At 43.0% G+C, this 141,899-nt stretch overlaps 11 protein-coding genes and 2 long non-coding RNA genes across 22 annotated transcripts in view; 5 read left to right on the forward strand and 8 right to left on the reverse strand.

Annotated features, from left to right (window-relative positions):
* Positions 1 to 316: 316 nt before the first annotated feature.
* On the reverse strand, positions 317 to 3,512 carry LOC5512153 (monocarboxylate transporter 12). Its single transcript, XM_001632482.3, has 4 exons — positions 3,190 to 3,512; positions 2,038 to 2,615; positions 1,062 to 1,431; positions 317 to 710 (listed from the first exon to the last, which is right to left on the reverse strand). The coding sequence occupies exons 1-4, from the start codon at positions 3,383 to 3,385 to the stop codon at positions 532 to 534; spliced, it is 1,323 nt and encodes a 440-aa protein (XP_001632532.3). The 5' UTR covers positions 3,386 to 3,512; the 3' UTR covers positions 317 to 531.
* A 1,294-nt stretch (positions 3,513 to 4,806) lies between these two features.
* LOC5512184 (protocadherin Fat 4) lies at positions 4,807 to 17,482 on the reverse strand. 2 transcript variants are annotated; one of them, XM_048733391.1, is made up of 4 exons: positions 9,201 to 17,482; positions 8,419 to 8,631; positions 6,100 to 8,003; positions 4,807 to 6,009 (listed from the first exon to the last, which is right to left on the reverse strand). In XM_048733391.1, exons 1-4 carry the CDS (start codon positions 17,086 to 17,088, stop codon positions 6,001 to 6,003), a joined length of 10,014 nt encoding a protein of 3,337 aa, XP_048589348.1. In that variant the 5' UTR covers positions 17,089 to 17,482; the 3' UTR covers positions 4,807 to 6,000. The 2 variants fall into 2 exon arrangements, with proteins under 2 accessions (XP_048589348.1, XP_032237429.2); XM_032381538.2 differs by lacking the exon at positions 4,807 to 6,009 and having other exon boundaries at positions 6,088 to 8,003.
* Positions 17,483 to 21,423: 3,941 nt separating this feature from the next.
* Positions 21,424 to 35,279, reverse strand: LOC5512154 (N-alpha-acetyltransferase 15, NatA auxiliary subunit). Its single transcript, XM_048733259.1, has 22 exons — positions 35,102 to 35,279; positions 34,881 to 34,965; positions 34,615 to 34,719; positions 33,982 to 34,070; positions 33,794 to 33,862; positions 33,543 to 33,677; positions 32,896 to 33,049; positions 32,645 to 32,767; positions 32,202 to 32,297; positions 31,888 to 31,994; positions 31,405 to 31,477; positions 31,142 to 31,308; positions 30,423 to 30,575; positions 29,709 to 29,917; positions 29,344 to 29,413; positions 28,971 to 29,121; positions 28,049 to 28,134; positions 27,628 to 27,736; positions 27,368 to 27,466; positions 23,409 to 23,552; positions 22,883 to 22,980; positions 21,424 to 22,624 (listed from the first exon to the last, which is right to left on the reverse strand). Exons 1-22 carry the CDS (start codon positions 35,156 to 35,158, stop codon positions 22,424 to 22,426), a joined length of 2,580 nt encoding a protein of 859 aa, XP_048589216.1. The 5' UTR covers positions 35,159 to 35,279; the 3' UTR covers positions 21,424 to 22,423.
* Positions 35,280 to 35,282: 3 nt separating this feature from the next.
* Positions 35,283 to 58,381, forward strand: LOC5512185 (RING finger protein 121). Of its 2 annotated transcripts, XM_001632448.3 has the most exons (9): positions 35,283 to 35,355; positions 35,606 to 35,667; positions 36,625 to 36,766; positions 38,886 to 39,040; positions 39,483 to 39,711; positions 40,001 to 40,137; positions 40,488 to 40,589; positions 41,353 to 41,437; positions 58,070 to 58,381. In XM_001632448.3, exons 1-9 carry the CDS (start codon positions 35,326 to 35,328, stop codon positions 58,088 to 58,090), a joined length of 963 nt encoding a protein of 320 aa, XP_001632498.3. In that variant the 5' UTR covers positions 35,283 to 35,325; the 3' UTR covers positions 58,091 to 58,381. The 2 variants fall into 2 exon arrangements, with proteins under 2 accessions (XP_001632498.3, XP_032237441.2); XM_032381550.2 differs by lacking the exon at positions 58,070 to 58,381 and having other exon boundaries at positions 41,353 to 41,717.
* Positions 58,382 to 59,069: 688 nt separating this feature from the next.
* On the reverse strand, positions 59,070 to 69,422 carry LOC5512157 (malate synthase). 3 transcript variants are annotated; one of them, XM_048733261.1, is made up of 17 exons: positions 68,769 to 68,964; positions 68,101 to 68,232; positions 67,709 to 67,909; positions 67,217 to 67,307; positions 64,839 to 64,915; positions 63,745 to 63,855; positions 63,526 to 63,585; positions 63,089 to 63,245; positions 62,537 to 62,628; positions 61,826 to 61,926; positions 61,636 to 61,714; positions 61,153 to 61,245; positions 60,937 to 61,009; positions 60,674 to 60,741; positions 60,027 to 60,354; positions 59,792 to 59,846; positions 59,070 to 59,683 (listed from the first exon to the last, which is right to left on the reverse strand). In XM_048733261.1, the coding sequence occupies exons 1-15, from the start codon at positions 68,880 to 68,882 to the stop codon at positions 60,103 to 60,105; spliced, it is 1,701 nt and encodes a 566-aa protein (XP_048589218.1). In that variant the 5' UTR covers positions 68,883 to 68,964; the 3' UTR covers positions 59,070 to 59,683; positions 59,792 to 59,846; positions 60,027 to 60,102. The 3 variants fall into 3 exon arrangements, with proteins under 3 accessions (XP_048589218.1, XP_048589217.1, XP_048589219.1); XM_048733260.1 differs by having other exon boundaries at positions 59,792 to 60,354; XM_048733262.1 differs by lacking the exons at positions 59,070 to 59,683; positions 59,792 to 59,846 and adding an exon at positions 69,310 to 69,422 and having other exon boundaries at positions 60,062 to 60,409.
* On the forward strand, positions 67,197 to 77,198 carry LOC116618151. 4 transcript variants are annotated; one of them, XM_032381535.2, is made up of 6 exons: positions 70,225 to 70,313; positions 71,895 to 72,117; positions 74,765 to 74,917; positions 75,290 to 75,391; positions 75,634 to 75,811; positions 76,558 to 77,198. In XM_032381535.2, exons 2-6 carry the CDS (start codon positions 71,962 to 71,964, stop codon positions 76,680 to 76,682), a joined length of 714 nt encoding a protein of 237 aa, XP_032237426.2. In that variant the 5' UTR covers positions 70,225 to 70,313; positions 71,895 to 71,961; the 3' UTR covers positions 76,683 to 77,198. The 4 variants fall into 4 exon arrangements, with proteins under 4 accessions (XP_032237424.2, XP_032237426.2, XP_032237423.2 ...); XM_032381533.2 differs by lacking the exons at positions 70,225 to 70,313; positions 76,558 to 77,198 and adding an exon at positions 67,197 to 67,301 and having other exon boundaries at positions 75,634 to 76,112; XM_032381532.2 differs by lacking the exon at positions 76,558 to 77,198 and having other exon boundaries at positions 70,225 to 71,744; positions 75,634 to 76,112.
* A 192-nt stretch (positions 77,199 to 77,390) lies between these two features.
* LOC116618150 lies at positions 77,391 to 83,633 on the reverse strand. The gene is made up of 6 exons (XM_032381530.2): positions 83,332 to 83,633; positions 82,092 to 82,203; positions 81,965 to 82,006; positions 79,925 to 80,119; positions 79,523 to 79,722; positions 77,391 to 77,992 (listed from the first exon to the last, which is right to left on the reverse strand). Exons 1-6 carry the CDS (start codon positions 83,524 to 83,526, stop codon positions 77,792 to 77,794), a joined length of 945 nt encoding a protein of 314 aa, XP_032237421.2. The 5' UTR covers positions 83,527 to 83,633; the 3' UTR covers positions 77,391 to 77,791.
* A 4,245-nt stretch (positions 83,634 to 87,878) lies between these two features.
* On the reverse strand, positions 87,879 to 92,046 carry LOC116618168. The gene is made up of 2 exons (XR_004296069.2): positions 91,644 to 92,046; positions 87,879 to 88,103 (listed from the first exon to the last, which is right to left on the reverse strand). It is a non-coding gene; the product is annotated as an uncharacterized LOC116618168 (long non-coding RNA).
* A 7,176-nt stretch (positions 92,047 to 99,222) lies between these two features.
* Positions 99,223 to 114,320, reverse strand: LOC5512159. 2 transcript variants are annotated; one of them, XM_001632488.3, is made up of 7 exons: positions 114,021 to 114,320; positions 103,837 to 104,114; positions 103,345 to 103,683; positions 101,408 to 102,019; positions 100,335 to 101,083; positions 99,889 to 100,211; positions 99,223 to 99,782 (listed from the first exon to the last, which is right to left on the reverse strand). In XM_001632488.3, the coding sequence occupies exons 1-7, from the start codon at positions 114,213 to 114,215 to the stop codon at positions 99,483 to 99,485; spliced, it is 2,796 nt and encodes a 931-aa protein (XP_001632538.3). In that variant the 5' UTR covers positions 114,216 to 114,320; the 3' UTR covers positions 99,223 to 99,482. The 2 variants fall into 2 exon arrangements, with proteins under 2 accessions (XP_001632538.3, XP_048589378.1); XM_048733421.1 differs by lacking the exon at positions 114,021 to 114,320 and adding an exon at positions 105,130 to 105,173.
* Positions 113,085 to 115,876, forward strand: LOC125573091. Its single transcript, XR_007313955.1, has 2 exons — positions 113,085 to 113,214; positions 115,056 to 115,876. It is a non-coding gene; the product is annotated as an uncharacterized LOC125573091 (long non-coding RNA).
* LOC5512161 (ruvB-like 1) lies at positions 115,434 to 122,545 on the reverse strand. The gene is made up of 14 exons (XM_001632490.3): positions 122,324 to 122,545; positions 120,726 to 120,812; positions 120,353 to 120,526; positions 119,974 to 120,016; positions 119,834 to 119,901; positions 119,650 to 119,739; positions 119,267 to 119,416; positions 118,347 to 118,410; positions 118,119 to 118,144; positions 117,910 to 117,975; positions 117,359 to 117,465; positions 117,075 to 117,266; positions 116,368 to 116,417; positions 115,434 to 115,685 (listed from the first exon to the last, which is right to left on the reverse strand). The coding sequence occupies exons 1-14, from the start codon at positions 122,462 to 122,464 to the stop codon at positions 115,576 to 115,578; spliced, it is 1,368 nt and encodes a 455-aa protein (XP_001632540.2). The 5' UTR covers positions 122,465 to 122,545; the 3' UTR covers positions 115,434 to 115,575.
* Positions 122,546 to 122,733: 188 nt separating this feature from the next.
* Positions 122,734 to 130,909, forward strand: LOC5512187 (COMM domain-containing protein 6). The gene is made up of 8 exons (XM_001632450.3): positions 122,734 to 122,855; positions 123,253 to 123,311; positions 124,744 to 124,809; positions 124,900 to 124,967; positions 125,389 to 125,500; positions 127,888 to 127,938; positions 128,546 to 128,698; positions 129,821 to 130,909. The coding sequence occupies exons 1-8, from the start codon at positions 122,813 to 122,815 to the stop codon at positions 129,869 to 129,871; spliced, it is 603 nt and encodes a 200-aa protein (XP_001632500.2). The 5' UTR covers positions 122,734 to 122,812; the 3' UTR covers positions 129,872 to 130,909.
* A 6,959-nt stretch (positions 130,910 to 137,868) lies between these two features.
* LOC5512188 (carbonic anhydrase 1) overlaps positions 137,869 to 141,899 on the forward strand; it is a 9,361-nt gene continuing 5,330 nt past the window's right edge. Inside the window, exons 1-3 of one of the 2 annotated variants that reach the window (XM_032381572.2) lie at positions 137,869 to 138,412; positions 139,238 to 139,435; positions 140,622 to 140,743. In XM_032381572.2, the coding sequence (XP_032237463.2) occupies positions 138,364 to 138,412; positions 139,238 to 139,435; positions 140,622 to 140,743 (369 nt within the window). In that variant the 5' untranslated portion in view covers positions 137,869 to 138,363. The remainder of the gene's footprint in view (positions 138,413 to 139,237; positions 139,436 to 140,621; positions 140,744 to 141,899) is intronic. The other variant, XM_032381571.2, reaches the window with a different exon arrangement.

Consider the following 141,899-nt stretch of genomic DNA (forward strand, 5'->3'; position numbering starts at 1 on the left):
GCAGGCCCGTACCCAGAGGGGGTATCCCGTGGAGATACTGCAAAGACATAAAAAGCCCTTTTTGTTTTTTTCATGGTTGGTAAGATTTTTATCAGAGATTCCCCCCCCCCCCCCCACCCCCGGAAAAATTAGGTCCACTTTTTCATATTTCGCACCCCCTTCCCACCCCCCCCCCCCCCAAGAAAAATCCTGGGTACGGGCCTGTAAGGAAAATATCTCTTGAGCGCAAATCTGTCTCAGTCCTCATTGGGATCAGGACAAAAGCAACGGCATCAACAATTCGTACCATTAATTCCCGTAAACAGTAATCTTCAAGTCAAGTCAAGTCAAATTTATTATCTCTCATTTTGTGAGTGTAAACTGATCCGCAGGTGGCCTTGGTAATCAAGGCGGATCAGTTCAGGAAGAAAAATATGCTGAAAAGCATAGTAACAAAACAAGTACTAGTGCATGGGAGGAGATATTCATTTCAATAACAAAAGCATATCTCCTTATTGTGACTCGGTGTACAGAAATCGGGACAGACATTTGTCATACGACAGACTCCTTTTCATAGACGATAAGTTCCTCGTTGACAGTTATTTCCTCTTTGTGGCTAGCAGTAGGCATAAATGGAATGAGAAAAGGCCCAAACCCAGCGACGACCTCTATCGCCCCTGCCGTGTAGAACGAGTTCGTGTATCCAGTTCCGCTCAAATCGGCGATTAAACCTGTAATGGTGAAAAAAAAGGAGGAAATGAAACAGGAGCTAGATATATAGCATACCATATAGCATACCTTATGTTGTCCGGGAGTTATTTAGGGGTGGGGGAAGGGGCTATGGGGTGCCTGATAACGATATGCCCTGATAACGAGCTAAGTCGCCCGAAAGGTGAACAAGGACTAGCCCACGAAACGTCAATGACACTTCTCTGTTTGCACAGAGGCGTTTATCATTTCAACTTTGCGTGGATTTTTTTCTCTGATACTAACACCCCTACACAGACCAGACATTTTTTCTAAAACTTGTCTGAAGTGTTTCTAGTCATAAGAAGACTATTGCTGTTGAAAAAAAATCTTACCTGAAAGAAATGGTCCAAATACATAGGGTATAGAGATAAACAACTGGAAAACCCCATAACCACGCCCACGACGCTCAGTCGGTAAAGACTCAAGAATAATGCAATAAATGGGCGTTAAAAAGAACCCCTCTCCAAACCCATACGAGACGCTATACAAGGCCAAATATGGGAAGTCTGTTGCTAGTGGCAACAACAGATTGCCTAGCGCTAGTCCGAAGACTCCAAACTGGAAGAGTCGAGGCAGAGAGATCCAGCCCGTCTCGGCAAGCTTGCCACAGCTCATCCGTGCAATCATGGATGAGAGACCGATGGCGAAGTACAGCCAGGACGACAGTTCACGTGATATGCCCAGCTCCGCGCAATGTTTGGCCTGCGGAGCAAAACGGTGAGTCAGAAGGCATAAAGTAGCCTATTTGTAGGCTTTAGATGTTAGGCTAGCATAAAGCACCATGCAAACCGCGCCATTGCTGGCCCAGATTCAACCAGTCACAAAGCACCATGCCAACCGCCTTATTGCTGGCCCAGATACGCTTAATCAGAAGGCACAAAGCACCATGCAAACCGTCTTATTGCTGGCCCAGATACGCTTAATCAGAAGGCACAAAGCACCATGCAAACCGTCTTATTGCTGGCCCAGATACGCTTAATCAGAAGGCATAAAGCACCATGCAAACCGCGCCATTGCTGGCCCAGATTCACTCAGTCAGAAGGCACAAAGCACCATGCAAACCGCCCAACTGGCCCAGATACGCTTAATCAGAAGGAATAAAGCACCATGCAAACCGCGCCGTTGCTGGCCCGGATACGCTCAGTTTACCACAAGACAAAGGACTGATGTTTGCGAACTACTTCAGGGCGCCTCCAAACATGGCGCGAGACACCATAAGTTTGGCCTAGTTTGCATGGAACATTGCCAAAAGTATGCCCAAGGAGTTTAAAGCCCTCGATAAAGGAACAAAAGCAAAGACTGACTTACCAAATGTACTATAGGCATACAGTGACCAAGAGCTGCTAATGACGTCATCGCTGTGCATAGCACAAACATGGGATTCCTCAGAACGGAACAGTCACACGAGGACCGGCATCTGCGCTCTGCGCACCCCTCTTGCGCAATGGTCTGCTCTACTTTCTCCTTCTTTTCTCTCAAGCCCCAGCCACCCAGGCAGGGAACGAGACACAGGCCAGCCAAGCATAGTAGTGTCTTGCGCCAATCCAAAACTTTATGAATGACTTCCACAATAGGGCTCATGATAAAAAGGCCCGCTCCTGGGCCAGCGGAGACGATAGCTGTGGCGAGCATGCGCCTGCGTTTGAAGTAGAGGGCTGGCACCATCATGGTGCTAATGTACATGAGATTAACTCCTAGTCCGTTTACGAAACCATACGTGAAGTAAAGCAAGACGATGTTAGGCACGAAAGAGGATGAGACGAGCCCCATTATGGTAATTAGGCTACTGCTCATGAATACTACCCGGCATCCATAGTGGTCAGTAAGATGGCCGCCGAGAGGTCCAAACATCCCCGAAGACGCGATGGCAATGGCTCCTGGGAAGGCTAAAACGAAACGCTATATAGTTCAGGCCTCGAAATATTAGGGGGAGGGGGGCACGATACTGAATCATTAAGAATACGTTCTTAATGATTCAGTATCGTATGCGGGGCTGCCCCATTTATTTGTGAGGAGCTCATTATATTAACCCATGTTTCTTTGAGGGACTTCTGTTTCTGAACAGCCCTTGAGTGAAAAGAGAGCTCTTAGCTTTAAGGTCAAAATAAGCACTTCTTTCTGTCGTCTGTCTGTTTTATACTAAAAAAAAGAGAATTCTAAAAACGCAGACGTCTGCCAGAAAGCATCCTTTTGTCGAGAACGCGTTGTAACTGAGGTCAAAGATTCTCATTTATATTCCCAGCATGACAATAACTTTAAATTCATTCTAATATCGCTTATGCTAATGATAAACGTGTTGTCATATTCTGTGGGTAATAGGTTAAAAAAATACCCATATTTTTTCTTTCTGGCAAAACAGCTGAAAGTGACGCGCACAAGGTAAGCTTTGCCAAACTCATGGAAACCGTAGTCTTCAATGAGTTCGGCAAAGCTATTTTAATAGTGATAATACTTATTAACCTGTAACGGCTCTGCTAGCTTGAAATTCTTCTAAAATCGATGGGAAGATTATACCGTAGGTCACTGAACACCCATATATTACCAACATACATACAGCTGCATATAAACAAACCAGCCAAGAAAGAGGGTGATCCATAACAACTGAGAACTTGCTCTTCCCGTGATTCGAAAACTCGTTTCCCCCCACACAGACCATGGCTATTTTGGATGCCTCTTTTGCTTCAGTAGGAAATCGAGATTTCCCGCCGCTTGCTTCTCAAATATCTTATTTCTGTAAATGTGTTTCGTCTTTCACCATTGATCATACAGATGCAGTAGTATTAAAAAGCATATATTATGTTTCAAGGACATGTTTCCGATCGAGAGTCGGAAGGAGTGAACCAATCCATCAAGCACAGTCCAACATGGGTTTTTTTGCCTTTTTTAGTATTTTACAAGCTTTGCAGTCCTTGTTTATACATACGAGATTAGCCTCATTGCTTCAACAAATATATTTTCCTTTTTTAGAGAAGAATATCGTACAGCGAACCAGAGATCGCATTTGGTTTTCTTCACTAACGACGAAAAGCGTATTAATGACCGCTTTATTACTCAAGAGCAGGCCCTTACCCAGGATTTTTCTTGGGGGGTGCGAAATCCGAAAAAATGGACCTTATTTTCCCGAGGGGGGGGGGGAGGAGTTCTCTGATTAAAATCTGACCACCCTTGAAAGAACAAAAAGGGCCTTTTTTGCCTTTGCAGTATCTCCAAGGGACGTTTATTGTCGGATTTGGCTACAAAAAAGTCTGACTTATGGATTGGTGACATACCAGAGTGATCTAGCTTTATAATTTTGTCTACAAATAGCACGTCTATTGAGAACCGAAAGTGGACCTTTGACCGTTGTGTGTGTGTGTGGGGTGGGGGTTGCGTTCGCACCCCCTCTGGGTACGGGCCTGCAAGAGTCAGTAGACTGCTTTTTGTTGTTAGAGTCTTGTTGTGATAAAATAAGTGAGTTGTTGGCGTCAAACTGATTAAAAAAACTAAATAAGGCGGAAACATTTCAACGTCGTCTACAATTAACTATGAGCCGCGTAAAGACAGCGCCAACAAGTCCTCTATACAACTACACAAATGTGGTCTGATAGTTTCGTTCAACGTCTTTTTAAGTGGTTTGAAAAGGCAAAGGTCATATGACAAAAATTATGACGACCTTGTATTTAAGTATTTATGGATAAGTGTTTTTGACAAAGCCTAGGGTTATATCTTCAAACGTAATACAGTATTAAGTTTTTTTGGTTTTCTATTTTTGCTGTTTTTGTTTTTTAGAAAAAAGGAGTTTGTCCCCAAACGATTTGCAAACCGGGAAACCTCTATCAAGCCACCCCAACTGAATCCCTTTCTAACAAAGATGTGACAGCTTAGGGATCTTCAATTCCTCATTTTGGATACTTACGTACACCTTAGATCTAATTTAGAATGGTAATCAGTTGTTTAAAGTTTACTAATCACAAGGCCAACCTCGTTTCCAGGGCCCTCTCCCTTTCCTGCCATTTGGGTCGACATTAAATTTCCCGCTGACCCAAATGACAGGAAAGGGAGAGGGCCCTGGGAACGAGGTTGATTACAAGGCAACACTTAATCTGTACAGTTTTTAATAACAAAAACGCAATATGCATACATCCTTTTTACATATGTATTATGATTGGTTTGTACTTTCTCTATTTTAATGGATTTATTTCGTCACAGTTAAAGCTTTGTTGATTCCAAAATGTACGAAGATTTTAAGTTAAACTACAGCATAAAAAGTTGCTCAGACGCAATGACTCGTGAGTTGGGATATTTCCACTGAGCCTTTCAACGCATTACAGCACTGTCATAGCCTCCTAAAATTAACCTTAGCAGAAATATGTGTGTGAATACATGAACTAGTTATCGTTGAAGTTACTTTTTCATAAAGTAAAAACAAATTATAAAAACTGTTTTCCAAGTAAGTGTTCCGATGGCAGACGTCATTGATTTCTGTCATTTTGTTGCTAAAAAATATAAACAAATATTTACAATACTAAAGCGACGACAAAGCCGCATAAAACCTTTCTTGCAAATTGAATTATTCACTGAGAATTGTCTATAAAAATCATCAAAGCCCGATACCACGGCCTCTCCCTCAACACCAGGCATACACCCAATGTGTAATGTGAACGCTTGCATGATAACGAATTCGGGCACGTTTCTTGCTCAACAACTGTAGGCATTGAAAAGAGAAAAGATGATTTTACCATAACAAGGGCAAGAGCCCTCCTGTAGTGGTCGCCATGCAAACGCGCCATTGCAGACGAGACAAGATAACGGGTATACAACTAATTCGATGAACGTAAAGATCGTACACCATGCATCATATTCCTCAAAGCATTTTGCTTGTGGAAAACTGGGGCTTCACAAAAAGCAAAAAGGAACTGGAACTTTAAACTATTGAGATGCTATTATTTAAAGTCTGCGATCATCGAAATATGTGTATGAACACAAATCACGTGTCAATGCGGCTATCATCACGTGCGACGGTCCACCCTTTTCATATTCCAGGGGCAAGGAGATACACGTCTATCATAACGTGCCACGGTCCACCCCTCTCATACTCCAGGGGCAAGGAGAGACACGTCTATCATCACGTGCCACGGTCCACCCCTTTCATACTACAGGGGCAAGGAGGGGCAGGACCCTGGTGGTAGCTGCTCACGTGACACTCTTTGGTGGTAAAGCTTCCTTCCTTGGCTACCTTTCTTCCTGAGGTATGTGGGACCCTGGCTCGCGAGAATATCTATCCTATTAGTGTTATACATGGGACCCTGGCTCGCGAGAATATCTATCCTATTAGTGTTATACATGGGACCCTGGCTCGCGAGAATATCTATCCTATTAGTGTTATACATTTATCTCTGCATTGGACTCGTTGTCTGATATCGAAGGCGAATGCGAGAGTTCCGAGTATGCGTCGTCTTCATTTTGAAGCTTAACGATGTGTGTAGAGGTAGGGCGTGAACCGTTAGGCGTCACCCCGCGGGATGCGTACGCAGGGGACACATTCCCTGTGTCCAGGGGGGACACGGAGGGTGATCTAGTAATGAGGGGGGTGATGGCGGGGGTGAAGTTGGGTGAGAACGCTGGCGAAGAGTATTGTGTCGAAGGAGGGCTGACAGGCGAGCGCGGTAATGATGACATCGATGATAACATATCAACAGTCGCGATTCCTGATAAGTTCGGTCTTAACCGACTCGAGGAAGGGATGCTCCCATTACGTGTGACTTCTTTCTTGTCACCCCCTTCGTCCTTCATTCGACCGATTTCTAAGAACACTTCAGCCAATGGCTGAAACTGCGGCCCCCAGTCGAGTAGATAGTCCCAATTATAGCTACCAGTGAGCTCTTCTTGGCTCCCGATGATCGAGCTCAGCGACCCTCCGTACGATGGGTGATCGTGCCCCTCGTCGATATACGATCGTGGACCATCAACGATCGATTCGTCGTCGGCATCAGCCTCGGCGAGCTTGGCGTAGAGAAGGTTTCCCACGTCGTGACCACCATCAGCCTCGCCCCCGCCTTCCTCTCCAAACACGTGCATGCTCTCAACACTCTGAAACTCCAGCCGAGCTAGGATTTTATCCGTCTTATCGCTCTTCGACTCGCTGCCATTAAGCGTGTCGACGTGCAAAATCCCAGACCCGTCACTCAAAGTGAGTTGCGATATCTGGTCGTCGTCATCTTGTTGAATACCAGAGTCAGCGACAATCGTCTTAGCGTTGTTATCTGAATGAAAGCTACCGATGTCGGCATTCACGATCGCCACCGGTTGCTCGTCAAAGTCCCCTTCGGAAGATCCTCGGCCACTCGAAGCGCTTCCGGAGCTGCCTGGAGCATCCGAAGCGTCCGTCCCCGAGGGTGTGCTGTTGGAGTCGGTGTTGCGGCTGAGAGGCGAGTACTCTGCGGGGAACGCTCGCAGTGAGATACTCTCGGCAGAGACGTAGTTCGCGTTACCCGTGGTTCTTGGGTGAACAGTGATCTCGTCGAAGGATCCATCGAAACGCAAAGGTGGATTTTGACGCGTTCGTCTCTTCTTGCGGTGACTGTATATAAACAGCAGTACAACGACAAAGGCTAGTAGAATGACGCCCGCTAATACTGCCAGGCCGACAATAAGTGCGAGTGCAGTACCGGTAATGGGATCACCCTCACGAGCTCCTGTGGTGGGGACCATGCATCCGGGGCAAGTGAAATCCACAAGGACACTAGCTGGGACATCGGCGAACCTCTCAGATCCGATCTTTCCACTGTACGCACGAATAGTGTAACGCAATTCCTGACTTTCTGCCGATCTTCGCATCCGACTCCTACTCGAGCCGATTTCGAAGCCAATCAAGAGTTCGTCGAGGCTTCGTCTAGCACGAGTCTCCAGCGAACTTCCATCGTTTAGTGTTCGGTTGACACTGATGATCCCCGTGGTGGCATTCATCTTTAAAGCGTTACTCGTAGGATTGTAGAACACGAAGAAAACACGGCCTTGATCACCCGAATCCCGATCAGTGGCCGTAACCTGCCCGACGAAATCTCCGATTTTGGCGTTCCCAGGAACGTCGAATTTGTAATCCATTCGGTTGAAGCTCGGGTCGTACTCGTCTTCGTCCGCGACATTGACGATGATGGTGATGTTGCTGGAGAGTGGCGGGTTACCAGCGTCTGTGGCCTTGATGGTGAGACTGTACTGATAAACCGCAGTATTCTCGTAGTCAAAGGTTATGTTGGTAGTGAGCCAACCACTAAATTTGTCGATCAAAAACAAACCTAAGACCAAATAGAAACGGGTAAAATTTACAATATTTTATACAAAGCTCTAAGCTAAGTTCAAACGTCGCATTACCAACGAGCCATATTCAGTGCAAATGCATGGAAATGAAGATGAAAAATCAATTTGTTTCATTTGCATGCATTTGTATTGTTAATGGTAATACAACATTGAGACCTAGCCTAGCATTAAGTAACTTTTCATGGGAGTGGAGTTGTCTTTCCAATAATAACAACCTGCAACTTGTGGGATAAAAGTAGACGGGGAGATCGTCCTATCTTTTACCAAACACTACCCCCTTAGGGGGTATTCAAAAATCTCTTCGAACCATCCAATAACAACACATCTCTTTGCATGGGAGTTCCCTCCCGATTACATGGGCGACCAGGCAGCCGGATGTGACATCATTCATACCTTGTCCGGTGCCACCAATCACCGTGAAGGAGAGTCTTGCGTTGGCGCCAGAGTCTCGGTCTGTCGCGTTGATCTCGTACAACCTCGAGTTCAGCGGTAAGTTCTCGAGGACTTGCACGTCGTTAGGTCCGGGCACGCGAAACACCGGAGGGTTGTCATTCAGGTCCAGGACTCTTATAGTCACAGACACGTCCGTGTGCATCGGAGGAGAGCCTGGCGACGAGAGAGGGCATCGTACAATAAGGTTAGGTTAAGTTAATCTTTATTTGCAGTTTTATATTGATTAATAAATATTTTAAAGAGGTAGATAAATTAGCTTGGTAGGTTTGTGTTAATATGATGAAAACATAAGCTAAATAGTTTTATGTTATAATGATTTAATAAAGTTAAAGGTAAAGTTAATAAATCCACGTATCATCTCTAACACAAAAAGTGCCGTTTAGCATGTTAGGTAACTGACTAGTTATATAATTTCGTTTAAACAAAAAATATGCCTTTACTTACATTCAAAATTTAATAAATGTTCTACTTTTAAAAGAGTGTTTATACCGAAAGGGTCCTGGGCTGCTTTTAAAATACTTATTTAATAAAATTAAATCATTAAATGTTCTCGAAACAAAATAACAAAAACTTTCTCCGGGATACTAAAAGGCTTTTTGAAACAAGAGGAAAGTCTAGGAAATTAGAATTAAGAAACACAACAGAAGGAAAATAACCGCCAAGCGTGAGCAAAGGAAATCTTGAAACAGCAAGGTACAAATAGCAGAGCAAGGACCACGAACCTTCATCAGTTGCCCGCACTGACACGTGATGAGTCTTAATTGTCTCGTGATCAAGCGCTCTTTGCGTCCGAATCACACCCGTCTTCCTATCGATCGCAAACGAACCCTTATCGTCTCCCGACTGGATGGCGAACCACACCCGACCATTTGCTCCCGAGTCTTTATCGGCGGCCGAGACGTTCACGACGATGGTTCCCACAGGTATCCCTTCACTCCACTGAGCCATGTACCCACTTTGGCCGAACACAGGCTTCTCGTCGTTCACGTCACTCACGTTGATGTAGACGGGCACTCGTACGGGCTTGGAGGGTGCTGTGTCGTCAATGGCACTCACCACTAGAAGAAACCGCCTCTTGGTCTCGTAGTCCAAAGGCTTATTTACGCTAATCACCCCACTGCGCTGACCAATGCGGAAGTAGTTGCTGTTTTCAATATTATAACTGATGCGGCCTAGAGGTAAGCCGGCAGCATTGTCAGTGACCCGGACCGTAAGCACAGACGTACCCATCATAGCATTTTCAGGGACCTTTCCGAAGTAGGAAGGCAGCTCAAATTTGGGTTCCCTGGTAATGATGATCCTTACATATACTAGCGCTCTCTGTGGGGGAACCCCTTGGTCCATTGCTTGTACAGGGATCTGGATAAACGAGTCTCTTATTCTAACATCAATAGTCCTTCGCGCTGAGATCACACCAGTGTCTGCGTCAATCTTGTAGTCAATCTGGTCGCTGTTGGTGATGGGGAAGGAATACTTGATCTGGGCATTACTGCCACTATCCTGGTCGGTTGCGCTCACCCTCAGTATGGCTCTCCCAGCAGGGATGGTCTTGGAGAGGGTAACTTGGTAGGAGCTATTCAGGAATTTTGGAGTGTTATCATTTGTGTCCAGGACATTGATAGTTAGGGTCTTTTCTGCGGAGTGCAAGCCATCGCTTACTGCAATGTTCAGTGAATACTTGTTCGTCTTCTCGTAGTCTAGCCGCTTTAGTAAACTGACAGCGCCATTGAATCGTCCCACACTGAACATCCCTGGGGTACTTGCAGACTTCAGGGTGTATGTAAGTCTTGATTCCTTGTCAGTATCCGTCGCAACAACGCTTGTTACCACTGCCCCAGTTCTGGTGTCTTCTCTGATGTTCACCTCAGACAGGGGGTCAAACAAAGGTGGATTGTCATTGAGGTCAGTCACTACTACCTTCACTTGACAGTTGGTCGACTTAGGGGGGATCCCACTATCTGTGCCTCTGATAACCAGGTCAAAGCTTGCGGTGGTTTCTCTGTCTAGTAGTTTTGCTGTGGTAATCTCACCAGTGGTAGAGTCAATAGTGAAAACACCTGCCTCATTACCTGTCCATATAGAGTAAGTAACCTTCCCATTGGTTCCTGAATCAACATCTGTTGCTGTTACCTTGACAACAAAACGTGGTTTAAAGGCCCCAGTGTCCTCTGCAATTTGAGCAAGCATGTTTGAAGGGTGGAAGGCTGGAAAGTTGTCATTTCTGTCAATCACATTGATATCCAGTATCATGTACCCGTTTAGCGAAACCCATCCCTGAGGTGTAGCAACAAGGTGGAGTCTGAAGTTCTTAGTTGACTCGTAGTCGAGAGCGTCAGCGGATGCCACAGATATCACACCAGTGAAAGGGTCGACATAAAATGCTCTTCCCTTGTTTCCGCTGATAATACTATATGTCACCTGGGCATCACTAGAAGCTCTTGCTCTCACAGTTGTGATATAGGACCCCACCTTGGAGTTCTCGGGTATACTGACTCTTGCTGGAGTCTGGTTCAGAAACCTGGGTGGGTCATCTTGGATGTTTCCGATCACTATCTGGACAATACCGTACCCTCTTAAAGGTGGCGAACCATGGTCTTCTGCGATGATGTATAACGCGTGTCTCCCCTGGGGCGGGTTGCTAAATCCAGCTGAAGTCCTCACACTTCCTGTGTTGCTCTCAACCACAAACAAGCTAGTGGAATTCTTTGAATCGTCAAGTCTGTAAGTCACCTTACCATTGGTGCTTTTATCCGTGTCTGCATCAGTGGCTGTAACCATGGTAACCAAGGCACTAGCAGAGGTGTTGGGGAATATGTGAACCTCATAGGGTGTCTTAGTAAACTGCGGGGCATGGTTATTTTTGTCTTCAATCTTGATCCTGACGGGAACAATTGCCATCTTAGGATCTTGCCCCTGGTCTTTAGCAATACAGAAGAAGTTGTACTCTTGTTTGATGCTTGTTTCAAATCTTGCTGCACTATAGACAATACCAGTTCTAGAGTCAATACTGTAAACACCATAAGTGTCATTACTAAGAGTGTAAACAATGTTTCCATTAGAGCCAGAATCCTTGTCACTTGCTGTAAGATTCAGGATTGAAGTGCCCGGAGGAGTCAGTTCTGAAATGGTGGAACTATACAGGGACTGCTGGAATACTGGAGGATTATCATTTTGGTCTTCAATGAAGATAGTAATGTTTGCGAACGCAGTATAATATGGTGGTGTTATGTCCTTGGCTTGAACTGATAACTGATAAAAAGCTTTTGTCTCTCGATCCAACTTTGTTGTTGTTGAAAGCTCACCAGTTGATGTACCTATGGTAAATGCGCCGTCAGTGTTCCCCGACATTATGCTGTACAATACCTTGGTGTTGTTGCCATAATCCAAATCCTGGACAGTCAGAGTGTATATCAATCTTGCAGGACTGTTTTCTGGTACTTTGAGAGTCACAACTGGGGAGATAAACTTGGGAGGGTTGTCATTGCGGTCCATAACATTGATTCGAACTGATGTACTACTCACTCTAAAGGGGTATGAAACGCCAGTTGCATGTACTGTTAAAAAATAAGTGTCTTTCTTCTCACGGTCCAAAATGGAATTGGTCACAATAAGTCCTGAATGTTTATCAATGGAGAACTTATCCATTTCCACCCCACTTGGAATACTGTATGTCAATTCTGCATTCGAACCAGAGTCTCGATCATAAGCTGTTACCTTGACAACTGAAGTCCCAGTAGGCTCATTTTCACTAACAGTCCCAATAAATAAATCTCTAGTAAACTCGGGAGGATTGTCATTCACATCAACAACAACAACATTGAAGAGTTGGTACGAGGTGAGGGGTGGAGACCCGAGGTCTGTCGCACTTATATGCAGGGTATACTGAGGAACATCTTCATAGTCTAGACTGCCAATGAGCTTCAATACTCCTGTTTTGAGGTCAAGGCTGAACTTTCCTGTATCTGGACTCACAATACGGTACTCAACATTTCCACCTTGGCCAGTATCTGGGTCCAAAGCAGTAATAGAGGTGACCTGGAAATTAAAGGGCTCGTCCTCCATCACATATGTCAAATTCCTGGACACAAACTTTGGTGCATTGTCATTCAAATCCTGTATAATGATCTTTAGGGTAGCTGTGCTATACAACCTGTCTTGTTCTGTGAATGCCTGGTCTGTAGCTCTGACCTTCAAAGAGTACTCGGAGATCTCCTCTCTATCTATTGGGTGAGTAGTTTGTATCAAGCCAGTTTCACTGTTGATTTTAAAGTGTGCTCTAGGAGACTGAGAGTCGATGGTGTACCAAATTCTACTGTTCAATCCTGAATCATCATCATGGGCTTTAATGGTTGTAACGTTGGTGTTAATTGGAACGTTTTCATAAATCCAGGTAATAATTGGGTTCTTATCAAATGTTGGTCGGTTGTCATTGGCATCTTCAACATAAATGGTCACTAGTTGATAGGATGTTTTTTGCTGTTTTTGTCCCATATCAGTTGCACTGACTCTTAACACATAACGATTAGTTACCTCAAAGTCCAAAGCACGAAGGGTAGAAATAACACCAGTTGTCTCATTGATTTTAAAAGTGCCATCAGTATTTCCATTGACTATTTTATAACGTACTTTTCCATTATCACCTTGATCACTGTCAACAGCTAGGACAGCAGCTACAACACTTCCAATCGGCAACTTCTCTGGTACTGTCTTGAATGTGGTCTCATTAATAAACACTGGATAATTGTCATTCACATCCAGGACATTGATCTCAATATAAGTGATAGTTTCCAATGACTGATTTTCCCCCTTATCACTTGCAACCACATGTAGGATGTGTCTATGAGTAACTTTGCGGTCAAGCGGTGAGACAAGAGTAAGAACCCCTGTCACTTGATTCAAAGAAAATGCCTTAGGGCCAGCGACAATCATGTAGGTTATATCACTGTTGGGCCCCTGCTGGTCGTCATCTGTGGCTATTAATGTCAATAGCGAAGAACCGACTGGGAGATCTTCATTGACTGTTACTGAGTATTTATTCTTGCTGAATTTAGGAGAGCAATCATTAACATCCCTAACTATCACCGTAACCTGAGTCTTGTCTACACGAGGGCTACTTCCGCCATCAGTTGCAACAATACTGAATACGTAGGACGCCTTGGCTTCTCTGTCAAGAACTTGGCTTGTTGTTATTTTACCAGTTTGTTTGTCTACAATAAATTGTGCAACTTGTGTGTCAAATCTGTAAGTCACATGGCCATTACTTCCCTCGTCACTGTCACTTGCAGACACTGCCCCTAAATAGGTAGCAACAGGTTCATTTTCTTTAACAAAAAATGCATATGAAGCCTGCTGGAAGTGAGGGTTGTTATCATTGACATCATCAACTATAACCTTTACATCAGCTGAAGATGACCTTCTTGGCGTTCCATGATCTGTTGCAATAACTTTTAGATTATACTCCTCGATGTCTTCTCTGTCCAACTTGGACTTTATGAAAATCTTTCCTCCATTTCTCAGACCAAATTTAGATGTGTCCACTTTAGAATCAAATGCATAAGAGATTCTGCCATTTTCTCCACTATCCACGTCTGTTGCCACTACTTCAATAATATTTGAATCAGGAGGTGTGCTCTCTAGAACATGGGTTGTGTAAGACCAATTCCCGAATACTGGTGAGTAGTCATTCACATCTACCACTTTAAGTTCCAGCATTGCTGTGGAGCTTCTAGGGGGACTGCCCCCATCTTGAGCTTGAACTGGTAATGTATAAGACCTTGCCGAATTTCCATAGTCTATAAGTTTAGTTAAGGATAGAGCTCCAGTGTTTGAGTCAAGATTGAAAAGAGTTCCAGGATTTGATAGAAGAGAGAAAGAGACTCTACCCAAGACACCACTATCAGCATCAAAAGCAGAGACAGTATAGAAAGTATGGCCTATTGGAGTATCCTCTGGTAACCTAACTAAGATAGAGCTGCTGTTAAACTGTGGGCTATGATCATTTATATCTATGACAGTGATAGTCACATGTGCATATCCAAATAAGGGAGGGGTACCTTTGTCCTTGGCTTGAACCGTCAAATAAAGGGATGGGATTTTCTCGTGATCAATTTCCGACTGGAGGTATAATGTTCCAGTGCTATTTATCAAGACAATGTTGTCAGTGTTGCCTTTTGAGATTGAGTACACAACTTCAGCATTTGTGCCTTTATCTCTGCTTATCGCATGAACATGTCCGATGACAGACAGTGCTTGTGAGTGCTCTTGAATGGTGAAATTGTATTCTGCCTTTGAGAAGATTGGAGGCTCGTCGTTCACATCCAGAACAGTTATATTCACAATAGCTTTGTTCACTGAATCTTGACCACCCCCATCTACAGCTTTCACTGTTAGAAGGTAGTTATCCTGGGTCTCACGGTCCAGGAGCTTGGCAAGGGTTATCAAGCCAGATCCATCAACAGAGAACACTTCATCAGCATTCCCTTGCTCAATGATAAACCTTGTAATAGCAAACTTTGGACTGTCTCTGTCTATTGCTTTAAGTTGACATATACTTTGACCAATGCGGGTGTTTTCAAAATACTCCACACTGTAGCTACTTGGGTCAAACACTGGTTGGTTATCATTGAGGTCAGTCAAAGACACATGCACAGTTGCATTGCAGCTCCGACCACCACCATCAGTAGCAGCAACCTGAAATGTGTATGATGACTGCACCTCATGATCAAGTGTTCTAGAATTAGTAACTAGGCCCTTGCGAGGATCAACAAAAAATGGAGTGTTTGGGGTCAAAATGGAATAAAGGATCAAACTGTTCTCCCCTATATCTGGGTCTTGGGCTAACAACTGAACAACTGGAGAGCCGGAGGGGGAATTCTCAAACAGTGAAGCATTATAACTGCTCTGGTTGAAGTACGGGTCATTATCATTACTATCAGTGAGATTTACTATGACACTGCAGTTATCACTTAGCGGTGGAGATCCTCTGTCGTGCACTAGGACTGTCAACACAACTTGGGGTATTTGTTCACGATCCAGATCAGTTGCTGTTGTTATCATTCCACTTGAGGGGTCTATTGCAAACCAATGCAAGTAACTCCTGCTCTCTGTGGTGTTGGCAATGGTGTAGACCAACTCTGAGTTTGACCCAAAGTCTTGATCAACTGCATTCACTCTTGCTACAAGTGTGTTGACGGTGGCATTTTCCCAAACTCGTCTTTCGTAAGTATGCTGATCAAACTTAGGAGCACAGTCATTGACATCTCCTACATTAATCCTGAAGCTTTTTTCAGTAGTTCTAGGGGGGTCACCCTTGTCAATACAAACAGCTTTCAGGAAAAAATGATCATGTGTTTCTCTATCCAAACTCTGTCCAACTGCAATGATAGACTCATCATTGAGTACATCAAATTTCATACTAAAGTACCCATCTCCGCCTTCAAGAGTCACATTTACTTCTCCGTTTTTCCCCGAGTCCGCATCAGATACGGAAACGCGAGCCACTTGAGTTCCAATGGCGGCGTTTTCCGTAACCTGATAGCTTCCCCCTAATGTGTAACTAACATGGATTACGGGATTGTTGTCATTTACATCCAGAACTTCGATCCTTACTATGGCACTGCTAGAAAGTTGATGGCTTGATCCCTTGTCCTCCGCTTTCACAACGATCAAATAACTACGTTTGGCCTCATAGTCCAGTCGAACATTATTGACGATCACTCCAGTCGTTGGGTGAATGCCGAAGATCGCTTGGGGGTCTGAATGTGTTTCGATTGAGTACTGTATTTCAGCGTTAGTTCCAATGTCTTTATCGCTTGCAGAGACTTGAAAAATCGAGGTTCCCACATCGATATTCTCAGGGATAGTACCAGAGTAACTCACGTTTGAGAATTCCGGCTTATTATCATTTGTATCCTCAACAGTGATACTTAGTCGAAGGAAGCCGTGGTTGGCTGGGTTTCCTCCGTCGCTTGCAGAAATGTTCAAAACATATGAATCTAGCCGCTCACGATCAACTCCTATACTGCTTGCATTTACCACTAAATCAGCATAAAGATCCCCGTCAGTGTTCCTTTTAGTTATAAGCTCGAATACATTACCAACGTTCCCAGACACAATGGTGTAACTCTGCGTAGAATTCGATCCGAAGTCGGAATCGACTGCTATTAGCTTTTGCCGAAAATCCTTATCGTTTTCAAACACTACCAACTTTGCGCTTGTCCCTCTGACAAAACTCGGGGAGTTATCGTTTAAATCTTGAACATACACAAGCACAGTGTAGCTTTTTGGAGGGGTAGAAAATTCAACAATAGTGAGATTGTACGCACTAACTTTTTCACGGTCTAGAACAGTTTTCGTGGTTATTACACCCACATTATATTCCAAATCTGCCGGTATTCCGCTAGCAAGTAAGATGGATTGAACTCTAACCGGTATTCGACCAACTTCAGTACCGGTCGGGCTTCCCTCTGGGATATAAAACGTCCTAACCTCACTTGTTGCTGAACTTGCGTGAAATCCCAACGCGTGGATATACAATACGAGTACAAAACGCATCCATAATTGGTCTTTGATGTTTCTTGTTGCGAGTCCAAAGCGCCAAATTCTAGCCATGATGTCGGTTAGAACAACTTGCCTTCGAATACAGCCAGCTGAGCATTTCGACGGGGATACCAGAGAAAGGCTCCTTAGCGCATGAGTTTTGAAATAATTCCCGTTTTTATGGTCCTTGATTCGTTGTAACGTACTCCGATCATCACACCGCCATTTTGAACCCAGCACAATAGAACGCTCAAATCTTCGAAACGCACTCCAAGAATTCGGCACGATTTAGATTAATCTTGCCGCTAAACCGCTGTCGATATCCTCTGCTTGCTTGACTAGTCTGTTAGTAAAACACCACGTGAATACTGGCATCTAACAACGGGGAATTTGCTATACAATCGACCTCAAGTTGACGGCTTTACATTCACTTTTGAGAAATGAGATTATTCAAATCACACTGACCAAGCGTCGTGCGAAATGCAGGTCACGTGACTCAAGCGAGCCTACGGAAACACATGAATGGCTTTCAAGAATGCCATGCTGTCAATCAAATTTGACAAACTAAGTAAATAAAACAAACTTTACCCGCATGATAATTTTCAATATATAAAACACGAGAAACTTTGAAGCCCCTTGTAAAACAGTGACGCTACAGATAAGCACTTAGATTCGTTTCTTATCTGGATTTAGCGGATTCAATTTTCAAGAGGTCATCGGGGCGGAAAGCTAGCAACGGTTGACTTTGAAAGCTCTTGAGAGGTTTCTTTTATAAAGCGTTAATGCACTGCTAATAATTATCCTTTTTATTAGCCAAACAAAGGACATTCCACTATAATATAGATAAAGTGATTTAGTACTTCATTTGCCCACAAGACGCGACAAAGCGTTCCTCTACCGGATAAAAGCAAAGTCATCGAAGGTAGAATAGGTTCTGTTTTCTAACTCTTGACACGAGGGAGTCATGATCGCTTTACTTACGCTCTGATTGGCTTATCACATGAAGCGACTAATTGCATTAGCAGATTCTATTGCTATGGAAACTAGACAGGATTTTTTAAAGGGACGTGAATATATGCGCTATTTGGCAATTCTATTCTGACAAAAGCACAGCTTCTTATATTTCAAGAAAAAAAAAGTGTTAAAAAAACTTTCTGTTTTCCTTCAAAAAAGTTCACATTAAAACGTTCACATTTGTGCAACAGAGAGTTTTTAAGAAAGTTTTTGGTTTTGCAAAGCTCTATCTGTCCTGGACAGGGAGGAAGAAAGAAAGAAAACAAATTTAACCTCAACTAAGTATATCACCAAGGAAAATAAGCCATATATTTGAAAAATATATACATTGTATTATAAATATCTATATTTTCAGAAATACGAAACCATTGGTCGGCGCGGCGGTTGTTAGGCATTTGTTAAAGCCTGGGCCTGCGGGGATATGATGTTTGGTAATTGTGGGTTCAAGATCTTACTTAAAACATAGCCCTTGGCAAATACTTTCAGATAATTGGCGTCGAGTTAAACGAGGATAAAAGAGACAGAAGAAAGTAGGCGACAACACTTCTACTTTTTCTGTTGTCTCAAACTTGTAGTTTCAAGATGATTTGCTGAAATAAATGAGTCCACGGATTTAGCAGAAAACAAATAGGAAGGCAAATGGCTTTTCGCCTGAAGAGCTTCATTTAAAATATTTGTTTTATTCACGTGACATTTTTGTTCTGCTTTGTTAACGTGCATAGCCGCCAAGCAGTTCACAGTAGGGGTGCCTAATTCTAGTCACGGACCTTGAAGGCTCCTGTGTGGTATTTAGTGGTCATTGGGGGCCACCCTCAGCCTTGCAGGGCCTATCCCTGGAGCTTTGGCTCTGATGAGCTACAACGCTAACGGCAAGAGCAATACGAACTGAATATGGGACGTTTCTGTATTAGGCGTATATACCTATTTCATACAAAAGGTTGTCAGTGCAAATGGCGAATGGTAAATGGCTTATGGGTACTAATTATTCGTAAAATTAAAGGTGTTAAATAAAGTCCAGCAATGTCAGAGCCAAGCTCTTGTCTTATCAACCGCCGATCGGGAAAGGATTTCCTGGTTAAAACAAGACATACAAGTATCATATAAAAATGTTTAAGATGAAGTGTTTCCGAGGATGTATGATGCAGGGGTTATCCAGCCCACATTTTCGCCCTAGTCCCCCTTTTAGACACTCGGTCGGGCTCCGCTATAATCACCAACTTTCGCGCAGGTTCGCCATTATTTGGGGTGAATTCATATGGCATGGCAACCCGATCTTTTGGGAGGTTGGCCATCGTTTCTAGCGTCTGATAAATCAAGCTTTAAGGCATTACTGAATGGGTGACCTCAACCACATTCGGCAAAGGCCAGCATATGGGCAGGTTCGAGAAGTTTTCTACACGCAATCTGCGAAACAGGCCCGACGATAAATAGGAGGGCTGGAAAAAGGCCATATGGCCAATATGGCCCACAAATGGATTTTTAATCTTCGATAAATTGTTTGACCTTAAATTAGCAAATAAAAAGGCCGACGAGGCTGTAATGATAACAAGATGGAAGACTGTCTGGTCCTCTGTACAACCATATCTAGATTGATTAATGGTACACGACACGTATTTTATAAAGTTTGATTTTGCTAATGAATATTGTCCCTTAAAAGAGGCTTAAATCATCTACATATCTATCAACAACAGAGGCTGCAAGTAAGTCATGGTCTTAGGGTTTGCGAATGTTCAACACTTGTTGAATTCCAGAACTTACTTGTTAAAAAGGTTGTCAAAGTTTCAACATGGCATACATGGTAGACATAGTTGTTTGGCATCTGCTAAAGACATTATTGTATCAAAAGATCGGAGTTTTATGTAACACTAACTTGTGCAGTGAAAGAGCTAATTGTTGTTTAACAAATGTCTACTGGTACTACTGCTATAAATTGAGAGATTTCTGTCTAAATAGCAGCAGGTCTATCATTATGTTGCCTGGTTACCTGCGAAGAGAAGCAATACGCTCAAATTGCGTTATCTTTGGCTGCCCCTGTTGCATGTATTGTTATCCTAACAGACGGGGAGGAGGATAGGCAAAATCAATTTCCACAGAGACCACTGGGTGTGGTCGTCAGTAAACCCGATTATTTTATATCTATCGAGTGAGTTACTGAACCAAACGAGAATAATTACAGATGAAAGACCAGCAAACTTTGGAAGGGGGTGGGGGAGGACTTAGTATCAACCAACTACAACCAACTATCACCAGAACCAAAATCACTACCCACAAGCATTATCCTCACCGCATCCATCATCAACAACACCATAAGAACACCTTCAAGACTGTTTTCACAATCACAACCACCATCACCACAACAACAACAATCACAATCACCACAACAACAACCACCATCACCACAACAACAACAATCACCACAACAACAACCACCATCACCACAACAACAACCACCATCACCACAACAACAACAATCACAATCACCACAACAACAACAATCACAATCACCACAACAACAACCACCATCACCACAACAACAACCACCATCACCACAACAACCACCATCACCACAACAACAACCACCATCACCACAACAACAACCACCATCACCACAACAACAATCACAATCACCACAACAACCACCATCACCACAACAACAATCACAACAACAACAATCACAATCACCACAACAACAACCACCATCACCACAACAACAACCACCATAACCACAACAACAACCACCATCACCACAACAACAACCACCATCACCACAACAACGACCACCATCACCACAACAACAACCACCATCACCACAACAACAACAATCGCCACCATCTTCACAACAACAACAATCACCACCACTACAACAATCGCCATCACCACAACCACTATCACCACTACAACATGAACTTAGCAGCTGGGCCATCAATCAAAGTATGAAAGACAAACAGACGCATCACAGACAGACAGAGGCATCAAAGACGGACAGACAGACAGACTCATCAAAGACAGACACATGAAAGACAAACCGACGCATGAAAGACAAACAGACGCATCAAAGACGAGCAGACGCATCAAAGACAACCACCACAACAATCACCATCACTATTCCATGAACTTAGCAGCTGGGCCATCAATCAAAGTATGAAAGACAAACAGACGCATCAAAGACAGACAGACAGACGCATCAAAGACAGATAGACAGACGCATCAAAGACAGATAGACAGACGCATCAAAGACAGATAGACAGACGCATCAAAGACAGACAGACAGGCGCATCGAAGACATAGACAGACGCATCAAAGACAGATAGACAGACGTATCAAAAACAGACAGACAGACAGACAGACGTATCAAAAACAGACAGACAGACGCATCAAAGACAATATCAAGCGTGTTATGAATTGCTATTTATTTATCGATAAAGTTATCAGGCGATTTTTATATTAAAAAGTAGCCATGCCCTCGCAAGTACTCGAGACACTAGTATACACCTACAATAATAATAACAAGCTGAGACTCCCGACAGAATCATCGACAAAATCATCTGGCGCAGCTGTTCTGGCAACCGCGATACAATAGTTCAATGGGCTGGGGTTTCCTTACAAAATAATTAAACGTTAATCTGTGCATCGAATAGTCTGCATAGCAAGCTTACTGACTTAGGATTGTTGGTAGACCGCGTGCCCACTGGGGAGAGAAACCGGGATACGAAAACCCGGGTCGAAAACCCGAACGGTTTCCAGGAATCACCCAAACTTTGAATCAAATGCTTACAACAGAGCATATATTATCTTGCATCTACCAACACTAGATGAGTGACAGCTTTTGTCGTCAGCCGAGTAGTGGGGAGGGCAATAGCTACCTTGAAATAGTTCCGTGTGATTCGGGAAGACAATAACCCCAGACAGCATAGCGCTGGGTTCGTACTCCCATGTGATTTGAGGAGACAAAGGGAAATCATCCCTGCATTCTGCATTCAATTCAGATGTTAGTTATCGAGTGTTCGGCACACATTCTAGTGGATAAATAGCGCTGGGTACCTCTCCGTGGATTTTCGAAGCTTCTGAAGTGAAAGCGATGCATTCGAGTTTTTCTGTGTCCCACTGAAGATACGGTAAAGTTCATGTCTCCATATAGACACACTGTGCTCCTCTTTAAGGCTATTTAGCCGTGCCCCTCTCAATGATGACGAGGCATACATACTCTTGGTATCACCTGGCCAAGTCTATCAAGACGAATTCCTTACACAAAGCACGCCATGGCGTCCATACACAGCACGTGGTTCTGGTTCGACCATCCGGTATTTGTTTTTACAGTCATCACATCTCATAATGGCAAACTAGTGCTGATGTAGACAGGGACATTGTTCTAATGATTGGTGTATTTGTGCATTCACACCTCACCGTCGCATTCGCGCTCCTCGCCAGGCGCACACTCCTTGAGCCCATTCACCTTGGCCATGTCTTTCTCCTCCTTACAGAAGAGGGTCGCATATGGGAAGAGACTATGGCACTGGTCCCGGTATGACTGGGCTGTTTTCTCGCACTCGCCGAATTCACCACTGCATATCGCCTCAAACACTTCCGTGCAATTCTGGAGCAAAATGGGAATGAGATTAGGTAATAGTAAAGGGTATTTTCGTATCATCGCCCCGAGCGCATGTAAAAGTACACATTTGATCGGCTTGATTAGCGATTGGGGAATGCTCTTGAGATGTACAAGGGCGATCAGGGAGACTATCTCGGTTTCTAAGCTCATGCCCTTTCACACCGTCACCCACTTTAACCTCCTGTACCTTTAGAGGCATTTGCAATATAACCAGACGTCTGACATCCGCTTTCCAACGCTTACCTCAAGGGTTCGGTCTACTAATGAATCAGACAAATCTGTGACCAATGCTAAAGCCTCTTCGCGTTGCTTGGCGTCCAGATGGTACATCATCCTTCCTCCTGACAATCACAAACAATCCTATTAAGGGTGTCCTACTTGCTATTCTATTATGGACAATTTTACACGCATATCCTTCTTCCTGACAATCACAAACAATCCTATTAAGGGTGTCCTACTTGCTATTCTACTATGGACAATTTCACACACATATCTTTGCTTTTGTTACTAACAGTCATCAAAATTTTCACCAGGATACACAAAACCATTGTATATTTTAAAAGTAGATTTTATCCTCACAATGCAATATAAATGTTAGGTGAAAAATCGAGTCAGTATTTACAAAATGGAAACAAGGCTTCAACAGACAGCCTCACAATGGCAAGTAGACACAACACAAACAAAGCAACTCCCTTTGTTATATTAACAGGAGAGGATCCAGAATTTCATGAATAATAACTAGGCCTGAATATTGAGGCCTTATATGTACCTGCGAGCCTGTGTAGAATGGAGTCCCTGTACTTTTCAATGTGCTTCCTGTTATATGCAGTGATCTCCTCTACCTGCACAATAGCCTTCAGTTCACGCTCAATAACAACAGACACAGGTGAAGTGAGGCCCTTGGCTTCTGAAACTGGGATGGAAAGAAGGCATAGAATACACTACACATGACCAAAGACTGTATACATGACCAAAGACTGTACACATGACCACAGACTGTACACATGACCACAGACTGTACACATGATCACTGACTGTACACATGACCACAGACTGTACACATGATCACTGACTGTACACATGACCACAGACTGTACACATGACCACAGACTGTACACACGACCACAGACTGTACACATGACCACAGACTGTACACATGACCACAGACTGTACACATGACCACAGACTGTACACATGACCACAGACTGTAAACATGACCACAGACTGTACACATGACCACAGACTGTAAACATGATCACTGACTGTACAGATGACAACTGACTGTACACATGACCACAGACTGTACACATGACCACTGACTGTACAGATGACAACTGACTGTGCACACGACCACCGACTGTGCACACGACCACCGACTGTGCACACGACCACCGACTGTGCACACGACCACCGACTGTGCACACGACCACCGACTGTGCACACGACCACCGACTGTGCACACGACCACCGACTGTGCACACGACCACCGACTGTGCACACGACCACCGACTTTAAACATGATCACTGACTGTAAACATGATCACTGACTGTAAACATGACCACAGACTGTAAACATGACCACAGACTGTACACACGACCAGACTGTACACACGACCAGACTGTACACACGACCACAGACTGTACACACGACCACAGACTGTACACACGACCACAGACTGTGCACACGACCACAGACTGTGCACACGACCACCGACTGTGCACACGACCACCGACTGTGCACACGACCACCGACTGTGCACACGACCACCGACTGTGCACACGACCACCGACTGTGCACACGACCACCGACTGTGCACACGACCACCGACTGTGCACACGACCACCGACTGTGCACACGACCACCGACTGTGCACACGACCACCGACTGTGCACACGACCACAGACTGTGCACACGACCACAGACTGTGCACACGACCACAGACTGTGCACACGACCACAGACTGTGCACACGACCACAGACTGTGCACACGACCACAGACTGTACACACGACCACAGACTGTACACACGACCACAGACTGTACACACGACCACAGACTGTACACACGACCACAGACTGTACACATGACCACAGACTGTACACATGACCACAGACTGTACACATGACCACTGACTGTACACATGACCACAGACTGTACAGATGACCACTGACTGTAAACATGATCACTGACTGTACACATGACCACAGACTGTACACATGACCACAGACTGTACACATGACCACAGACTGTACACATGACCACTAACTGTACACACGACCACAGACTGTACACACGACCACCGACTGTGCACACGACCACCGACTGTGCACACGACCACCGACTGTGCACACGACCACCGACTGTGCACACGACCACCGACTTTAAACACGACCACTGACTGTAAACACGACCACTGACTGTACACACGACCACTGACTGTACACACGACCACTGACTGTACACACGACCACAGACTGTACACACGACCACCGACTGTGCACACGACCACCGACTGTGCACACGACCACCGACTGTGCACACGACCACCGACTGTGCACACGACCACCGACTGTGCACACGACCACCGACTGTGCACACGACCACCGACTGTGCACACGACCACCGACTGTGCACACGACCACCGACTGTGCACACGACCACCGACTGTGCACACGACCACCGACTGTGCACACGACCACCGACTGTGCACACGACCACCGACTGTGCACACGACCACCGACTGTGCACACGACCACCGACTGTGCACACGACCACCGACTGTGCACACGACCACCGACTGTGCACACGACCACCGACTGTGCACACGACCACCGACTGTGCACACGACCACCGACTGTGCACACGACCACCGACTGTGCACACGACCACCGACTGTGCACACGACCACCGACTGTGCACACGACCACCGACTGTGCACACGACCACCGACTGTGCACACGACCACCGACTGTGCACACGACCACCGACTGTGCACACGACCACCGACTGTGCACACGACCACCGACTGTGCACACGACCACCGACTGTGCACACGACCACCGACTGTGCACACGACCACCGACTGTGCACACGACCACCGACTGTGCACACGACCACAGACTGTGCACACGACCACAGACTGTGCACACGACCACAGACTGTGCACACGACCACAGACTGTACACACGACCACAGACTGTACACACGACCACAGACTGTACACACGACCACAGACTGTACACACGACCACAGACTGTACACACGACCACAGACTGTACACATGACCACAGACTGTACACATGACCACAGACTGTAAACATGATCACTGACTGTACACATGACCACAGACTGTACAGATGACAACTGACTGTACACATGACCACTAACTGTACACATGACCACAGACTGTACACATGACCACAGACTGTAAACATGATCACTGACTGTACACATGACAACTGACTGTACACACGACCACCGACTGTGCACACGACCACCGACTGTGCACACGACCACCGACTTTAAACATGATCACTGACTGTAAACACGACCACTGACTGTAAACACGACCACTGACTGTACACACGACCACAGACTGTACACACGACCACAGACTGTACACACGACCACAGACTGTACACACGACCACAGACTGTACACACGACCACCGACTGTACACACGACCACCGACTGTGCACACGACCACCGACTGTGCACACGACCACCGACTGTGCACACGACCACCGACTGTGCACACGACCACCGACTGTGCACACGACCACCGACTGTGCACACGACCACCGACTGTGCACACGACCACCGACTGTGCACACGACCACAGACTGTACACATGACCACAGACTGTACACATGACCACAGACTGTAAACATGATCACTGACTGTACACATGACCACAGACTGTACAGATGACAACTGACTGTACACATGACCACTAACTGTACACATGACCACAGACTGTACACATGACCACAGACTGTAAACATGATCACTGACTGTACAGATGACAACTGACTGTACACATGACCACCGACTGTGCACACGACCACCGACTGTGCACACGACCACCGACTGTGCACACGACCACCGACTGTGCACACGACCACCGACTGTGCACACGACCACCGACTGTGCACACGACCACCAACTGTGCACACGACCACCGACTGTGCACACGACCACCGACTGTGCACACGACCACCGACTGTGCACATGACCACAGACTGTACACATGACCACAGACTGTACACATGACCACAGACTGTACACATGATCACTGACTGTACACATGATCACTGACTGTAAACATGATCACTGACTGTAAACATGACCACAGACTGTACACATGACCACAGACTGTAAACATGATCACTGACTGTACACATGACCACAGACTGTACACATGACCACTGACTGTACACATGACCACAGACTGTACAGATGACCACAGACTGTAAACATGACCACAGACTGTACACATGACCACTAACTGTACACATGACCACTAACTGTACACATGACCACAGACTGTACACATGACCACAGACTGTACACATGATCACCGATAGTACACATGACCACTGAAAATACACATAGTATGGGTACAATTTCCTAGCCCACCATCAAACAAAATACATAGAGCCACTTTCGCTATAACATTTTCAAGTCTTCTCTCTTTAGAAATTCTCAGATATCAACTTGTTTCATTACCTTTTTTGACAAACCTAACTATGCACTCATGGAGCTTGGGGTGCATGGAATCCAAGCGATATGCTCTCTTGATGGATTGCAACATTAATAGTAGCTTTCCTGTAGAGAAATCAAGAATCAATGAGATCTTACAATTAAACCACATGCAGTGATTTCCACTGATACTTAAAACAATTAACACACCATAAACAAATATTTGAATTATTCCTTTTCTATATAATTATCAGATTTGGTTGCTGAACCAATAATAGACCACTAACCTTTTCTGCTAAATACTTCAAATGCCATTAGATGGGTTTCTATTCTGTCAGATGCAAGCTGTTGTAAGGGCTTTAGGAAGGACAGTGCTTGATCTAAAGGGTCTGACACCTACATGTAAACATACAGTACAAGTATGAAGTGATATATTATTTAGAAACTCTGTGTATCCAATTAGCTGGACAGTTGAACCCATCTCTATATGTACTGTAAATACTGAAGTAACAATAGTAACAACATTTTTAATTGCTTATAATCTTGGATGATTTAGCTTAAATTTCTATTAAAAATATATTTTAATTTCATACTTGAAAAACAGACATGACAGTTATTCTAAAAGAGCTTGTCTAGATTTTGAGATTAAATAGACAAGTTCCCAGGGATCTCAAAGGAGTTTTTACAGTACCATAGACAGAAGCTTACCCTGGCTAAGTCATCTGGGTCAAATGGAGATTCCTTAGAACCTTCTGCCTTCTTCTCTGCATCCTTAGAAGCATTGACTTCTATTGCTAATAAATACAATGTCCAACAAAATAAGGCGAGGACCACCAGGATAAAATAGCAGGGTTTAAAGGGCTTCTGGAATTACGTGGAAAAAAACTAAAAATTATGCGGGATTCTTTGCTAAATTACACGCTAAATTACGCGGAAAATCAATCATTACTCGCTAAATTACGCAGGATTTTGCAATACATGTTTCTTTAAAAAATCAAAATTTTGCAGGATTCTACGTGCTAAATTACACGGAATATCAACTGTTACGCCCAAACTACATTTTATACCTAAGGAAAGCACGAAATAACTTGAAAAGGTTTATTTTATTGCACGAAAATATCTTAGGCGAGTTTTCATTGGCTCCTAGCCACCAGCCAATTAAAAAAGGTATTTTATCATTAGTACTAGGCCTTCGTGGTTTAGCAAAAAACACCTAGTCATTTCATTTGTTTTTAATTCAGTTCCCAATATCGCACTCTTACGAAGAATATCTCTCTTTTTTTACGAGTAATAGAGGTAAGAACCCTAAAAGAACACATCAGCTGTGCACTTAAATGTTTTGTCTTTCAAAATTTAGCCAAATTACGCGGGAATAAGCGGAAATTTGTGGTTTACGCGGATTACGCGGAGAAAGCTAAATTACTTGCTTCCGCACAAGCACGTAATTCCAGAACCCCTGGGTTTAGGTGTATACCAAAGACATATATTTGTATGGGGGGGGATGGGGGTTGGGGAGAGAAAATTGTTTCTAGTTGGGACGAGAATATAGGTGTGTGAATAGTAGTGTTGCAATTGTTTATTGTGTGGTGCAACAGAAAGCATAACTGCAGAAACCCATGGCTTATTTTACCTTTCTTGGATTCCTGGAGCTGAGCTTTTTTCTCTGCTCTTCTTTGTTTGCTTCGTAACTTTTTTAGCTCCTTGGCAGATAAATTGCCAGCGTTTGCATCATCATCTTCATTGGTTGCAGTCAGAGGCTTGTCATGTAATCGCACATAACACTACAAAGGATTTACAGAGGTATTTCTATTAGTTTAGGATATTTAATAAATTCAGTTTTGGAAGATATATTCCATGTGATTTATTCATAGCATCTTAACCCTTTCAGACCTAAGTTTCCAGAACTGACAAATGACCCCCTGTCCTGAATTCATTAACCTCACACAACTCAAGTTATAGTCACCTTCAAACATTGCTTGTTATGCAAGTAACACACCCCATACCTCAATTGCTAATTTTGCTGCTTTGAAATAAAATGGATGACTTCTTAGAACATCCTCCAGACGCAATAATCTGAAAAAGCAATAATTATTAGTAGAGCACTACAATAAGAACTCTATGTCTTCCTTATGGTTGATCTTTCAAAACTATTCCTTTAAAGAGTCCAATTACAGTAGATATACAGTAACTAATGCACATATAACTTATCAATCAAAATACATAAAAACAGTTTTGCATTGGTGAAGATAACAACGTACTGGATAAAATTAAAGATTGTTTTCATTCCTGAAAAAATACAGAGGTTTCAATCTAATGACCCTCTTTTCCACCATACAGTCTGTATGGTGGGAAAGAACAATATACTTACTTGATGTAGGCACAGAGGGTCATCTTCCTCATGCAGTAAGTATGGAAATCAAACTGATCATCTGTTATCTCTTCAAAATGTTTCTCCACTTCATGAGCTTTCTTCAAAGCCTCTCCCATCTTACCAAGCCGCTGGTATGCACGACCGCACTCAGTCTGAAACCACATGCACTGCATCTCATTCAGATTTTCTGCAGCTTGGAATCCATCCTACAAAAACAAAATCACAGTAAATTACCAGTTTCATCACCTTAGGGCTTATCAAAACATTGGCTAAACATACAACCACACAGACAATACAATGTAGCGCCTCTAAACATGATCAAAACATTTGCTAAAAGTACAACTACACACAATACCATGCAATACCACCAGACCTGATCAAAACATTGGGAAAAGTAAAGTCACTTACATCATACAATACAATGCAATACCACAAGGCCTGATCAAAACCTTGGGAAAAGTAATGTCACTTACATCATACAATACAATGCAATACCACCAGGCCTGATCAAAACATTGGGAAAAGTAAAGTCACTTACATCATACAATACAATGCAATACCACCAGGCCTGATCAAAAGATTGGCAAAGAATGTTTCAGCACCTTACAGTATAAGACCTCTGATGAAAACAACTCTTACAACAATGCCTGATAAATTAACTTGTAAATCTAACAATCTAATAAAAGTTTTAATGCCTCAAGTGAGACTTACACGTGTGAACATTGCACATGTGTCTTCTGCTTTCTGCACTTGATTAGCTCTGAGCTGGTACTTGGCACATTTGCAGTTGACATATCTATCAGCTGTATCAAATGCCCGCGCTTCATCCATGATCTCTGCTGCTTTGTCAATATCCCCAGCATGCTAAGGCAAATAAAAAGTGTGGAAAGGTATAGGTGGGGTTTAGTGACAGACTATAAAGAAAATTGAAGGAAAGGTAAAAAAATTCAACACAAGGCTAAAATGCTATTATTTTAAACAGAGTAGTTGATATAGATGTTTTAAGTGATATCCCTTTGTTGGAGCCTAAGCAGACGATTATTCTACAGCCATTTTAATTTTAACTAGTTTTGATAGTAGAGGCCTAGAAAACACATTGGCCACACTTAACTATAGGTTTGGAAATGGGGTAGGGGTGCGGAAATGGGGTAGGGGTGCGGAAATGGGGTAGGGGTGCGGAAATGGGGTAGGGGTGCGGAAAGGGGCTGGCTAGTCAGGATAATACACTGTGGGGGTGGGGGAATTACATTGGAAGTATGAAGAATTCTAAAAAGAAATGTTTCCTTGCTACCATGTTATATTGCAAATACTACCATTTAACATTCACTTATTTATTTACAGTAAGATTGTCTGGGCTGTACAACATATATTACCAAACACCCCATTATATGATGTACAGCAGCAGCCGAATGAATGTATTTCTAGCCTACCTTGTAAATTCTCCCTTTCACCATATAAGCCTCGATAAGTGTTGGCGTATGATCAATAGCCTTGTTTATATAATCTAGAGCTTTCTCTGTGTCTCGTAAATGATCATAGTGCTGAGATAGGAAGAAATACGTCCACAGCAATGCTGATGGGGATTCCAATTCGCCAACTGACAACAAAAGTATCGAAGAGTGAATGCTCAATACACCACTGTCTCAGTAATATCAGATACTTATTAATAAAATAATTTATCAGACTAAATCACCTTTGCCAGTTAAGGTGCTGTAGGCTTGCAGGTTCTCCAAGTAGTGATGAGCAGTGTCCCCTATAATTTTAGCCTAAAAGACACAATAAGTATTGTCCAATATGCATGGGACTAACAGCATAAAAGACACAATAAGTATTGTCCATTACGCATGGGACTAACAGCCTAAAAGACACAATAAGTATTGTCCAATATGCATGGGACTAACAGCATAAAAGACACAATAAGTATTGTCCAATACGCATGGGACTAACAGCCTAAAAGACACAATAAGTATTGTCCAATACACATGGGACTAACAGCATAAAAGACACCATAAGCATTGTCCATTACGAGTGGGACTAACAGCCTAAAAGAATCCATAAGCATTATCCAATACGCATGGGACTAACACCCTAAAAGAAAGACACCATAAGCATTGTCCAATACGAATGGGACTAACAGTAAAGAAAAATACAAAGTTTGCATTGAATGAGTATTTACCTTTTCCTTATCACAGTAAAGCATCCTTAGATTGTTGAACAATGGAGGAACACCTTTTCTGATTGCTGGTCTCATGAACTTGTCCAGTAAATCTGAAAATCTCTCGCCTTGTAACATAAACATAAAGTTGCATTAATATAGATTTGCATTACAGAATGCAAGAACAATCTAGAAGGCTGGCCAAACCTTACCCTAAGCTTTATCAGCTAATTAAGTAACAGATACTCATTATAAAATATTGTTGATAAAATTCATGAGAAAAGACAAAGAAGTGGACGATCGACACTCTTCAACATGATCAGTAAGTGAGTTACCATTAGTGAAATTGAGTGGTAGTCTCTTGGGAGCAGATGCACGAGGGTACAGCGAGTTGTACTGAAGGTAAAGATTCAATCTATCTTCTTCTTCTCCTAAAAAATCAACCAAACAAAAGTTCAATGGGAGCCATATACATACACAGGTATCAGATAAATCATGTAGTATAAAATCACACAAACAGTATTCTTTCAGTATCCAGTAATTCTGATGTGACACAAGGTTTCACAAATCAAAGATGTCACATGAATCACATATAAAGTATTACATTTGCATTCTGTCAGCTTTCTGCATGTTCTGATGAGCACTGAGGCATCTCTTCTGGCACCATTAGGCTTTCTTTCCAAAACTGGAAGGAGACCATGGTAGCATGGAGCTGCATTTTAACTATGTACTGTGGGTATTATCAGCAAGCCTAATCCAATTAAACCTATGTACTCACCAGTAAGACCAAGTGCCTCTTCTAACCGCTTGTAGTAAGAGTGATTTTCTGGATTCCTCTTTATCAGGTCTCTATAAATTGCCTCAGCTTTGCTTCTTTCCCCAAGTTCTATAAAAATTTGGCCTGTGACAAAAGAACATTACAAATACTGTAAAAATTATATATTAGATTATAGTGCTGAAAAGTGGTTTGTCCTTGTTTAAATAGAGATGATAAGAAAATGGGTAACTATTCCCATATACAACACAAACCTTGTACTTCTTTAATAGCAAGTTTGTCACAGATCAAGTGTTCATTTGTGTCCAGATATTTGATCGCCTCGTTGAGCTGCCCTGATTCGCGCAGCACCATGTTTTGATAAAGTAACAGCTCACTTTGTTCTACATCAACCTTCATCTGGTTAGTCTGGAGGTGATCAAGACAATATTTAATGAAAAATGAAAATCATTTACTGGCTGGAAGATTAGAAAAAAAGGGGAAAAAAGAGGTAGAAGTCAGCAATTTTAGACTAGAGCAGTTTTCAATAGCGCCAAACTTAGAGGCTTGTATAAGATGGGCTTTTTACCCTCAAAGTGAAATTCATAATTTGACTTGCGTTAATAATGTGCCGTTTCTATCGATAACAAAGGATGGGAAGATAAAAAGCATGAATCCACCATAAAAAAGTACCATACAAGTATGGTACTACTAATACTAGAGACTGACGTGATGACATAGTAGCTACTCACATGCGCAGTAGCTACAAAAAGAATGAACACCGTAAGAAGGCACCATACAGTATGGTAATAATAATACTAAAGACTGCATATCACACTACCACTGGAATACAATTTAAACATGAGCTACTCTTATTAAACATAGCCTCTTATGTGATACTGGATATTTACAGAAGTCTTACATTCTGGGTCTTTCTGAACTCCTCCAATATCTGATACGCCATGTCATACTCCTTGAGAAGGTGATAGGAGATGGCATAACCAATCCAGGATGCTCTCTGGCCTGGCCGAAGGGTAAGGAGCTGGTACCGTGTTTCCTAATAGAGACACATCATCAGATTCCAGAAACCTGGCCATTCATATATTAATATTCATGATCTATCACTCTTGTCGAAAAGCCTGAGACCTATGAAAAATTATCAAGAAAACATACCCTGTAACCATCAAGGTCTCTCATCTGTATCTGCAGGAGGGAAAGGTCCCGGAGGATTTGGATATTTTCCTGGAAAATTACCAGAATACTTAAAATTAACACCATTCCATGATAGATACACTAATTTGTGGCCTGAACACAACTACAACTCAAATTAACAGATCCTCTTGTGTAAATAAAAAGAGCACCTTATCCCACTTGAGGGCATTCCTATAGCACTTGATGGCTTCATCATACTTTTTGTCAGACCTCTGGAGCAAACCGTAGACATGCCAGCCTGGTGGAATTCCGTCAAGGGTAATGTGCTTATAAAAATAATGTGCTATCTGTTGAACTTTGCAAGCAACAACAAGTATTCTTGCTTGAAAGCAAGCCATGCTTGCCAGGAAATAATATGATTTATCACCTCTTTCTATAGATGAAAACATGCTTGTTTTATTTCTTTGCTTTACGTTAGCTCTATTATAGATACCTGGGATTTCCAAGTGACATTTACAGCTAGGCAGTAAACACATATGAAATACAGAACAATTAAAAAAAAAGGGAAGACATGAGAATATAAGCATGCAGATGTATGAGTACTTGACGACCCCCCCCCCCCCTCACCCTTTTCTCACCATTTTCACCAGATCATAATCATACTTCATAATCAGACCAGGTACACATGTACAGGTTACAGAGAAAGAAAAACAACATAAGACTAAACAAGACAATCATTGATAAAGTCTGGCATAGCATATACTTGTGAAAATAAACAAACAAGCTACACAGGATTGGGAAAAGGGTAATATTAATTATAGACGTAATACTAATAAGGATACAAACATGACTTTTTAAGTCACTTCGTAGGCCCCTTTTTACATGGTCATATGCCTCCTCCTTTCTTCCCAGACAGTTCAGCGTCAACCCTTTCATAGCCAAGGTCTCTGAAATATTTGCCAAGCAATATATGAAAACCCAACTAGCCGTGCCTATCTAATTGTAGCAACTAAAAATAATCAAGCTATCTTTTTTAATATGCAAGGGGCTATATGCCCACGAAATGTCACTTGAAAATTAGACTGATAGCACTTGAATATGTTTGTACCTCCATGCTCCGAGTACTTTGGATTGGTGAGAATTTGCTTGGCAAATTTTAGACCATTTTTGTATTGCTTCTGCTCGTAGCATTTCTAAAACATCAGAAAAATCACACATGAGGAAACAATGCCTAATACAAGGCCATCGCATAAACATCCAGCAAAAGCAACCAACTGCATCCCGACATTGCGATTTCCGAGAAATCCCTAAAAATTAATATATGCTCACCAGAATTCGTTTAAAAAGCGCATTCTCCTTCGGAGGTAATGGCTGCGAGCTCGGCATGTTTGTCGGCGGTGCTTAGCGGCGATTTTCAGGTTTTTTCGCCTGATTTCTCTCCCTTCTTGCGGCCTCGTGGAACACTCCAAGATGGCGGCGCTCGCCCACTAACCAGCATCCCCTGCGAGTAGGCCGCTCGCCCCAGGCAACCGCGGCTCATTGGAGTTTTCAAGATGGCGGATTTCCACCATGACTTGGAGAAGGTGACTCACGAATCATTTCTACGCACCATTCTCATCTGAACTTGTTTTAGACTGCAATATTATCCTTGTGTCGATGTTTTCTTTCCCTCCTTTTCTTTTCTATTACGATACCCTTACAAATTATTGCATTCATTCGAAATATATCGACATTCGTTCCTCAATTCATGTTGTTTATGTGGCATCATTTGGAGTAATTGTTTATGCGGAAAACGTTTTTAACTAGTTTGTGTTGGTATTTTGTTATTCCCAGGCACATCAAGTAAACGACAGTGTCACGATACACAGAAAGCTCAGCAAAGAAGAACTCTGGCGGTAAATCTCATTTTATTTGAGCTATCCAACTAATAGTACATATATACCCCCCATCATATCTTATAAAATCTTATACTCAGCGGTTAATCTGTTTTTGCATTAGTTATATGAAAGCTATGGTAGGAGGTTGCTGTTGAGCTAAGATCTGATCAACCAGGAACCAGACATGTGCTGTATTGAGTTAAAAAATAATGTTCTTTGTGTTGTGAAACACAATGAAAGGCATACATAATAACATCTTTATTTGAACACATAGTGTATATTTTAATTGAAATCTATTTAGTAAGTAGGTTTGATTGCCTTACTTATTTGCGAAATGTCCAAATAGTCATCACAAGTCAATAATATTTCTGTGAGAACTTGAGACTGCGAGCTTGATTAAGTTTTTTCTTGAGAAATTTTTTGGCTAATTGGCTCTGGGTCCACCCTGTATCTGAAGTCTTCTCCTCCTGTACTGTGCTGGGAATCTAATGATCATTTTGCTCCTGGGTCAACCCCTGTATCTAAAGTCTTCCCCTCCCGTACAGTGCTTGGAATCTAATGATCATTTTGCTCCTGGGTCCACCCTGTATCTGAAGTCTTCCCCTCCCGTACAGTGCTGGGAATCTAAAGATCATTTTGCTCCTGGGTCTTCCCCTCCTGTACTGTGCTGGGAATCTAATGATCATTTTGCTCCTGGGTCTTCCCCTCCTGTACTGTGCTGGGAATCTAAAGATCATTTTGCTCCTGGGTCTTCCCCTCCTGTACTGTGCTGGGAATCTAATGATCATTTTGCTCCTGGGTCTTCCTCTCCTGTACTGTGCTGGGAATCTAATGATCTTTTGCTGTGGCCTTGCAGGAATCTAATGATCATTTTGATCTTGTAGTGTGCTGGGAATCTAATGATCATTTTGCTCCTGGGTCTTCCCCTCCTGTACTGTGCTGGGAATCTAATAATCATTTGCTGTGGCCTTGCAGGATTGAGCATGAAAAGCTACACGCTAAACACAAGGGCCACGAGGCCATGCACATGGAGATGGTTCTCATCTTGTTTGCCACCCTTATCGTTGCACAGATTGTTCTCGTCAAATGGAAGAAGATGCATTTCAAATCTTATCAGGTAATGGAACATTCAAATTTGATCATTATCTCAAATATCATTTTGACAGATTTTTAATATTTAAATTTCAGTGCTAGAGAGTCATTTGATATTCTAGAATTATTAACCTCTTTCAGATTTTATGCAAAATGTGTTCTTGTGAAAAGGGACAGTAAATAGTTCTCTGGTCTCCTGAATTTAATAAAAAATCTCCAGATTTTAAGGTGATTGAAAATAGTGCATAATGTGCTGTTGTGTGTTTATTTCCTGTTTCCTAGCTTTGTGCAAAAAGTACATATCTGAACCAACTATGATAGCCAAAAGTTCAGGATCACTGAAATTGAAGGAGTGTTTTGTTTTGTTTTTCTTCAGACTGTCACCTTGGTTGGTGTGTGGCTTATTCCTGTGTTTTTGTTGTTCTTCAGACTGTCACCTTGGTTGGTGTGTGGCCTATTCCCGTGTTTTGTTTTTCTTCAGACTGTCACCTTGGTTGGTGTGTGGCTTATTCCCGTGTTTTTTTTTTCTTCAGACTGTCACCTTGGTTGGTGTGTGGCCTATTCCCGTGTTTTGTTTTTCTTCAGACTGTCACCTTGGTTGGTGTGTGGCTTATTCCCGTGTTTTTTTTTTCTTCAGACTGTCACCTTGGTTGGTGTGTGGCTTATTCCAGTGTTTTGTTGTTCTTCAGACTGTCACCTTGGTTGGTGTGTGGCCTATTCCCGTGTTTTGTTTTTCTTCAGACTGTCACCTTGGTTGGTGTGTGGCTTATTCCAGTGTTTTGTTGTTCTTCAGACTGTCACCTTGGTTGGTATGTGGCTTATTCCCGTGTTTTGTTGTTCTTCAGACTGTCACCTTGGTTGGTATGTGGCTTATTCCCGTGTTTTGTTGTTCTTCAGACTGTCACCTTGGTTGGTGTGTGGCTTATTCCCGTGTTTTGTTGTTCTTCAGACTGTCACTTTGGTTGGTGTGTGGCTTATTCCCATGTTTTGTTTTTCTTCAGACTGTCACCTTGGTTGGTGTGTGGCTTATTCCCGTGTTTTGTTTTTCTTCAGACTGTCACCTTGGTTGGTGTGTGGCTTATTCCCGTGTTTTGTTGTTCTTCAGACTGTCACCTTGGTTGGTGTGTGGCTTATTCCAGTGTTTTGTTGTTCTTCAGACTGTCACCTTGGTTGGTATGTGGCTTATTCCCGTGTTTTGTTGTTCTTCAGACTGTCACCTTGGTTGGTATGTGGCTTATTCCCGTGTTTTGTTGTTCTTCAGACTGTCACCTTGGTTGGTGTGTGGCTTATTCCCGTGTTTTGTTGTTCTTCAGACTGTCACTTTGGTTGGTGTGTGGCTTATTCCCATGTTTTGTTTTTCTTCAGACTGTCACCTTGGTTGGTGTGTGGCTTATTCCCGTGTTTTGTTTTTCTTCAGACTGTCACCTTGGTTGGTGTGTGGCTTATTCCCATGTTTTGTTTTTCTTCAGACTGTCACCTTGGTTGGTGTGTGGCTTATTCCCGTGTTTTGTTTTTCTTCAGACTGTCACCTTGGTTGGTGTGTGGCTTATTCCTGTGTTTTTTTTTCTTCAGACTGTCACCTTGGTTGGTGTGTGGCTTATTCCCGTGTTTTGTTGTTCTTCAGACTGTCACCTTGGTTGGTGTGTGGCTTATTCCCGTGTTTTGTTGTTCTTCAGACTGTCACCTTGGTTGGTATGTGGCTTATTCCCGTGTTTTGTTGTTCTTCAGACTGTCACCTTGGTTGGTGTGTGGCTTATTCCCGTGTTTTGTTTTTCTTCAGACTGTCACCTTGGTTGGTATGTGGCTTATTCCCGTGTTTTGTTGTTCTTCAGACTGTCACCTTGGTTGGTATGTGGCTTATTCCCGTGTTTTGTTGTTCTTCAGACTGTCACCTTGGTTGGTATGTGGCTTATTCCCGTGTTTTGTTTTTCTTCAGACTGTCACCTTGGTTGGTGTGTGGCTTATTCCCGTGTTTTGTTGTTCTTCAGACTGTCACCTTGGTTGGTGTGTGGCTTATTCCCGTGTTTTGTTTTTCTTCAGACTGTCACCTTGGTTGGTATGTGGCTTATTCCCGTGTTTTGTTGTTCTTCAGACTGTCACCTTGGTTGGTATGTGGCTTATTCCCGTGTTTTGTTGTTCTTCAGACTGTCACCTTGGTTGGTATGTGGCTTATTCCTGTCTACTTTAATGTCAAGCTTCACTACTGGCGGATGATGGCAGTATGGACCGTCTTCTCATTAGCTACTGCTTTTATTGTATACAAAGCCACCAGGCAACCTGTATCCACAACAACCCCAAGGTAGCTTTGTTATTGGTGAAAAAGAATGGGGAAGGAAAAAGTCAGGGGTTTGAAAAAAAGGGCTTGATCAATCTATGGGTTTTAAGGTTTAAGAAAACACTTACTTACTATGTATTGTACCACAATTGAAATAAATAAAAATTAAATTAAATTTAGAATAAAATTGCTTGAGGTAAACCCATAGTAGCTATGAACTCCCTATGAAAAATACTGAGGAAAAGCAAATTCTGTCTAACTGTTTAGGATCTGTTTTTACTGCCATAAACATTACAACTAAATCTAGTAAGCTTTCATCATATCATCACAGTCACTTCTACCACTGAATAACTGGCTGTTATTTTTTATGCACTTTGCTAGTGTACATAATATATAGAGAATACATTCGTTAAGAAGGGTAATTTGTGTTTGCATCTACAGTACTTTGTACATTGTTGCATTCCAGACTTGTTTACAAGTGGTTCTACTCTGTTCACAAGGTGACCTATGCACTGGGCATCGCCGGCTATCTAGTAATCATGTTTACTCTACTTGGGCTCAACCTCATGTTTATGGTTAGACCAGAAACCTCCATGGAGTTTGGTATTGTTGTCATGTTTTATGGACTCTACTATGGTGTGCTTGGAAGAGACTTTGCTGAAATATGCTCAGACAAGATGGCTTCAAAAATTGGAGTAAGTTGAAAAGATATAGATCTAGAATATGTGTGTAGCCAGTGTGAGATTGGTTTTAGAGGTAGTCTGTAATTGTTAAGGGCCTTCTGTTGTTCTGTTGGTGAAAGATGTTTAGCTTATTATTGTTGTTGTTATTGTTGATGTTTTTTACATAAATTTTTAGCATAAAAGAAGAGTAGCCTACGTTGATCATTGATCTTGACAATCCACTGCCTGGGCCTTTTTAGGCCTCTAAATTGTCCTTAATGTTTTGTTGCAAGGATTTAATGTATCATCACATTGTGTTTAGTACTACAGCACAACAGGACTCCCAAGCAGAAGTTTAGAGACAAACATCTGTGCAGTCTGTGGTCAACACCTGATTATAAATACTGTTGATGAAGATGAGATGCCGGAGAAGACATACAAGCTGTCATGCGGACATGTGTATCCTTACAGCATATTTGTTAGGGATCACATAGGCCAAGGGTGGGCCCTTCTCACAGTTATTTGGGAAGCTGTTCACCTTCCTTTTAGCTAAAATTCTGAATTAAGAAACAACTTGGTAAAGTAGAAAGCATGATCATGGCAGCCTCCATACGACTCATTTCCGACCATGGAACACAGCTTTGGGGGTAGGGGGCTGGAGAAAGTAAATCTGGAACAGGGTACCCTGTGGTGAGAGGCTCGGGAACTACAAGAGGATTGAACTGCACCAACCAAGTATCTGTTAGCCAATGTACAATTGCTAAATTTCCTCCACTCTGTCTCTTTTGCAAGCCTTAACTTTGTTCAAGCTTCCACGAGTTCTGTATCCGTGGCTGGTGTATAGTCGGCAAGAAACAGACTTGTCCATACTGCAAGGAGAAGGTTGACCTCAAACGGATGTTTTGCAACCCGTATCCTTTACTTGCCAAAGAACATATAAAACAGGATCTTTACTTGTTCAAATTGATGGCTTTTATACACGGTTGTGGCTTGTTGTTCCCAATTAGCTGAGAGATTGCATCTGGTCATAAATGTCTGAGATTTGGTACATCAATCCTTAGCTAAGTGCTTGGTGAAAGGAATATGTTTGGAGCAACTGGAGTTTGGTGGCTTAGTGTTGATTGCTAATGTATATTGGGTTGATGGCAATGAGCACGAAAGGTTTAGGGGTTGTTCATTAATTCTAATGGAAGGAGGCTAGACAAGAAAGAGGGGTGCTAGTCCATTGCTGTAGTTTTTCTCCCCCCCCCCTTCCTATGAACTTGAGTAAGAAATTGCCAATAGTCTTTTGGCATCCTCAAAAACACAGGGGTATTTCGAAATACCCCCGGGTTTCCAAGAATGGTCTTTTAGTGTTCCAGGAAAGTGGTGTACTAGCTGTAGGTGAAGGTACTTTTTGTATTCAACTGCAAAACAACCTCCATTACACGGAACTACCAAATACATCACTGCAAGCTTATGACGACTGTCTCTTATGCTCAAAGATCCAGCATCCTTTGCGGGGGCTCCCGACCTTTGGTAGCGCCTGCAAAGAATGCTGGATCTTCGAGCATGCTGTCTCTGTGATTTATGTGGTACTTATTAGGTTGCATTACTACAAAGATCTCAAGTAACCATCCATTCACTTTCTTTCCTACTACATTTGTTTGCCATTTTCTTAACTGTGTGCTTCAGATGGGAGCGGCCCCACGTACTGTTTGGTCAGTTGCTAGACTGGCTGCGCTACCTCGTCGTATGGCAACCTGTGATCATCGTCACTGTACAGATTATTATATATATTCTTGGTTTAGAATGACATTATATAGATCAACAATTTTAATCAAATTATCTGAAATATAATATACACACTGGTGCTAGTGCACTCAAATAGAAAAGTGTATAATGCAGCATCTCAAAATACTGTAGAGCGACAATGTTATGTAGAAGGGTTTTTTCTGGGGAGGGGGTATAATAAAGAGATGGAGGCTTGTTCAAAACCCTGAGAACTGTCTAAGATAGTAAACACAAGTCTGTATAATAAACCTGACTTTTAAGTGTAACTGTTTTTGGAGATTTAGTGAGGATTATTAGGGTATCAAGGTATTTTACGAAGAGCAATGTTGGTATCACTCATTTTTTTTTAAATATTTCGTCCTTTGATATCGTCACCTATGGCTACCAAGAAAATATTAATTCTAAACTTGCCAGCGCTAAAAGCTAAAGAGAATTAGAAGGAACCTCTTGAAGATGACCTCTTGTAGTTGCGTCATGTTTCTGTTTTGCTTTCTTTCGTGTTTTTGTTTGTTTGTGTCATGGGGCAAAAAATTGTCCCTCCAAAACATGTCATGTGTGACAGGAGGGGCCTGGGGGGTTTCATAGAAACGAGTGTGAGGCGCGAATCCCCCCCCTCCGACCCCCCACGCGCTTGAATTGCTCCCAATCCCCCAGTTTGGTCGTTCAATTATGCTTGTTTTCATGACTTCGAACTTCTCTCGGGATTTCTCTGCTAAAGCAGCAATAATAGGGCGATGCCATTGAGGGATTCGAACGAATGCGGCGATAAATACCATCATGTATTTCGTTTTATCGAACGCTCGATCATAGGCCACAGGTCTACGATTTTACGGCAGTCCTTGTTTGCCACAGAAGCCTCCTGTTTCCGAAATACAGTTTCAGAGAGGTGATCGAACTCTTTAAAAACACCATCTACAAAGGCAACCTCCTCTTTCCCCTCGGTTGTTACTGAAAGTTTCCAGCCAAGCATTTCAGATCTAATTTCGTGTTTGAGTCGAGCCGCCATCTTGGATAATTGAGCTTGGTACTTCATGACATACGTTTTTTAGAACTTTCTGACTCGCACTCTAATAAATAAAGCTGTTATGAAGTATCACAGTTATATTTTTCCAATAATGCAGTTCGAACCCCCAAGGACTTGCAATTACACCTCCGTCTGTCCTGTGGTATACCGAGCGTTCAAAGGATGAAGTGCGGAAAAGATTATTGCGGGTGGCTAAAGGTCGGCCACGCAAACACGTGCGGCCAGAGGTGCATGGACACCTACTGCAAGGTGCACCTCCAAAGGCTCCGTAAGGGCAGCCCCGTGCCGTGCAGGATCTGCGGCATAGGGACTCAGTCGGAGACGCGGTTGTGCCGCCCCTGCGGAGCGAATCGTGAAGGGCAGAGGATGCGTGGCGTCGAGAGGCGCGCTCGGGGATGGTTCGCACTCGTCCTGTCTGACATCGCAGCCCGCGTTACGGGCAATTAGAGACTGGGTGGCACAAGGCATACCCAAACGCTCGTCCTTTCTGACACCGCGGCCCGCTTCACGGGCGATTAGGGACTGGGTTGCACAGGCATACCCAAACACTTGTCCCGCCGGCTGTGATACGGGCAATTAGAGACTGGGTGGCACAAGGTATACCCAAACACTCGTCCCGCCGGTTGTGATACGGGCAGTTAGAGACTGGGTGGCACAAGGTGTGCCCAAACATGGACGCTTACATAGAAGAGGTTCTCAATAGCATGCGTGACAAAAAGGCGCCCGCCGTACTGGCAGGGCTGGTCCAGAACATCCTGGACGAGGACATCCCCGACGATGTCAAACACAGGCTGCTTAAGCCGCTCGTACCGGCGAAAGTGTGGACAGAGGAAGTCTGGCGCGAGTTCGACCCTTTGCTGCCGGGACGGCGGCAAAAGGGCCCAGAGAGCTTAGACCCGAGAAGTACTATTCTCTCTTCGTCGGGGGCGCCCATCTTCGGTTCCCAAGCGTGGAAGCCACTCTTCGGGGCCGAGACATAAGCGCCGGTGTTTACCAGGAGATACAAGTTCTTGGTGGAGCAGGTGTCATTGCTCTAAAGCATTGTTCCAAAGCAGTTATGCGGGGGCCTGATATTAATGACAATGGCTCGGTGTGGTCGGGCCTCGCACGAGCGGGAGTCTCTGCGGGCAAACGCAGTGTTGCCACCGGTGCTTGAGATGGTGGACCCCGACCGGCGTTACAGACTCTTTACGGTCTTTGGTAAGGCCCCCGCAGAGCCATTGGCGCCAATCACAGAGGAGGAAGGGCGCTCGGAGCACAAGATCGGTGGGTCGTTAGTCAAAAGAGGGGGCCAAATCGCAGTCGGTGCCCTGGAAGGCATCGATGCGGGTATTTGGGAGAAAGGACGAGAGTACCTCGTCTACGTGAGATACGAGCTTCGCCCTTTACCTGAGCAAAATGGTGAGCCTGGGCCAATGTTTGAGCGAGAGGGGGGCGACGCCTTCGCTAACTGTATTGTGAGCTATGTTGCCGACTTCTTGAGGAATCGCGGCACCTCGCTCTCCCTTGGTCTAACCAAGACACGAGGCAAGATCCTCGAGCGATTTGACAAGAAGCTGGCCACTACGGGATGCACCAAAGAAGACCTCTTTGAGATGGAAAAGAAGCTCGAGGTAAAGCTAGTAGCCGTGGACGCCCTGGGTAACGTCCTGTGGGACTCGGGGAAGTACAAGACTAAGACGAGGGTCACTATCCCTTGCCACAATAACCACGCCTGGGCGGAGCTTCCGACTGAAACACCTGCGATCGCGAGCGTCCACGGCCTAGACTTCGAGGCTGAGGGGGAGCTTCGTTCGTTATGTCAGGAGAAGGCAGCGCCTCGCGCTACCGGTGCCGCCACAAAAACGCGCGAGGCAAAAGTGCGAGAGGTGCTCATTCGCTTTATAAACAGGGCGATCCCTAGAAGCACGAGGATCTGGCTGTGTGGGCGTGTCATAGTCACGCACGAAGGCAAACTGTACCGATCAAGACAAGACGGATGGACGATAGTCAGGGCGTTTACAGACGAGACTGGATATGATCCTCAATGGCTCCCTGATGACCACCCAGCCTTCAAAGAGTACACCGAAGCTACGCACTCGATGGGCGGTGCAATAGGGTATCGCTTCAAGAAGTGGACCCAAAGAGAGAACATCAGGCCAAAGCCTCTTAGATACAGGGACGTCTGGCGAGCGGCGCAGGTTGAGTCCAAAGTGTGGAATAGCAAGGAAAACTTAGGGGCGTAGCCTCATGTGCACATCGACATGCGTGCGGCGTACCTAGGATGCGAGGACAGTGTCTTCGGCGGCGCGTCGGACGCCATTGATTTGGTACGGAAATACGGCTTCCCTACGAACGTGTATCGTATCGCGGATGTTGTGGGACGGCCATTGAGCGAGGTTCTTCAACTAACCGGGGCCATTCAGCTGACCGAGTGGGAGTTCTCTGAGGCCTGCCACCCCTACACTTCCGGGAGGGTGGGGTAGCACTTGGAGCAAAACGAGGGCTGGATCACCACGCCAGAGCTCAAGGACCTGTTAGACTCGGGTGACCTCGTCATGGCCACGGCGAGGGAGGTGTTGTATAGCGTCGGAAAAAAGGACTCCATCAAGTTCCCCCACTCCATCGCGTGCCGCCCCGGCGGCGAAGACTCGCAGTACCCTGAGGGTCGAGATCCCGCCGTCCGTTTCGTAAGCAAGTGCGCTCGCCATGGCGACGAGTCCTCGACCGTGAAGAAGCCACGTATCTGACGAACCTCCTTGCGGGCACCGACCACTTACTTAACTTCGAGCGTGCCGACGGGGCTCATCTGATCCAATACAAAGACGGTGTCCGGCGCTCACAATGGTACCACATCAGGGCCTTCGTCTTGGCGTACACAAACGTAGCGTTGCGACGCATGTTGAGGCGGATCCCTCGCGAAGACGTCCTCCGAGTGTGCACAGATGCCATATACATACAAAGGCAGTGCCCAGTGGTGTAAAGCTCGTGGAGCGAAATCCGAGGTATGGAGAGTGGCGCCACAAGGAGCCTGGGTACGAGTGGCGACCCGAAGCGGCTTGGGGTCCGAAGAAGTCGGGGAGCTTGGCTAGGGAGCCAAGCACTGCGCCGAGTCTGCCGTGCGATCTAGTGGCCGCAACTTCTGCAAAGATGTATCTAGCCGGCCAAGGAGGATCGGGGAAGACCGAGTGGGCGGTGAGCATTTTCCGCGGCCGCAACGTTGTGGTGCTCACCCCCGAGAACGACCTCGCCCACGACCATCGCAACAACCCGCGCCTCGCGGTGAAGGCTCAAACCTACCACCACTACCTCTGCATACCAGCGGAGAAGCCGATAGAGGAGTGGAGACCTTCCGAGCTGGGGCACAAACTCGACCGTCTCGCAGAAGAAATCATCATTGACGAGTGCTGTAAGGTACAGACTAAAGTGCTTCGCGCCATCCTAGGGTATCTCGCCACGCGGCCGTGTCAGGTAGTGTGTTGTTGCGACTATGGGCAGGTCCCGCCCTGGGAAGATAAAGAGGGGCCTCACGATATGCTCAAGGAGTGGGCACAAGGGAACATCCGCTGGTTCGAGTCCGACTACCGCTGCCTGTGTGAAGACTGCGGAAAGCCGTACAGTACATGCGACTGCGGCTCTGCCGCGCCCTCCTCCAGGCTCCACGACATAAAGGGCCGGATTTGGTGTCAGCCAGATTCCCAACAGCTTGAGGTGTTTCGAGAGGAGTGGGATGGGGTGGCGTTCGACGTGGCGATCGAGCAGGCCCACCCAAGCGATATGTGGGTGTGCTCGACCAACAAGATGGGGGCTCTCGTTCAGCAGCGATTGGTAGAGCACCACAGGAAAAACTACCCCCGATTGCTAGCGACCATCCGCTTTGACCCCGATCCTAGCGTCGCGCATCGTTATCGCAAGCAAGGGCGGCCGGTGCCCGTGCCAGGCAAAAGGGGTGAGAAGGTCGACGCGTACAAAGGCACGGTAGTCGAGGTTCCTCTCGACGCGGTCCTTAACGGGCTTCCCCTCGAGTGGAAATACGCAGGCTGGGGGACAGTCCACCGGGTGCAGGGCAAAACTATCCAGACTCCAAGACGTTTGTTTATCATAGACCACAGCTTAGAGGGCTGAATCACGAATGCTGTATACACCGGCATCTCGAGCGTGCGGCGCGCCAACCAGATAGTCCGCGTGATCCCCCCCGATAACACCCCCGGTGCCTTGGTTCCCACAGGACTGCAGGCTACGCCCAGTGAAGAGCTCATTATAGCGCGAATCAAGCGATACGCTATAGACGACAGGCAAAAGGGTCGCACAAAGTACACGGGACCGCACCACGTTCTGACGGTAGACCACGTACCCGGCATGATTGTTGACGCGGAAAAGAAGTGCACTGTCTGTGGCACTCAGCTTCTGCTTCTGGGGGACACCAAGAGTCATCCCCAATGCTTCAGTATCGACCGGCTGGACGACAGTCAGGGTCACTACAAGTGGAATGCCAGACTCACGTGCCTCAGCTGCAATAGAAGGCACAAGCGCTGATCGCGCTAGCGTGGCGCTAGCGTCACGCTAGCGCCACGCTACGCAACTGCGAACGCGTAAAGCCGTGCTTAGAGTACGCCGTGTAATACAACACTGGCTGTCCGGGCTCCATGACCGTCTTTAGTATTGGGTATGCCTTGCTTGTCCACCACGGGTCCGTCGCTCGCCGTCGGCCCTTGTCCTGAAGGTCTTCCTCGTTTACGACGATGTACACCTCCGTTCCGACCTCTAAGGGGACCTCTAAGGGGGGCTTTTCGGCTTTTCGGCTTTGAGCGGCACGCGCCTTAGCTTTATGGCGTCTTTAGGGCAAAGCCAGTCATGCGAGCCTTCGTTGCGTTTTTGTCCGAGATGACGATTGGCAAAGCAGTAACCCACTCGCGGTTTGTCTCGCCGGATGCAAGCTCCTTCGAGTACTGCGCACGAAATAGGCGCTGTGCCAGCCAGCGATGGAAAGACTTCGGCGAAAGCTTGGCTCCTGTGGTGCCCTGGCTCAGCCCGTCGGACCTCAGCCCCGTGGTCTGTTAGGAGCTTTGTGGTAGCACCCTTGACCTCCTTGCCGTCATCAACCATGAGGACTTTAGGCCATGTGAGAGGTCCCTCTGCATAGATTTCAGCGAGTTCGCGGGAGACGACGGCCGCGCTCTTAGTCCTCAGTGGGCGGGCGGCTTTATATCGTGAAGCAACGTCAACGACAGTCAGGGCATACTTGTACCCGCGGTCGGTTGGCAAGAATAGCAGGTCCGACTGGTGGATACGGTTTGGTATCTGCTCCTCCGAGAAGTGGGCGTAGGTAGTCGGAGGAGGGGGTGTCTGTGTGTAGCCCCCGACGGGCTGCGAGCTTACCCACTTGCGCACTCGATCTATGGAGGCTGATCCCTTGGGAAGTTTGGCATGCAGAGCGGTCACTCCCTGGAAGCCACCTCTGGCGTAGTATATAGGACGAAGGAACGCATCGAGTTCTTCGTCGGACATGCGCTTCGCCGCCATTACGTGTCGGCAACAATGTATCGCGATACATTGCAACAGGTGTATCAGTCTCCAACAGGCGGTTGCCGTCTGCTCGGGTAGTGCCGAGGCGGTCTTTCTGAGGTCGGTAGGCCCTCGGAGAACGGCATTGGCGAACCTCTTAGCGCACTCCCTGTCTGCGCGCCACAGCTACGACACCTTCGGTGTCGTGGCTTCGGTTAGCAATGTCACCAAAGCTACGACACCTTCGGTGTCACCCACCCATCGACCGCACTTTCGGTATCACTCGCTTAGCAGCGGCTGCTACATCGTGCATAGCACTCCACAGCTGGTCTGCAATCATCTTATACGTATACGTATACGTATACGCGAAGTATGGAAAAAGGCCGCCTAGACGCAGCGCTGGAACGGCAGCTGCATCACAGCAAGCGGCTAGCTGTGTAGCCAATGGCGAGAGCGCCGGCTCCAATGTACGCCAACTCGGCGTTTTTCTGCGTTTTGCTGGGGATGTAGTAGTCGGACAGCTCAGGAGCCCGCATCGATCCCAGGGATTGTTTTGGCCGGGACTGGTTGCAGAGTTTGAGCGCGTAGTCAGTGTCGGTGAAGTTTTGCTTTGCGAGGGACCCTCTCTCGCGACTTTGAGCTTGCCAATCGAGGATTTTTTGTCGCCGCTGTTGGTAGCGTCCATAGTCTTGTTGGTATTTCTCCAGGGCCTTGTCGTGCCTCTCCTCAGCTAAGGCAGGACTCTCATCGATCGACAGGAACTTTGCGAGGTAGTTGCCACCAACAAATGCAGTCGCGTTTAGGACGGCGGCGCCAACCAAAATCGCGATAGAGGCCATCGAGTAGTGTGTTTACGTTTCACGTGCGCACACTTCACGTGCTGTGTGTACGTGAACACGAGTCTAATACATGGCCTACACATGTAGTAGTGTGCCACAGTACACTACTACATGGGCAGGATCTTCTGGTCCTCGAGGTAACCCTTCAAAGCGACAGCACCTGCAACGGCGGCAGTCATTTTTGCGTAGTTCATGGCGTTCGGTTATGACTTCGGCGTCGGTGATGGTCTTTGTAATCTTGCTCTGCTGCGTCGTCGACATTGCGATGCACGGACGTGCGGATATGGGTGGGGCCCTCGTGTCTAAATGTCTGCTTACTTCATGGCTAACAGCCGAGATTTGCATTGTCCGGGAGCGCGAAGCGCTGTCGCCGGAACGGCAAGCGGTCGATCCTTGGTCTGCTGTGCGGCCGCCAGCGGCGGCCTTGCGGGCGGAGTCACGTCGTCGGTACCTTCGGTAGCATGCGGATCGGTAGCTCGCTGTTTAACAGCTGGTGTACGAGTGAACGCGACAGCTAGCTCCCGCCTACGTGTGTAGAGACCGATCAATGACACTAGAAGACCAGCGACCCCGATAACCGAACTAGCCGACCAAGCAGAGCTGCTTTCCGGGACTGGTGTGTGCACCGAAGGCGTGCCGAAGGCACCTTCGGCGCGCGCGCAAGCCCTCGAGTCCCTGTGACTCGCCAGCGACCGGCGACTCAACGTGTTGCACGACACGAAGTGGCTCTTCCTTCGCTCTGTTAATTCGGTTCCACTTTGCCAAGCCTTCCGGCTTCGACTCGTCCAGGGTGTTTAGGTCGGGTCGCGGGTGGTTCGGGGCTCGTGATTCTCTCCGCCAACGCCGAAGGCGTACGTGCAGGTTCATGAGCAGCTTGTTCCGCAGCTTGTTTGTCAGGTTCCGCTGACCAGAAGGGGCGCTGGGCACTAGTACTTCCTTGAGGTTCCTCCATTTGTGATGCAACTATTCGTTGCTGAAGAAGTGGCAAACTTTCAAATGAACGTCTGCTCTGGGATGGCAGACTCGCCACTGTGCGTTTGCGGGCAAACCACTGGTGGGTCCGCGACTGCTAACTCTTGTTACCACCGCGTGTCAGCGCTTGCCGTTCCGGCGGTGTTCACATGACGTGCTACGTGTAACGCCCCGCGGCTAAAGCCATCAAACGACCGCAGCGTAGGGACAGGCTTCCGCACAATGTGCGGAGCTCGTTGTTGAGGATGTAGTCGGACACTAGGTCATTGTGAAGATCGACCACACTGTCTATCGGCAGCGCCATGCCTACTAGCTTGGTCGTAAGCTTCAGAAAGTCTGCCAGGGCGTCTGTAGTCCGGCTGGCTAGAGCGGTCTCGTATCGCTTCTCGTACTTCCTCACCTCCTCAGCGCTCATGCGTTTGACGTCGTCGTGATTCAGGGCCTTGCCTACCATTTCTCTCGACTTCCCCGAGGCTACGAGAATCGCGAGTTTCTCCCTCGCGTCTGCTATCTCAGTTTGCTCACCTCCGGTTGCCGTTCCGGCAGGCTGCGTCGAGTAGCCCAACTAATCGACGGCCGGGAGGCCGGCGGCGCCCCCCTCAAGAAGACTCTCAAAGTATTCGTCGCTCATCATGCACCCCCCTGCCATGGCTAAGGTGCAACACGTGTGATCAATGCGTTATGCCCTAGGGCATACGTGGGCGGTGGTTTACTGCGCTTACCGTTCAACTAGGGCGATGGTATAAGGGTGACGCAAGCAAAACTCTAACTTCGAAAACTTTTTCGTCTTGAGGGCCTTCATGTACTCCTTCATCTTCTCTTCTGAGAGCTCCGCGCCGTAGTCATGCAGGATAGCTTTCATGTCCGCCTTGCTCGGGGTATAGAAGACCACCAAGGCCGCGATGTTCTCACGGAACGGCTTCGTGATGCTGGTGAGCTGCTGCGTGATCACCCACACGCTAATACCCACGTGGCGCGCGCTGAACGCCAAGTTGACGAGCTGGTCAGAGCGCCTCTTTACGTCTTTCGAGGCCTCACAGTCGTCGGGTATGATTTGCGTATGAGTGCCTTCGAAGAGAGCGGAGACAAACCTCAGCAGTATGTCGATCTGACCCGCCTCAGGTGCGATGACAAACAGACGATTATCGCCCTCGCCGAAGCCGTCGTATGTTTTGTTGTAGACAAAGGTAGGGCACATGAGTACGATGTAGTCAAACTTGCCCCGGAAAGGGCCGCGCAGCCGGTCCACTATGAATCGGGTCTTCCCGCATGACGTCGGGCCCACGATGAGAGCGTTAAATGGGATGTTTTTTGGTTCCATACCGCGCTGCCGCAACGCTTCGCGCAGAAACACGTTTCGGTGTCTGTGCTCAGTATTGTATGGACTCTAGCTGTCCGTTCATAAGGTTCATTTGGGCGTCGGCCACCACAAACACGTGACAGTTTACGGTACCCGTGCCGCTTGCCGTGCATTTTATCTCGAGGTGCACACCGTCGCGGTTGTTGACCTATCGGAGACCACCCCCATGGATAGCACTGTCGTCCGTCGTTCGAAGGTCGATCCACAGAGCAAACTTGTCATCGCCATAGAACGACTCGGGGCCGATTGCCGAGGCGGCAGGCGCTCCGCTGTGCCCCCCCCGGGGAGGGGCGGACGAACCGCCTTTTCGCCTCCCTCCAGAAATCCGTGGGGCTTAGCCAATGGCTGAAGACCTTGTTTGGCATGCCGTCGATTGTAACGCGAACGCTCTTGATGTCGCGAGCCCCTGCCGTGTATGGCTCCACAAAAAGGAGCAGCAGACCACTCATAGACCTTCGCGGCAGGTTGACACTCTCGTTGATTATGCTGTCCGTTCCTTTGCTAATCACGAAGGTCTTGTGAAGGTTCACTTGCTCGTAGAAGAACGTTGTGCCGTTTTGGTAGGCGGCGGCTGCAGACCGGGCGAGGTTGTCGTCCCTCAGGCTTTCGTATTCCAGCTCTAGATTGTTGACGCAATAGGATAACTTGGTAGCATCGCTTCCGACTACTACCTGGTCAACCGTTGCGAGCGTGATCTCGAAGAGCAGCGCCTCGGAGAGGGCCCTTGGGTACAGTACGCCGTGGTCCGTCAGCAGAGAATGGTCTAGCGGGACTGTGTACCTCGCCCCGTGGGCGGCGTTTAGAGCGTTCTCCTTGGCGTTACTAGTCGCTTTATCGCCAGCCTTTGAGCGAAGCTTGCGCATGTTTTCTGACTGTATTCCCTGCTTCAGGCGGTCCTCTCTCTCGACCTTGGACAGGTAAAGCTCCTCATACGTCTTGAAGACGTCGTAGCGGTTGGTGTCCTGGAGCGTTTCTCCTGCAAACGTGATTTTCAGGCGGCTCACGAGATTTCGATTTTGTTCACGACGGTATTATTTGCTTGGCCTGAGATGGAGAGATCGAAACCGACCCTCAAGGAGCCAGGCACGAGCGTGACGCCTTCCGATAGCTTTGGGACCGCCACATATAGCGTCTCGCCTGGGGAGGCCATCGACGGGTTGAGAGTGACCCGGTGAACAGTTCTTTCGGCTTTCAACCCCAGAGGAGTTCTGGGTGTTCGTTGGGGGTCAAGTTTATCGCTGACTGACATCCCTATTACGTATATTATATATCGTATGCGTATGTATACATAAAGTACGAAGCCGCGTGGCTATGGTGCGGACTGTTAGACATGTCTAATATAGCATAGCACGAGTTATGCGCACGCATCATGGGTGATGTTGACGTCGACATTGACGATACCTTGAAGGGTGCGTCCGCCGATCGCGGACCGGGGGACGACGAGACGACGCCCCTTATCCCGTTTGACCCCGACGATGGGGAGTCGATCCCAATGACGAACACGTCATCGCGTATGCATGCTGCGCATAGCATGGCTACGCGCAACGCAAACGACCGCTGAAACCTCGTTCATCACAGAGGGTGCAGCGACAAGACTCGGTCTCCAGTCCCTCAGGGAGGAATACCCAGGCCTTAACGAGAATCTGATACGGTTCCAGTCAGACCGGAGGGAAAAGACGCTAATACAGCTTCGCAACCTCGACAAAGGAGGTTGGACTAAACCAAGACAGCTGTTCAATGAGGACGGGGGCGTTCGACAGGACGTTGCAAGGCTGAAAGGCTTCAAGCTGGCGATGGGGTCCGCGGCAGAGATAGACGCGGTCATCCAGGAGAACACAGAACGAGTCCAAGAGCTGCAAGGGGTGGTAGCCACAGACAGGGAGACCATCGACGACCCTAACACGTCAGAGAGTCGCCGCCAAGAGGCCCGTAAGCGCAACGAGGAGAGGCTATCCGAGATCGACGAACTAGAACGCGAAAACCGAGAGCTCGAGAACCAAAAGCCGCTAAGAGAGCGCATCAAAACCATCTTCAAAAAGCACGGCTTTACCGTCACCGCTATCGGGTTGGCCGTAGCGACGACGATCGCGGCCATTGTGAAACATTGTGAAACATTGTGAAACGGTGGCAGATGTCATTCGCCCCTAAAAAATGCTACGTGATGTCGATCACTTTGAAGCGCTTCCCATTTCAAGGTTCCTACACATTATGTGGTTCTGTTCTGGAAGGTGTGCGGTTTCAAAAGTACTTAGGCATTTACATCACGCCCAGTCTTAACTGGTCCAAACAGTGTGACGAGATCAAGAAGAAAGCGAACAGGGTACTAAACATTCTCCAGAGGAACTTATCATCATGTCCCGCTGAGGTCAAGGAGAAAGCCTACATTAGTCTTGTGCGCCCTGTAGCTGAATATGCCTCCCCAGCGTGGTCTCCACACACTCAAAAGGACATCAACTGTGTCGAGTCAATTCAACGCCGCGCTGCCCGCTTTGTCACAAACAATTATCGTAGAGATAGTAGTGTTTCAAACATGATTGCCCAACTAGGATGGCAATCGTTACAAAATCGTAGAGTGGTAAATGATATTTCTTTATTTTACAATGTTAATTTTCATCACGTAAACATTGACTTTCCCACTGACATTAAGCTGAGACACTTCAATTATGCTACTAGGACTAGTGCCCGACATTGTTTCCAGTTTGACCATCCAACACCAGCAGTAAATTGTTACAAGTTTTCGTTCTATGTAAGATCTGTTCCAGTTTGGAACTCACTGTCTCAATCATGCTTTAACAATATATCAACTGTAACACAATTTCGTGCGGCCTTGCCTAGCGAGCTAATCCTGCAATGATCGTATGCTTTATTTATTTGTTTTTAATGTGTTTTTGTGTATCATTCTTATTACTTGATTGTACTGTTTATTTATGTATTATTTATTATTATGTTGTAGTCAGCCTTTTTTTTTTTTTTTTTTTTTTTTGGTCGTCGACCGCTCATTGCCGGATTAGCTTGCTAGGGGCAATTATCCTAATTAAAAGTTAATTAAAGTTAAAGTCGCTCGGCAGGTCTCTCTCCTCTTCGCGAACTTCGTGCGCTTGCCGCTCCGGCGGCAGTCATGCTATGCGCAGCGTGCATATGCTATGCTATGCGCAGCGTGGGGGCGGGCGCCGCGACCTCTGCGTGCACTTTCGCAGGGGCGGAAGCCTTGCTTCGCCGCCGGAACGGCACGCGGTCGATCCCCGGATCAGTCACGTGCTGCATGCCCACCGGCCATGTTATGAGCACCGACTGGCTTTGTCTCGGTGTTGATCGCGTTTGCGCCGAGCGTCATGGAGTCTGTGGCTTTCTGCAGTTTATTGTTGTAGCCCACGACGCTTTGCGTGTTTATCACCAGATCGCTCGGCATCAGCCACACTCCTGGTGCGACCGCAAGACTCAGTCTCACCTTGGCCTCCTGCACGGCTAACTGGTACCTTTGCACGCTTTGAGCGATGTCGTTTTCTATGATCGCGTCTTCAAGAAGCTTCGTGAACTCCGCCTGCGCCTTCATGGCCGGCCCGCCTGCCCCCGCGATAGAGGAACGGACGTTTACCTGCGCGCCAAGCACTGTGTAGACGAACGCCTCGACCGAGCGATCGAGTCTTCCCAGCCCTGCTTTTGTCAGCCCCTCACCTTTGGGAGGCGCAAACCAGCTATATTGCACGCCCCCGTGGTCGTCGTTGCGTATGTAACCCACCTGCTTCCCACTATTGTACGTCCCACCTTCGTCGCTAAACAGATTGAGGTGGCTTGGGTACTCGTCCGCCGCCGTGTCGTAGCCACGGATCACGTGCACGTTGCGATACCCCTCCCCCGGGTAGAACACAAACACATCGCCTAGCCCGTGGTCCCGCCCGCCTTTCCATCGGAAGTCCGGCTTACGCGGCAAACCGAACTCTATACATAGACGCTCGAAAGCGGCCTTCTTGTAGGGGTTACCTTTTTGCGTGACCGGGCTGTCGCCGGGCAGGGGGGCGCCGAGCTCGTAGAGTATCCTCCGGGTGGTAAAGTAGACGTGAAACCTTAGAAATCCCCTGATGACAGAGGGGAGCGTGGGGAAAGCGGGGTCTGTTAGGGACGCCTCGCATCCGGCGGTTGCGCACCAGACCGCAAAGTTGAGTTGCTGTGGCCAGTACCCATAGGAAGGCTCCGATAGCCACCGGCGAGACTCCTTGGCGGACTTGTGCGTGACTACTGTCTCTTTGAATATGTCTCGGACCCTAGTCGTGAATGATTTGTCCTCAGCAACGTGTATCTCTAGCTGCGTGAGTAGTGGGGTGATTTCTGAGGCCGTGCTCTCCACGGGGGTCGCGGGCACGGCGTAGAGCAGCTTTTGCGCGAGGGTCAGAGACCTAGGGAAACCGGGTTTTGCGCGTTTGACTTGTTCGGCTATAGCGTGTTTGATATGTTCGGCTATAGAGGCTCCCGCCACAGTTGCCGCCTTCTTCGTCTCTTTCACCTCCCTTCGGGGAATCGCCTCCTCGTTCAGCATCCGCCAGCCTTCCCAATCCATGCTCAGCCCTATTAAACACGAAGGCGGGCTATGTTCAACACAATGGTGGTCCTACATACTGTGCTCACCAAAGGCGAACAGACGCTCTTCTTCGAGCGGCCGATAAGGCGCCCACGCTTTGTGGCGCTCCGGCAGTGCTCGCTGTTTAACAGCTGGTATAACCCCGAACGGGAGCATCAGATAACGACTATAGCCTCCCTCCCGCCCATCGCTACTCTGCCAGCCGGGCACCACACGGCCGAGTCCATCGTGGAAATGATCAACCGCGCTGAAAGCAAGATTCTGACCGCGAAGCTGGATCCCCTCACCGGGAAGATCGCGCTCGTGTCCAATGGCGTTGCGTCCCTGAATGCCGAATTTTGCGCACTATTTGGCTTAGAGGCTAAAGACGGTCAGTTGGGGGAGCGGGGCCTCGCACTGCCCTTGGGGGGGGGGGCGCTTAAGGTGGCTTTGCCGTAGATAGACGCACTCTACATCTGCTGCGATATCGTAGACCGCACGTAATGCCTCGCCTTAGGCGAACTTTCAAACATACTCGCTTGCCTAGAAACCCGCGGGAGGCCGCACGAGAAAGTCGTCTATGGACCCGACGTCCCCGTTTGTGCCGCAGCATCTTCCTCTGAGTTTGTCTCGAGTATCCAAATATGAATCAGGGATGACCGCGGTAGACGGGTGGACTTTAAGGGCAAGCCCGTCCGCCTCGTATTAGAGCTAACCTAGGTCCGACATAACAAGCATGGCAAACAGCGACGTTAGCAGCGGTGCCATATATCCCTCGCTTCCCAGCGTCTGCCCCCCGAAGGGTACGCACATGACGCCTACCACTCCGGCAAGCATCGGCGGCGACGTGCAAAGCTTCCGACTCCAGAAAATATGTGACACTCGGCGGTTCTAGACAACGAGATAACGCATCATCGACAGGTGCGGAAGAAGTATAAGCGCACCTTTGCCGTTACCCATGCTGTGTCTGTGGCATCCGGCATCGCTGCAGGGGCGCTTTCCAGCGCCGGGGTGGGGGTCTCTTTGAGTGGAATAGGGGTTCTGATCGGCGGTCCGCTGGCAGGGGTCGATGGGTTGGTCGGTGTCGTGGGCGCGGGCGCGGGGGTAGTCTCTAGGGGTCTTACGAGCAAGGTGGCTAAACACGAAGACACGATGGTTTTAGCGGAGAGTAAGAAAAACTCGATCAGCGAGCTGGTCTCTAAGGCTCTGCAGGACGGGCATATCTCAGACGAAGAGTTTCGGCTAATACTTCAGGAACAAGAGAGATACTACGCGCTCAAGGCCGCTATCAGAGCTCGACACGGCCTCGCAAAGCGTGAGAAAAAAAGCAGGAAAGGACCCTCCCTGGAGACACGCGAAAAGATGAAAAAGAGGCTGCAAAATTCGCGAGGAGTTCGGGAGCGAGGTGTTCGAGTAAAACTCAGGTTTAAACGCCACGCCAACGGCTTTGAATTTACGGCCGAAAAACGGTTGTTCCGCGCTCCGTAGGTTGGCGGCCCAATCCACGTTCCTCGTTTTCACGGCCCTCAGGTCCTAGCACAAGGCGCTGGCGTCCCCGACATAGATTAATGATTGCTAACCATTGCTAATTACGTATCTACGCGGAGTGTGTTTTGCGTTGATTTACCCATCTACGCGAAGTGGTACCGACGTAGATTAATAACCAGCAATTATTAATCTACGCGAAACGCGCTTCGGTGTCACTGAAAGTCCCCAGCCTGGAGTGGGGCTGGGGGGTCGGAGGGGGGATTCGCGCCTCCCAAGCCTAAGACGGGGCTGGGAGGCCCGGAGGGGCGATCCGCGCCTCCCACTCGTTTCTATGAAACCCCCCAGTCCCCCCCCCCCCGTGACATGAAATAATAATGTCATTACATGTGGGTGTGTGACATGAAATAATAATGTCATTACATGTGGGTGTGTGACATGAAATAATAATGTCATTACATGTGGGTGTGTGACATGAAATAATGATGTTGTTACATGTGGGTGTGTGACATGAAATAATAATGTCATTACATGTGGGTTTGTGACATGAAATAATAATGTCATTACATGTGGGTGTGTGACATGAAATAATAATGTCATTACATGTGGGTGTGTGACATGAAATAATAATCTCATTACATGTGGGTGTGTGACGTATAGTTTTCGATAGATTTTAGTGTAGCCATTATGGTGAGAACTCGATCCGGAAAAATACCAACCATTCGAATATTGGAAGAAGGAAAATATTGCGAGTGAGGGGGGTCTAATGATTTTAAAACATGGGGCTCTCCCATTGTACGCCCAAAGATTTTGCGATTTTTTAACACAGTTTGACGTGGGGCACAAAGAAATTGGAGCTCAGCACAAATTAATGTTAAGTTTGGGCGTTATGTTTATAGGGAATGCCGGGGACTCGCTGACGTACCGGCGAGGGTACTCCTTCAGCACTAAGGACCGCGACAACGATATAGATCGATTCCCGTGCGCGGCAGACACGCATAACGACTGCTACTCCTCTACCATAAGAAAAACTGCGTTTCCTCAGGGCACAAGGGCTTGGTCTGGAGTACTGAAAAGGCCTAGGCTACTCCTTGTAATGCACCGAGATGAAGATTTGACCTGCCGATTTTACGCCCAACTGATTCCAGGAGGAAAACGCTCGTATGAAACTGAAATAAAAGCAAAAATACACTAATACTTCCTGAATGAGACTCTAATGACGGGTGTTTTGATAATATAATGTAACGTCAGTGATGGTATAAAATAATATACGAGTAGGTTTGTAGTTGTCTATTCAAGCACCTTGTCCAGGTTTGTAGTTATCTATTCAAGCACCTTGTCCAGGTTTGTAGTTGTCTATTCAAGCACCTTGTCCAGGTTTGTAGTTGTCTATTCAAGCACCTTGTCCAGGTTTGTAGTTGTCTATTCAAGCACCTTGTCCAGGTTTGTAGTTGTCTATACAAGCACCTTGTCCAGGTTTGTAGTTGTCTATTCAAGCACCTTGTCCAGGTTTGTAGTTGTCTATACAAGCACCTTGTCCAGGTTTGTAGTTGTCTATTCAAGCACCTTGTCCAGGTTTGTAGTTGTCTATTCAAGCACCTTGTCCAAGCTAAAGCCCTTGAAACGTGGTTGCTTAAGGCACGGAGTATTCCCATAGGAATTTTAACACAGTAATTTAAAAGACTTCAGTATTTAGTTGCTTCTCTAGTTTTATTTAATCTTCAAGTTATGGAGGTAGAGAATGAATAATCATATCGAACGTTCGAGTTTTCGGGGCAAAAATACAGTAAATGAAAGGTTCGAGATAGCAGGAGTAGAAGTTTAACGCATGTCCAGAATAAATCTGTATGATTTACGAGCAGGGGTAAAAATTACCTACAATGAGAGGGAGGCCACATCTGTCTTTCAAAATTATATTTATTTCATAATTAGTATTAGCAAACACAGCAAACTTTAGTAAACAAACACCTGCTTTGTGTTATTGACAGGGGAACAACTACAACTAAGGCAGCGATCGTATTCTAGTGAATCACTGTGGCAGTGCCCGGTCTACGATTGTTAGGCTCAGAGACACAATGGGACACGTAATAGTTGTGTTCACATTGAACTTTTTAAAAGACCCACAGGATGGCAATGATTGTTATTCATATAGCGATTTTTCTTACAAATCTACAGGGGCAATGGTTTCTGTAGACCACAGGCAACACAACAATTCCGCCACTAGGAGGGGGACGGATTCCTTTGTCATTCGCCCGATACATTGACAAACTCGAGTATCAAGTGCTTTCATTCTATGGCCACAAAAACGACTTTTGGGATGAAGAAGTATTATTAACCCCAGCTCTACCACAAGCGCAAATCAGAAGGGAACCAGGACCACTGGTACTACAAAGAGAAATGAGGAAGAAGTATTATTAACCCTCAGCTCTACCCACAAGGCTTAGCGTCATCAGAAGGGAGTATGCTCTCGCTGAGGACCTAAGCATTTTTCTTTACCACCCTATAAAATCCACCTACACTATCTCTCATTACCATCCTATAACATCCATCTACACTATCTCTCTTTACCACCCTATAACATCCATCTACACTATCTCTCTTTACCACCCTATAAAATCCACCTACACTATCTCTCATTACCATCCTATAACATCCATCTACACTATCTCTCTTTACCACCCTATAACATCCATCTACACTATCTCTCTTTACCACTCTATAACATCCATCTACACTATCTCTCTTTACCACCCTATAACATCCATCTACACTATCTCTCTTTACCACCCTATAATATCCATCTACACTATCTCTCTTTACCACCCTATAACATCCATCTACACTATCTCTCTTTACCACCCTATAACATCCATCTACACTATCTCTCTTTGCCACCCTAAAACATCCATCTACACTCTCTCTCTTTAGACTCTCAGGAATTCCACTTGCTGTTCACGAACTGGTTATGGCCGTACAAATAGGTCGTGATGAAGGGCGGGAAGTCCCTGGCCAGTACAAGCTCCTCAAGGATCTCCGCCGATATCTTCAGCATTCTGCACTCGTCTGGCGAGCGTGACCTGCTAAGATTGCCAAGAATCGCTTGTATTTGGTCACGCAATAGCGATCGCGTGACCTTACGACCGTCACTCTCCAAGCGGCACTGGTGTCTTATAGCCTGCCAGATCTGAAGGATTGAGGTGACGGTTAGTATGGCACTGGTGTCTTATAGCCTGCCATATCTGAAGGATTGAGGTGACGGTTAGTATGGGATAGGAACCCAGGGGTGTGGCCAGGATAGCCTCCGGGGGAGGGGGGAGGGGAAGGTTGTATAATGGCAACAGTTGGTTGATGTCAAGACATGTTACAGTGGAATCAGCTAATAGAAGGGGCAAGGATTATACGATTCTAAGTTGGCGAGAGTGACGGTAGAAGGTGGTCGTGGTTGATAGTACGGTACCAAGTGTCACCACCGTCACCAAGGATAAACAAAGTGTTTTCCACACCTGAGATCTGGATATTTCAGCAGTAGCTGAATCCTCTACGGCACCATTCAGAACAAGAGAGCCTTCTCCTGCACAAGGAAATTAACAGTTGTCCATCAAATTATCTTTACGTTCAACATAACAATATGACCTGATTTACCTCTTACCCAAGCTTGTATGACCTGATTTAAATCTTAGGCAAGCTGGTATGACCTGATTTACCTCTTAGCCAAGTTTGTATGACCTGATTTACATCTTAGCCAAGCTGGTGTACTATGATTTACCTCTTAGCCAAGCTGATATGAACAGGAGAACGACAGTAATGTTGTTTTGTAAGCCTTCCAATGTAAACCCTCCCTGAAAAGGTAACACAAAACAACAAAATTATAGATTTAAACTTGGGAGGGCTATGTTACGAACAAAATACATAACAGGTTGGCGGTTACACCCAAAAAAGTTGATACCATGCGGACCAAGCGCAATGCATGCTGGTAACGTACCTGCGGGAGAGTTAGGAGATCTCTGGGAGTCACATGCACGTTGCCCCTGGTAACGTGTAGCTGGTTGACAGAGCTCGTGCTACTTTTCCACATCTAACAATGAAAATGTAGAATGTACAACTTTGGGCTTCTAAATCTATTCAAAAATATATTCTTATGCACTCTTGCAATGTTGATGAACCAATGGTGATTCCTATGCTAAACAAAGAAACTTCGTACGTATGGATGTATTTCTTTCGTTGAGAACTGACAACAAGCACAGAGAGCAATGATGGAAAGCAGCTAAAAAAAGTTAATACAAACTTGAAACATTGACAGACAGGTTGAAGAATGGACAGACAGACTGACGAAAAGGTAAACAGACACACAAACAGGTAGACAGACGAACAAACAGACAGACATACATACAGACATAAAACAGACGGATAAATGGACATATTAATCAACAGACAGATGGACCAACTGCAAGTTCACCTACTTTACCTCCAAAAGCGGTGGAATCAGGTCTGGGTCAAACACAAGGAATCCATCGGCCCCAGCTTGAATTTCTTTCTGCTTTGCTCTATATCAGAGTGGGCATGAGTGAGAATGGGAAAGAGGTTGGAGAGTGGATAGGAGAACTCACATACTAGTACTCCAGCATTACATATCACATGCAGTCACACCTGATTACCTACACACATTGCCAATGATTTTCTGTCGTTGTGTGACATCATGTGGTAACACAACAGGTACCATACCACCAGTAGCATGACAGCCGTGTGCATGACAAGTCTGAATAAATCACAAATACATAAAAACATTCTTGAGAAACTATTACAAATTTTCAATTAAAAAGGTCATTAGTGAATTGGATTAATTTGATTGAAATTGATTTTAATGTTGAAGCAGTTGCTGGCTGTGCTCCCCCACCAATCCCGCCCACCCCTCCTACAAAAGCAATATTTGATAATAGGGGGTTTCATGAACCCCTTACCCACCCCCTCTGGGTACATGAGAGAACCCCTGACCACCCCCTCTGGGTACATGAGAGAACCCCTGACCACCCCCTCTGGGTACATGAGAGAGCCCCTTAAGCACCCCCTCTGGGTACATGAGAGAACCCCTTAACCACCCCCTCTGGGTACATGAGAGAATCCCTTAACCACCCCCTCTGGGTACATGAGAGAACCCCTGACCACCCCCTTTGGGTACATGAGAAAATCCCTTAACCACCCCCTCTGGGTACATGAGAGAACCCCTTAACCACCCCCTCTGGGTACATGAGAGAACCCCTTAACCACCCCCTCTGGGTACATGAGAGAATCCCTTAACCACCCCCTCTGGGTACATGAGAGAACCCATGACCACCCTCTCTGGGTACATGAGAATGGATATCTCTCACCTTGATAACGAGATCCATGTAACTTTTTAAATAATTCTTCTCCATGGAAACATACTTCTTGCGATCAGGAAGAATGAAATCCTTACGGTGGCCTGTTATTGGAATAAACAAAATAATGTTTTATAACAGTCCTTATGGAACAAAGCCTGAGTTCTTTTTGGTTCTCAGGCTTTTTGGCAAGCATTTAAACCACATTTCTTTTTTTTTATTTTGCATGAAAATTAACACAATAAGACAACTTTTGCATACAAAAATAAAGAATAAACATTTTTAAAGTACAGGGATTAGCCACTAAAATGAGAAATAATAGTGTTGGGTGGTCTGTTACCTCAAGGTAGTTGGAGATGTCATTTACCAAAGAGCACAAACATTGCTGGTGAAGTCTTGTTTGGATGACTAACAGACAAGGGACATGCCGGAATATTCCTTTGTCTTGTGGTCAGGCAAGCAAGACTGATGTTGGTGCTGTTTGCATGTGGCTTACTTGCCAAAGAATGCCATGTAGTCTCACCTGAACCCATTTATTAATTGTTATTTGTAGATGTCATTTACCAAAGTTACTGACGAAGGAAGCGGAGTAGTCCCACATGCCGCAGTTCAAGCCCATGCAGTGATCTCGCATTTCAAACAAGATATCCTCTAGCTCAAAAGACGCTAAAATACTTTCAATAAGAACACATGCGCGGATAGAGCCTTGAGGAAGTCCAAGCTGAAAAACGAGAAATTCACATATTAGCAGTAATTTTTTTGTTAATAAACATTTGTTGTTGTAAAAGTACTCACTGGAAACAAAACAATTTGTTAACACTCCTAATGTACATGAAGCGTAATAAAGTTTTTTAATTGAACTACATGTTACACATTCAAGAAACATCTAGCTGTTGGCAGTTATAAGTCTTTAGTAAAAAAACAACATTGGAGAAAGTAATAAAAAAACATTTAATTGTTATAAAGGGTGTCTGAATAAGGGTTGGTCAATGGAGGTTCACCTTTTGCTGTGTCCAGTTGAAAATACTGTTCCACAGACGAACCTCACGGTAGCCTTCAATCTGATAACAGATAATGAGGATAAAAAAGCATAAGTTGAACCTATATCTTCACCTCAAACACTTCAATATGTATTTCCTTAAACCTTTGAGTGCAACCTCACTCCCAATTAGTCTTTATTGAGAATAGTGGTAAGCCTGTGGACAGACTATAGATTTTACCTTTGGTAAATAGAAAAAGGGCCCATCTCCGCTGTCCAGCATTTGAAGGCCACTGTGGAACATGTGCAGGCCGAAATCACAGAGTGCTCCAGGAATAAGCTTTCCTCCAACCTATAGGCAAACATACTGGTTATCATAACACAACCTATAGGCAAACATACTGGTTATCATAACACAGCCTATAGGCAAACATACTGGTTATCATAACACAACCTATAGGAAAACATACTGGTTATCATAACACAGCCTATAGGCAAACATACTGGTTATCATAACACAGCCTATAGGCAAACATACTGGTTATCATAACACAACCTATAGGCAAACATACTGGTTATCATAACACAACCTATAGGCAAACATACTGGTTATCATAACACAACCTATAGGCAAACATACTGGTTATCATAACACAGCCTATAGGCAAACATACTGGTTATCATAACACAACCTATAGGAAAACATACTGGTTATCATAACACAGCCTAAAGGCAAACATACTGGTTATCATAACACAACCTATAGGCAAACATACTGGTTATCATAACACAGCCTATAGGCAAACATACTGGTTATCATAACACAACCTATAGGCAAACATATTGGTTATCATAACACAGCCTAAAGGCAAACATATTGGTTATCATAACACAACCTATAGGCAAACATACTGGTTATCATAACACAGCCTATAGGCAAACATACTGGTTATCATAACACAACCTATAGGCAAACATATTGGTTATCATAACACAGCCTATAGGCAAACATATTGGTTATCATAACACAACCTATAGGCAAACATACTGGTTATCATAACACAACCTATAGGCAAACATATTGGTTATCATAACACAACCTATAGGCAACATATATTGGTTATCAGGACACAACTGAGACATCATGGAACATACAACAAGAGAATCACCAGAAAGGAGCTTATTAGCCTGCGTGCAACCGGTAAACATAAGCTTAACCACAGTTAATTTCGATTGGATCAGATACCGGATGCATGCAGGCTAGGAGCTTATTTGATCATCTGAGATTTAACATACATCTTCACCAAACAAGACAGAAATTCAACATGTTCTTACCATAATATTCTGTTCCAGCATGTTCCACGCACGTGGTCGCAATATAACAAGGGGCGCTGAGTTCATCTTTGGGACGCCTAATGGATATGAAATGATGAAGGGAAGCAAGGCAAAACAAGGATATAAAATACACCTATTTCAACAAAGGTTGTCAGTGCAAAAGGCAAATGGCGATTGGCAAATGGCAGTTCTACGGCCGAAAGTAACCATGCATCTCGAAGAATATGGATAAATCAAAACAATTATCCATTAAAGAGTTTCTGAAATCAAATCAGTTTTAGTTTCACCGTCTAGCCTAACATTCCATCGACCTTTTACCGAAAACCCCACAACTTTATCAAAAATTAGCAATTGTTGGCGTCTAATCTAGTAGATACGACTTTTTCTATATTTTTGGCTTGCTTGAAAGGACTGGGGAGAGCCCGAGATTTGACCTTTCGACCACGGATGTGACGCAAGTTGTTTTACAATAACAATGCGAACTACAAAGAATCTCTTGGCACATTTCGATAGAAAGCGCACAAGAACGAAATAATGTCGGATAGTGAAAGTTTAAGTGACAGTGCCGAGTACTCAGCTGACAGAAGTCCGCCATCAAGCATTAGTGAGTCTGGCGAAGGACATTTATCGGAAGTTAGCGATGGTAGTACCGAGGAGTATAGTAACGCTTCGCTCCCTACGAAGACGAACCCCTTGCGCGTCCCGGCACAATAAAGGGCGAAGAAGAAATTGTGGATTTAGACGGCCTTACACCACAGCATCTAGCGGAGAGAGAGGACGGGATCATTGAACTAGAGCAATGGTGAGATATCTACAGCACCTGAACTTGCGCGTGTGTTTATATTTTGTTGCTAACAATCTGAAATCGAACGGATGATTTTCAGGTGCAAGTGCAAGGGATGCAGAACTGAACGACTTGAGCATCGTTGCTGCAGAGAGATAAAAAACATTGAAGCCAAGTTGGTGTAGGATGGGTCTATCGATCGGATAAAGTGCATCTGTAAGCACAAAGATTTCACATCTATGACGAACGTGGCTGTCCTAAAAAATGTTGCGCCTCTGTTGAAGGGCAAAAGGAACAATCCTACCGTCGCAGACCTGGCGCTTCGGAGAATGAGTAAGTATTTTCAGAAATGGCGAAGCATCTGAGTAGTGTTGTTTATCTTTATTCGATCTTCGCGCAAATTGAAAGAGTGCGCGTGCAAACAAGTGATGTTAGTATTCTACTATTACTCACAAAAGACTTGCGCACTCTTGCAAACAACCCCAAATGATTTCGCGTATTGAGATAAGAATTTTCCGTGCAAGGTAATTTATCCATTCTCTTGGAGTATCTATTAGATAATCTACATGGTCTAAACTTTTGTCATTTGCCCGTTGCTGATGCTATGTGTATGTGTTAATCTAAGGGAGTTCCGTGTAAGCAAAATGTAATATTTTCAATGGTATTAAAATGACTGCACATTAACAATATTTACAATGTCCGTTTTCAGTTTCCGTAGCGTATAGATGGATTGTTCGGTGGTTTTTTGGTTACATGGGTTGGGACAACACCCGTCCTCCACCGGCCTGTGTCTAAAAAAACATTAGATCCAGATTCAACACAAAGCACCAACAAGCAAGAGGCTTTAGGAGCTCCTAGATCAGTCTCACCTATTTATTGTTTTCAAGACTGTGTAGATTTTTCGTGTATTTTTGAATGTTATGAGGAACTGGAAGGACAAGAAGTAGAATATAAATACTGTAAGGCCTGGGTATTACTGTAATTTGGTTAAAATATGTGCCAGCTTTACTTGTGTATTGTAATTCATACATGATTTATTGAAGAAATTTGTTATAAAACTTTAAATACATACAGTAGATTTTCATTACCAAAGTTATAAAAAAAGAGTCCATTATGAACTATTCTACTGCATTATTTTTGCATGAATCGAAATTTTGCAGCCCTGCCACGCAGTACTTGGCGCCAAGTTTCTTTCGCTTGGCGCTCGGCTCTCTGTGATTCCGCCATCTTGAAACATGTGCGATGTAAAACATCTGACGTCACAGTATCAAGTCACGGTCTGGTGACTCTGGCCGCGTAAAAGCATGCCAAGCCATTTTGAGGTCGATAGGGTACCGACTTCTAAAAACGATAACTCTTCGAATATTTAACGGATTTCTTTTATTTTTTCGACAAAGATAGATAAGATATTTTGAATTGGACACGGTGATTCATGTTTCATTTCAGAAGCTCTTTAAAGGTTACCAATGCTTGGTTCTGACATTGCTGGACTTTATTTAACACCTTTAATTTTATGAATAATTAGTACCCATAAGCCATTTACCATTTGCACTGACAACCTTTTGTGACATAGGTGTATGCTACATGTGTTTACCTGACATTTGGCCATGAACAAACTGGTACACATTGTAGAGAGCTTGAAGCTGGTTCTTCCAAGTTGGACAGTTACCATCATCAAGGTCAGCCTAGATACAGTAACATGGCAATGATATACTGGCATCTATTGAGTAACCATTATTATAAATACAGTAACATGGCAATGATATACTGGCATCTATTAAGTAACCATTATTATAAATTATCATTACTGTACAATACTGATGAAGAGCACGCATATCTCTCCCTCTCCTCTGCCAGTCAAAAAATGACTATGATTTATTTCACTGAAAAATAAAAGCCTTTCTATTCTATGCCTGAGATTTTGAAAATATGAACTGAACTTTTGAAGCATTATATTTTGAAATGTGCTTTTAAGTTTCAAGCCCTGTGAGGGATGATCCATAAAAGGACATAAGTATTATATTTGACCTCACTATACTTTTATATAGCCCTGATCGACACACAGAATCTAAATACGGATACATACCTGTATACCAGAAGCAGAGGTATTCAGGGCTCTCTTGAAAAGGAGTGTATTAGAAGGTGTAATGTCTCCAAGGTCCACACGCCTATCTTGGAGTCTTGCAGGGAGATCTTTCACTTGCCATTTATTTCTACTCTCTTTGATCTGAAAGTCTGGTAGGCACTGTTCAAATTGTACTTTATTTAGGCGACGTTGTCTCTGTAGCTACAAGGGGTAAAAAATATAAAATATATCATGCTTGTATCTTTTTCCAAACTGGAAAAGGAAAGACTGTCGATTAAATAACATTGATTTTGATTAGATTTTCCTTCGCAATAAAAGTATTTTTTGTTAAACTTGAAATAATTTAGAATAAGTATTTCTCTATATATAGGCTGAACAACTTCTTAGCTAACCTCATCAACCTGCTCATCAAAGTGATTGACAAGCTGCACTAGAAATGCGACTGACTGAGGTGTAAGAAGTGTGTGAAATGCCGCCTCGCTGCCAGCTGGAGGTGGGCAGATCTCAACATCACTCACTCCTTGCTGAAAACAAAAAAACAAAAAAGTGAAAATACAAATTCTCTTCAGCATTTTGTGTAGATGTCTGTAGTGTCTGTCTATTAAAATGGAAGGAAGGCATAATTGGCATTACTCTCAAAAGTAACCATGATGACTGATAATAACAAAGAAATGTGTTTTATTAACTAAGAAATTAACTAAGGGATGTCTAATTTATTGAAACTATAACCACGTGACGTGTGTATCCCTGTTTTTACTTCTACGACAAAATAAGAACAATATATTATATATAGTACATTTAATACTATCCATATTAATTTGACGCTATGTTTACCATTACATATGAAATAATTAAAAGCGCCCAATGCCATCTCCAAGAAGCAATCCTGACCCACACACACACTGGGGTATTTCCCCGGCGTAATTAATCGATGAAAATCGATCATGGGTTTCATCGATTAATTACGCCGGGGTATTTCTTAGCTTACGTGGCCTTAAACAATGTGTATTTATGCAATTTATTTGTTGTACCTCTAAATAATCAGGATTATCTAGCTCACCGATTGCAAGGCTTGCATTAGACTTGCTTGTATCTGCAATCCATTGGCCGTAGGCTGAGCTTGCACGACAAGATGATCAGAAAATCTGAGAAGTCGCATTCGGCTGGACGCCATGTTTGTTCACGAGTGTGCGCAAGGCCTGGTAATAAATCCACAGGTAGTCCAATCCTTAGCACATTCTCCCAGCGTCATCAGTCTATAGTTTACCAAAGTCAGTGATTAGACTCCTTGAATAATTTGAGAATTTACTACGAAATGACATAATTCTGTCACAGGATATAAAGTTGTCTATGACAATCTTTTTGGCTGGGAATAAAATGTGAGAAATGAGATTTAATTTCTTTAAGTGACAATGTAGCTCGCTAAACGTAACTTTTTCTGTTATATGCCGCTACTATAGTGGTCCTGGGCGTGTGCCACGGCTGAACTTTTGACGGTACTTTTTATCTCCGGATACTTTTTCGCGGATTAGCAGGCGCGTCCGATCATCAAGAATTGGTTCTGTACATGAAAATACAAAAATAAGACACTATATACGTACCTGCGCACCCCCTCAGTAAAATAGAGAGAAAGTGGACTGGATGAAGGCCTGAGTAAACATACAAGCGTGTCTGTTAATCGTTTGACAAACATAGCCTTACCGCGATTTTCAATATGATGCGAACTCTTGTCAATAATTTCTAACTGATCAACAGCTTTCAGGCTTCCGTCATTCAAACAAACGAAATTACATTTGATAGTTTTGATTGGCCAGCGCCTTGCGAGGGGGTAGAGATTTTGGGGACCATTTGGCCAATGGAAACGCTTCCATGATTTAGGATGATGGGAGCCAGAAGGTGATAAGCTGTTTAAAATTGTCGGCGACAGTACGCAGAAAATTGAAAACGGCACTGAACACGTCCCTGAAACACACAAGGCCCCACCGACATGCACTACCGCCCGACTGACTCGCCTTTGGACTAAGGATGTCTGAGAATGAGCGACTGAGAAAGGCACATAAAAAAGCACTTTAAAGCACAGGAGATGGAAATTATGTTTATATCTAGGCATATCGCATAAGAGAGAGCGTAATATAATGGAAAGTGCGTAGGAGGCTCATTAGAGTGTTATCCCTGCTTGTGGTCAATCTAAGGAGAAGAATCTCATGAATTCATGCCAACATCAGCCAATTGACCTACCCAGCGGGAGAAGCTTCATCGAAACAACAGCTCTACAGGGGGGCAGAATCTCATTCATACGCACCGAGTTTATAACTGTTTCCTTGGGTGAAGTTAGCTTACGCTCTGTGTTTTGTTCGCTGTGTGGGCTCGTGTAATTAAACTAATCTTTAATAAGGACTGTTGTACTTTAGAGTAAATTTTAATATAAGTGCTTGTTTGTGGGCATGTATTGTTATGGAGACGAACGATAACACGTAGTGACTATAAATAACTGAACAAATAGGATAGAAGAATTTTTCACGATGAGAAAACATAAAACCATCGATTGTTGAACTTTTATTTCACAAGGCGATTTAAAAAGTCACTACAAGCTGTAAAACTCGAGGTAAATATTGAAAGAATTATAGCATCCGCCCTTGTCTATTTCCCCTTCATATTTTTGCAGCTTTGGAATAATATGGGCCCTGTATTCATTTATCATGTTACCATAAAAAGACCATTTGGATAAAAAAAAGAGTATAAAAGGACATTATAGCATAAGTCTGTTTCAGGCGTCATCGAGAGAGATCACATAAAGCGTTTCAGTTAGCTATATTATTGTTATATTTTAGATTTTATGCTCTTTTGTATATATCATTTCTTTTCTTATCGGATACGCAGATAGTATCGCCCGAGGTCGGAGTCACGCAAAAACGCTCGGGCTGCTGCAAAGGACACTAATACGCAGATTGATCCAATAACTTGGTATAGCCAACTAAATGTTTAAATAGAATCTCATTAATCGCGTGACAAGTAATATTTTCAAGCCTCTTTATTAGTAGCAAATATATACTGTGTTCATGTTTTGTGTTTTCAATGTCTGTTTCGATTTATACCTTTTGCCGCAATATGTTCAACCTCTTAGTCATTTGATACAAATTGTATTCTGCGTGCGTATTTTGCCTTTTTCGCTTTGTTGCACATCCTACACTAAGATTAGCTAATAAGAGACCAGCCATTTGATATCTTACTGGGAAGTAACAGGGTTTTTTTCCTGCTTTCTTTATATATATATTTTTTCTCGACCAGTTACTTTTTTTTCTGGAAAGTGCCTTTAAGTCAACGTGATTACTTTTTGTTGCTTTTTTTATAAAGCTTACATCTTGTTCGAATATCTTTTATTGTATTCGTGCTGACCCCACAGATATCAAATGGTCGGTCCCTAACAGAATCAACGCTCCAAATTAAAAAAAAAAGGTATCCGAAATAGAAAGGAAATTAAGTCTTATGGAAAGCCACCACACATAGGATGCTATGACAACTAACAGCCGTGCTGGAAATGCAATATGGATTCCAATTGATATCTTTTTAGAAAACAGGTTTTAGAAATTCTACTATTAGGGTTATCGAATACTGAACATTTCATTTGTAATCATTTATTACACCCTAACAATTCACCCTTTACCGATAGGTACGAGCGGCACATTTCGTGATGTTGAACGCAAACTTTTAAGGGCTTCTTTAAATTTCGCTATGTTTATATTTCATTGTCTCATAACAAAAAGAATGACCAATTGAGATCGGACCGACAAGTTCGCAACAAGAGGCGTGAAGCGTCTAGCTGAGGATGAAAGCCGGCGCCATTGCAAAATCCCCATCTGTTCTCATTCTCAAAACGCGCTTGAATGGGAGATTATGCTCTCGCCTTACTGTCTAACGCTATCACACGACGCCTATTATTATTTGAGTACTTATTACGTGTCCTATATCTATGGTCAAGAGGCCATAAAACGCACTAACAAGAGGAAAAGAAAGCCAATGGCCCTGGTGGGTTAAGGTAAGTACTCCCAAGTGCTCGCCTCCGTCACGGCTGGTAACTTACGTTGGCTTATCAAATATAACTTCAAACTGTGTAGATCACGCCTGCGATGATAATTATTTGTTTGTATTTGAATAGCCAAAATATAATTCATTGTAATAAATATAGATTCAGACGCGTCGTTATTTCGTGAGCGCGATCTACGGCGAGGGACAGTACTGCCCGTTTTCCCGCCATGATAGCAGAACTACTTGTGATTGCCGTGGCCTTACTAGGGATGACCTTCCCTTGTGAAGCAAGGCCGGCGTCGAGGATCATCACAATTAGCCATCAACACAGAGAAGACAGGCTTGTTGGCCAGCAACACAAAGAAAAAAGGCTTGCTAAAAGGGTTAGTAAATACAAACACTTCACAATCCACATAAGAAAATCATGCCTGGAATAACGTGAATAAAAAACATAATTAAATAAGGATTAATCATGGATTTTATCTTATTAGATGTAATATAATATTATTTGTAATAAAATTACAAGTTTATAAGAGACAAGATCACAAGATTATAAGTGTTATGAAATTATTATCCAATTTTATTTTTGAAAATTCATCTAAACATTCTTATAATAGAGCTTATTCTAATCAGATAAAATAAATTCCGGTTCAACATTCTTATAATAGAAGAAAGAAGACGCTCAGTATAACACAGGCAACCCGAAAGCGTCAAACTCAAGTCGAGCCTATAGCGCGCGACTAAAAAGAGGGTTTTTTCTAATTAAAAAAAAACATCGAAAACACGTAAGTTGTTTACTATTAATTTTCATTTGGGCGACACACCCAAAAAGCAAATTTCAAGGGCAGCTGAACTTGCCAACGTGAGGCGCGCAAAATTAAAATAGACCGGAAACATGGAAACGTTCCTTTGGGAAAAAAGGTAAATATAAAAAAAAATAATTACAAATAAAATAATACAAGGTATGAAAACTGTGAGAAGTTGTTTTATATTACTTCATTTCCTTTTTTGTGTTGCATTGTATTTGCACCCGGATTATATCCATACTGTATAGTATGTGTTGACCATAGAAATTCAGCCGAAGTCTGTAACGATTACTATAAAAGAACATAAAATACTCACACCTCTCGTCAACCCTAATGATGTACAATCTTAAGAATGGTAAATACCAGCAATTATCAGAAACGTCGTTATATACCAGCAATTATCAGTAACGTTATTATATACCAGCAATTATCAGAAACGTCATTATATACCAGCAATTATCAGAAACATTCTTAAGAATGGTAAATACCAGCAATTATCAGAAACGTCGTTATATACCAGCAATTATCAGTAACGTCATTATATACCAGCAATTATCAGAAACGTCATTATATACCAGCAATTATCAGAAACGTCATTATATACCAGCAATTATCAGAAACGTCATTATATACCAGCAATTATCAGAAACGTCATTATTTACCACCAATTATCAGAAACGTCATTATATACCAGCAATTATCAGAAACGTCATTATATACCACCAATTATCAGAAACGTCATTATATATCAGCAATTATCAGAAACGTCACTATATACCAGCAATTATCAGAAACGTCATTATATACCAGCAATTATCAGAAACGTCATTATATACCAGCAATTATCAGAAACGTCACTATATACCAGCAATTATCAGAAACGTCATTATTTACCACCAATTATTAGAATGGTCATTATATACCAGCAATTATTAGAATGGTCATTATATACCAGCAATTATAAGAAAAATCATTATATACCAGCAATTACTAGAAAGGTCACTACAAGCTGGGAATAAAATAAACAAAGCTCAAACTTTAAGTTTTTATCATTTCTTTTATTTGTTCACAACACAATGGAGCTGGTTAGAATCCTAAATTTCCCCATTTGAATGAAAAACACTTTGGTCGGCTGCCATTAGCGCCTCTGCCTACAGTTTTCGCAGAGACGTGAATATGAATGTTATCCAGCTGTTCCTATAATAAGGCAGCAGGATGTTTGGCTGTTGATCATGATGAGTTCATTTCACTAGTTTTGTTACCCCTCGCTTCATCTCCTAATACAATACTTTTTATGCAAAATTGACATCGTGCGAGAGAATACCACTTTTTTTTTAGCGGCTGAAAATTAAATTTTGCTGTTCACGATGGTACACACAGCACACAGGCCCAAAACGCTCATGACGACTCACGTTACGCATGACGACTCAAGTTACTCATGACGACTCACGCTACTCATGACTGGACTCAAGTTACTCATGACGACTCAAGTTACTCATGACGACTCAAGCTACTCATGACGACTCAAGTTACTCGTGACGACTCACGTTACTCATGACGACTCAAGTTACTCATGACGGTTCACGCTACTCATGACGACTCAAGTTACTCATGACGACTCAAGTTACTCATAACAACTCAAGCTGCCCATGACGACTCACGTGGTGGTGGTGGTGGTGGTGGTGGTGGTGGGGGGGGTTGCGCCCCTTCTAGCGCCAACACTAAACTCTTAAACGTGCATGATTGTAAATGATCTAATAAACACGCCCGGGGCGTTTATTAAATTTCGATGGTCCGAGGGGGGTCGTTCAATAGATAGGAGGCGTTTATTATAGGGGCATTCTTTACAAACTATGAAAATATAACAAACCCAACTGCACTTTAATCCCCAACTGCATTTTAATTAGGATCACGTTAAATTAGATCACGTTAAATTAGAGCCTGCGTGGCAAGCATTTCTTTACATTGAGCAAGTCTTACCCAGTAGAAGCCGAGCTCAGATCAAGAAAGAAGGCACAGTTGACTTTAATTTATATTACCGGAATTCTTATGTAATTTGTTTTTAAGCTGGAAAGGAGGGTAGGGGGGGCTTGGCGTTCAATACAAACCTTCAAGTCTAGGGGGGCGTTCATAAGATAGGAAGTTAGGAGGTGTTTATTAGATCATTTACGGCACACTCTCGCTCCTACTGTGATTCTTTGATGCGTGTTTGCTCTGTCCACAGGATTCCCGCGTTGTTTTTAAAATCGGTGTTCGTGAGAAAGGGCGCCATTACTCAGAGCTGGTGGAGATCAACAAAGCGCGTCAGACGGAGTTCGTCCATGTCCCTGCACACCTCGGCCTCGACGAGGCGGAATACCTCCACGACTTCGTCAAGGTAGATGATGACGAGACAAATAGATATACAACAACGTCATACACAGCATCCGGCACTAACCTACATGCGCCAGGCTAGTGCAAACGGCGCCAGCATCGTACGGCATTGTGGGCACTTCCCTTCCTTGTTCCCAGGGAACTTACTTACTCTTCTAATTTTTAGCATGGCGTCTACATGATGAACACGCCATTTCACATAATAATCTGAAAGAAAAACAGCTTTTGTACATTACTGGGCCAATCAGATATTAGTACTGGTGCAGTTTACATATAAGGCTCGGTATGTTGACCACAAAGACAAAGAAAATGGTGACGAAAAGCTACTTCCGCCAAAATGCTTGCGCTGTGATTTCCGTTCTTGTTTTCTAAACAGAATATTACTATGATCAAGCTACCGAGGAAAAAGATGTGCTATCTTTCTAAACTAGAAGTAGACCTTCCGCGACCAGCCGACCTCGAAAAAGACTTCCAACAGGTAGAGCTTACTGCAGAGTCCATCGGTACAGAACATGAGACATTCGCGAACCCCGCCATTAATGTTCAAAGTCCCTCCTCCCCGGGGAGATGAAGGTTCCAGGCGTTACCCGCTCACTACCCCCCTTAGGACTCTTTTCTCTCATGCTTATGCTATAATCATGGTTTATAGCAGGAATTTAGTATGATATGGTCTTTGCATTATTTGGAGTATTTCCTCGAACCTTTCAATTCTCCATTTAGCCAATTTCTCCGAGCGAGGAAGTACTAAAAGAAGTAACGGAATGGAGAATCAGTGGACTCCTGAAGCAGCGGAACATCCTGACTTTAGAGATGAGGCAATTATGTTCCGGGCTACCTGTGTACCGTTTGGCAGAGAGGAATGACGACCACATAAGTGTCCTAGCAACTAGTTCTCAAGGTAATCGACTTACAAAATTTAGCGTGACTTTCATAGCATCATGCGTATCTCGCGGCTGTACACCGAGGTGTGTAACTGACAAAAAAAATAAAGTAATTCAAGAGCAAGAGATACAGAGTTTGAAAGGCTAAATTCTAAACAACAAAATTCCCTCAATTGAAGCTGAAATGCGCCTTGCTTTGCAACGCGCTACCTGTTTTTACTTAGAAAATCCGGCCAAACTACGTTGCGTAATCTGAGCCACTACCCCTTGAGGTGTGAGCAGTCCCCGACGCGATATCCGAAACCTATTATTATTATTAACCTGGCCGACGCGCCCCTGGCCGACGCGCTATCCGAAACCTGGCCGACTAGTTCAGCCGAATAGTAGCTTGACGGAGTTTTCTAAGTAAACATAGATTGCGCGTCGCAAAGCAAGGCGCATTTCAGCTTAAATTGAGGGAATTTCGTTGTTTAGAATTTAGGCTAACAAAGTCTGTTTCTGCTGCCCTTGCAGTTTGTCTTTGACACATTTAGCGTGATCAGGTATAGAAGGTCTTTTTGTGGCTGGGCAGTCGCGGGTTCAGGATACTGCTTTCAAAGAGAGGGTTGAAGAAAAAAACGAGAAAGTGAATCTCTAATAGGGGCTGTTAAAACCACACACTCTCCCCATGACTGCCGAATCTTGACTGACTGTTAGAGATTACGGGTAAAGTAACGCGACGCAAATAGCGTGAATGTTTTAACCGCTTATATATTCTTCCCAGAGTTAGACCGCAGGTCATCATGTGGCTCAAGACTGTGCATGTGGGCTCGCAAGTGCGTCATCCCATGTCCCGGATGTTCGCATAAATGTGACACCGTTCACTTCTACCGAAAGGTCTCATGCTAAACGTTAGCAAACATGACGACTTCACAATGAAAGTGCACAGCACACTTCATTGTTGTATACACAATAGGCGACTTGCTCTAAGAAATCACGTGACTTTTTTGGCGCGCTCTTGCTTTTGGCAGCAAAATAACAACAAAAAACAACTTATACAGCGGAAAGCCTCTGTCATATAGCATATTTTCATTTTTCGTCGCTCTCTGTTTTGGGATTTGCCACAAGTCACGTTACTTCTTAGTAAAAGTAGTTTATTCGTTGAAAAGTTGTGGAACATCTTTGTCGTACCTCTACTAGCTTTGCCGTCAAAAATGTTCGAGTGTCGAGTAAGGACGAGATTACATTATAATGTTAACTATCGCTAAAATAAAAAAGTGAAAGATTTTGTATGCTTTTGCTTTGTGTGTTTAAACGACTCTCCGGCGATATCAGCCAGTCAGCAAGAGCATTTGCCGAGGGAGGTCGTGTAGTCACTGTTCTGTGAGAAGACATAAAACATTTAATAAAAGGACTAAAAGGACACCAAATCCCATTATAAACTGCTTCTCTGTCGCCGTTTTATTTTTGGGACCAACAACAACAACAGCAGCAAAATAACTTTATTTAAGAAATGTATATACAAAATTGTTGAGTCGCCCAACCAACAGTTAGCACTAAGCAGGTACGCCTCTTCCATGATGGTGTTTATTTGTAGATACCAAGTGATGCAATATCTTTTCCATGATGGTCTTTATTTGTAGATACCGAGTGATGCAATATACAAAGTGATGCATGCAAGATGTTAAAAATCCTGATTGAGACGAGTCAAATATAAAAAAAAATATTACATACCGTAATATAAAAGTAAAACAATGGCGTGAGTCTACGTCAGCCATACAGTTGTTTTTGTTTTTATTAAAAAAAAGTCAGTTCAATTAAAAAAAAGACAATAGCGTAATAGCCATATAAAAACATAATTCTTTTATCAGACTCATCGAAAATATCGCAATAGGTTTCTTAAATCATCCGATGGGATAAGTCTGATTCCTAGCGCTTGGGGACACGTGGCTGACAGAGATAAAACCTTTAATGATCAATCGCTGTTTGCACGGGGTAGACTTACTCGCGGTTTTCCTCTATTTCTTTCCGCCAAAAAAGTTGAATGGGTTGACTTTAGACCTACACTCGCAAGTCTCATCCATCGATTGTCCACCAGGGCATTTGATGCTTGGAGGGCAAATACATTTGCATTTCTCTTTGTCCCAGATCTGCTTGAGGATGTCACAGTGCTTGTTATCAAGTGCGCAAACGCAGTCGCATTTCTCTTCAGAATATCTCTGGAAGGTATAAAAACAATACAAACTTACTAAACACTTTTTTCTAACGTACCGTTTGAATTAGTCCCGCAATGCCTCAAATTTCACGTTAAAGGCAAAAGTTGTGTAGTATACTGATATTTCAAATCTAAAGACTGTCGACAATATCAAGCTTAAGTTTATTTAAAAAAATAAAAAGCGAAACAAAGACGATCAAATTGATAAAAATATATAATATTAAAAATAATCAACCTCAATGTCATTTAGAGAAAAGTGATTAGAATCGCTGACTGCGCGACTTAATCCCTAAATCGTTTACCCAATGTTTTTCGCTATGTTTACCCGGTGTTTTTCGCTATGTTTACCCGGTGTTTTTCGCTATGTTTACCCGGTGTTTTTCGCTATATTTACCCGGTGTTTTTGCTATATTTACCCGGTGTTTTTCGCTATGTTTACCCGGTGTTTTTCGCTATGTTTACCCGGTGTTTTTCGCTATGTTTACCCGGTGTCTTTCGCTATGTTTACCCGGTGTCTTTCGCTATGTTTACCCGGTGTCTTTCGCTATGTTTACCCGGTGTCTTTCGCTATGTTTACCCGGTGTTTTTCGCTATGTTTACCCGGTGTTTTTTGCTATGTTTACCCGGTGTTGTTCGCTACGTGTACCCGGTGTTTTTCACTATGTGTACCCGGTTATTTTCGCTATGTGTACCCGGAGTTTTTCGCTGTAGCACAATCAAATGCCCAAATTAAATTAAAAATAGCATTTATATAAAACAAAATTACAGTGGTGTTCTATTCAAGGGTTATAATTTTAGTAACGACAAAACAGGTAACTTTATGTAAAATGATTTGAATGCTTTCGAGAAACAGTAGAGGAAAACGCAAAGATGGTTCACGGCGCAAGAGATTTACAGTTTACGTATTTGAATGCAGATCCACACATCACCAAATTACTACAGGATATTCACTTCACCAATTTACTAAACAGGGTTTTTCGTCTAAATAGACAAACCTCTGCTTGAAAACAAATTACATTATTTGATAATCTCACTCGATCAGCTCGCGGAAAGTGCAGCAAACAATCCCAATAATTTTTTGCTCTCACAGACAAATTTCCTGAAAATTCGGCGCCTGGTCTATCTATTTGATAACTACTACTAATGACATCCGTAACATAAAGGCAGCTTCTATGGCATCCATATTTCCTGCGCCTTTAGTATAACTAGCAGATCTTTGCCTTGAAAATGATACCGATGAGAAATAAACACATGCACTGACCGGCCTTGGCAAGACATTGGAACATGTTGATAAGGGCCAATCAGAACGTGCTTTTTATAATTGTTTTCTAGCCAATCCTAGTGGTCCCAAAATATGGGACCCGAACATGAAAGTTTTACAGAAAGTTTTATTAGTATCAGGCCCTCTTTACGTCGCTTACGGATATATACTTCATAGGGAACGATAATTGGGCCTGGCACTTGTGCTAGCTAGCGAGCGTCATATCAAGGTGGGCACGCTAGCGCGAGTCGCATGGATGTCACGATTTCTTACCGTAAACTCATAGTCGGGTTCCTTGCCGCACTTATAGCCGAGCTTGAAGTAAGTGTAATTGGCCTTGCATTTGCACGAGCACGTTCTCTCGTCATAATACTGCCGAATAGGGTCACAGTGATGAGACTTTATCCGACATGCTTCCTCGCACTCCAAGTCCACCTCAATAGGCACTGGCAGCATAGCATAACTGCTTTCACCTATCGGTCAAATTTGAGTTACATACATTTAGTTAGTCATGCACGAAGTCGTGATTTGCCGGAGAAGGTGGAAGGGATATTGCGCAGTGATAAATATCATGCAGTAAAGTAAAGATTTCGAGATTGTGAATAGTTTGGAGACTGTGAATGGGTAGAGTGAAGACAAAATAGCAATGTCACCAATGGTGATATGACTACTCACTAGTGGTGGGAATCCAATGGACGTGGTAGTTTATTGTGGCTTTGCGCCGGGGTACACACTCCACGTGACCATAAAAAAGGACAGCCCCTGAGCATCGAGGAACTTGGAACACGTAAGGGAAGTACATGCCAATGTGAAGGCGATCTTGCTTGATCTCGAATTTTTGAGGGTGTAACCCGCAGTAAGATTCTTTAACTGGAAGAAAAAAAGTATCAATATGAGCCAACGCGGTAATATACCAAAAAAGCCGAAAGAACTTTATGAAGCTTAAAGAAAATGGTCAAATACAAGGAATAATCCATATCCCCCCTTCACCTGGCATACAACCAATATCCCCCCTCCTTCACATGGCATACAACCCATATCAACCCCCCCCCGTCACCTGGCATACAACCAATATCAACCCCCCTTCACCTGGCATACAACCCATATCAACCCCCCCCACCCCGTCACCTGGCATACAACCCATATCAACCCCCCCCTTCACCTGGCATACAACCAATATCAACCCCCCTTCACCTGGCATACAACCCATACCACCCCCCCCCCCCCCGTCACCTGGCATACAACCCATATAACCCCCCCTTCACCTGGTATACAACTCATATCACCCCCCCCCCCCCTTCACCTGGCATACAACCCATATCACCCCCCCCCGTCACCTGGCATACAACCCACATCAACCCCCCCCTTCACCTGGCATACAACCAATATCCCCCCTCCTTCACCTGGCATACAACCCATATCAACCCCCCCCCCCCCCCCCGTCACCTGGCATACAACCAATATCAACCCCCCCTTCACCTGGCATACAACCAATATCCCCCCTCCTTCTAATGGCATACAGCCCATATCAACCCCCCCCCCATCACCTGGCATACAACCCATATAACCCCCCCTTCACCTGGTATACAACCCCTCTCACCCCCCCCCCCCCTTCACCTGGCATACAACCCATATCAACCCCCCCCCCTTCACCTGGCATACAACCCACATCAACCCCCCCCTTCACCTGGCATACAACCAATATCCCCCCTCCTTCACCTGGCATACAACCCATATCAACCCCCCTTCAGCTGGCATACAACCCATATCAACCCCCCCTTCACCTGGCATACAACCCATATCACCCCCCTTCAGCTGGCATACAACCCATATCAACCCCCCTTCACATGGCATACAACCCATATCAACTCCCCCCCCCCCCGTCACCTGGCATACAACCCATATAACCCCCCCTTCACCTGGTATACAACCCATATCGACCCCCCCCCTTCACCTGGCATACAACCAATATCCCCCCTCCTTCACCTGACATACAACCCATATCAACCCCCCCCCCTTCAGCTGGCATACAACCCATATCAACTTCCCTTCAGCTGGCATACAACCCATATCAACCCCCCTTCAGCTGGCATACAACCCATATCAACCCCCCTTCATCTGGCATACAACCCATATCAACTTCCCTTCAGCTGGCATACAACCCATATCAACTTCCCTTCAGCTGGCATACAACCCATAGCAACCACCCTTCAGCTGGCATACAACCCATATCAACTTCCCTTCAGCTGGCATACAACCCATATCAACTTCCCTTCAGCTGGCATACAACCCATAGCAACCACCCTTCAGCTGGCATACAACCCATATCAACTTCCCTTCAGCTGGCATACAACCCATATCAACTTCCCTTCAGCTGACATACAACCAATAACCCCCCTTCACCTGGCATACAACCCATACCACCCCCCCCCGTCACCTGGCATACAACCCATATAACCCCCCCTTCACCTGGTATACAACTCATATCACCCCCCCCCCCCTTCACAACCAATAACCCCCCTCCTTCAGCTGGCATACAACCCATATAACCCTTACCCTTCACCTGGCATACAACCCATATCAACCCCCCCCTTCACCTGGCATACAACCCATATCAACCCCCCCCCCCCCCCTTCACTTGGCATACAACCCATATTACCCCTCTCCCCACCCTTGACTAATCGGCCCGAATACGTAATAGGTTGTTATACTCACCCATATTCATGCTTTGTATTCCTGATTGTGCCAGGGACCCTCCTATTTTTAGACATTGAAAATGTAGATTATTAACATGAAGCTTGACAGTGTAGTAATGTATCACACAGGACAACAAAATTCTTACTATTCATCGCCTGAATTCTTTGCTGCATTGAGTCAGTCACTCCGAAATGCTTCAAAAGCTCATTGGGAGTCTTCATCTTCGCCAGAACTTCACGAAATTTTTCAGGCATTTCCTAGCAAAAAAAGAAAAAAAAGAAAAGGCTGGATAAGAAAGGGGGGACTAATTTTTATATTTAGGGGGAGAGGCTGGATAAGAAATGGGGGGACGAATTTTTATATTTAGGGGGAGAGGCTGGATAAGAAATGGGGGGATGAATTTTTATATTTAGGGGGAGAGGCTGGATAAGAAATGGGGGGACGAATTTTTATATTTAGGGGGAGAGGCTGGATAAGAAAGGGGGGGACAAATTTTTATATTTAGGGGGAGAGGCTGGATAAGAAAGGGGGGGACGAATTTTTATATTTGGGGGGAAAGGCTGGATAACAAATGGGGGGACGAATTTTTATATTTAGGGGGAGAGGCTGGATAAGAAAGGGGGGACGAATTTTTATATTTAGGGGGAGAGGCTGGATAAGAAAGGGGGACGAATTTTTATATTTAGGGGGAAAGGCTGGATAAGAAAGGGGGGACTAATTATTATATTTAGGGGGAGAGGCTGGATAAGAAAGGGGGGGACAAGTTTTAGACTCATACACGTACAGTGGACGGCGCCTCTGGTGAATAATGGCAAGGGGGGAGGCTACAAAATAATCTTCAGTAAGGGGAGGGGAGGGGAAAGACCTGAAGAAAACATGAAGAAAACATTTCCGCGGAGCGTCAAAAGTAAAATGTAAATTGACACGTCCATGGTATCGTATTTCTTATGACGACGGATTACTTTCAATTTCTAGAACAATTCAAACATAGCCCATTACTTTTCCCCAGAGAGAAAATAAACATAAACTTATGGTAATAGAAAGGTCATTATGCTTCGAACGGTGAAAAGTGCATCCGAATTTAAATGCGGAAAATATTTGCGCTGCATTACCGTATCGAATTGCACGTAGCAATAATGCGCAATCCCATAAAATGCAGATAATGAAGAGCAAAATAAAATGACTAGATAAACTACAGACAAGCTGTAGAATAACTAGGTGGTCTGCGTAGGCGTGGTGGAATCAGGAAAATAAGTAAACATCAGGTTAAATAGGCCTCTGTGAAAACAGAAAAGTTTCGCTGTTGTTTTGAGCGTAATGACGGGGTATGACAAGCAAGAAGTTCAAATCTTTCAATACAATACAATACAGTAAACTTTATTTACCCCTTTCCTTGGCTCTTGCGTTGGAACAGTTGTCGGCTTTGGTGTCGGTTTGTTAACTTGGTGGCCGAAAAAATCCAGCGGATTTATAGCGCGTTTGGGGCGCTCTACTTTAACCAAACGAATCTTCGGTTGTATTTCAGTACAGTGCACGGAGACAAATGCCGTACAAACGGCAAAAAAGACTAAGAACTTCATTATCTGTTGTTAAACAGTGTAGCTCGCTTGTAGATGGTAGACTACGTCCCGTTTTATCAAACCGCCCCTGGGCTCGTGATTTTATAGATCCGCAATCGCGCCCTAGGTTTACGCAGATGTCACGTCATGTCCGGTTTAACCATGACGCATGGCAAAGGTCGTGAATTGTGATAAGCAGATAAGGAAACATCGACAAAATACCTGGCAGAGGAGAACAAAAACCAAGACAATAGCAGGAAACACAAGGCGGAGGTGAGGCAACAATAACAATAGGTTTGTTTGCATTCCTTTAAAATGATTGTATAAACCTGGGCTCATATACAAAAAGAAGCGTGCAAACATTCTTGACATATCCACGATTAAATCATCGGGGCTTTAATGCGAACACGCTCGAAGATCCAGCGCTTTCTTTCAACGACCGTTGAAGCTAGATAGAGACATTGTGTTGTGTGTATGTGGGGGGGAGGGGTACCCTGTGTTGTGCTAATGTCGATTAGTCCTGCTACTTCCGGTCACTTTCTGTCGTGCTGTCTCTAACACAATCAGGCCGTAAAGTGTCTTGTTCTTATGCGTGAGACGCTACACGACCAATTTAACTGTTAAAAGCAAACAGGAAGAAGGCTCTGCTAGCAGGGTAAGTAGTACCCATGGCCGGGGATCCTTTAATTTTTTTTTGGCCGAGAAAGTATTTTTGGAGCGGCAGCAAAGAGTGAAACAGGAGGGGTAGGAGGGGGTAGCAACCTCCCTATATCAGGCAACAGGGAGCCAGGGTGTATAACTATATCAGGTAACAGGGAGCAAGGGTGTATACCTATATCAGGCAACAGGGAGCCAGGGTGTATACCTATATCAGGCAACAGGGAGCCAGGGTGTATAACTATATCAGGCAACAGAGAGCCAGGGTGTATAACTATATCAGGCAACAGGGAGCCAGGGTGTATAACTATATCAGGCAACAGGGAGCCAGGGTGTATACCTATATCAGGCAACAGGGAGCAAGGGTGTATACCTATATCAGACAATAGGGAGCCAGGGTGTATACCTATATCAGACAATAGGGAGCAGGGTGTATACCTATATCAGACAATAGGGAGCCAGGGTGTATACCTATATCAGGCAACAGGGAGCCAGGGAGTATACCTATTATCAGGCAACAGGGAGCAAGGGTGTATACCTATATCAGACAATAGGGAGCCAGGGTGTATACCTATATCAGGCAACAGGGAGCCAGGGTGTATACCTATATCAGGCATCAGGGAGCCAGGGTGTATAACTATATCAGGCAACAGGGAGCCAGGGTGTATACCTAGGCAACAGGAAGCCAGGGTGTATACCTATATCAGGCAACAGGGAGCCAGGGTGTATACCTATATCAGGCAACAGGGAGCAAGGGTGTATACCTATATCAGACAATAGGGAGCCAGGGTGTATACCTATATCAGGCAACAGGGAGCCAGGGAGTATACCTATTATCAGGCAACAGGGAGCAAGGGTGTATACCTAGGCAACAGGGAGCAAGGGTGTATACCTATATCAGGTAACAGGGAGCAAGGGTGTATACCTATATCAGGCAACAGGGAGCCAGGGTGTATACCTATATCAGGCATCAGGGAGCCAGGGTGTATAACTATATCAGGCAACAGGGAGCCAGGGTGTATACCTATATCAGGCATCAGGGAGCCAGGGTGTATAACTATATCAGGCAACAGGGAGCCAGGGTGTATACCTAGGCAACAGGAAGCCAGGGTGTATACCTATATCAGGCAACAGGGAGCCAGGGTGTATACCTATATCAGGCAACAGGGAGCAAGGGTGTATACCTATATCAGACAATAGGGAGCCAGGGTGTATACCTATATCAGACAATAGGGAGCAGGGTGTATACCTATATCAGACAATAGGGAGCCAGGGTGTATACCTATATCAGGCAACAGGGAGCCAGGGAGTATACCTATTATCAGGCAACAGGGAGCAAGGGTGTATACCTATATCAGACAATAGGGAGCCAGGGTGTATACCTATATCAGGCAACAGGGAGCCAGGGTGTATACCTATATCAGGCATCAGGGAGCCAGGGTGTATAACTATATCAGGCAACAGGGAGCCAGGGTGTATACCTAGGCAACAGGAAGCCAGGGTGTATACCTATATCAGGCAACAGGGAGCCAGGGTGTATACCTATATCAGGCAACAGGGAGCAAGGGTGTATACCTATATCAGACAATAGGGAGCCAGGGTATATACCTATATCAGACAATAGGGAGCAGGGTGTATACCTATATCAGACAATAGGGAGCCAGGGTGTATACCTATATCAGGCAACAGGGAGCCAGGGAGTATACCTATTATCAGGCAACAGGGAGCAAGGGTGTATACCTATATCAGACAATAGGGAGCCAGGGTGTATACCTATATCAGACAATAGGGAGCAGGGTGTATACCTATATCAGACAATAGGGAGCCAGGGTGTATACCTATATCAGGCAACAGGGAGCCAGGGAGTATACCTATTATCAGGCAACAGGGAGCCAGGGTGTATACCTATTATCAGGCAACAGGGAGCAAGGGTGTATACCTAAATCAGGCAACAGGGAGCAAGGGTGTATACCTATATCAGGCAACAGGGAGCCAGGGTGTATACCTATATCAGACAATAGGGAGCAGGGTGTATAACTATATCAGGAAACAGGGAGCCAGGGTGTATACCTATATCAGGCAACAGGGAGCAAGGGTGTATACCTATATCAGACAATAGGGAGCCAGGGTGTATACCTATATCAGACAATAGGGAGCCAGGGTGTATACCTATATCAGGCAACAGGGAGCCAGGGTGTATACCTATATCAGGCAACAGGGAGCCAGGGTGTATAACTATATCAGGCAACAGGGAGCCAGCGTGTATACCTATATCAGGCAACAGGGAGCCAGGGTGTATACCTATATCAGGCAACATGGAGCCAGGGTGTATACCTAGGCAACAGGGAGCCAGGGTGTATACCTATATCAGACAATAGGGAGCCAGGGTGTATACCTATATCAGACAATAGGGAGCCAGGGTGTATACCTAGGCAACAGGGAGCAAGGGTGTATACCTAGGCAACAGGGAGCCAGGGTGTATACCTATATCAGGCAAAAGGGAGCCAGGGTGTATACCTATATCAGGCAAAAGGGAGCCAGGGTGTATACCTATATCAGGTAACAGGAAGACAGGGTGTATACCTATATCAGGCAATAGGGAGCCAGGGTGTATACCTAGGCAACAGGGAGCAAGGGTGTATACCTATATCAGGTAATAGGGAGCCAGGGTGTATACCTATACCAGGCAACAGGGAGCCAGGGTGTATACTGTCTATACTGGCTCCTCTACATGGCAAGCTCTAAGACCCTGCGGTCCTGGCTGGGTACCAAGTCATTTGAGCCTTGGGCCCCTACCAGCTGGAGTCTTTCGCAGCGAGAGCCTGGAGCCAACGTGAAGTGCGTCACTTTTGAAGCCCTGCAAAATTGTATCGATACCAATACTAGAACCAACGAAACAAACGAAACGAAAGGGAATGGCGGCTCGGGCCTAGCTTGGCCCATAGACGTGTACACGCGCATGCGGAATGCAGCCAGTAGGCTTCTCTGTGTTGGCACTATTGAATTCTTCGGGGGAAAGGAAGCAATAAACGGCCTTTCCGTGCAAGGTAGCGCAAAATGTTTGAAAACTGTTTCGCGGTTTTTCTGTACACCCTCATTGTTAAATATTCATCGTATTGTGTTTTTGGCGGATCAAAGATGTTCTTGGGGCGTATGTTGTGTGCTATACTGAGATGACTCGCTTTGTGTTGACGTGGGAGGGGTGTGGCGGGTGAAATAATATTTCATCGCGATTAGGTCACAGAGTCCCCGAGCACGCGGACAGCAACCTTTCCTTGGGTACAAAAGGAAAACTTTGCGCATCTCTATCCCGCTAAGAGGTGTTTTTTTACAACGAAGTCAAACAAAAACTTGTCATAGGTATTGAATTTCAAACAATTCTATTACTTAATTCACAATCAAAAAATATATATATCTCAATATTTCGTCTGTTCTGAGCTCTTTCCTTCACATCTTTCCTCTTCATGCATTTAACTTAAACTATATATAATTCCAAACTTACTATGATATTGATTCGTATAGTCGTCAAAATATAATGAAAGCGTCTAGGAAAATATACTTTTTTTCACGCGTAAGAAAAAATGCAAACGGACTGAGGAGGATTCTTTAATTCAGTGTAGCTAATGTCTAGTTCAGCTCTCCAGTCCCAGCCGTCTTCTGAAGTACTCCAAGTCGCCTAAAGAATCTTCTCGTTGGCTCTCCATCTCGCTTGAATCTTCTCGTTTGCTCTCCATCTTGGCGTATCGCTTCCTACATTCATCGTTACAGAAAACAAAGCTCCGCGTGCAGCCTCCGCATGAAGACATGGAAACACAAGCCATAGAGTTTTTACACAGTTTATACTGAGTATAACAGAAGTTTCTGCATTCACCCTCTGCTGCTTGCGACAGGCATGGTAAGGTGACGATTAGTAAAATGGCTGCACTGAGGAGATAGGTCATCTGGAATAACAGCAGGGAAAGGCATCATTAAATTAGCTTGGTTACAATTCCTAGTTTGGCTTTGACAGCATATAAAAAGATGTGTGGGAGCGCGTGTATAAGGCACACAGTTCACCCTCATACTCATGCGCGCGCAATGACATGAGCACACACACGTGCGGACATGAGCACACGCGTGAACATGAGCACACACACGCGTGAACATGAGCCCACACACGCGCGGACATGAGCCCACACACGCGCGTTCAAGTTCTTTCTGAATAAACACATACACGAGTTAACACGCCTTATTACTGCGTACACGCTAACGAAACGCGCGCATACAGGAGCCCTTTACACGCGTGTGTGCACGGGCGTATACTTTATATGAACACGCACCAAACATGTGCATACAGAAGCCCTTTACACGCGTGTGTGCACGAACACGCACCAAACACGCGTGTGTATTTTTTCCGAGCATGAGCATTTTTCACGGTCACACGAACAAACACGCAATACTTGTGCGCACCGATAATAAACGCGCGCAAACACGAGCGCAACTAACGTGATACACGAAGTTGTCTAGCTCCAGCACCTGTCGTCTAACTGAATTGGCGGTTGGTGCGTTTTAACCCTGATGCCCAATGGTTTGGGTATTTGGATCCCTAATTAATCCTTGCCGAATTTCTGCTCACCATGCAGCCGTTTAAGCTAACCATGGCACGTTATATTCTTTCGGCCATTTTTGAGTGATTACCACTCTGTCTTTAAGCGTCTCTGTCGGCGTCCATTACCACCTTTGTCTTAATGCTATTTTCACGTGCTCTGTTTTCTGAGCAGGGTATTCAAGAATTATTGGGTTTGAAATTGGAATTTGGTGATGAAGGGAAAATATCAAATCCCGAAAGTAATATATATATATATATATTATTAAGGAACTTTTAAAAACAGCAAGATGAAGCTCATTTCAATTTCGCCCTCGGCAAAAAGGGAATCCGCCAAGAACTGTTTTACTTAAAAGTAAGGACGTTCGCTGGTAAGCATGCATTGCTAGCTTTCGGTTGTTGAAAAAAATTCAGCTCGTTGCTATATATTTAGTGTTTCCCATGAGCAATTTGGAACTTGCGGAAACAAAATTCGTTAAATGACTTTATGGAAAATCTTTGGGACTCTTATCAAAAGCGTTTCACCATGACCATGTATCTGCTGTAGCATTTACTCCTCCGTGTAAGTTTATCTCGAAACGATCCTAACGATAATAAACTCCTATCCTAACGATAATAAACTCAAATGTGTACGCCATTTGAATACGTGGCCCACGTCATCTAATCATCATTTGTACTAAATGTAAACCAAAGTTTTTGTTCCTGTTAAAAGATCTTTTCAATTAACATGGGGTAATCAAAAAGTGCATTGTTATATATTATGTACTTTCCAAGATTATACCCTCCCGAGATTAAGGTGTATTTAATTTTCCTTTATTGGGTAAAGGGGACAAAAATGATAACAAAATTCACATCCACAAGCGTTCAGTCCCAAATCCGCCCATACGATGCTGTACATATGGCACCTTGGAAAATGCATTTTAGAGAACTAAATCAACCATTCCCTTTTCGAAACACTCAATCTGAGTTCTTATCTTTGCTTGCGTTCGACTGCTATTCCATTTTGTAATTGCCCATTCAAACTAAGCCGATTTAGTCTTTTGGGAAGGATTTGTCATTTCGCGAGCACGGTGTGAATTGAGTGGTTCTTTCCGATCGATATTTGACCTCTACATGACGCAGTCTTAAGTCATACACACACTAAGACTTTCCTTTTCGCCTAAACCTATCTATCTGGGGAACAAATCGCTGAGATACGGCTGCCGATAAGCCTCATTGTGCCAAAGACGTTGTTCTTTTCTCTGCCGCGGGGCATTTCCGCTCGTCCTTGCACCCACCTGTCTTTAATACCCACGTGTTACTCACGGTCCCTGCCGCTGCTAAAATCCTAACCTATTATGATTTAATGAAACTACTTATTCCTTATCCCTTTGCCAATACTGATAGCACTTGAGAGAACTCCTATACGGATCTGTCGAGAATTTAGAAAAAGTTGCCGGTATAATTCGACATGGAGTAACCGCGCAGCTGGCGAAGGTTTTCGCTATAGTCATTACCAACACCTTAATTTCCTCTTTTTTGATAAGAATTAATAAAAAAAATTATCTTTACAAGCAATCAGAGGACTAACTGATTGTAACTTTCAACCTTCTTTTAATGTCTTCTGTTTTTCGTTTGCAATACTCAAAACAAAATACAAAATATGAACACAATGTCTTTGGGTAATTTGTTGTATAAAAATCGCACACTATTTGTGTACAATTTGATTTGGGTGACAAAATTGAATTTCCATTTATAGTAACTGACTCATTCTTTATTCGCCCTCAAGTTTCTCTTTTTTTACTATACTCCCTTTATCACTGCTATAATATGACGACTTAAAAACTTATAAAACGCTCACAAAACCCAGGCCATGAAAAAAAAAGGAGATTGTAAAGTCTGTTATTTGAAAGAGTCTTGATAGTGTTCGATGCATCTGCTCTTGCGTCTTTAGTGAATGGGAGTTGATTAATCCTCCTTTTTATGGGAAACTCGTATTGTTTCACACAGTTTGAGACATTTTAAAACAAGGCTTTTATATTTCCTAATGTTGGCGTTTTTTGTTAACGAACTGGCGTAATAGTGGTCGTCATTTTCTGAAAGTTGATAACGTCACTAGTTGAAAGAACGATTTTCCTTCTTAAACTAATTGAGCATTGTGACTGTCTGTACTATTACGTCATCACACAGGAGTCAGACTATGTCTTCTTTGTTAAGGAATCCGTCTTTAGCAGGGCTTGGGATATAAGGCTAACTATTTATATAATGAAGTGTTTGCTCTTCTTTATTGAGCTTTGTTTTATACCAGAAATACACAAGTTAAGAATAAGAACAAGTGCAGGCACCGTGTTGGTACACTTATAGTTTTGCCGCATTCTGAGTCAAAAGAGTAATGTTTTTTCGTGCTTTTGAGTGACTAAGCTGAATATTAGCAGTTAGCATTTCTGGCTCTTTTAAAAATAAGATTGCGAATGTTTGAGAACATGCCTTTAAAGGAATCGAAAGTGCTCTATTATAATTCTTTCTTCCAATTCTAATTTTCTATTCCCTTCTTTTTACATATTCAATTACCCCTCGAGGGTTCTTATGTAAAGAAAGAAGTTATCGGAACCAAAACTGGTTAAACATTGTGCGAGAAATAAAGTGAATGCTGTGTAAGACTTGAAGGGAACTAAACAAGATAGGAAAGCGATCGTGAAAAGAAGCTCTAATGCAATTATGAGGAAACGAGAAAGGAATTGCAAGTCAAGGGGGAATATGTCTAACGGAAATATATTTTTGAATAAAAAAAACGTCGAGATAATACTGTTCGCCTTTTTTAAAACAAATTTTGTAACAAAACCGTGCTGAAATTACTGGAGGTTTTGAAATGAAGTCTCTGAAGTATTTTTTATCAAGAGTTATTCATTCCTCTTACCTTGAATTATCTGTGTGTTCGACTTCGACCTCGAGTCTACCTCTTTTGCTAATCCCACCTAGCAAACCTTTCTATATATGGGCCGCACGGATGACGTAAAGCGTTCTGCTTGGCGCATGAGGATATGCCTGTCTCCGAGCCCACTAATTCGCGCTATGCGCCGGGTGTGCGGAATGGACGCGCGCCCGTTTTATTTGCTCAAGTTGAACAAAGAGAGGAGGTCCTTTGCCTTAAACACACCTGTAGATCAGACACATTCACTCATGTTTTAGCATTTGTTATAAGCCAAAGAAACTATGTATAAGTCACGGTGCATGTTATCGTTGCAATTAACTATATTGGAAGACAAAAGTCTATTTAGACCATAGATTTGAGAAAAAAGGTATATGTTTGACAGATCACATTTGGGACACGTCTTGAATGTCATGTTTACTACCATTGACAAAATCTTTTTTCCGCCTCTGTAAAGATCCAATCTTACTGCCTGTTGCTCAAGTTTGACAACAAATGGAGAAAAGCGTTCGTCGTAATTTCGGGTCAATCTTTTTAATCGTCACTTCTCTACACCAGTTCTTTCAAGTTTAGTTAGCACGCAAATTTGGCGGCTTTAGCTCTCACCTTTGTGAATATATATTATTTGGGGATTTGTGATGAATCACGGCATCGTTCGCCAATTTGAACCTCGCCCACGTTAAATGGGATTTATTCATAAACTCACAAGGAAACTGTTTTATGTTGTCAGCTTGTCTATAATAATAAAGACAACTTAAATGAAAAATTCCGAGAGAGAAAAAGAATGCGATTTAGGAAATTATAAAAATGGTGTAACAGCGAACTCTCTTAGTTTTAGTGTTTTTGTTAAGTAAATTATACAAGAATCTTTTCTTATCCAGTTTATCATTTTGCTTTTTGCTTATAAATTGTTATCTGATGTTAAAACCCTAGATAGGTTAATGCTTACTCTAACATCTAATGAGCGCCAGATTTTAGTTCTCAGTGTTCTAGTTTCACGCGGGCTAAACAAAGGGCTGTTAAACGTTCGGAAGAGACGTTTAGAAAGTCATTCCTTGTCCTAGTGGTGTATAAATTAGTTGAGTTACGGAACCGGCGAAGCTCTAATGACGACAGTAGACAAAAAAACGTGCTCATTCTAGATAAACACTCTTCGTTTCGAATTTATTACCCCCGTCGTGTGCCCGATAGTTTTGCTTCGAGGAAGGTGTAAATATGTGAGTTTTTTATCAAATGGATCACCACACAATTTACTATTGATTATTGACTACTGATAGTGAAGGGACGACGAAGCACTTTTCTATCGCGTCATTGTGTATGGGGGCTGGGTATTTTTTGTTTTTCTCTCTTATTGGAGTCCAAATCCATAAAGCAATATCATCCGCAAGGCTATTAATGTCAGCCTTTTTAGCTTAATGGCTAGGGAGACCCACGGCCACGTGCCCTCTGTATTCAATTAATCATTTTCTTTGTTAAATGGTTAAATACCCATTGTCACGTTATTGTACATTACCGCTCATTTCTGAAGGATTATCGCCATTTAAGGAATTTTTAAGTCGTATAAGCAAAATGCTCGCCTGACAGCGTCTTCCGCTTAGTCTCGCATTAGGGTCTCACAGCAAACCGCATTAATAACACTTTATTATGACAATAGTAATATAATAATTATTAATTCATATAGCGCCATTTACTTTAAAAAAGTCCAGCCGAAACCCACCAAAACCTCCTTTAAAAGGGAATCAATGTTCAAAAATAATAGAGCTGCGAGTTAAAATAGATGTTTGCCAGACAAACTGACTTCTAATAGAAAAGGCAATAATAAAGCCCACAATAGTTACATATCATTTTTTGCCGCGGGGCTAACAGCAGGATCATAGTGATTACGATAAAATCCTGACCCATTTTCTTCCTTGTTTTCAAAGCAAACATGAAAAGCGCATCGAAGGCCCATTTCAACCGAATCAAATATAGTCTAGAAAGAGTAGAATTTAGCCCATTCCTCCTGCCCTTGCACAATGGGATCGACTCCGCTTCTCGAGAATCGCGGGCGCACCGCTGTGTAAACCTAGCAAGTGTTATTTGCACGTAGCCGTGTCGCGTCTCTGTTCTTTCGCCTGTTCGTTTGTTTCACGCGTCTCGTTTAACTGAACTGATAGAAACAAACGGGAAGAAAGATCTGTTAGCAGGTAGACACGTGACCACATGTTGGAGGAAAGGGCAGACTCGTGCCCAGTCTCTGGCGCAAACTTCGTCACGCAAAGCAGCATCTGCACATGCGCAGTATGAGCCAGGAAGTTACTTAAGAGCTTTAGAAGCTAAAAACTTGAAAAGTTTTTATTCATATTTATCTCTTTCTATTAATTCTCGGTGAATCCGTTTTCGAACTATCCAATGGAACACTAAAATGATTGGAGATGTGGTTATTCAACTACAAATTCAAAGGACAATTACTAAATAGCCGTGCCTTTAATCTGTTAATTTTATCAGTGTAAGCATAAAAGGATGACACTCATAGTTTTGTTGTAGAACAAGCTAATCTTTAGCAACCCTTTCCAAGTTGAACAGGCACATATAGAAATGTAAACTATACCAGATAAATACAATAATTGCCTGAGAAATTGTGCACAATTACGTCACCTTTCCATCTAGAAAAAAGTGAGTCTAATTTGGAAACAAGGCCTTCAACGGTTGACATGATTCCCGCCCTTTTATCACGAAAAGTGGAAAGCCAAACAAGTGGAATTATGTCGCAGTGAAAATTGCAATTCAAAAAGATGAAAGGAAAACATCGAATCCCTGTACGATTCCTGTTGTTATCAATCGAATTAGATAATAAGTTAACATCTTATTAAAATGAAGAATTGTTACATATCAGTTCTCTATTTACCTTATTTCTCGCAAATCGACTCCAGACACAAGATGGGCGCAAAGCAAAGGCTTGGTTTATATGAACCCTCCTAAAAGGGCTGACTGACATAAGCCTAGAATAACATTGCTGACTCGTGTCTAAGTCCAAGCTTGTGCTAACAACCCGCTGAAGCTTTTTGATTCAAGATAACTACACTCAGATAATGATATTGGCAATTATCTAGTAAAGCGAAAGCCGCATCCAAATAATTAATTGTCTGCAACTTCATTTTGGACGTCAGAAAGTGAGCTGCAGACATTCCAACTGCAAGCAACATAATTAAATATACATGAAGAGATCATAGCTACAGCTAGACCATTTTGTAAGGGGAGGGGTGTAAAATAAAAAGGAATTCTTGCTATTTTTTATGTTAGAAAATTTTGAGCATCATTTTGAATATTCTACTGGATGCTGGAGCGCTTTTATCTGTCGCTAGCCACACTCGCTGCCGCTATCTTTGTGATCATACCTATAAAAAAGGCTATAGAACTTTGCCTAGCAATACACAAGTGCAAAAATCGCAAATCTTTCCTAAAAAAGTCAACCCCAAGGTATTTGATTGTTCAGTTTCCGACACGATTCGTGGTTTTCCGCAGATGAACATCTTGTCCTTTTTGCAATCAGTGTCTCTCCATTGGCCCTCTTTTCCTCCCTTCACGTTAACACACGCCTCCTTTTCCCTTCACGTTAACACACGCCTCCTTTTCCATTTACGTTAACAGACGACTCCTTTTCCCTTCACGTTAACACACGCCTCCTTTTCCCTTCAAGGTAACATACACCTCTTTTTCCCCTCACGTTAACACACGCCTCCTTTTCCCTTCACGTTAACACACGCCTCCTTTTCCCTTCACGTTAACACACGCCTCCTTTTCCCTTCACGTTAACACACGCCTCCTTTTCCATTCACGTTAACACACGCCTCCTTTTCCCTTCACGTTAACACACGCCTCTTTTTCCCTTTAAGTTAACACGCGCCTCCTTTTCCCTTCAAGTTAACACGCGCCTCTTTTTCCCTCCACGTTAACACACGCCTCCTTTTCCCTTTACGTTAACACACGACTCCTTTTCCCTTCACGTTAACACATGCCTCCTTTTCCCTTCACGTTAACACACGACTCCTTTTCCCTTTACGTTAACACACGACTCCTTTTCCCTTCAAGTTTACACACGCCTCTTATTCCCTTCACGTTAACACACGCCTCCTTTTCCCTTCAAGTTAACACACGCCTCCTTTTCCCTTCACGTTAACACACGACTCCTTTTCCCTTTACGTTAACACACGACTCCTTTTCCCTTCACGTTAACACATGCCTCCTTTTCCCTTCACGTTAACACACGACTCCTTTTCCCTTTACGTTAACACACGACTCCTTTTCCCTTCACGTTAACACATGCCTCCTTTTCCCTTCACGTTAACACACGCCTCCTTTTCCCGTCACGTTAACACGCGCCTCCTTTTCCCTTCACGTTAACACACTCCTTTTTTTCTTTCCCTACGCTCGTCTTGAATGAAATTCTTGAAAGTCACATTGGATCCATCAACCCAGAAATAGACTCTCTTTCTCCTTTTTCACGTTAACACACGCCTCCTTTTCCCTTCACGTTAACACACTCCTTTTTTTCTTTCCCTACGCTCGTCTTGAATGAAATTCTTGAAAGTCACATTGGATCCATCAACCCAGAAGAAGACTCTCTTTCTCCTTTTTCAAGCCAATACAGGCATCAAAGAAAACAAAAGCCGATCCTGCGTTCGAAAGCAGTTTTCGACTGTTTTCTTAATCGTGATAAGTTTCTATCTTAATTAATACTTTTCATGTCACGTGAAGAAATTATGTAGCACAGTGGGTTTTCTACGCGTGCGGAAAGTACATTAATGGCCTCAAAGTAGTTAATAACCCAATAAATTCATTCATCCTATGCAAGATGTGCTGAGCTCGTTCGCGAAGGAAACAGCAGTAGTCGAAGATGGGGAATATTGGCTATGTAAATGACATAGCCGAATTTTAATGAACATGAATTAAGTATAATTACAATCTTCTTGACATACGAAATAACTAGCCCTGAGCGAATGTGGGGTCCGAAGGTGAGGGCACAAATACGCCAACAGTAGGCATAACCGGAAGCATGAGCACGAGGCGGGGTGGGGAGGAGGCGGGAAGTTTACAAATAGAAACATAAAGGTGAATAAATAGGAAATGTAAAGAACTCACCCGGGCTCAAGTTGGTTTGCTAAAAAAGCGCCAACTGACTTTTGCGAAAGCCAAGAGGGGGGTCTAGGGATTGGCCATAAAATTCATTTTGATGTTAAACATAGTGACCGTTATCATAGAAAGCAGTCCCATATGAAGAAAACGTTGTCGTTTTGGGGATCTAGTAACGAGGAATCTTAGCTTCTCTTTAGGGACCTTGTCCATCGGCTAAAGATGGTCACAGTAACTTTTTTTTCTTTTGATTACAAGTCATAAAGTTTACGAAGCACCTGCGATACGGTTACCTTAAAAATGACAAGAATCATGAAGTTTTTCCAAATAAGGAATATATTAGTTTCCTTATATGGTAGTGACCGCTGCGTTTGGCAAAATCGACAATTTTTGGCTAAATTTTCTTGATTTGAACCTTTGTATCACGCAACCTCGTACCTACCTTGTTATCGCCAAAGGTGTCGTACAGAAATGTGTCCTTTTCTTCGTTGTTTATTATAACTAGCCCACTACCACTAGGTCAGCCTTTTTTTTTGCATTATTACATTTCTTCTCACCATCCATCTTACGATAGCATTTTCCCACGTGGTATCTCCAAATATAATGTAAGGGCAAACTATGGTAAACTAAAGATGTGTGTTTCAGTTTGGGGGGTGGGGGGATTCTAGGGGTGGTGTTGATGGAAGGGAGGGGCCCCACCTTTACGGAATCGATGTCTTCTATGTATTTTGCCCCTATTTACCTTGCGTTTCCCAAGGTACCATTCTGGGTCTTCTGTGTATTCAGTTGTGTTATCTACAGGCCCGTCATACACTGATAGAGGGGAGTACCAATCCATTCATGTCCCGCGGACCTACATTGTACACAGTGCACGGCGCTTTCTTCCTGCACATCTCGGCGCACTGTGCGAAGTCTTGGATGAGTTCGCTCCGCCAGGGCGCCACGTGCTTCAGTCTGATCCTCTGATTGGCTGACGGAGGTCAAAAAAAGGCTCTGGCTCGCCTATGTCACACTGCTGGTCTGATGACGTCACAAAATGCTTGAGCTTTGTAATTAATACATTTCTGTAGATGGAATGTAATGAAGTGGAGGCAAAATGGGAATTTATTACCACGGCAATGTGCGCAGGATTTTTTTTTTTTAGAGACTGCAGTTGTCATGTTTGAAGATAAAAAATATGAAGGGAATGGAAACTGACAAAACCTGAAAACAGTGATAGCTGTTAGCTGATACAACATGAAAACACAAAGTTATACTGTCCATCGAGGGTCTATAGAGGGACTTAAACCAGAATATCTTGTCGATACAGAGAATGATACATTTTGGTTTGTTAAAAGGGAATGTTTGTTCCAGAAAACTAATCGCTGAGTGAATGCGATTTTTATCGGACGTGTCCTAGGTGAACCCTTTAAAAGCTAGATCAAGGAAATGTTCGAAAATAAATAGGAAGAAAGTTCAACCAAAAACGCCTATCGTCGCGGTGACGATATGTTGGGGTAGTTCAACCAAAAACGCCTATCGTCGCCGTGACGTTTCTTGGTGCGAGTAGTCGAATTGGATTCACGTGAGGAGGATATAGCTTGGCTAAGGCTTTAAAGTATTTTTAGAATGACACACAAAGTGTCTTGTCATATATTTTTTTTGAATACGTGTTCCCTATGATATGGGACAGTTTATGTGAAGAATTTATTAAATAATTGTATAATTAAGCTGGCAGAGAAGATAACAATTCAGATGCTGCCCACCGTAGATAAGACTCTTTATCTTCGCTTTTAGCAAATTATTTTGACATCGCTCAGCCAAAAATGTTCAAAAAGGAAATTTGAATGTTGAGGTTATTATGACACATCATAATTTTCATGATTTTAGAGAGAAACGCCATTCATTATAAGTACGTAAGGGTTAAATACCGAGGACGGAGGCAGTTCGCCGTATAACAGCCTGAGGGCGAGGCTGTTATACGGCGAACTGCCGACGTCCGAGATATTTAACTGGCTCATTACATGATCTATACCTAGTAAGTAACAATTTAGACTGGGTGGAAAGAGACAAAACTCAATAATAGTCGACTTTTTTGGGAAAAAACAAACAAACAAGGCTCAGGTTATTTTTGACCTGCAAGAAAACCCGGGAGAGTTGGTGGTTGATTGCACAAATTTGAAAAGCTCATTAGATCAATACTGTACCCAACCAAAATTAACATTTAGACAGAGCGGGGCTGCTCCATGCACGGACTCGATTCCCAAAGGTGGAGTTGAAAACTTTGTGTAGCTCGGAGTTTCAGTGTGGGCAGGCTGCGAGAATGGAGCTCACTGACAAATATCTATTTTCAAGAACTGTGATGCCGAAGCTTAGGCACCTGAGATTAAACAATTTAAATTTTATGTATTCGTCACTCAAGAGGAATTATCATACTATAGTAAGTACTTAAATAATTATAATAAGTAGTGAAATGACAAAACCATATGAAACATTTAATCAGGTCAAACTAAAACAAAACAGAACATTTCCAATCCCTTTACGAAAAGCTTAACCTTGATAAAATGCTTAAAATGTTTAACAATGCTATTATTGAAATACCATACCTACGTATTATATACCTACAATTAACCGAAAAAAATTGATACGCTCAATATTATATAACTACACTATCTTTCATACCTACAAAACTAGTATCAAACAAACAAAGGAGTGTAAATGCAATTGTAAAGCCACCTAATTCTTTGGTCGAATAATCGACACGCCCTCTCTGAAAGGAAGGGCTAACTGCTCTACTCTTTTGTCGTTTTTGACCAGTTGGTTGAAATCGTGAAGAGCCTGTCTTCTCGAGTCATCAGGGTCGTACAGCAAGGCACAGAGCGAATTATCAGCTAGAATGAAGCCTGTTGGCGTAAGCATGCTTAACGCGAGATGGTAGTACGTGATGTACTGATCTTTTGCCGCGTCTAGGAAGATAATGTCGAATTTCTCTTGAGCGGACTTCAAGTCTGTCATGACGTCTACTGCATCACCGACCTGGGGAATGAGTAAATGATATCAAAACTTAGTACATTAAAGGACAGCCGACAAGACCACTCAGAACTTGGCTGATTGGCTGGATGCAAACATCTTACTGACTTACCTTGAGGGTAAGCTTATGCGCCTGCGCAGAATCACGGAAGAGCTTGTCAGCAGTGGAGGCGATGGTTTGGTCGAACTCGATAGTCACCACCTGGCCATCTGGAGGGATTCCCTCGGCAAACGCCATAGCAGACATTCCAGTAAACGTACCCACGTCAAGAACACGTTTGGCATTCGCGATCTGAGCCATCATCTTCAGGAACTGAGACTCTAGATGTCCCACCATGCATGGGACGAACATCTGCTGCTGTTCCGTTATTATGGCAATTTTCTGAATATCTGCACTAGGGGGCTCGGAAAGATCGCCGGCATAGTCTTCTACGCCTGTTACGAAAGTTTTAATAAAAAATAAGGCGAATATCAAATGAATATTTTAGGGTTATAAAAAAACCCGCAATAATGGGAGGGGGGGAGGGGAGAACTAAAATGTGACCCCAGTTCAGTTACCTGGTCGGCAGAGTTGATTTGGCTCAAACTCGGGAGGGTGAGGGGTGTCCTCGGCCTGCTTCAATGAAACGTTGCGAGTGATTCCCTCGTTGCGCTTTTTCTGCACTTTTTCTATCCACTCTTGATAAGAAAGATTGATTTTTCTTTTCTTGTTCTCATTCTCGATACCATTCTCGCAGCCATTCGGAACTGCATCCCCATTTGGAACAGCATCCCCATTTGAAACTGCATCCACATTCTCTTCTGGCAACTCCTTATTCACGCCTCCGACCGTAGCTGGATCTTCAAGGCCAACATCTTTGCAATGTGCTTCAATGCCCAAGCCCTTTCTTGGAAACTCTTGGCAGATCTCTTTGTATTCCCGTAGTCTCTTTTGAAGGAGCTCGAACGGCAAGTGGTTCAGATAGCCACAGTTTCCAATGCCCTTTGGGATAGGTGCGGCAAGGTTCCCCCCTCTCTTCTCGATCATCTTCTCTTGTGCCTTGTAGATCTTCATATTATCACACATGACGGGGTGCCATAGGGACAGCTCTAGGCCGCTAAGAAGGTTAAGAATGCGGTAAAGCTCCTGCTTGGTAATCCAGTCATTGCAGAAGGAAAGGTAGGCTCCAAAGCCCATGCCTGTCGCCACAGCGTGACCGTGAAGCATTCCAGCTGGCAGCTCGTACCCAGGGCTCCACGTGTGTCCGTAGGCGTGTGGGCGACATTGATGAGTCTCCCACAGGTTACCATATTCGGACCGGACGTACCTGTTACAACATACCATCTATCATCGAGATATACAAGCAGTAGAAATAGCAAAAAGGAAACAAATCTTTAATTGGGTGCTTTAAAGTACGCAAGGATTATAAACCGGATCAATACTGCTTTAAAAAAAATGAATGAATTATATTTTTATTCTTATTTTATTTTCCGAGCGGAGTGTAACGTGCAATCGTCACCTGTCTCCCATCAACATAGGTAAAGTGGCTAGTACAGACGGACCCTCAAAGTTCCTTTACCCACTGACGAACATTCAACTTTTCCTTTACACATGAAGGATCTATTATGAATAGCACAATAAAGTTTCTCACCCTTCAAGAGCTTTCCCAATGATGAGGTCACAAACGTTTTCAAACGTTTCCTTGTCTCCACTCACATCATCGATCTCAGTACCAAACTTGGTCCACACCAAAGTGGACGAGACTTGTTCTAGCAAGTTAAACAGCTCCTCGTCCTTTACCACGGCCATCTTGACGATCTCCGCTATCCCGTGTCTGATCCATCCATGGTGGAGGGTGCGGAAAAAGCTCCTGTCCGTCAGGGTCAGGACGGGCGGGTGGTAGGAGCCGTACAGGTTCTTGAAGCCGAACCCGTCGCAGCATGTCCGGGGGGACGGTCCAGCATCAATGCCGGACACAATGCTGGTGCACAGCATGACGTAAGGGGTGTTACGATGGTACAGGGCTGCTGCGAAACCAGCGATGTCTGATATGACACCCCCACCCATCACTAGTATAGGCTGATCTCGAGAGACTTTGATCTTCTTCAGCTCAACTAACATCTTCTCTACGGCGGATATGTCTTTGTCCACCTCGTTCCCTGGGAAGACCAGTTTCCAGAGCTTGATATTGTGGGTGTCGAAGTAGAGTTTGAGGGGTTCACCATACAGCTTGTCGACCTTGTCATCAATAATTGCGACACATCTTCATTAAAGAAAAGAAAATGTATAATCGAAATAGGCATGCGATAAATAGAGGATTATTTTTGGTTAACTGGCTCGTTTTTAGATAGGATCTACCGGTTTTATTTTCTTTCTTTTTTTTCATTTAGAAATTTCAACGTTAGTAAAGTGAATCTTTCTTGGTCATGACAGGCTGTACGTCCTGTTATTGCTGTCTTCAAAACCGATATCGGAAGAGAATTTATGTTTATGAGAAGAAATATATGAAATAAACCACCCAAAATTACAATTGTATGCTTTATCTACCGAGTCCTATCGTAAATACTACATCAGCTTCCCCGAATCATCTGATGGAAATGGATGTTTTCTCACACTTGCTATTTTGATAGGATTACAAAATGGCGGCTCCTAAGTTGACTTTACCTGCCAAATGGCTTATAAATGGCGGCTCCTAAGTTGACCTTACCTGCCAAATGGCTTATAAATGGCGGCTACTAAGTTGACCTTACCTGCCAAATGGCTAATAAATGGCGGCTATTCAGTTGACCTTACCTGCCAAATGGCTTATAAAAGACAGCTACTAAGTTGACCTTTCCTGCCAAATGGCTTATAAATGGCGGCTCCTAAGTTGACCTTACCTGCCAAATGGCGGCTACTAAGTTGACCTTACCTGCCAAATGGTATATAAATGGCGGCTCCTAAGTTGACCTTACCTGCCAAATGGCGGCTACTAAGTTGACCTTACCTGCCAAATGGCTTATAAATGGCGGCTCCTAAGTTGACCTTACCTGCCAAATGGCTTATAAATGGCGGCTACTAAGTTAACCTTACCTGCCAAATGGCTTATAAATGGCGGCTCCTAAGTTGACCTTACCTGCCAAATGGCTTATAAATTTCGGCTCCTAAGTTGACCTTACCTGCCAAATGGCTTATAAATTTCGGCTACTAAGTTGACTTTACCTGCCAAATGGCTTATAAATGGCGGCTACTAAGTTGACCTTACCTGCCAAATGGCTTATAAATTTCGGCTACTAAGTTGACCTTACCTGCCAAATGGCTTATAAATGGCGGCTCCTAAGTTGACCTTACCTGCCAAATGGCTTATAAATGGCGGCTCCTAAGTTGACCTTACCTGCCAAATGGCTTATAAATGGCGGCTACTAAGTTAACCTTACCTGCCAAATGGCTTATAAATGGCGGCTTCTTAGTTGACCTTACCTGCCAAAAGGCTTATAAATGGCGGCTACTAAGTTGATCTTACCTGCCAAATGGCTTATAAATTTCGGCTACTAAGTTGACCTTATCTGCCAAATGGCTTATAAATGGCGGCTACTAAGTTGACCTTACCTGCCAAATGGCTTATAAGCATTCTTAAGCTCCTTATTCTCTGGGTCGAGAACATCATTCACAATTTTGATGGTGGTCGTCAGAGTGGTGCTCATCGTGCTCTCGATCAGGGACGCGTCCGGTTTAGCCAGTACGTAACCCTCACAGCTGCGGTAGATCGAGGTCGGGTAGACGGCATGAGGGTCCGCTTTTTCCAGGTAATCGGCATTTGTCTGGTAACATTCAGGCAGCCCATTGTCCTGAAGGACGTGGCGAACTGGTTTGGTCGCTAGAGGACTTTCGGAAATCAGCTTAGTGATGTGGTCCCATTCAGCAAGTTTTTTAGTATCATCAGTGACACTGTAAAAACATGAGTAATGTTCAAGCAAACGGTTTACTTAAAAAAAAAAAAGAAATGAGGCAGCTCGGGGTTCCTGTGGAATTTGGATGTCACAGAAAGCCCGTGTTCCTAAAGGTTTGAGACGCCTGCGGAGGCTTTTTCTGCGAACTTACTTGGCGACGAGGTCGTTAAGCTGCTGTATCACGGCAACAGTTGGTTGGTTGTAGAAATACTTCAGCTGTTTAATAAGAGTAAGCGAGTCAAGATCGCCTCTGAAAGACTTGGCCAACTCCTTTGAGAAGACAGCTAGGCGTGACACGTTAATGAGGAGGCTACTGATCCTCGGCTCCCTGAAGATCTTCATCGCTACCTCTTCTGCACTCACTTGCGAGGCGTCAATGAAATTCCAAGAAACCTCGGCAAGCAATCTGATGGCTGAGTGAATCGTTTCCTGTAATTTAAAGAAAAATGTGCATTGTTAATCCATCATGCGGAGAAGTAACTTGCGAAGTGGAGTGGCACGATAGCTCAGTGGTACGGGCTTCGTCTATCAAGCAAGAGGACCAGGGCTCAAACCCAGGCCAAGTCAGCTGTGTTTTTTTTTTCTTTGAGATATAAAAATCTGGCTCTCTACATTGGGGACAGTGAGCAGTGCAGCACATTACCATTTTTGGTAATATCGATTTACCTACTTATAATGCAAATATTCAAAATGGCCGCGCGGAATTTGTTTTGTTATCGAGACGTCGCATCGCAAAAAGTGACCAAAACAGCAAAATATCCTGATCTATAACAAGTTTGATATTTGATTGATGAATTCCTGTGTTCGAAAGTAAAATATCGTTTGGGAAAAGCTTTTCAAATTGAGCGCTTTTATTTAAGACTGCCATAAAATCTCTTCGTAATGTTTACGTTTAGAAAAATAGGAATATGAGTGTGATGGACCAAAATCTACGGCTTAGAACTTTGACAGGATTAAACTAGGAAAAATGAGGTTCATGGAATACTAAAACAATCTTCACCACAAGCCGAAATGAGTGCCTACAAGGTATGGTGAAAGTTGAGGAGAGCGGAGGTTGAATTGTGAGAAGGATAGTGCTAGTCAAGGCCCAACGTCTATACTTCAACAGGGAAAAATCGCCGAAGAATAGGTATGAAAATCCGTGTAAACATTAAGCCGAAAAGCATTTTACCCTTCCCTTGTCTCTGGGGTTCACTTCTTCTCATTCTTTGCCAAAATGTCTTGCCCTTCGAACACCACAACAACAAAACTCCACCAAGAATAAATAGTCTCCCCTAATCCCCCCCAAAAAAGTAACCCAAACCCGAGTTCTACTCCTAAAACATACAATAGCTTGAAACTTGCCAGCCCCGTAAAAATACTATAGATGAAGCATTATGGAGAAAAATTTGCTTATCAAATTTAATTTATTTATTCCGATCCCTTTTATAAAAACTCCCCTTACCGTGCATTTCTCAACCTTTGATTTAAATCGTCTGATAAGTTTGGGGTCAGGTATCGGATAGCTTGGTAACCGCCTAACCAAGCGCACCCGAGGAGCCAGGCCTCCGGGCCACAGCTCCCCGCCCACCAAAGGGATACCCGTCACACCTTTCGGTGGAATATACTTACCTAGTAAGTTGCATGCTACCCTAAGGGTGTGGTGCCTTTTCCCAATTGTCTGCACACACCATAAAATAGCCCTCATTGAGTAAGCTCATTACATAGCCACTCAAACCAGTCCCTCCCTCTAAAATCTAATGATAGAGGTGCAAAATATGTTAAAATAAGCATTTGCAATAATAAGAACTTTTTGATAAATTACCCCCCCCCCCCTTCCCTGCTCATCCTCAAAAATACCCAAACCTGAGTTCTATACATAAATATACCAATCATAGAAACTCACCTCCCAAACAAATACCCAAACCTTAATTCTATAGCCCAAGCATACACAATCTTCAACTCTTAGATTTGCTTATTAAATCAAAACAATTTTATTCCATTTTGATAAAAAAAAGACAACAAACAAACTCTGTGCAATAGGCACTGAGATAAAAAATGGGCCTGAAGTATCACCAAATATAAATATTTATTTTCCATACAGTATGATATCTATGACTGCACCCCTATACTCCTAGAATCTCCAAGGCCTAGTAATCAAACCTGGTACAAGAGGGGGTAAAAAGAAGGGCATAATATGCTAAAATAAGCATTTGGTCAAATAAGCTCCCCCCCCCCAAAAAAAAATACCCACATCTGAGTTCTATACATAAAATATATCAAGCATAGAAACTTACCTCCCAAACAAATACCCAAACCTAAATTCTATACCCCAAACATAAAAATTCTTACTATCACTAAAGTTTTAAAAGGGAGCTTAAGCACTCAGACTTGCCTATCAAATTAAATTAATTTAATTCCCTTTTTATAAAAAAAAGACTCTTTGCACATATAATAGAGAATGATGAGAAAGAAAAATGGGCCTGAAGTATCACCAAATATGAAAAAATAGCTATTTTCCATATGATATCTGCTCTAGTGAAGCTTGGAGCCTCTGGTACCCAGGGTATGACTACACTCCCATTCTCCTATAATCCCCAAGGCCTAGTTATCCAACCTGGTACAAGTTTACTTCGTCTTCACAACCTGTGTCAGCACCCCCCATGTGACATACCCTTAGTCACCACCCCTTTGCCCTTACCATGCCTTTTCCTCACCCTATGTTACACTCTATGCCTTTTTCCATTTGCCTGCACACACAATGAAATACCCCCTCAATGGCTCTGCCTTGGTGTTAGAACCTGTGTATTGTGCACGATTTGTGTCACAAAACTTCCTTTGTTTGATAAAAAGAATCATGATGAAACAGAGCTGAATACAATAAAGTCCTTTGGGGATGGTTCTAACACCTAGGTATACATACACCCCTCATTGAATAAGCACATTACATAGCCCCTCAAACAAGTGCCCCCTCTAGAATCCATTTTTAAAAAGCCATAATGTGAGCATTTGTGGTAATGACTTTTTTTACAACGAGTAATAGCAAACTAATGCAGCAATGTATAATGACTGCCATCCCTGAGATTCACAGATCAAAGCAAATCTATTGATTCCAGGATCAAATATAAGCATTTAAACATAGTACTTTCATGTAGTGTCTTTTCATTGCATACAATAAACAGTGACTCGCGGCCATTCTGTATACGATTTAGCTTTATTTTTTTAATGAGACTCGCTGCCATTCTGTATATCCCAGCTAAAATTTCTTCTTGGAGTGTCTTCATTTCGAGTGTGAAAGCAAGATAAATCCAGGGAAATTCTGTGCAGTTGTATGACTCGATGAAACATACAACTAAATAATTGGCGATCAATGTTATACCCTACTAGCAGTGGCTTACCCTTCCGCGTTCATTACAGTACGATTCGGTGAAGTCGTAAAAATAACCCTGCAAATGAGGTCTCTTGCCGATAAGAAACAACACAAATAGGATATATATGACGCACTGAGTCAGTGAAATCCCTGCTTAAACAGATATATAGATTTAGGCACTGCCTAAAAGCGGAGCCAGCATGACTCTTTTCAGCATAAACTTGTGTAGAACCCCCCTTCCCTGCACATTCATTATGCATCATGTTCCACCACCCACAAAAACTTTCAGGTGTGAAGGGAGGTCATATTTATTTTAAAATGAGGATCAATTAAAGTTCTTCACAAAAAACTGGGTGCTATCTTATTATCTTCAAAATTAAAAACAATAAACAATTACTTATCAAATTCCTATACATTAATAAGTATATCAGCAAATCACAGTGGATTTGAGGTAAAAGTACTCATTCCCTGCCTGTATTGTCCCAATTCCCTTTACTTCTTTAAATTACTTTACTTAACTTGTAAAGATAGGGTTTTATCATTTTCTTTCTCTTGTGTAAGTTTTAAAGTAAGCAATTCAAATATTGGAAAAATATATTTTTTAACCTTCTCTCTTGTGCTGTAGAATGTAACTTTGCTAAGGGTGGATTAAAAGCACTCCAACATATTTGAAAAAAATCTGAGTACATTATTTTATTATACAGTTAAGAACCACATATAAGAACCTAGAATGGACCTGTTAACCTAAAATTATCAAATTAGAATATTTTTTAAAAGCATCTATTTAGCCTATAATTTGAAATAGGTTGAAATAGGAAAATTGATTTCTAAATAGTTTGAAATATGATCTTAAGGGATCATATAGGAGACCTGTTTTTGCTTTTATGATTAACTTACTACCTCAATTACTTTACCATGAGTCATTGTAATAGCAAAAGACTATTTATGAACCTAAATAGCCTAAATGTCACTAACCACACATTATACAGGCTAACTTGGAAAAAAACTAGGGTTTTTTTAGGGGTTGGGGGCTTTTCTCAGTTTTGTACAGGGTCAAAGTCTAATCCCCCACCCTGCCTCAGGAGCATGGGTGTGAGAGTTTCAATAATAACAAGGCTGGAGGGAAAACCACAAGTTGGATGATGGAGACTAGTCAACTAAATAAGTTCACATGAAGACTTGATGATTGATGTATATCACTAGGATAGTATAGGGGGGGGGGGGGGTTGAATAGGGGTATGTAAATCCGCCGATCCGCAACATTTTCGGGGCAAATCCGTGGATCCGCAGATATTTTTAGACCCGCATGGTTTGACAGATAAACAATAGCATCGATTGAAATTCATTTAAAATCCGAAATTCGACCGTCAAAGCAGTGAAAATCCGAAATCCGTGCCCAAATTGTCAACAGATCCGCAATCCGCCGTATTTCCAAAATCCGCCAATCCGCTGAAATAATCATCAAAATCCGTAATCCGTGAGCATTTCGGGGCTGAATCCGCCGATCCGCGAACCTATTCACCCCACCCCCTCTAGTATAGGACAGTATTAGAACAAAGGTTGATCTAACCAGAGCACAATGGAACTGAAAATATGCATAGCTATAGCTAATATGATTCTCCATCAGGGATAACCATTTGTAATGAGCATATTATATGTTACATGCTATATGTCCCGGGGGGGAGGTACTCCCTTATATGGGCTCTACAGGGACGTTCCGCTGGACAGGGTATGGTTATTGACCTCTCTGTCCTAAACAGGGTATACATTTGAGGCCTCTCTGACCTGAACAGGGTATATATTTCAGGCCTCTTTTTCCTGAACAGGGTACATAATTTTAAACAAGGCTGCCCTAAACAGGGTACTAATTTGGTTGCTTGCTAAACCGCTGACTCTGCCGCCGATCTGATTGCCTTGCTTACTCTCACATGCTAACAGGGTCCTAAAATCAAGGGTGTTGTCCTAAACAGGGTCCTAAAATCAAGGGTGTTGGCTTAGACAGGGTATGGTTTTTCAGAATTTTTGTCCTAAACAGGGTCAGGCTTCAAAACCCCCCAGCCGTACCCCTATACCCAAACATAGGCTACCAAACATAGGATTCCCCCCCGAGCTATATGTATATTATATACATTGTATAACACATTAAACGTTGCATTCTTGGAAGTCTTTTTATTGTTGTTATGATATTCTATCTTATAAGTATATGTGGACGCGCCATATCGAGAATCCGACCGTTTTAACGGTATTTAAAAATACCATGTGTCGTCTCTCCGTTTATTGCGGTAAAATTCTAAAAGAAACTACAACTAAAATCTAACTTATAAACTGATAACTACTCGTACATTATACTTACAATTTGGGGTCCTACATGTCGACGAAAGTCCCGGCGCTACTTCATTTACAAACCACTTAATCGTTGCTGTCCGTACTAGCAGCTCACAAAAACTGACATGCATGTTAAGCAACTGAACAAAATATACTGAACAAATAAATATCCACGTGCAAGCGAAAAATACTATCTATTGTCCGTCACTAAAGATGCGGTATTGAGTTCCGTTACTATTAATGCGGTAACGAGTTCATAGAATATAAAGGCTTGTTTGTCGCGCACTAACAGTAATAAATGCTTACAATTTTTTTTATTACACTTCATACAAAAGCCCAGAACATTACATCAGTATAATGTACAGATCCAAATGGGCAGTAAAGATTTCACTATAAATCAACCCAAGTTTGAAAAAGTATGTTATACGCCTATGTGAATCACTAGTTGCACTGACGTTCCAAGTGTCTACACCATGCCTATGCTTACCATCTAGTTTTTCTTCAGCTTGTATGTAGTCTTTCTAGTTTTACCAGTAAATTAACATTGTAGCTTGTTTGCCCTCGCAAGCGCCACATCCTTGTGCAATGGGGATGACCCAGTGAAACTGGAGTACTAAACAAGGTATGTAGGCAGCACTATGTTGCTTGACTAGAGAACTCAAAATGTGTCAGTTCCCAGCTATGGCAATCTTAAGATCCAGGCCTGCTAGGGTATACACTCAGAAAAATTGTACTATGTTTGTCGGCTCCCAAACAACAGAAATAAGCCTATACCCAGTGCTCAAGATGCAAGGGATAGTATCGCCCCATATGCATTTTGGAACCATGAGAGAGTGCTCTACTAATGCACTAATCATTTTAAATCCCCACCCCCTGCTACGGTCCTGATTCTAGAAATTTTATTAGCTAAGACAAAAAATTATACTATAAGATACACATAACACAACAGGATCCCGAAAATTTAACTTTGGTTTTAGGGTTAATTATTATGAGCTTAAGGTAAATTTCATGTGGGAAACCTTGTAATATTATCAGACGACTAACAGCTATGGTTCTTGCTTCTTCTGGCTCTGGAGCCAGGGTAATAGAGAACATGATATTATGATAAAGCTGCATGTTTTTGCTGCAGGACAATGTTAATAACTAAATCATAAGGATGAGTGTCTTTTTGATACAGGTATATACATATGCCCCTTCATCAACCTTCACTTTACAAACAAAAGAACAAAGAATTTGAGAAAAATAGCAATAAAATGTTGCCACATTTTTTTTTCAGAAACCCCTGTGGGTCATCTAATAAAACTGTTATCACAGGTAAATATGCAGTTGGTATTATTTAGGGCTTTAAGCAAACTACATTTTTTCAGAGCTGCATTATTTTTTAGGGTCTCAGAATGCGCGAACAAAAAAAGCTTTGATGAGACATGATATGTTATCCATATTGTAATTTTCAAGACAGCAAAAAAGCACACTACCTCAATTTGCTTAGAATTAAGTTTTAATAAAATTATTGGTATTTATTGGGGTTTGTAGTTTAAGTTTGTAGTTTTTTTTTCAACAGAGGTATTAGAGGTATTTAGGTTGTACTATAGGCAGCTGTACATTAAGTTAACCCCTTTTGTATATAACTTGAAGACATGTATACAAAAACTGGAATTAATTTTGAGTTTTAAATTAGAGATGTGGGTCAGTTTCAGCTGACCTGGATAAATAGACTAACCTTTATCATTTCAAGCCCTAAGTATCAGAAAAAGTGAGTGAGAAGGTCAATATGAGTTATGGAAACGAGGCCTGCTGTAAACAATGTGCTCGGTTCCATAACTCAGACAGCCTTTTTTCGTAAATCTAAGACTATCAAGCTAGTGCCGTTAATATTAAACCACTCCTAGAAAAACGTATCCATATGGGTTGTTCTAGCGATGATTTATGTCTTCATGTGAACGTTACTGGTATTTTTGGCAGTCTTTGGTTCAGCGAATTGTTCGGGAAAAGGTTCGGAACTCGCCGCCGTTCGTGTGATAAGTTCGTAACCGAGCCTAGACTAGTTCCCAGTTCTCTCACGACCAAGGGTAACCTGGGTGATGGAAACGAAGCTCTACCTCCGCCATATTGTTTTGCGCGCTCTGGAGGCCTGTGCCGAGGCAGATCGCGGCTGGCCGGCAGCTTATGACGTCATTGACCACAAAACTCAGTCGCCTAGTTATAGACCATTTCTATACCTGTGGGGCTCCGCTAAAACTAAATGACTGCCAGCAGAGAGTTAAAAAGTGGCGTTCAACATGATTTTCCCGATTCGATGGAACCGCCATTTTGTTTTCCTACTCTGAGTTGAGGCGTGTCCGCGTGAGACTGGGCATGGTAATACTCATCTCTATCTGATACCAAAAATGGTAATGTTCCGCACTGGTGTTCCCCGTTTTCTGCTTAATTCTTGCGCGTGCTTAAGCTCCTGATTTTTTTAAAAAAATATCCGCGAACTTTTCTTTTCGCGAAATTTAAATCCTGCGAAAATAAAGTAGAATAAGTTATGTCCACTAGCTATAGATATTACAGGCTAAATACACTTAAGCTATTTGCATTTTTGTAGCGTAGTTTTGGAAATCTAAAAACTGTAAAATCATGCTTGCGGAGTATAGAACGATACGGGTGATCTTCAGATAAAGACAATAAAGACAAAGACGAACTTTAGAAGCACACTAGCATACACACATTGGCACCAGTCGGGTCAAGACGGGACGCTAGCACAGTCTATTACCCGTGCAGTTCGGCAACCATTGACAGCTGTTTCGTCCTTATTAGGACTCGTCATAGTGTCCACAATTAGCTTTTTTTAGCTAAACACTTTTGACACTTAAATAAAGTTTATGTATGTATGTATGTATGTATGCATGGCATAGCCGGTTTGCCTCAGTTAAACTTCATCGGCAAAAAAACTGCAGGGCGACTTCGACTCGAACGAAGTGCTTTAAACCACAGCTCAGATCCATGTGGGATCTAGAGCTGCGACCGGGCTAGCGTGATGCCAATTGTGCGGATCACGCATGCGACCTTTGCTAGTCTAAAACTCCGTCGGATAGCCAAACTATCCTTGCGAGTATGTATACATAAATGTGAACTTTAGAAGCACACTAGCATACACACATTGATGCGCCGTCCGCACTTCACTTCACGGATCAGGGGCGGCAGAGTGGTCTCATAATGGGGGGGGGGGGGGGGGGGATTGGGGGGAGGGGCTGGTAGTGGTTCCAGGGGGACGGGTGGTTGGTAGTTTTAGGGGGAGGGGTGGTTGGCAGTTTAGGCGGGAGGGGTGGGTGGTGGTTCCATATCCAATTTGTTGTCGGTTGCACCGCTTGAAACCCGTTGGTATAAAAGACGTTAATATATAAAGAAACGCTCAGAAAAGTGGGGGGTGTGGCGCCTCCCCCACCCCCACCCCCCACCCCTTCCGCGGATAATGGGTTCCTTTATATTTTCTACACTTGGTCAAAGTAAAAAGGAATATTTTACACTGTTTTGTTACATAATCTGTTAAACAAGAGTGGAAGTGTTCCTTTAATTTTTCACGCCTATTGAATAGACGTAGTTAAAGCCTTTAAAGAAATTATATCTTATCAAAAAAGGATGCATGAATATATAATCATTGTAAGCCATCAACTAATTAATAAGAAAGTGTTGACTGAATAGCTTTTCAATCAGAACAAAAGAGATAATTCAATACGTTGACAAGTTAATTTACATATAACAAATTGTGGTTTGGCTTGAGGCTTGGAGCAGACGATTCTGTCCTAGTGGCTTTGTTGCATAACCATTCCGTTATGTCGTGACTTTTAACAGTTTCAACGCAACTTAGCACAGGTATTCAAATAACAATGTCAGCACTAAAGCACTTCACCATCTTTCTACCCCCTTGGGAATATCTAAGTCTAAATTTCTTTGTCATTTGCTCGCTTCAAACATTGCTTAAGCGTAGTTTCCAACCGTTATGCTATGTCGAAAGGACCTATATGTAACGTTGAATAATCTATTTTAAAAGACATTTGTTATAAAATTAATATTTTACCTTATACATTTGCTACCGACAAAACTCATAGGAAATTTCTGCATGGTAATCGAGCCTCTAGTATGAAAACATTATAAGGCTCTCAATACAACCTTCTTTTGGTTTCACGATCCTACATTAATAATTATTCCTGCTTCTTACATTGCTACTTCAATTAATCTTCTTATACTAACTTCAAAGAAGCCTAAGTTTTCGTAGCAGATGTGAGACGTCACATGATATATAGGTCGGACGAACGTGACTGAATCCTGATCCCGCATGGAGGCTGGGACCATTTTCGGTCCGTTGATTCTAGACCCACCTGCATTGCATAACATCGTTCGAAAATTTTCCGATACAACAATTTGTGACCGAAAAACTCTCATCATATATTAATATCAATGCAATATCAATTCTCATAATATGCTATGACTTAAAATACTAGGAATAACACAACAACTAAGTAATTTTCGGCCCGGTAAGTGCGGAGTACCATCCCATCGGGTAACATGGCTTTAATGCGCGGGTAACTGATGCTTCGTACTTTTATTAGTGCGCCTAGGATTTATTATTATTTTTTTTTTTTGCATTTTTATGGGAGATTAAAGAACAGACGACTTACCTGGTTCTCGTTGCAGTCTTCATCAAGATGGTAAAAAGTGATCTCTTTTGCTAGTTTCGCATTGCTTTTTTGGAGGCCGTTAGAAGTAGCTACGAATTTGGACATATTAGCAACTGGATTAAGTGAGCTTAAAAAACTGATGTGAGTTCTAGATGTGAGTCCTGTGAATGTCTGCGAGACTGAAAAAGCACGCATGAAGAACGAGCCTATTAAACGCTGGAATTGTACAACAACACATTTTCAGCCAATCACTTTCAACCTTTTGTTAGTCGATTGTTTTCATTTACGGTCTGTTAGAACCGGACCGGTGGTATGCGTACGCTTGTATTCAGTCACGTGACTTTCTTTTGTGCGTTAACTTCCGGTTTATGAAGTGGTGATCAAACAAACCAACATGGCCGCCGTTGTGCAAGCACACGCTTTTTTTTTCTCCGAGTACGCTGAAAGCCTAGAGCCAAATGTGAAGGATCGATACCCGAAAAAAGTTTTATTGTGTCAAGGGATCGACCCCTACACATTAAAAAAGAAAGATTGTGTGTCGGATTTCGATAAATTTCCCAAAGTCGAGTTCCTCGACATCTCGAATAACCGAGCAGCGAAATATAATCTATTGATTTATAGAATTCTGCGCTCCAGAAAGCCGCTACCAATGCTAAAAACATTAGGGAATGTTTTGGGAACATGCATCATTGGAAAACAAATAGTATTTAGAGATCAACAAGCATTTTACGAAGTGATTTTTAACAACTGTTCTCGGCATCTTTTTGTAAAATCGCTTACTCGATCAATCCGCGTATGAGGAAAATGTGAAGAAATAATATTATCAACAGTCAAAACTGTTATTTCCCAGCTGACGATGTCGAATGCCGAAGCCATTTTCAAAGATTTTATTCCCGGTTCTATTGCCGTTGAGTTTTTGAAAGGTGACTTCACTCTTTAAACCACTTCCGCTCATCTCACTTCCGTCCACCTCTGCTCAAGACGCTAGCGGCAGAAACTTTAGCGAGAGTTTCATCCCTTGTCTCTTTTTACTAGGTATGCCGTGACACGGAAGCCACTTCGCAGTTGAGACGGCCGTTAAACTGATAACCAATGAGAGCGCCAGAAAGCACCGGGCGCCGAAAAAGTAGACACAAGAGATACAAACGCACCAAAAATAATCAACAGCGCAAAGCTAAAAAAACAACTCTAACTTTATTCAAAATGTAGAGGTGAGCTCCCTGTGGCATAACCGCACACTGCCAGCAATGTGAGGCGGTATTGACCAAATGTGATTTGATTACTGTAGGTTCATTAAATATGCGAGCATAAAGTGGTGGTGAAACATCCCGGTGATCGAATTTGTAGAGGTGGGTTCCCTGTGGTTATGCACCGGGGGCGACTGGATACGTGAAGGTGAAAAAGCACAAGAGAAACGATGGACTTATGCTTTATTTACATACACACATGCACTATCAATACAAAGTTCATTCAGGTGTTCGACACTGTTTTTCAGACGTCCCGTAGAGAGTGTCCCTCTCTTGATTTGAGGGGGTCTCCCCGCGATCGGTGGGGTTTACTTCATGTATTTGTCAGCTTGTTCGGCTAGGAGTTTGGCTGAGGATTTGGCATCGTAAAACAACTCGTTGATCTCCTCGACGTCGCCCTTATTAATAGTGTCACGGCCTTTGCACAACAACAAAAATAATTAGTAATCGTACAAGTGTCAGCGGATACAGGGTAGGGTACTCGCTCGAAAAGTTCGTTCCTCTAAGTTGGAGTCATAGATCACGCCTGTTTCGGTTTCTTCGGACAAACTTATCTCATCAAAATTCTTGTAAGGCTTTCAATTGATTAAAAATATAACTATTAAGTTACGCTAATTGGTATTCCTATTTCACATTGGGTCAACTCTACTAGGCATTGGTTCCTCCCTATTGCACATTGTTTTATCAAAACACTGACATATTATTATCTTTTTTTTTTGCTTGACCAAAGATTTTGAAAATTTGGCGCCACGCTAGATTTTCAGGTATTTTTTTTTTCTTACCGCTTCTTTGGCATCGTCATGATCATTTGCGGAAAGTGGACTCACATCTCGGCTAGGGGAGGGGGGGGGGGGGGAGATAGATAGGATAAGCTCAAAAGCTTGAACCAAGTCTATCATGTAATCTTCATTTGCATTAAATACAGGCTCGATTACCAAGGATCGTAAGACCGCAACGCCCAAAGTCGGCTTGGAATAGAGTCTGTATTAAATATGGCTCTTGTATAATGCGTCTGAATTAAGCCTTAGAGCCAACATTTAATATGGCTCTTGGATAATACAAGCCTTGGTACAAATGTTCATGTCCAAATAAAGACTTACCGTTTATGCGGGCAAGTAGATTTGCAGGTGTAAGAAGCTGTACGGCATATCTAAAGAAAAAATGATTAGACTCGAACTGTGCCAAATCTGTAGAGTGCAAGGGTGTTCCCTAACACGAGCTTTTCTATCCTGCTCACCTCGCCCTGATCTAGCAATAAACCCATAAACACAGCATGTGTATGGCGGCACAGTGCAAGGGTCTTCCCTAACACGAGCTTTTCTATCCTGCTCACCTCGCCCTGATCTAGCAATAAACCCATAAACACAGCATGTGTATAGCGGCACAGTGCAAGGGTTTTCCCTAACACGAGCTTTTCTATCCTGCACACTACGCCCTGATCTAGCAATAAACCCATAAACACAGCATGTGTATAGCGGCGGCACGCGGGTTTTAAGGGGATTTAAACTCCCTACCTTTTAGGGGTGTGAGTCTTCTAGTGGGATAAAACATTGTAATCAACTTTGTATTTGACCATAGGGTTTTTCGTAGTATTTAGGGTTGACTTATTACAAACACTAGAGGCAGAGGGTTTCCATAGTATTTAAGAGTAGTATTTAGAGGCTGGGGTGTTTGTAGTAGCAATGATTGACAGTTCCACAAATACTGTAGGTTTACTGCAGGAAAATTTCTTAGAGCTTATGTTATTGCAATAGAGTAGTCCCACCACAATTCTCTGGTTTCCTGAGAGCTCCACAGTGACAGGTACCTGAGAGTGGTCTTGGTTCCTGTTTCACCAAGGAGCTCAAGCGACTCGTCATCAACCTGGATCCCCTCTATCTGTGCACGTATTTTTGTGATCTGCATCATCTCGTCTTGTGAGTAGGGCAGCGTGCGCACAATCATTACCCTGTCAAGTAGATCCAGGGGTATGCCATGGGGTGCTGATATCTCTGTACCCCTGTAATAAAAAATACCACATTAACAACAACATATCCAAATGCGGTTGCTCAAAGGTCTTTAACCCCCATCTCAAAATATAGGTTCACTTACCTAATTGTACAGTTACCGCGGTTTGTAGCAAAGATAACAATAGGGGAGATGGTTGACTCCAAGGCACGATGGAGGTAGGTGAAGCACTCTATGTCAAGCATGTGCACCTATACAATACAAGATACTTCAAAATGACAACTGAGGTAAAACTGTAACAGTGGTATTCAACCCTTTCCAGACAAAAAGCCTGAAAAATGCTAAAAATCTCTCAATGATGAACTAGGCATATGTTATTTGTTTTCATGTCGAAAATATAGTGATCCCTTATCAACTTCTGGACACAACAGGGTTAGGGGCAATAAGCTAACTTGCACAAATCAATGGAAATTGATATTTAAATCTTAAAAGACAGTAAGGTTAAAATAAGTTGAACATTTACTCTAACCCAGAAATTGATTGAAGTAAACCAATTCAACTAATTTCATGGACATTTATTGTTATTGGATGAAAACAGGAAGATAGTATTTTATTGATAAAAGCAATCAAGCATCCCTAATATTGTCCTGACAAAAAGGTGTTCTCAGACAAGGCTTACATTACATTGCACATACCTCATCAACAAACAGCACCCCAGGAACAAGCTCTGCCACGCCCTGGTCAATGTACTTATTCACAACCTGTAATAGAAAGAAATAATAATAAGGAAAAATATAACAAAATAACAGGGCTGGAAATGAGGAAAAAAATTTAAATACTCCATAGACCTGCATAACAATATGTTAATTCATTTCAGTGTTTAAAGTATTGTAAGACAACAAACCTTATTTATCTCTTTTCGAAGTTTATCTGCAATGGCAAAAGTAAATTGAGTTACAGCAGGTATTTATTAAATTTTATTAATTATGCTTTTGTATAATTAAAATTTACATGAAAAAAACTTCTTGTACAGGGGCAGCAGTAACAAGATTAAAAAACAGGGGGGGGGTTGTTCTTCGTCATGTCTTTAAATAAGGGAGAGACTTGCTCAGCCCTGCCCAGAAATGTGTACCTGTAATTTCTGTCTTCTTTGGCTTCATTAGTTGCCCCATCATGGATAAGATATCCTGTCCACCCTACAAGAGGAAAGCCACTAAAGAGCGTGTTTTGGTAGAACATGACAAGATATCCTGTCCACCCTACAAGAGGAAAGCCACTAAAGAGCGTGTTTTGGTAGAACATGACAAGATATCCTGTCCACCCTACAAGAGGAAAGCCACTAAACAGCGTGTTTTGGTAGAACATGACAAGATATCCTGTCCACCCTACAAGAGGAAAGCCACTAAAGAGCGTGTTTTGGTAGAACATGACAAGATATCCTGTCCACCCTACAAGAGGAAAGCCACTAAAGAGCATGTTTTGGTAGAACATGACAAGATATCCTGTCCACCCTACAAGAGGAAAGCCACTAAAGAGCGTGTTTTGGTAGAACATGGTTTGCTTATTTCATTAATAAGTTTCAAATTGAAATTCCAATAAATCATTCATGTTAATGATTCCTCTTGAAATAATGGCCTCATTGGGAGTATACATTGAATTCAAAATACAACCACTTTTACCACCAAAAGTGTATTAGTTTTATGGTATCAAAAACATCACATCTGTAGAACACTTGAGTTTATCCTATAACTGTCAACAGCTGGCTGTGCTGCTTTATAGAAACTCAACTGAATCAAGCAATACAATTGAAAGAGAGCTGTATTACTGTCAAAGCCTGGTTCTCAACATGTCTTCTCAGTAAATGGTCCGGTCTCTTATTGTAAGTACCATCAGGTCCATATTTTGAATGGAGGCCCTTTTCCACAGGGCAATTTATCCTATGTAGCTTGTGCTGATACATTCATTAGAGTGATTTGTTCTGTTTAGGGAAGGTTCTTCTGAATCTCACTAGCTATGGGCCTGACCATTCAATTTAAAAATAAAAAAGTGTACCTGAGGTCTTGCATTGGCAATGTCAAGATCATGTAAGGTGACATCTTGAACAATTTCTTTCTTTTTATGGACATCTCCCTTTGGTAGAGGCACGTATTCCTCCGCCTCCAGGTCAAACTCTGTAGCGAATGTGTCAGATCGACCTTGACGCTGTAATCACAGGCATGAAATGCAAAGTAAAGGAATAAGAACAAGTTCTGTTTGGGGTGAAATTTAGTTTTACAGGGAATTTTCAGGATCATTTAAGTGCAATTTACAAATTCCAGGGCAAAGCTAAACTTCAATGACACAATTATATAATATTGCATTTAGCATATTGTTTGTCGTTGCTTGCTGATAACTGCAAGGGCTACTGTATGGAGACAGATTTACAAATATCTCACCTTGACTGCTCCACTGTTTGCTTCAATATAAATAACATCTCCGGCCTCAACCTTTTCTTTTTGAAGACTTTCATAGATGGAGGGGTCAAGCTATTGATAACAGCACAAGAAAATGCATGTATTATTGTGCAATATTCCAATAATGCGCTGTTTAACATCCAAGGATGTGACCAAGCTCAGTTACCTTCAGTTGCTTTGTTCCTTTTGCTGTTTTAAGACCAATCACAACATGGCTCACTGTCTTGCCATACCCTGGACATTAAAAGCAACAATCTAAGCTTGACAAAAAAAAGAGAAAAACAAATACATCAAAGTTCCCTTTACCTCCCATTGGGTTTTCTGTTTCGCAGGGTGTTAGCTCTGTGACCTGAAAAAATGGGTGACATTAGAATCTTTGGATTATGGCAGCTTGCATATAGTCTCTCCCAAAACTTTACCCACCATGAACATTACTTACACTCGATAATTAAAATAACTTTTATTGACCAAGTGTATGGGCATTAAGAAAACTTAAGGACCCAAATATTTTCACATTGTTTTTTCGCCAAAAGCAAGGCTCCATGAGTTATTGACCAAAACAAGGACAGTGTGATATCTACTGTATTATACATTTTTTATTGCAAAGTGTTTTGTTGTTTCTGAGCGGGCTTTATGAAGATGTATGACCCACTAATGAACCAATATTAATCACAGGTGCACTTACTTCACCCTCATACACTTCTTTTGTCTCCTTAATACGCAGACCAATTGCTCTCCTAAAGTTCTCCATGAGCACTTCTGTCTTTTTCACTTCTGTTGAGTAAACTTCACTGCCAACCATTGGACAGAAGGGGACCTTAGGGCCCAGCTCCTGAGCAATGGCAAGTGCTAATGCAGTCTGCAAAGCAAACAAAAGATTCCAGATGTTAAGATGGAGCATCCCACGTATTTATCTGTGACACCATACATCTTTGCACTCAAATCACATGGGTGCATGGAAATATACAGTAAATTTAGACATTGATTTCAGTTCTTTGTGACCATCAAACAATTGAACTATTAATTTTGCTAAAAACAAGAAAGTGCTGAAGTCATACCTTTCCAGTACCTGGTGGCCCAGCCAGTAACACCGCTCTTCCAGCCATCTTCTTGGATCGAATCAAGTCGACAATCACGCCTGAGCCCTGGAGAAAATTGTTTCACTGGTTTAGAGGAGCCTTCTAAAATCCAAATTCATCCAGAAAAACCATCTATTTTCATTCTAACTACTAATACAAATAGTCTTTCACCTATGGTTATAGATGGATTTTATATTGTATCTCTTAACAGGCCCAGATAAAAACATAAAGGAGCCATGTCCACCTTGTCTGGCACTCTGATATTTATACGATATTTATCACTCATCTAAAATCGGATATAAATCAGATATTTCTTCACAGGGTTCTAGTATCAGATATTTAGTCAATATTATAAAAAAGCTCACAAATCTAATTTCTGATATATATCCGATCTTATACCCTTAGAACTGCCATATTGAACCTAGATTATTGCATCTCATGACTTGATAATATCAGATAATATCACAAGATTTACACATAGAAAGTCCATCTAATTACCGATATATATTAGATACTATAACTTTAGAACTGCTGTGTTGAACCTTGATTATTGCATCTCAAGACTTGATAATATCAGCTAATATCACATAAAGACTTGTTCTAATAATATAATCTCAGATAATATCACAATATCGAGGGGTAAAGCAGATGGAAGGAGGGAATCTAAATAGACATCTAGTAGATTCTAATAAAATAACCTCTGATAATATCACAATATCGAGGGGTCCAGCAGAGGAAAGGAGGGTATCTAAATAGACATATAGTAGATGATAATAAGATAAACTCCGATAATATCACAATATCGAGGGTCCAGCAGAGGGAAGGGTATCTAAATAGACATCTAGTAGATAATAATAAGATAATCTCCTATAATATCGCAATATCGAGGGGTCCAGCATAGGTAAGGGAAATATCTAAATAGGCATCTAGTAGATTCCAATAAGATAATCTCAGATAATATCACAATATCGAGGGGTAAAGCAGATGGAAGGAGAGGATCTAAATAGACATCTAGTAGATTCTAATAAAATAATCTCTGATAATATCGCAATATCAAGGGTCCAGCAGAGGGAAGAAGGGTATCTAAATAGACATCTTGTAGATTCTAATAAGATAATCTCCGATAATATCACAATATCGAGGGAAGAGGAGAGTAGAGGGGTCTAACCACTATCTAATAGCATGTAATTACAGGAAAACAATGATAATATCCTAATCTCAATATCATACACCAAAAACTGGAATTCGACTCTGCCAAATTTTCGTCTTTAATAAGACTTCATCAGGGCAGACTGAAGAAGGTGAATCCTTACAAGCTTATTTACATCAGAACAGTGGCGCGAGATAACGCCAAATTACAAAATAATTTTTAAACGAAATGATAAAAAACTATCAAACACTTGAAAAATTTATATAAGCACACAAACTTGTCGTTCGAATACCAAATATTTTGGAAGTTTGATATTTTTGTCAATAATTTCATTACAACCTGCTAAAACGAGTAAATGGGCTCTATTGAAGATCTGTTTTCCTCGTAAAGATGTTGTAATAGCCGTAACCAAGACATCCCATCTCACCTCACGTGCTGTTTCTTGGCCGACTAAACCAGACGCCATAGGGTGAGCGAAGCCATTTTCATCCAACCCAAGACCCTTAATGTGACTATGGGCTGCTATTCTTTGTGTTTTTGTTGTGCTCTTTACTTCTTCTATCTTCATTTTGAGTAAAATTTGTAAAAAAAATTCGACAACTAGTAAAACAAGCGAAAACGACAAGAAGGCCTGGACGCTCAGCAAGGTCGATAGGAAGATTCGTGAGAGTTACATTCTTTCATAGCTGTGGCGGTAAAACCCACACAGGCAACCCACCGTATCTAACTAGAACTTACAACACGAGCATTAATGCGTTCTCATGTTAACATGTGTACAATAAAATGTAAATCAAACTCATATTATAAACAATTTATCATTTTAATTAATGTACTTAGTATCTGAAGGCGATCCACTTTTATCTTAAACGTGTGGGATTCCTGTGTATTAAGCCGCTGGATTACTTGTGCCCGCGTAATGAAAATGATGGTGGAACGAGCTCTTACAAATATTCCGCAAGGTGAGATTATATACGACTAAATTATCTCTCACATACATACCATATACCCCCATTTTACAATCAAATAAAATTCTTCGGGTTTAGCGTGTAATGAGGACAATAGCGAGGCGACTTTCTTGTAAATGTCGTCGCAAGATAAGATAAAATCTGTGCCTCACTTCCGCGAATGGGTCGAACTGGTATTCACCAGCCTATTCGGCCTGGGAAGGTTTCTCTTAAAATGACAATGACTAAAATTCTCTTAAAATGACAAAGTGTGTTTGTGTGTTGTGTGAGGGATGGGGTCTTTCTATTCCTGTCTTTTTAAGCATTGTTTAAGATATTCAGTACTATCTGGTGTATAATATGTAAAGTAATACTTTATGGACCTAAATGCACCTACTTGTGTACTTGATAGGTTATGCTGCTGCAGTGGAAAATGTAAATACAATACCACAAGATATTTTGGCAGAAGTGGTTAGTATAAACTAGCACATTTTAGCCAATGCAACTTTGTCAACACCCAGGGGGGTCTTCAGGGTAAAAAAGATAGGGATGCTTGTCGGGAAATTCGATACATACCGCTAAAAAATACTGGCACACCAAAAATTGCTACCCTAAAAAAATACCCAAGAAGCCTATTTTTCCTCGGATACTCCCTAGGCCTTTCAGGTCGACATGGGAAGAACCCCCCCCCCCCTTTCCCGGGTCAACACACTTTGTATTGGTTGCAAGGTCCAGTTCACACTATTACATCCAAGTAACATAATGCACTTGTCATTTAAAACCCCCATTCCATGGTCCCAGGGAAGTGTAGGGTTAACGTGAGGGCTTAAAGAACTAAAGAACAAGAAGCTGTCCTGAAGGATAGGGGAATCGACAGTTTTTGACTCTAAGACTTTTCCCCACCATGGGGGCTTAGGGACAAATGAATAACATAACAAATGTACTTTGCAAAAGTCATGTCAGTCAGTTTCTGGCTTGAGACTCTTTCTCTTCTGTAGCAAGCAATTCCATGTATCAGCATGTGGCAAGCTGCATGGCGGAATGTGCAAAAATAAATATAAATGATAACTTATGCCTGATGAAGATAATTTTTTTTTTTTTTGGTAACTGTTATCTTCATTGTTATATTACTATTAGTGTTAAATTTGCTAAAGGGCCTATGGTACTATCTATTGAGACCGTTGCTAGGGAAATTTGTTTGTATTATAAAAGCTTTGTTTTTTTGTCAAATCTCTTGGAACTTTCAACATAAGTGTCTTAGACATAAATGACACAAGTGATGATGTATCTGACCCCTCCCAGAACAGAACAGAAAAAAATATTTGGAGAAGCTACTGTTCAAATCTAACATCATATTTTTTGCAGAAATATTTTAACATCACTATTTTCTAAAACTTCACACATCCAATTTGCGAAATTTTGATACCCCTAGAAATGGCAAATTTTTATGTTCTTCGAAAACCACATTTGGTAATAACTTTTTTATTTCTTCAAAAATCCTATGTGCTAAGTTGTTAGGGATTGGTAATATCAATGGTTTGAGTGAAAAAAATTCACAATTGTTGTAAAATGTTCAAAATTAACATGTTTTTCTTGTGTGGAAATGGCTGCCATCTTGTTTTTTCACTTGGATTTCATCTTGGATTTGGTAGGAGTTAATGAGGCAAACAGGTGCGGGTAGTTTGAGTGTAAGAATCTAATTACACTCAAACATCATGCAAAAAACACGCAAAATTCACACAGAATTTGCACACAAAATGTTAAGTTTGTGCCCCCCCATCAGAAAATCCTAGGTATGCACCTGTACTTGTACATATTTTGTACTTTCAGATATCAACATATCAACATTATGTTTATCTCTACTGTAAATTTCATTTATTTAATTCATTTCATTAATTTATAGTGCCAAGATGTGGCTTTGTTTCTTCAATACAAGATAACTCAGATACCTTTGGATCGCTACAAAAAGGTAACAATTTAAACTACTAGAACAAGAAACAGCATAGTTTGATTCCTGATTAAAATGGCCAAACCCAGCTCCCATCTGTTTTTTCTATAGAAACTCCAAGAGATGGAACTACAATGTGACCCCAAAACAGTTTTTAATGTAATAAGTTATGTTTTTAGGTGAGTTATTTATTAAATGTGTAATAAATGCATAATGTATTGTCAATAACTCAAGAATTTCATATAATATCCTTAGAATTTTTACACATCATTGCTTCTCATCTTTTGGTATGCTTTCATTTCACAAATTGTAAATCCTGTTTGAAAAGCACAATACATGATGTAGGAATTTCGAAGTTTACAGTCAAGAACAGAATGTATGACAAAAGAGTTAAATCTGATTGAAAACAAAAAAGAGATTTTACTTCATAATATATTTTGACTGTCTAGAACTCCAATAGCAAAATGAATTTTACTCCTGGTGCATTTCAGATCAACAGGGAAAATTAATTGTTCAGTATAAAAGAGATTTTACTTCATGATATATTTTCATTGTTAGAATACCAATAGCAGAATGAATATTACTCCTGATATATTTCAGATCGGCAGGGAAAAAAAATTGTTCAGTAGATCAGCTGATATCTGAGTTGAACTCTTCTATGCTTTGGAGTGTGTCATCATTAGCTGTCATAAAGCGTATCTGGACTGAACAGGTATGTAGGTTGATATACAGAAGACAAATACAAGTTAAGAATAACTGGGTATTAAACATTTATACAGGCTTGTTACGTTTTTTCGTCCAATAAATGAGTTAAATACCCTGCATACCTGTCTGCTCTCCTGTATTACAGTAGGTGGAAGTATCAAAATTTTGGACCTCTTCTCCTGCTCTACTGTATTACAGTAGGTGGAAGTATCAAAATTTTGGACCTCTTCTCCTGCTCTACTGTATTACAGTAGGTGGAAGTATCAAAATTTTGGACCTCTTCTTCTGCTCTACTGTATTACAGTAGGTGAAAGTATCAAAATTTTGGACCTCTTCTCCTGCTCTACTGTATTACAGTAGGTGGAAGTATCAAAATTTTGGACCTCTTCTCCTGCTCTACTGTATTACAGTAGGTTGAAGTATCAAAATTTTGGACCTCTTCTCCTGCTCTACTGTATTACAGTAGGTGGAAGTATCAAAATTTTGGACCTCTTCTCCTGCTCTACTGTGTGTAGCATCAGATCTCCAACTTTTAGTGTTTTTTATTGCTTCAGAAAAATCCTCCATACAAACTCATTGATGAAAAATGATAATTCCTCGTGTAGCGCTAGTGTGTGCGAGAGCTTCATGAATGGCAAATGTCTGCTGAGTGCTGCTTGGCTTAATAGCAGGAAAGCCAATTAGCTGCTTTAGCTTGCGAGCCCCCCTGTGAGAGTACCTCCCCCCCAAAAAAATTCTGAAGCCTCAAGATTTTCTAGGGTTGACAGGTATGATCCTGAGGGGGGGAGATTTTGACTCTGGACACCTTGAAAAATCAGTGCCCCCTGGCTTAAAAAACAAACAGGATTTCAGTAGGGCTCATAAAACAAATTAGAGCCCCCCCTTAGAGGGCCCCCTTTTTGGTGGTTAAATTTTGTGCGCCCCTCCCCCCTTCCCCAAAACACTCCCTTATGCCATCAGTCAGATTGAAGTGTAAAGTGTACAAATTTTATAATCTTGACATTACCTCAGACATAACCTGGGTCCCAATGACATCCACCAGCTTACTAATTAATTAATTAATTAATTAATTAATTAATTAATTAATTAATTAATTAATTAATTAGTTAATTAATCAATTGATTAATCAAGCAATTAATCAATTAATTGATTGATTAATTAATCAATTAATCAATCAATTAATTTTAAAGCATTTTATTTCTAAAAATAAGACTTTGTTAAAAACACCCTTAAAAAATCTTGCCAAAAAATATTGTAGATGCTTGGGATAGCAGTGGCATATCGCCGCCTTATACACTATTACGCACATCAGTATTTGTAAGAAATAAGACCCGCTCACATGCGTTCACCAGAGATTGACAATAAAAAGTAATGACCAACATTCAGTGTAAATGATCTGCAACATCAGCTCTGCGCAAGGCTAGTTTATGCTTCAGTTTCTACACCACCTGAAGGCTCTATAATAATTTCGCTTTTATAACAACTATTATTGTGCAAGTTACCTAAGCTGAAAAAAGTATGATAAAAACTTTTAATTAAAAACTAGGCTCTTTTTGTTCTAAGTTTGACTTTTCTTTCAGTGACTTTTGTCTAATTTCTTGTTTTTATTTTTATTTTTGTCTAAATCCTTTTTTAGTTGAAGCTGTAGTTTTCATTTGCAATGTTGTCCTCTTTTTATGAATGTGTTTTAGATAGATGTTCGAATGAACACTTGTTCGTTTTTCAGTTGTCCGGCTGTCCGGTTGTCTTTGTTGAGATCTAAACATTTCTTTTATCAACCACCACATATTGATCCAGAAAAGGGTGTCATTTCATTTTAAAATTGCCGTATGCAATACACTTTTGTACCCTTTTTCATCTTGCCCATCTACAAATTTTACGACATGACAAAATAATCAATAGTCTATTTTGTGCAGTGAACGTGCCCTTTTTTGCTTTATTACAAAATGTGATTCCTTTGACACAAATATATCCACATGATTTCACCAAAAGTTACTTAACTTATATCATCTAACTGACAAATGCAAAATAGTACTTGTCCGTCCTGTGGAATGGCTAGAAGCTGTAGGCATTTATTTTACCCCGCTTTAGGCTCCTGTAGTACATCTGCGGCATGACCCCTGACCATTTTTACTTGTCTAAAAACTAAGTTACTTGGTGGCAAGATCAAATGTCTTGTTATTGATAGACAGTTCTAGCTTTACTGTTATGCCAGACAAAATCTCTTACTATTGTAATATATATATATATATATATATAGTGTTGGTTTGAGAAAAATACAAACTACATAGGTTTCCCTACAGGTCTGTTTCGGGGTTGCCCACTCATCCCCTGATGAGTGGGCAACCCCACTCATCTATATATATATATATTTTTTTTTTTTTGCTGCAACAGGGCAAGTTCATCTGCAGTCCTGATCTGGCCAAAACATTAAACGTCGGACAAGTAAGTCTTATCACGCTCGCTTCCTTCTTTTATACGAAAGGAATTTGAGTACCTTCTATGGGAAGCTCTTTAATACTTTTTAAAACAGTATTCTATTTAAAGTTGTGGAGTTTTGTTTTCGATCTTTAAAAACATTTAGTATAGATTAAAGTTATCTTAAATTATCGTTTAATTTAATTAAGGTATTTCAAATTAACACTTAACTTAATTAAGGAATATTTAATCCCGTTAATTAAGTGGAGTGTTAATTTCCTATAATAAATAAATTCTAACTGTTTTCCTCCCACACATGACGCTTATTCATTTAGAGCCAAAGTGTTAATTTGTTTTTAAACAAATAAAAATATATGAGCCCCTTGTCACTCTAGAATTAGATGCCCAGGGCGCTAAACAAACATTTACAGTATTCTGTAGTATGAGCCCCTGTTCAGTGAGTCTGGAATCCTAGACAAACACATGCTTTCTTCATTAAGATATATCTCATTTGCTCCGACCAAGGCCTAATGCTCAGAATGTCTGCTAAAATGCTCTGTTTTCACAAGGGCGTAAAGCATATCATTTCAACCTTGCGCTGATTCACCTTTGACTTGCTTTGTTCTAATGGCAGTTGGTGGACATGGGATGGAAGCTGAGTATGGGCATGAGTTCCAGTTCTTGTCGTAGTCTCAATGCTCCTTTCATCACAGCTGCCATTACGGTAGCCAGCCCATCCGGCGATCTTACTACCAAGTCTCTGGAGATGACTATCCTTGAATTTAAGGTGATGGTTGATAGCTAATGTCAAACGCAAACTAATGATGTGCGTGAAGTGTGTGGAGGGAGTGCCCCACACCCACCTCCCCTCCCTTGGCTGTCGAAAGTGGGTCATTTCTTATTGAAGAACCGTCAAATTCCATCCTTTTCCCCCCTCCTCCCCACCTCCCCTCCCTTGGCTGTCGAAAGTGGGACATTTCTTATTGAAGAACCGTCAAATTCCATCCTTTTCCCCCCTCCTCCCCACCTCCCCTCCCTTGGCTGCCAAAAGTGGGTCATTTCTTATTGAAGAACCGTCAAATTCCATCCTTTTCCCCCCTCCTCCCCACCTCCCCTCCCTTGGCTGCCAAAAGTGGGTCATTTCTTATTGAAGAACCGTCAAATTCCATCCTTTTCCCCCCTCCTCCCCACCTCCCCTCCCTTGGCTGTCGAAAGTGGGTCATTTCTTATTGAAGAACCGTCAAATTCCATCCTTTTCCCCCCTCCTCCCCACCTCCCCTCCCTTGGCTGCCAAAAGTGGGTCATTTCTTATTGAAGAACTGTCAAATTCCATCCTTTTCCCCCCTCCTCCCCACTTCCCCTCCCTTGGCTGTCGAAAGTGGGTCATTTTGTTTTGAAGAACCGTCAAATACCACCCTTTTTCCAACTCCCCCTCCCCTCCCTTGGCTGCCAAAAGTGGGTCATTTCTTATTGAAGAACCGTCAAATTCCATCCTTTTCCCCCCTCCTCCCCACCTCCCCTCCCTTGGCCGCCAAAAGTGGGTCATTTCTTATTGAAGGACTGTCAAATTCCATCCTTTTCCCCCCTCCTCCCCACCTCCCCTCCCTTGGCCGCCAAAAGTGGGTCATTTCTTATTGAGGGACTTTCAAATCCCATCCTTGTCCCCCCTCCTCCCTACCTCCCCTCCCTTGGCCGCCAAAAGTGGGTCATTTTGTATTGAAGGATAGTCAAATAACATCCTTTTCCCATCTATGACTCCTCCCCCTCCTATCTGGGCATGAAAAACGCAATTCCAGTACTCAAGTTTGAGGGGGAGGGGGGACGGGGTCACCGTTCATTACAGTCATTGCACCTTGACGACAAAGCCTCCTAAATTGAATTCTTACAAGGACTTTTTTCTCTCTTACAGAAGTTCTCAAGTCATTTGAGGGAGATAGCTTCAGTTCTTGAGACAGTGTGATTGGTCCTTCACTGTCAGGAAATACAAGAAAAAATGTCGTTGAGAATGTGCATATCCATAGACTTGATTTAGATTAAGAATGTGGAGAATTCGGTATGGTAGAGCAAAGCGTTCTTCACAATGGACTCCACTGTACTGGTTCACCGATCCAATTACGTGTACTGTATATACATTTTCACAGGCAGGAAAAATATGTGTGATGATACTAAATTCACTATAAAAGTTTAATTTAAATTGGCCGTAAGTTTGGCATCTCTCTGTAATCGATTAAAAATAGGTGAAGTTGAATTTAGGTATTTTTTCAAAGTTCATCATCTAACCTCCTTCTTTTGTAGCTGGACTAACATTCAGTACGGTCTTGAATGGATTTGGTGATAGTCATAAGCTGTATTAGCAACCTTTGTTCGAATGATTGGCATGACCCTTCCCGCCAAAAAGTAATATTGGTCATGTATGTTTAGCTGCGAACCATGAGTCGAATCTACTCTTGGACGCCAAAACATTCGTGACCCCGAAATTAAAGGTCGTTACCGACGAAACCAGGTAGCCTGCTGGTATTTTAAATTTACATTGGCGTTCTCCCACTATTGGCACACGCTAACATTCAACTAAATTTTATCCAACTTAATTCAACACATTTCGCGAACAAGTGACCTTGCTGTATACCTTCTGTTCTGTGATGACGCAAGAACCTATCGGCTGTCAACCAATCACAGGCAACCACAACTTGGTGAACTCGGCAACCAGGGCCCGGAAAAGGAATTTCGGAAGAGGTTCCTAACACCAAGTTCTGGCATACGCACCTGAATGTTATTTTAGGCGCAGTTCGCAGCGAAGCTTTTGTAATACATGTAGAACTAGATGCAAAGCTTTACAAATAATGGTCGTTATAAATAGAGCTTTGGATCTAGGTAAAGTTCAGTCTTAATAAATAAATACAGCTACTCCCCCAGATCGTAGTTGGGATCTCTACGACAACTTGTATTAATAAAACCACGACATATGACATATGTATTAATAAAACCACTTCATTTCGCACTTGTTAATTATTTAAAGTATAATTTCGATGTCCAACTGTTATATGCTCATTTCTATGGCTTGGGAACGTGACGGATGTATTTTTTTGTCAGTATTTACTTGTAAAACCTTTTCCCACGGAGGATTCAAGGTGCGGATAATTTGATATCAAACGGGTCGGGAAAGAAAATCCCTTAAAAAATTTGCAAGCCAAAACCCTAGGAAGAAAACAAAACAATGAAAAACAGATGTTTCCTCCCCGTCAGAAATCAAATGATCATTCCACTACCTTGCCCGTCACAGACGCGTACAACATACCTTTTGGGGCTGATTTATAGCTTATATACAGACTGCGCTATCTGTATTCTTACAAGCAGGATTTTACGGCATTCTGCGGGCGCTACTAAGTCCGGTTAGTATATGTAGTGGGCTTGTGCGAGTCAATAATGGCTCCCATGCAATCTCGTGGCCTGAGAGAGAAAGTTCCACACACTGCCCGCGTACATCAAAACCACCCGATGAAAATGTACCTCTTTTTTTATTTTCGAAGGCGGGACTCTTAGTTGTACAACATTAGGTGCCCTTATAATTATTGATTTTTTATAATTCAGGGGCTTAGTACTAGCCCTAGGATCCGATCAGGGGCTTAGTACTGTCCTGGGATCAAATCAGGGGCTTAGTACTGTCATGGGATCCGATCAGGGGCTTAGTACTAGCCCGGGGATCCGATCAGAGGCTTAGTACTGTCCTGGGATCCGATCAGGGGCTTAGTACTAGCCCTAGGATCCGATCATGGGCTTAGTACTGTCCTGGGATCCGATCAGGGGCTTAGTACTGTCCTGGGATCCGATCAGGGGCTTAGTACTGCCCTAGAATCCGATCAGGGGCTTAGTACTGCCCTGGGATCCAATCAGGGGCTTAGTACTGTCCTGGGATCCAATCAGGGGCTTAGTACTGTCCTGGGATCCGATCAGGGGCTTAGTACTGTCCTGGGATCCGATCAGGGGCTTAGTACTGTCCTGAGATCCGATCAGGGGCTTAGTACTGTCCTGGAATCCGATCAGGGGCTTAGTACTGTCCTGGGATCCGATCAGGGGCTTAGTACTAGCCCTAGGATCCGATCAGGGGCTTAGTACTGTCCTGGGATCCGATCAGGGGCTTAGTACTGCCCTGGGATCCGATTAGGGGCTTTGTACTGTCCTGGGATCCGATCAGGGGCTTAGTACTAGCCCGGGGATCCGATCAGGGGCTTAGTACTAGCTCGGGGATCCGATCAGGGGCTTAGTACTGTCCTGGGATCCGATCAGGGGCTTAGTACTGCCCTGGGATCCGATTAGGGGCTTTGTACTGTCCTGGGATCCGATCAGGGGCTTAGTACTAGCCCGGGGATCCGATCAGGGGCTTAGTACTGCCCTGGGATCCGAATTGGGTCTGAGTACTGCCCTGGGATCCGATCAGGGGCTTAGTACTGTCCTGGGATCCGATCAGGGGTTTAGTACTGCCCTTGTATCCGATCAGGGGCTTAGTACTGCCCTGGGATCCGATGAGGGGCTTAGTACTGTCCTGGGATCCAATCAGGGGCTTAGTACTAGCCCGGGGATCCGATTAGGGGCTTAGTACTGCCCTAGGATCCGATCATGGGCTTAGTACTGTCCTTGGATCCGATCAGGGGTTTAGTACTGTCCTTGGATCCGATCAGGGGCTTAGTACTGCCCTGGGATCCGATGAGGGGCTTAGTACTGTCCTGGGATCCGATCAAGGGCTTAGTACTGCGCGCTTTCCCCACACCCCTCTTCCCCCTCCCAGGCAGAAAAAAAAAACGTCAGACGCAAGTTTGCAAGATATTATTTTATTTATCTATAACTCCGAATTTTACTTGTATACAGTCCCGGCAATATTAAATGGTTAAAATCCCGTATCTCGCTATAAAAAATTCTTCATCCCGTGCGACATTTCTATACTAAATCTCGCTTGTTGTGTTAACTCGAATTCTCGTATCCCGACCGTTAAACGCTTGAAGAACGCATCTCAAAAAAAATATTGTGGACTTTCTTACTGCAGTACGCGTTAAACCAAATCGCCGTTGCGGTTTTTACGGTATTAGACCGGGTTCTATTTCAAATATATATATATATATATGTGCCGTGGTATTGCGGAGTTTACGGAGTTTTTAACGACCCCCCTTACAATTTTTTTCTTGGCTTGTGGATATTTTGGCCTGTCAATGAGTTGATAAACTTTTACATTAAAGAGAGAGAGAATTGCTAAATAGCAATTTATTTATTTCTGTATTTTATGCATTTAAATGATATCAAAACAACGATTACTGAAACAACGTCATTTTTCTTCGCTTCTTTGTTGTCCTGTACATACTAAAAGAAATGCGCCCGTGCGTTACGATGCCACGGCGACATAGCGAGCCCCTAAGGAACCAAAGGCGCCCAAATAGACCTGTATTTTTTTCATCCTAAATCTCGGCGAGCTGTGCGTGGCGTAACCGTATTACAGGCCTGGGATCCTGGTTATTGTCCTCCCCATAAATGCGCGGGTCGGAATACCTTGCAAGAGTACAGCATATTCGCCGGAAATTTCGGTGCTTAGCGCCTTCGGGTTCTTTACAGCCTTCCGTAAAAGCCTTGTGCTGCCATACCGATTGGGTAATCCGAATGTATGATTTCCGTTTTGTTCTTGAGGCCGGGATTGATCCCAGGCCAATGTTTTTTTTTTTCAATTCATTTTTTTCCTTATTGTTTAACCCATGGAAATGTATTGGAAATGTCTCGTTTGGCTTTAGGGCAAAAAGACTTTAAAAATGAGTTTGCAAACAACACTTTTCTCTTCGAACGCTCTAATAAAGACTCGCGAAATGTGCCGAAAGAATGTTGACGAAATTGAGGTCTTTAAGTCCAGCAAGATATAGAAAAGGGACCGAATTGGTGTAGATAGGTTTTTTTTGTTGGGGAGAGGGGGGGGGGGGGGGGGGGGTGTTCCTGGGAGTTCCCGATTTATTTCTGTCAACCAGTTATAAAATAGTCAATCAACCAGTTGCTTTCTGTAAACTAGAGCAATGTTCAAGGAAGTGCAAGGAAGTAAATTGTGCAAGGAAGTAATTGTGCAAGGAAGTAAATTGTCTGTCAAATAAAAATGAATCGCTAAACTTTGTGTGATTATTACCTATTGTTCACGGGAATTTATTTCCAGGAAATCTAATGCAATTCCTTACTAGATAAAGCAATTGAGAGACTCTTTTTAATCGTGCATTTGCTGTTTCGTGGTATTTATTGTATTTTCTAAGTTTGTTTCATAGTTTTGAATGGGTATGGCCTCTGATGTGTCTTGTATTGAAATAAGGTTAAGCCCGTATTTGTCAAGTTAAAACCATCGCTAAAAACCATCGCTAATTCTCTTATTTAACTTTCATTTCCATGAATAATCATTCTCACTAGCTTACAACATGATTTATAAACTTGGGAAAATGTTTCAGATTACGTTTTCCGGTTTTTCACAAGCGAAAGAAGACAACGCGCGAAACCTCTTTGAAGTCCCGTGCGGCTTGCTCAAATTAGCTCCAAATGTGACTTCATCGCTCGGTGCCAATATCAGATCATCACGAGAGATCTCTCGATCTAGATAATCCTACTAAACTCAAAACGTTCTTTGCCACTGGTGACAACCACTGGTGACAACCACTCGTGACAAAACCACTGGTGACCACCACTCGTGACAACCACTCGTGACAACCACTCGTGACAAAACCACTGGTGACAAAACCACTCGTGACAACCACTCGTGACAACCACAGGTGACAACCACTCGTGACAACCACTGGTGACAAAACCACTGGTGACAACCAGTGGTGACAACCACTCGTGACAACCACTGGTGACAACCACTAGTGACAACCACTCGTGACAACCACTCGTGACAACCACTCGTGACAACCACTCGTGACAACCACTCGTGACAAAACCACTGGTGACAAAACCACTCGTGACAACCACTCGTGACAACCACAGGTGACAACCACTCGTGACAACCACTTGTGACAAAACCACTGGTGACAACCACTCGTGACAAAACCACTGATGACAACCACTCGTGACAACCACTTATGACAAAACCACTGATGACAACCACTCGTGACAACCACTCGTGACAAACACTGGTGACAACCACTCGTGACAAACACTCGTGACAACCACTCGTGACAAAACCACTGGTGACAAAACCACTGGTGACAACCACTCATGACAACCACTCGTGACAACCACTCGTGACAACCACTCGTGACAACCACTCGTGACAAAACCACTGGTGACAAAACCACTGGTGACAACCACTGGTGACAACCACTCGTGACAACCACTGGTGACAACCACTCGTGACAACCACTCGTGACAAAACCACTGGTGACAACCACTCGTGACAACCACTGATGACAACCACTCGTGACAACCACTCGTGACAACCACTCGTGACAACCACTCGTGACAACCACTCATGACAACCACTCGTGACAACCAATCGTGACAACCACTCATGACAACCACTCGTGACAACCACTCATGACAACCACTCATGACAACCACTCGTGACAACCACTCGTGACAACCACTCGTGACAACCACTCATGACAACCACTCGTGACAACCACTCATGACAACCACTCGTGACAAAACCACTCGTGTGACAGCTACTATTTGAAGACCGTTCGTGACAATAATTTTCTTCCATCACACATAGGCTTTTTCTCAATCGCTTATTAGATACAAACGTACAATTTAACTCAATACTTTAGCACTATAAAAAATAGCGCAATTATTAAGTTGCTTCATTGTTTAACAATTATAAGTTTGTTGTCGGCATTCAGCAGCAGCTTAGATTTTTCGAATCAGCGAAGAAATGTCATACCATAAACATGAAAGTATTTGTGTAATGGAATCCTTAGATCAAATCCTTTTAAGCAACTTCGTGTTCAATTCTATATTCTGAGAAACATGAAAGTAAATGTTTATTTCATACTATTTCATTCCGGTACCTTAGTCACTTGGTAACGAGGTTTGAGACCTCGAGGGGAAATAAAAAATACTTTAAAATAGTAGATAACTAAATAGATAACTAAAACTCCACGGGTTTCTTTGGTAGTCTGTTTAGTATCGCAGTGTTATTTACATACATTTAGGGCGCCTGTCAGGGAATGCGGCGCGTATTCATTCATACTAAGGGCCCGATTACATGAAAAATTTCAAATACTTGTAAAATTGCTCTTTCGGTTACATGAACGAGTTTTCAGCCCGGGTTGGCAAACAGGGCTAGGATTTTCAGCCCGGGCTAGCGGGTTAAAATCTCCATGAAATCGCGTAAATATCTCTGCCCGGGCTGGAAAACAATACAATTCAAGTCCAGCCCGGGCTGAATAGAACTCAGCCCGGGCTGGATTTAAGGCATATAATCGGTGAGCAGCTGCCCAGGCTGAAATTCATCATGTAATCGGCCCTTAAGATATGGTGAGGGGTGCTGCAAAATTTATTTCTAATGAAGCTGTCAATACATACTACAGTGTATTGCCCCAATTACGGACGGTTTTTGCATTTACTTTATAGAACACTTAGAATAGAACACTTTTGATATTTTTCCAGTAACAAGATTAGACGTTAACCTAATAAAATACTAATAATATATATACAAATTTTTAACGTTTAGGGCGCCGTGCTCGAAAAGTATGTGTCACTGTTTGCCCTAATCCCGGTCTTGGTAAGATCTTTCATCCACGTTAATTACATTGAGATCGTGACACTTGTGACAATTGGCTTTTATTTGATAGCAATTGATTCTAATCAAACCAACCTCATACAGATGAAGGGTCTTGGTAAGATCTGGCATCCACGTTAAACATTGAGATCGCACTATTTTCCAGGAAGAAATTAACAGAATACCACTCGTGACAATTGGTTTTAATTCGTTAGCAATTGATCCTAATCAAACCAAGTGGTATAGTGTTAATTCTGTTAATTATTTCCTGGAAATTGGTGCGATCTCAATGTAATTATCGTGGATGAGAGATCTTACCAAGACCTTTCATCTGAATGAGTTTGGTTTGATTCGGATCAATTGCTATTGAATTTAAGCCAATGTAACTTATTAACGTTAATTATTGTTACGAAAAGTTTCAAGGCGCCTGTGGTCTTCACGAGTGGTTGTTACGAATGGTTGTCACCAGTGGTTTTGTCACCAGTGGTTGTCACCTGTGGTTGTCACGAGTGGTTGTCACGAGTGGTTGTCACCAGTGGTTTTGTCACCAGTGGTTGTCACCAGTGGTTGTCACCAGTGGTTTTGTCACGAGTGGTTGTCACCTGTGGTTTTGTCACGAGTGGTTGTCACGAGTGGTTGTCACGAGTGGTTGTCACGAGTGGTTGTCACCAGTGGTTTTGTCACGAGTGGTTGTCACCAGTGGTTTTGTCACCAGTGGTTGTCACGGGTGGTTGTCACGAGTGGTTGTCACCAGTGGTGAAAAACGTTTTGACCCCTGCTAATCTGCTCATATCCATTGATCTTGGAAGATTACTAAGGATCAAAGCTGATCCCGAGAGTTCCATGATCTCCATCGCTCGCCCTTGTATTCCTCAATCTTGTAATGTACATGGCAACATACCAGCTTGGTTTTGTAGAACATCATCGGGGCGTGTCCAACATGTGTTAAGGTCACTTCTCGCACCAGTCTCTCTCAATCAGCTTTATACGAAAACTTCACGACGATGCTCAGAATCGGCGCCGAAATGCTAAATTGACGCAGAGATATCGAAGTTACAATGAATAATTTAAAATAATATGAATTTCTCCATAGTGCAGTAAAACCACTTGCTCGCTCGATCTTGATAAGCTTGGTGCTGATTGGCTGTCGCCAGGCTAACGCTCTTCTCTGTCAAAACCATCCTCGTCCAAACACGTACTTGTAATCTGATAGCGTTAAACAAACTATCTCTTTTCCATAATTCTCACACTGTCTGTAGTCATACTAATTAGTCTGCTTTGGCCAAGCTCGCGAATAAAATTCGACGGGAGAACCGCAAATTTCCTTCGGAAAGTGCTACTTTTCATTCCTCGAATTTAACACATTTAGATCGGCGCGCTAGGTCGATAAAGCGATAAAGTAGAGAGCTCAGGCGAAGATATGACAAGATAAATTGCCATTCAATGTCGAAAAAGACATCACAATTTCGAGGGGCTAATCTCGATAGCGAATGCGTGAGCAGTGTGGTATGGTGATCGGAGTTGCTGTGCGACACGAGACGAAAGTGATAATATATTCATCAATTAGGATAGTTACACTGGAGACGGCTTTTCCACGGGTATTTTTCATTGGTTGATATCCTAAACACAAGACTCCGCTGAATCCGTAATTTGTAAAAGCTCTAGCACACCTCTTCAGTACAGAACATAAACAGAATTTATCGCAGAAGGAAATATCCGCGATAATGGCGACTGTTTTCGGAGGAAAATGGAGTTACATCGACGGGGAGAATGGTAAGAATGAGTCTAGGAATGAAACTTATAGAAAACACAATTAGGTAATCCTTTGTCAAACAAATCAACTCCTGCGTTTCTCACGCTAGGGTGATCCCAACATTCCATATAGAAATAGAAAGGTGTTGTTCGAGTATTTAGTAGCAAAATCACTCGTGTCAAAAACTAATTTTCTAAATACTAATTGATTTTGAGCCTCGATGGCGAACAGGGCGTTGTAAAAATACTATTTAATTTTTATATTTTGTTGATTCTCGTGACATTTCAGACATTTTGAAAATGACAGATTTGAGAAGGTTGATTTACTATCAGGGGTTTAATATGGAGTGTGTTATATGTATAAAGCATGGATGTTGGGACATACCGCTGTGAAATAATCATGTTTCTGTATAAATGCAGTTTTTGGATAAGTTCATATTTTACTCACAATGTCTATGCAATAAATAGTATTTTGTTTTAGTGTTAATTGCATTTTTGATGTATTAAGAGTTATGGCGGAACATCATTGATGTTTTCATTCTAGATTTCAGATGGTATATCAGCATCAATTGTTTTGATAACTCGAGCATGTAATAAAAGCAAGCAATTCATTTTGTTTAATAATCCTTACTTTGTATTATTATAGCTCAAATTTCCATCCCTTAAATTTGCTAATATTGATCAAGCATATTATTTCTATGCTATAAATCAAACAGTGATATTTCAATGTCCACTTAAAATACTGAATAATTCATCCACGGAACTAGCTGCGGCAAAAAAGGAAAATATTGCAAACTTCCTGTCTCTTATTTAAAAGGGAGATATAAAAGTTGAATTTGGATCTAGCCCTAGGGCCTTTGAGATGGCACAAGTGCTACATTGGAGCGGAGCCTGGGCACCAGTCGCCTATCGATATCGTGACGAAAGATGTCACGCAAGACTCTAGCTTGGGATCCCTGTGGAACACGTACGAACCGGTAGCTAACAGTACTTTAACAAATGACGGTAGAACCTTGCAGCTGACGTTTGCCAATAACAACAATGGTAAGAACGACGAAAAGTTGAGTCACACAATTTGTCCGTGTTGTGTGATATATCTCATGTACACAATTCGCCATCATGTGTGATATATCTTATGTACACAATTTGCCATCATGTGTGATATGTCTTATGTACACAATTTGCCATCATGTGTGATATATCTCATGTACACAATTTGCCATCATGTCTGATATATCTCATGTACACAATTTGCCATCATGTGTGATATATCTTATGTACACAATTTGCCATCATGTGTGATATATCTCATGTACACAATTTGCCATCATGTCTGATATATCTCATGTACACAATTTGCCATCATGTGTGATATATCTTATGTACACAATTTGCCATCATGTGTGATATATCTTATGTACACAATTTGACATCATGTGTGATTGTTAATGGCCATACTGTTGCGGCTACCCCGCCAATTGTGGCGAAGCTAATAAAATAATATATCTTATGTATTTTCAACCCATTGCATTGTACTTCTTTCATGTTCAAGCCATTTCTGGTAGCATAATACGAGGGGAATTGTAGGTATAGTCGGCGTACAATTGGTGGCAGAGCACGTGGAGGACAAGGGGAACATTGGGCCTCCCTCGATTTCTGGATTGTCTCGGAGCTCAGTCCACCCCCCCCCCCCTCCCCCCCCACCACCACCACACATGCACACACCCTTTTCTAGTAACCATGACGTTACATGCGTATATATGAGTTATATCAGTTAGTATTTCTTGAAAAACCTTTGGTGCATGGGCAAAAGAAAACATATTTCTGTGCTTAGTCTCTGCGATCCTTCGCACAGAAAATGTTTATATTGTATATTCTACATAAACAACACACAAGGTGTGAGGAGTGACGCGTACCAGTTTATTGGAGACGATATTACAAGTATAGATGTAATGTAAAATATACAAACATGTTCATGTATCAACTAGCAGAAGACTGGGGAAAAACAACCCCGGAAAAAACGACGCGTTATGCAAACTGGTAAGGTCAAGTGAAAGACGAATGTAATTAGCTAAATATATAGGCATGAGTGAGCCTCTAGGGAACGCGCAAGGCGCGAATTCCGAATGCCCAACATAAACGCATAAACATTTTAAATTGTCACTTGTATACAAAAAGTCTGAAATATTTTGGTTGCTACGGTACCTTTTTGCTAATTTCACCTTCGTAGTGTTGTCTGGGGGACCGCTGACCGATGAGTACCAACTTGCAATGATAAAATTCCACTGGGCAGCGACGGAAGAGTCCGCGGGCTCAGAGCACATGATTGACAGTCAGGGTCACGCAATTGAGGTAAACGCGTTACACATCTCGATTAGAGGATCTATCTATTGACTTCGCGTGACACATCCACATAAGAGGATCAATTTATTGACTTCGCGTGATACATCCACATTAGAGGATCTATTTATTGACTTCGCGTGACACATCCACATTAGAGTATCTATCTATTGACTTCGCATGACACATCCCCGTTTTAAACTTCATAAATTAGCTGTAGATTCCGATAACCCAAGACCTCGATCGGACTAAATTCTGTCCCTCCCTAACTCAAACTTGATAACTCAAACATCATTATGACTTTAACCCTCGATAAACTTCACGCTCACTTTAACCCTCGATAAACTTCACGCTGGCTTTACCCTCGATAAACTTCACGCTCACTTTAGTCCTCCATAAACTTCAAGCTCACTTTAACCCTCGCTGAACTTCACGCTGACTTTAACCCTCGATAAACTTCAACCTATAAACTTAAACCATCGATAAATTGAACGCCACGCTGACTTTAACCCACGATTAACTGAACGTTGACTTTTACCCTCGATTAACTGAACGCCACGCTGACTTTTACCCTCGATTTACTGAACATCACGCTGACTTTTACTCTCCATTAACTGAACACCCCGCTGACTTTTACCCTCGATTAACTGAACGCCACGCTGACTTTTACCCTCGATTAACTGAACGCCACGCTGACTTTTACCCTCGATTAACTGAACACCACGCTGACTTTTACCCTCGATTAACTGAACACCACGCTGACTTTTACCCTGGATTAACTGAACGCCACGCTGACTTTTACCCTCGATTAACTGAACACCACGCTTACTTTAACCCTCGATTGCTTAAACGCAACGCCGACTTTAACCCTCGATAAACTGAATGCTACACTCACTTAAATCCTCGATAACTAGAACGCCACACTGACTTAAACCCTCGATAAACTGAACGCCACGCTGACTTTCACCCCCCTCGATAACTTGAACGCCACACTGACTTTCACCCCCCTCGATAACTTGAACGCCACAATGACTTTCACCCCCCTCGATAACTTGAACGCCACACTGACTATCACCCCCCTCGATAACTTGAACGCCACGCTGACTTTCACCCCCCTCGATAACTTGAACGCCACACAAACTGAACGCCACGCTGACTTTCACCCCCC

This window comes from Nematostella vectensis, chromosome 10 (assembly GCF_932526225.1).
Source record: "Nematostella vectensis chromosome 10, jaNemVect1.1, whole genome shotgun sequence".
NCBI lineage: Eukaryota > Metazoa > Cnidaria > Anthozoa > Actiniaria > Edwardsiidae > Nematostella > Nematostella vectensis.

Coding starts and splice junctions, on each gene's coding strand:
- LOC116618150 (XM_032381530.2), bottom strand. CDS start 83,526: ATGAAGTTCTTAGTCTTTTTTGCCGTTTGTACGGCATTTGTCTCCGTG. Junction 82,204..83,331: donor CGCAAGAGCCAAGGAAAGGG/GTAAATAAAGTT, acceptor TTTTTTTGCTAG/GAAATGCCTGAAAAATTTCG. Junction 82,007..82,091: donor AAGAATTCAGGCGATGAATA/GTAAGAATTTTG, acceptor GTCTAAAAATAG/GAGGGTCCCTGGCACAATCA.
- LOC5512185 (XM_032381550.2), top strand. CDS start 35,326: ATGGCGGATTTCCACCATGACTTGGAGAAG. Junction 36,767..38,885: donor TGCATTTCAAATCTTATCAG/GTAATGGAACAT, acceptor GTTGTTCTTCAG/ACTGTCACCTTGGTTGGTAT. Junction 40,138..40,487: donor AAGCTGTCATGCGGACATGT/GTATCCTTACAG, acceptor ACTTTGTTCAAG/CTTCCACGAGTTCTGTATCC.
- LOC5512187 (XM_001632450.3), top strand. CDS start 122,813: ATGAAAATGATGGTGGAACGAGCTCTTACAAATATTCCGCAAG. Junction 127,939..128,545: donor AAACATTAAACGTCGGACAA/GTAAGTCTTATC, acceptor TTCTAATGGCAG/TTGGTGGACATGGGATGGAA. Junction 128,699..129,820: donor TGACTATCCTTGAATTTAAG/GTGATGGTTGAT, acceptor TCTCTCTTACAG/AAGTTCTCAAGTCATTTGAG.
- LOC5512154 (XM_048733259.1), bottom strand. CDS start 35,158: ATGCCGAGCTCGCAGCCATTACCTCCGAAGGAGAATGCGCTTTTTAAA. Junction 31,995..32,201: donor ACCACTCAATTTCACTAATG/GTAACTCACTTA, acceptor TTATGTTACAAG/GCGAGAGATTTTCAGATTTA. Junction 29,122..29,343: donor CAGCAAAATTAGCAATTGAG/GTATGGGGTGTG, acceptor AATCCTTTGTAG/TGTTATGTGCGATTACATGA.
- LOC5512157 (XM_048733261.1), bottom strand. CDS start 68,882: ATGGCGTCCAGCCGAATGCGACTTCTCAGATTTTCTGATCATCTTGTC. Junction 63,856..64,838: donor TGCTGGAACAGAATATTATG/GTAAGAACATGT, acceptor GTTTGCCTATAG/GTTGGAGGAAAGCTTATTCC. Junction 60,355..60,673: donor CTGAAATATCCAGATCTCAG/GTGTGGAAAACA, acceptor TCAATCCTTCAG/ATCTGGCAGGCTATAAGACA.
- LOC5512153 (XM_001632482.3), bottom strand. CDS start 3,385: ATGGTCTGTGTGGGGGGAAACGAGTTTTCGAATCACGGGAAGAGCAAG. Junction 2,616..3,189: donor AGCTAGCAGAGCCGTTACAG/GTTAATAAGTAT, acceptor GTTTCGTTTTAG/CCTTCCCAGGAGCCATTGCC. Junction 1,432..2,037: donor GTATGCCTATAGTACATTTG/GTAAGTCAGTCT, acceptor TTTGCTCCGCAG/GCCAAACATTGCGCGGAGCT.
- LOC116618151 (XM_032381533.2), top strand. CDS start 71,962: ATGATAGCAGAACTACTTGTGATTGCCGTGGCCTTACTAGGGATGACC. Junction 72,118..74,764: donor AAAAAAGGCTTGCTAAAAGG/GTTAGTAAATAC, acceptor CTCTGTCCACAG/GATTCCCGCGTTGTTTTTAA. Junction 75,392..75,633: donor TCGAAAAAGACTTCCAACAG/GTAGAGCTTACT, acceptor TTCTCCATTTAG/CCAATTTCTCCGAGCGAGGA.
- LOC5512159 (XM_001632488.3), bottom strand. CDS start 114,215: ATGCGTGCTTTTTCAGTCTCGCAGACATTCACAGGACTCACATCTAGA. Junction 102,020..103,344: donor GCTTATAAGCCATTTGGCAG/GTAAGGTCAACT, acceptor TCTTTAATGAAG/ATGTGTCGCAATTATTGATG. Junction 100,212..100,334: donor AAATCAACTCTGCCGACCAG/GTAACTGAACTG, acceptor CTTTCGTAACAG/GCGTAGAAGACTATGCCGGC.
- LOC5512161 (XM_001632490.3), bottom strand. CDS start 122,464: ATGAAGATAGAAGAAGTAAAGAGCACAACAAAAACACAAAGAATAGCA. Junction 119,417..119,649: donor CAAACAGTGGAGCAGTCAAG/GTGAGATATTTG, acceptor CTGTGATTACAG/CGTCAAGGTCGATCTGACAC. Junction 116,418..117,074: donor GGAACCAAGACCACTCTCAG/GTACCTGTCACT, acceptor TTTTTTCTTTAG/ATATGCCGTACAGCTTCTTA.
- LOC5512184 (XM_048733391.1), bottom strand. CDS start 17,088: ATGGCTAGAATTTGGCGCTTTGGACTCGCAACAAGAAACATCAAAGAC. Junction 8,632..9,200: donor AGTGCGGGCAACTGATGAAG/GTTCGTGGTCCT, acceptor TCTCGTCGCCAG/GCTCTCCTCCGATGCACACG. Junction 8,004..8,418: donor GATTGGTGGCACCGGACAAG/GTATGAATGATG, acceptor ATTTGGTCTTAG/GTTTGTTTTTGATCGACAAA.